Below are 144,179 nucleotides of genomic sequence, written 5' to 3'. Positions count from 1 at the left end.
CCATTAAAATAATGAATGAGATCCAGAGGCTGTGCTGTTTTCAGTAGCTGCGTCCTGTTGTGCCATCTTTCACTTTAATTTCATTGCTGAAAATCCAGTCCTTCCACACAAGTGCCTGGCACTTCCCACTTCAGCTGTGCATTGATTTCTAAAGTAATTGCTACTTTATTATGCATTTCCCTTAAATTTCTCAACATATTCTGATGCACGTGTCGGCCAGCACTAAATTGGATCCCAGATGTTTGGTGAGCTGCAAGCTCTTCTAACCATCTGGTCACATGCTGAAGTGCCTGCTGCCCAGCTACTCATAAATATTCTCCAGTTTGGCTTTATGACATGCCCATGTCTCTGGGCAAATTCAGTTGTATGGACTCTCCACCTGCTATGTATTTGGCCGCCGGCCCATTGCTATCCATTGTAAAAAGTTTGCAGGTCTTAGAATTCTCGTGAACAGGGGTAGACCTTTTGGAGGACATGGGGGAGTTGGTTGGGCTCAGTTGCACGGCCGTGGTGTCTTGCACTGTGTGCTCGCTGGTTTCAATTTCAAAAGCTGTGCTCCCAGGTTTGATGAGCCCGATATTGGCCCCCGGTTTAGATTTCCTTGCCCCGTGAGCAGGTGGCCTCCGGCTGCAGATGCAGCACGCCCCAAAGAAAGTGAATGCCACAACCAAAAGGATGGGACCGATGACAATGGGAGGGTTGTTGACAGGCAAGAATGTCCCAAATGCAAATGCTCCCACCAGGGTGATGTTAATGCCTGCGAGCATGATGCACAGTCCGCAGGCGCAGCAAAGAGCTGGGGAAGGGAGACCCTGCGGCCTTGTTTTCTTCTTGCTTGGCTTCTTGGACAAAGGAGTGCTGTTCTTTTCGCTGAACATGTTAGTGTCTCGGGTGGGACCTCGGATTTCACTGAACATACATGGTGCCCACAAGATGGTCGATCGCTGTTCCGAAAGCCTGAAAAACAAGAAAAGGCAGAAAGGAATGGAATAAACACGTTGATTCATTCAGGCTTTCTGTTTGTGTGATTTGCAAACATTCAAACATTTAAACCCTATTTGTTCACCTCTGCGAGTTGCCATTTGCACAATGGGCAGCTCCAGAGGGTGGCAGAGTTGGGCATTTGCCAGGACCCACAGAGGGCCCAGGGAAATGATAGCATTTCCATTGTGAGGCGTGTCCATGAAGATCAGATGCAGCAGAAGAGAATTCTTAGTTTGCATGTCCCACCTCTTCCGGGTTAGCTAATTGGCGCCATGTCTGAGGACCCACAGAAACCTGGAGCCAGCTCTGGTTTATATATTGGTTGGAGCCAAGTGCAATTGCTTCAGAGTAAGAAGCCTTCTCTTGGACTGCAGGATGTTGAACTAGAGGACCCTTCCAAACCTGTGATCCTTTGATTCCTGCATGAGTCAAGCTGAAACGCAACCACACTTGGAATACCTACTGCATTCAGTTCTGGTTGACACACCTCGGGAAGATAGTTACAGAGCTGGGAAAGGTTTGGTAGAAGGCAACAAAAACCATCCTGGAGCTAAAACAACTCTCCTATAAGGGAACACTGCAACATTTGGTGCTTTTTAGTTCAGAAAAAAAGGTGAGTAATGCATATCAATTTATGCAAGATGTATAGAGAGGAACATAACATTATGCATAGTGTGGAGAAAATGCATAGAGACATTCTGTTTTAGAGGCCCTAATTTGGAGTAGGAACACAGCAGAGGGCAAAGGGCTAAAGTCCTCCTAACCTCCTTGCTATTTTTATCAAGATTAGGGCTCCACACTGAGAGCGCCTGCACATAAAGAAATAGGTGCATAAATAATGGAACAAGTACAGTAGCTTGATCCTAGCTTGTGATCTTAGAATCTTAGTTCACAATGCTTGATCTGTTATTTATTGTATATCTGCGGTTCCACCTGCCTTTCTTCTGCTGGGAAAAGGGGGGGGGAGCATGCAGCATTTTATTGTTTTACGATATTACATTTTTTGTATTTTGATATTGCATTTCATTTTTCCTGTTGCTTTTTCTCTCTCTTTTTTGAGAGCTGCCCAGAAAACTCATGTTTTGGGTAGCCCAGGCAAACGCAGAAAAGAAAGAAAAGGAAAATACTTCCTTTAACTTCCTTTAGCGATAACCCACACACTCTTCATCTTAAGCCTACAGCGGTTGTCCCCAGTAACTGTCTCAGAAGAGGCAGCCTTGAAGCTTCATGTTCTCTTTCTCATCAGAGAGACAGTGGTGCAGAATAGTAAAAGGACTGTGCATCCTCCTATCCTTTTTCCTGGTCTAAAAGGCCATTGACACTTTAAAGAAAATGCTGCAGCAGTGTGTGTGTGTGTGTGTGTGTGTGTGTGTGTGTGTGTGTGTGTTGAAAAATCACGAGCAAGGCTAAGGGAAGAAGAGATGGGGTGTTAAAAGCATCAAAGCACCACTGATTTCATTTTCCTGTTTTATAAGAAGTTCCCAGCATATGTAAGTTTTACATAGTAAATTCTCAAATTAAATTTCTGATAAATTTGTGGATTAAAACAATATTTGTGTATTGATTACTGTTGCCAGGCACAGCCCAATTCTCCAAGCAGTGAGAGGTTCTAGGGGGTGCAGGCCTTCCCCAGGTTTCATCTCCCTGGAAGGAGGTCACTGGTACTGGCCTTTAAATTTTTTGTGTCTTTGCTTACGAATATGTATGCAAGGGATTCGGGTGGCACTGTGGGTTAAACCACAGAGCCTAGGGCTTGCTGATCAGAAGGTTGGCGGTTCGAATCCCCGCGATGAGGTGAGCTCCCATTGCTCAGTACCAGCTCCTGCCAGCCTAGCAGTTTGAAAGCACATCAAAATGCAAGTAGATAAATAGGTACGGTAGATAAATAGGTAGATAAATAGCTATGGCCCTTCACTATTTCCCATAGAGGCAATCAGAAGTCATGTGAAGCTCTCAAGTAGAAAATGAATGCAATGGCATTCTCCTGCTCAAGTTCCTCAGCAACTGATCAGATGCCCCAATCAAAAAGCCTGGGGTGTATGTGGTATTTGGCTGTGTGTGTGTGTGTGTGTGTGTGTGTGTGTGTGTGATGACTTTTATTTCTGCAATGCAAAAATGTCTTCTTGTTGCTAGCAATTCCTGCTTCGAAGCATTTCATGTTGTTTCTCATTTTGAATCACACTGTTCCAATATGTGACTTCTTTCAAAAATCATCCCCCCCTTACCTGAGGGTTTGGAAAGGAGCCACCCGCATTAGCTCAATTTCTGCCCCAGATATTATGATATCTAGTACTGACAAACATACAGGAGAACAAATCTTGCTGAAGAATAATTAGCACTGCGTTTTTTCAGTCTTACTGGGAGGAGATTTCAGGAATGGGGCCCGTTTTACAGCAGGATTCTACAGCCTTCTCATTGATATACTCAATATTTTTTTTAAAAAAAAATGCAATATATTTTAAGAGCCCTTGTAGTTACTTTTTATTATGTCATGATAGCAAGAAAGTGAAAAGCCATCTTTTTGAGAAAGGAGGGATTTGTGCCTTTAGCATGCATTTCACACATTTATTTTTATATTAAGAGTCACAACACAATCGTAGACATGTCTACTCGGAGGCAATTCCCACTGCATTCAGTAGGATTTTTCCACATTGATGAGTAAAAGATTGCAACCTCTGGTTGTAGAACCAGTAAGGTATTTGAACATAGAAGTATCTCCTGAAGAGTAACCACATGCATCATGAAGCAAATGTGGGTGTGGTGGGGGCGGGAATGATCCCTGCATAGGACCTCTATCTTCAGAAGCAGTAGATACCTGCATAACACCCATTATGGACAAACCTCAGAGGAACCCCATTGCTTTGCTTGGAAGCCCTCGGTGGAATCTGACTGGCTACTGTTGCGAGAATAGAGATACTTCTGGACTGATCAAGCAAGACAAGTCTTAAGTTCTTAAAATGGTATCATCTAATATGAGTATGTTATCCCATCAACTCCACATGGGCTTGAGGCATCTTACATTAAAGCCGCTCTTCACCTTCTGCCACATCAACCTGCCCATATGTTAAGATGGGGTGGTCAACCTGTGGTCTTCCAGGTATGGTCATCAGCCCCAGTCAACCTAGCCAATGGACAGGGATGGTGGGAATGGTAGGTTAGCTACTTCTGCATTCATATCTCGTTCAGAGGCCCTTCTCTGGAGGCTCCTGCTCTATGAAGTGATGTGCATGGTGACTGGAGACAGGGCTTTCACAGTGGTGGCACCCTGCTTGTGCAATTTGTTCCCATGGGAGGCTGACCTGGTGCCTGTGCTGTTATACAATTCAAAGGAAAACCAGAGTAACATAACCTGTGCTGCTTTGTTTTATGCGCATTTTCATTTCCCCCAGCTTTTTAACGGATAGCATTGCTGTTTCTTTTTCCATGCACAATGTTTCCGTTGTTATTTCATTCTGTTGTTATAAACTGGACCGAGAAATTCTTAATAATTGAGAGGTGGTATAGAAATCTTTTGAAATAAAATAAAATAATAATAACTTCCGTAAAGATTTATCATTCCATTTTCCTTCCAAGGGAGATACTTTGCACCTTCACTTCAGCCTAGAAAACAAACAAACTGCTAGCTGCCTTTAATATATTTTTCACTTAATCTTATTCCATGTCACAAAGTTTAAGTTTAAACTTCATTTAAATCAGAGAGACCAGACATACTTTCCTGAGAGTAAGTTCCATTGAGGTCCATGAATCTTACTTCTGAGTAGACATACTGTACATGGGATCACACTGCTACTTCTCCAGATTCATTGTCTATCAGTGTTTCTAAAATCTTATGGCTGCTGATATGGTATAGACTGACATTTGGGGAATCTTCTGTGAAATCAGAAAGGCTTAAGCTGTATCTGTGTCACAGATAAATTGATCTAGCCACTGATCTGATCTGATGATATAGAACTCTTGGCATATACCGGTACCATCAGAAGAGCAACTGGCATGAGCTCCATATGGTGAGCAGAAGGGTTGGAGTCTCGATCTTGCATCAGTTTAGGAGATGTAGCATGTGTGATGTGGCCTGAAAGCTTGGCCTCGATAAAGAATTGCAACATGTGTACTTCAGAGTACATTTCAATTTTCTGTATGGAACTGTCCTGCATCAGTTCATAGAAGGGACTATTTATGCAGGGAGAGTGAAAACTTTAAATAGTTTACAGAATACCACAGAGCGTTCATGGCCTTGGCTACTGTTGACTTTAACAATCTTTAGAGTCAGATAAAGCACTGGAATGGAATATTTTATTTATTTTATAAAATTTTATATACTGCTTAACTGTTAAAAAAACACCCTCAAAGTGGTTTACAAAAAGATAAAACAAGAAACTCAAGAAAAAATACAATATTTTAAAATATACAAAAAGTTAAAATACAAAAAAAGAGATTAAAATTCACATCTAATTTCTAAGCACCCGGGTAGTCTTGACTAGACAAGAATGTTTTTAGCAGGTGCCAAGTAGAATATAGTGAAGCCACTATCTCAATAGGCAGGGAGTTCTAAAGCATAGGGGCTACCACACTTAAATAGCAAGTACTTACAAATGCAGAATGGGTATTATGTGGCACCTGTATTAATGCCACTTCTGCCAATAAAAGCGGTCAAATTGTCATATATGGGGTAAGGCCTATTTGGGTAGGTAAAGTGTTCCCAATTTGTTAGGGGCTATATAAACTAATAATGACACCACGAACCTGGCCTGGTAGCAAATCAGCAACCAATTCAGATCTCTGAGTACAGGTATTATATGTTGACAGTATGCTATGAGAGCACTTTATACTTGTGAAGCACTCTGTAAATCTTGGAAGACCAGCCAACTCGGTATTATCAGTGAATGGTGAAAGAACTTCACCTGAAATAAGGAATCCCTTCACTCCTTATCTGAATTTAGGAATAACAGTCCAAACATCTACATACTGGACATTTTGAACATATACTGCACCAACACTTACTGGCCCCTGGAAGTGAGCTCTGACCTCAGGTTGGGAGAACTAATGTTAGATATCACCTAATCCCTGCTGCAGAAATGTGCACAGCCTCTGTCCTACCAAAACTGGAAACCTGACTTTGGTAGAGCCAAGAACAGGGCATGCTAGTGATGCACCAGAAGGCTTGTATTGAAAAGACCCAACACCTTTCCAGTCTACCCCCCCCCCAGCATGTCCCCAAACCGGAGTGAAAATTAACACCAGCCCCAGAATCTGCAACAGTGCCATGAGCAGTGGGAAGAAAACTTTTTTAAAAAAAAGGTTGGAGGAGACCAACCTTAGATTAAACCTTAATTTAAAGGGTTTAAATTAAATAACTTAAAACAGCTTGATTAAAGAGTTATTCAAAACTTTGAATGGCCACATCCAGTACATTGATTCTACCCTCCCATTTTCATTCACTTGACTGAGGTTTAGAGCATACTGATGGGTACATACTGATTTGTCAGTTTATAGAATCCTGTGCATGGTTAGAGCGATTCCATCCTGTAACCAAAATCTCATATACAGCAATAACTTCTAAGCATCGGGTGGTCCACTATAAGTGGGTTCCATTACTGGTGATTCAATTAGCTGAAATCTCCAGTTTAATGAATTACAAGTTTACCCTCAAGGTGAATAGGGGGGTGGCACTCCTTAGATCAAGAGAAAACTGAAGTACACCTTTTATAGAGACATTGCTGAAGTGTATGCGCCACATTTCAGGCATGAGAGGTGCCTACTTTCTTTGTGAGTGTATTTCTCAGACATATATTTTAAGAAAACCTGCAAGTTGAGTAAGTGTGGTATTTTGTAATGGAATATAAAAATAGAGGCTCACCCAAGAAGTGAAAAGTATTGCATAGATATTCAAAAGAAAAGCCCAAGCAGCAAGCAATCATTCCCTGTTATAGCTCCACAAAAGGAGGCTCAAATTATGGGTTATTTCAAATGCTCTCCAGCTTGCAGGAAATGGGCTGAATTAATAGACAGCAACAAGCAGCTAGGAAGTTGCGTATCTAAGGGATACCTCTTCCATTTTAGTCTAAATGGGAAGAATATCAACTGGTTTTCAGCGACCTCTCAACCTGTGGGTTGGGACTGCTGGTGCTGAGACATCAGATGTAAAGCAAACACATTTCATTTTCAGATAATTGGCTGATTAGTTGTCCCTTTTCCCTCCCCTTCTTTATTATGATCAGCACTGTCTATATGTATAGTCTATATAAAGGCTACCAAGCATTTGGCAGAGAACTGAATGGAAGCCTCTGTCCTCAAACACCATTTCAAAACTCTTCCATTGTAGATGTGGATCAAGCTAGTTTTTCTCCCAAATAAGTGGCGTTTTGGGCTGACAATTTCTTAAGTAATATGTACATTATTTAGAGTAATTTAAAAAAATAAATAAAATAGGTTTATTATAATGGGAAAAAATTACCTGGGCTTGAATCACACTATGAAGAGCGCAAGAGAAGCTCTGTGTCCTTAGACAGTTTTCTTTTTCCATTTAACCTTTAAAAAAACCTCAGAGGGAAGGGGGGAAAGGGTTCAGGGAAGCTTAGGCGAAAGGCGATCCACAAGACCCAGAAACGTGGAAGGTCCTCCGTGATGGGTGAACTCCACCTGGACATCACAACCGTGAGAAACTTAGACGGAGCTGAGGCATCCTTGAGGTCTTAGGCTCCCTGGGAGGAGGGTATTCTTGGTGCCGGCTGCACGGGTCTTCTGGAGCCTCAAGTGATCCTGATCGGAGCTTGCGTGGAATGCCTTGCTTTGGGGAGCCGCCTCCCGGGAGGATGTTATGCTTTTTCCTATGGAGAGAAAGATTCACGTGCCACATGTTTGCCCTCTTCCCCCGGCCGCTGCATCCACGCACACACAGCAGGGAGATCGGCTGGTCGCCAAGTCCAGCGATGCAGGAAGCCGGGTCTCGATGGCTTCGCTGCCAGGAGGCTGTCACAACCACTAGATCTCTCCGCTCGTATTTCGAGCTGGTCGACAGCCTCTTGCATCAACCCAGCCTCGGCTAGGACTCCCTTCCATGCTCTCCCTGACGCTGTTCACAGCTTTGGTGCTGAAAATAGCAACTGCTCCCAATTTAGCTGCCTTCTGGACTATCAACACCAGGGGCAGTGTGGCTCTGAATTTTTTTTCCTACCCCCCCCCCACCTGCCTAACTTCTCTCCCCGCCGCTCCTTTTTTGCCTAGTGAAATTTTCTAATAAGACAGCAATTACCAGGAGACCCACGATCCTTCAAAAAACAGGGGATAAGTTTGAAAAATGCAGCTCGCTTGATTGTTCGTACACATCTGCACAAACTTGCATTTCTAATGAAGGGGAATGGGTTTTATTGCTTGCCATCTGCCCCTTCCTCGTGCTTTTGTTCCTTACCTTCTTTTTTTTAAAAAAAGTATATTCGCAGACCATTAAATCCCACCTACACCCAGAACAACATCGCACTGTGCCTTCCTTCATTCAGCAGTCAAGCAACAGAAGCAAGAATGGAAACGAGAAGGCGTTCATTGAAGACATTCCCCTCCTCCCCTTCCCTTTCAAAGGCTTCGGGGATCTTTCTAAAGCTGGGGACATCAAAGTGGAAGGACAACAATGAGATATCAGCAGAAGGCACGTGTAGGCATTCAGACAAACACTTGCATTGCCTAAGAAAAACTGCGTAAAAGGCGTTAGAGGATGGCATCGGCAAGGTTATCGGCTGCAATGCCCCTCCTTCTCTTTAGGATGCTTATCTGATCTGCTTAGGTCTGATTAGTGGTGCAAATTGGTCAGCCGAATGAGAGGGTGGAATTCTGAACTCACGGGGTGGAGGGTAGGGACCACTTCAGAATGTAAGAGAGGGCTACCATTTTAAATGATCCCCCACCAATTAAAAGCTCCATGTTGTTTGTTGTTGTTTTATTATTATTTATACCCAACCTGTCTGGCTGAATTTCCCCAGCCACTCTGGGCGGCTTACAATAGTAAAAACATAGTAAAACCTCAAGCATTAAAAACCTCCCGATACAAACTCCAAAATGTTAAAACCAAACTCCAGAAATCTAGCACATTAGGGACAAAGGTTCTAGCCCAGTCTACACCCACTTGTGCTGTTTTCTATTTGCAGTCTGAGAGAAACACACACACACACCGTATATTCTGGCGTATAAGACGACTGGGCGTATAAGACGACCCCCAACTTTTCCAGTTAAAATATAGAGTTTGGGATATACTCGCTGTATAAGAAAAATGACCCGGCGTATAAGATGACCCCCGACTTTTGAGAATATTTTCCTGGGTTAAAAAGTAGTCTTATACGCAGGAATATACCATATATATATATATATATATATATATATATATATATATATATATATATAAACATTCTGCCTAGAATTGAATTCCATCCACTCTACAATCTCAGAGTTCTCACTTTATCACATCATTCTGCTGCATGTGAGTAGAATCAGAGGACCAGAGGACTGAAAGAGACCTTAGAGATATTTCAGTCCTACTGCACCCTCCCCACCTTTCACACAGCATGTTTGAGATGCTACAAGATGCAAATGGGTGTTAGCCCCCAACCAACAACCATAGTGTTTAGTCCTTGTAGCAAGCTGAGAAATCCAGTGATGCTTTATTCCTTTTCATACGTACAGAAAGGATTTCAGAAGGAACTCTCTTTTATAGTGATAAAAGCAATAATGTAAATAGCAGAGCTGTCATTATCTGGTTGACAAAGCTGTGTGACAGCAGAATCTACGTCAAGCTCTGAATTTACGGCAAAACCTGTGGGTGACTTAAGACTGTGAATTAGGAGATGTGCCTAAAACATCCTGGGATTCATTCGCTCTGCTGAGTAGAATTGCTTATTAATTCACACTAACTGAATACATTTAGATTACTATGGAGGAAGCAACAGATAATTTGGAATAAAAAATAGAAAATAATAAACATGAAGTAAAGGTGCATGTGTTTAATCTATTAATTTTATGGATCTGCATGAAGCAAATCCATGTTTGACAAAGGAATTAAATAAACAGCAAGCTTCTGACAAAGGAAATTAGCACTCAAAATGGATTTGCAACTGACAGGGAACCAATATGGAGTGCAGTAAAAGACTGCAAGCTTCAAATTAACTTACCTGAAGTTGATGACTTGGTTTAAGGCAAGTATATTGAGGTATATACTTTCCAGATAATAAAACAAAGCCAAATAAAAGGCACAGTTGTTCCACAGGATCCAGATATGATCCCTGGAAAAAACAACAACACTCTGGACCCAATTGCATCTAATATGCATCATCTTTGGAGGGGGTGATAACTATAGCAGGCATGGAAAGGGAATATAATCCTAATGCAATCCTCCTCTTATTTACATCAGGGCAAATCTTCATTGATCCTGTTAATAATCAGCACTCCCTTCACCGCTGATGTAATTTGCATTTTATAAACCCTGCACCTTAAACTCAAGGACACATTTAATGTCGCATCAGAGGTTTTCCTCTCTGTTTCACAACCATCACTTTTTCAAAGCACTAACACTGCAATATATTGTTGGTTGGGAAATGCAGCACTTTAACTAGCTGGTGCACTTTCACTGCTGCTGTTGCTGCCCATCCTACCAATGGTGGTTCATGGCCATAGCTGTCTAGTTTTCCCTTTTCTCACGAGGAAGCCTATTCAGTATAAGGAAATTTCCCTTTAAAAAAAGGGAGAACTTGACAGCTATGTTCATGGCAGGTGGTGGATGTGGAAATTCAGGCTCAATGGCATGGCTCTGCAGCCAAGAGACAGCCAAGGTGGTCTCTGGCCTTTTCAGCAGCCTCAACTTTTGCAACTGGGCCTTCCAGGCCAGGTGGGGGAAAGTCTGCAAAGCAGGGAGCGGGTCTTCCAAAACTCACAGCCAAGATGTGAGTTAAAGGTAAAGGTACCCCTGACCATTAGGTCCAGTCATGAACGACTCTGGGGTTGCAGCACTCATCTTGCTCTATAGGCTGAGGGAGCCAGCATTTGTCCGCAGACAGCTTCTGGGTCATGTGGCCAGCATGACTAAGCCACTTCTGGCGAACCAGAGCAGCACACGGAAACGCCGTTTATCTTCCCGCCAGAGCAGTACCTATTTATCTACTTGCACTTGATGTGCTTTCGAACTGCTATGTTGGCAGGAGCAGGGACCGAACAATGGGAGCTCACCCCATCGTGGGGCTTCGAACCACCGACCTTCTGATTGGCAAGCCCTAGGTTCTGTGGTTTAGACCACAGCGCCACCCACGTTATGCAGAATTATTAAAACAGCAGAGAGCATTACTGACTGCTCACTCTCCACCTTAGAACAAATCTATACCACCAGGTGCCATAGAAAAGCACTAGACATATCAAGAGATCCAACGCACCCTGGTCACCGTTTCTTCGAGCTCCTACCATCGGGACAGAGAACAATGCAGGCAAGAATGAGCCGTCTCAATAACAGTTTCTTCTCTAGAGCGATTTTGGCCTTAAATGGAAAGTCTGGACTTTAAAGTCATCTTATTTTACTTGTTATATTGTATCACATTGCATTGTTTTAATTAGTGTTTTGTAGTAATTTTGGATTATGTGGAATATCTGAGCTTTACCTGAGTGGATGTGGTAACCGAATAATTTCGTTGTTCCCACAAGGGGACAATGACAACAAAGATTATCTTATCTTATCTTAATTGTTATGTGAGTTACATAACAATATATGCTGAACTGTATCATCTATCATCAATTAAACTTGCAAAGCAAGTCTACTCAGTAATATTTCCCGTTGGTTTCAATTAGACTTACCCCCCAGGTAGGTGCAGAATTAAAGAATAGACTTCTTATACAACATCATTTTCACCTGAAAGCCCGAATTATGCAAATGTGGCTATGAAGTGCGTGCCAATGCAACTATAGCTCTATGTCTATGGGATTCTCGTGTATTTGAAAATCCAGTTATTGAAACATTGTGCAAACCTTTTGGTTATTCAAATAACTGTGGTTGGCCTGCACACACTGACAAAATGGAATTTATTTTCTTGGTTTTCTTTCCTGTTTTTTAAATGCAAGAAAGCTACAGCTAATCAAGTTATTTTCCTAAGGCAATGTACTGAATGAAGCTGTAGTCTTAAACCCACTGGCCTGGGAGTAATACCCAGGGAAATCACTAGGGCTTACTTCTGAGTAGACATGCTTAGGATTGCACTGTATGCTTCACAAATCAATACTGAATCAATTAAGATAAGACCAAAAAAATCGGAAATGTGGTTCAGGTTTTGTGAGCCATTACATATACATACAACATTTGTTAATGTTACACCATCGATCATTTTCAGTCTCAACAGCCAACCATTAGCTGCTGGCAATTTGGAATTTCCGCAATATACCATATACCACTTCCATCCTTACCATGTCTAATATTTTTACACCAATTTCATATTTACTTTCTTTATACACCTAAGTCTCAGTGAATTCAAAGGGGCTTACTTCTGAGTAGACACATACAAAATTGTAGTGTAAGCAGCTTAATAGCAGGATTCCCAGGGGATTGTAGAGTAAAGTGTATCCAGTCATATATTGAAATATTTTAAAGATTTAGACACAAACCCTACAGTTCCACAGACATTAAATAAAATTGGAAAGAGAAAGGTATAATAAAATTGCCTCTCTAGTATTTATTTAAATGGAACTTGAATGCCATTGAAACATTATTTTGTAATAACTTCCTTTCAGGTTCTTGGTACCTCGAGGAAATAAGTAACATAATGGTTCCTTTTCTAAAGCATTTGCCTTCACTTTCATTTCAGGGCAAATGGTAATAGGTTTATAAATTTGATTTTTGCATCTAGATGTGGATCATTGACCCCACCCCTTCTCAACTATTTAGTTCAAGACTGGCTCTGTTTAATCTGTATTGATTATACAATAATGTTTCATAGCCACCATAAATTTATCTTCATTAACAATTCCTGTGGACATGCATCAGTATAAAGCGGATTTGGTATTGCAGCAGAATCAGACTCTGACTCAACAGAAGCTCCTGTCTTTAAAATACAGGATTTATATTCAACGGAAGTAAATATCGCTTGCACTCTAAAAGTGTGAAATGTTTTACATTGCCACCAGATCTGTTCGTACTGCAACGATGATTTTATTATCAGCCTTTTGCATTCCTCTGGAGGAACTCACACATTTATAGGTAAAGCATATGAGATGCAGTTTCTCAGAAGACTGTTCACTTTTCATCTTAGGAAAGTTTTTCCCCCCAGCGTCAGTGATATCAATAATCTAAAAATATTTAGAAAGTCGGGAATTTTGGATTTCCTTCCCCAAAGCCCAGGGAACATGGAACTTAAAACCTGGCTAAACATCCTTAGAACACAAGGGGATAGCTTAGTGGGACTATTTATTGAGAAATGCCTCTCAAACCAATGAAGTTTAATGTACATGACAGTTTATTTGGGGGGAGATGTTGGAGAAAAAGAAGACAACAGCCACACAGAGATACTTACATACAATCAAATCAAAAGGAGGAGAGGAAAACCTGTCAGGCAGCTACCTTTGGTCTTATATCAGCAAGAGGCAAATATTTTTTAATTAAGTTCTTGCACCAACAGTGTTTAACTCTCAGACATTTCCATTTGCAAACCAATTAGCAAAGCTGTTAAGTTTGAAGCCTGATTTTCAGTTATTCTACCATTCCCTGGAGATATATGTTCCCTGAACTGTTTGGACTAGTTAGCTAATGACTGTCACTATTTTATTTGAGGACTGACCGATGTCCACAAGAGAAAAACAAACCACTGCAGGAAACTGTCGAGCAGATGGTACTGCAACGGGTTCATTTTTGCACAGTCTTTCATGACAGCATATGCCGCAGCTGGAAACAGACAATGGCAATCCACTGGAATTTACTCATGTTTGTTGAAGAGCCATAGCTTCATTACGACCATCATCTTGCCAACAAAGGTCCGTATAGTCAAAGCTATGGTTTTCCCAGTAGTGATGTATGGAAGTGAGAGCTGGACCATAAAGAAGGCTGATTACCGAAGAATTGATGCTTTTGAATTATGGTGCTGGAGGAGACTCTTGAGAGTCCCATGGACTGCAAGAAGATCAAACCTATCCATTCTGAAGGAAATCAGCCCTGAGTGCTCACTGGAAGGACAGATCCTGAAGCTGAGGCTCCAATACTTTGGCCACCTCATGAGAAGAGAAGTCTCCCTGGAAAAGACCCTGATGTTGGGAAAGATGGAGGGCACAAGGAGAAGGGGACAACAGAGGACGAGATGGTTGGACAGTGTTCTCGAAGCTACCAACATGAGTCTGACCAAACTGCGGGAGGCAGTGCAAGACAGGAGTGCCTGGCGTGCTCTGGTCCATGGGGGCACGAAGAGTCGGACACGACTAAACAACTAAACAAATGTGTTAGGTAAATTCTGCGTAGCAGAATCTTTATGCAACAAAAAGGCCAAGTCACGAGAACCCATTTTTATATTTCATGAACAAGTAAATAGAAACAAAATGTATCAAGGTCACTATATACAATAGCAACCATGTTTCCCCATATGATATGCAAGATACTGGAATGATCCAAACAGTACACTGTGAAGCAATTATCCAGTAAATGTGGAATGAGATTTTGAGGATTAAAACTTGTCTCATGCTTTTTCAACCCAAAGAGGGTATGTATGAATGTCAGCTAAGGACCTGTCATTGCCTCAATTCCCTGGTAGGTTTTTCTGCCTTTTAGGGTAGTGTCAATACAGCAGACCTGGAAATTTTTATTGGCCAATGCACAACAGCTTCTGCAGTCTAGAGCATGTGCTGAGGTTCAAATAACAGAGGCGTTCTTGAGACTTGTATGCTGCTGAAGTTACGAATGTCACACCTAGTCTCTGGGTCAGTGGATCTTGGGTTTGGATTCCATTGTAAGTCATACTCCCACTGAAATCAATATACTTGCCTATCTTATGTCCATTGATTTCAACAGATATATTCTGGGTATGCCTTAGCTCAAAACAACTGAACATGGTTGGCTAAATATATAAAGAGTTATAAGTAGTTTGACACCTTTGAAGGGGGGATTAAATACATTACAATAATGTCAATTTATTATTGTAAATAAGTGCCACTGTATTTAATGTGGTTTACCAATTAATAACTATGTTTAGGTTTGCAGCCTTAAAAGGAGTAAAGGTTAAAAGGGAAATGAAACATGCTGCTGAAGGATGAAAAGCCAAAAAAAAAAGCACAGAGCAGATCTATGAAATGTTATGTTTTAAATTATAGCAGTTGAATGCTGCTGGGAGATAAGGAATGCTAAGTTAAAATCAAAAGGAAAAGAATATTATTTCACAGAAAAAGCAACTTCCAAAAGAAATATGTTGTGTTATAATGAACATTCTGTCCAATCCCACACCAGGTGTCAGCTGATGCTAGAAAAGAAGACTTTATGTAGCTGAAATTCATTCATTCATTCATTAAGTGACTATTTATGTTTACATTTCAGGCATTTGTACACACCAATCAGAGTATACAGTCTGTTTCATACAGTCCCACCTGAAGGCAGCTAGGCTTACTTCCAAGGAAACTAGACTAGACTAGTTTAGACTAGTCACAGGCAATAGGACTTGTACTACTATGTTTGGAAACCCCAAAATCTTTTTTAAAGCAATTGATCCTGTGGGAAAAGAGATAGATGGAAAATTGGCTCAGGGGAAGCAGTGGGGTGCTTAACCTTTCCCCCTCACACAATTTCCCCAATGAAATCACCCCATGAGGTGGCTGATAGCCTCACTAAAGAAAAATGCAGGCATCAATTTTGAACTTGTCTTTCCCTGCAGCTTTGAGATAGAGTAGTGAAAAAGAATAGAAGAAAATGTGTTTCCTCTTCGACATCTGCTTTTAAGGGTGGGATATCCAGTCACAAGGAAGGCCTAAACAAAAAAAAAGTTTATTAATATATTTCCAAAGTCCCCTGCAGCAGATAATTCTGTTTACAGGGTTAAAAATAGCAAAACAAATAGGAATGAAGAAAAACACAGTCATAATAAGACCACATTCACACAGCCACTAAAAGCAGCAAAAGAATAAAATCAACCTTTTAAAATGTTTGTTTAAAAGCCTTGGGTGGTTTTTTAAAACAACAACAACAACAACAACAACAACAACAACAACAACAACAACAACAACATGGATACCAGCAAGTGAACTTCACCAGGTAAGAGTTCCACACACCCGTCAAGGGTCCCTATTTTCCCAGCACATTCATGGAATTACAGAAGCCATCCGGCCTTCTGATTTCATCTGGGAATGTCCTGCTTTTCCCTCCAGTGCCACTGCTGAACAAGGGAGGAGGGTCAGCTGGCGCTTGCAGTCCACACTTGTGCTTACCTCTGGAACCTTCATGAAATAGGACCTTTGTGTGCCGGAGTGCAGGTGGCAGATGTGTGCAATGATCTTGCCGGCCCCTCTCTGCAGCCGCCATGGTGGCGTGAGGGGCGGCATGGGTGGAGGAAGGGAGCAAGGAGAGAAGGAAGTGAGCAACTGCCAGGTAGGGGCTGTGGCAGGGGAGGCAGCAGCTGACTTGTGTACCTTTTGGTACAATGCACCTACATGAGCCAGCTGACATGTGGCAGCGCAGCACCCAAAGTCATGTGTCCTGAAAAAATGTTGGCGGGTTTGGTTCCATAGCTGGGGCACCACAACCAGAAGGGTCCTCCTAGCCACAATGTCTATTTCTACTTCCATGGAATGCCCCAAATGCCAATTATTGGGAATCGCAAGTGGGAAGAATGCTGTGCCCAGGTCCTGTTTGGGGACTTTCCATAGACATTTGGTTGGCCACTGTGAAAACAGGTTGCTGGACTAGATGAGCCTTTGCCATCTCTGATCCAGCAAGGCTCTTCTTGTGTTCTTATGTAGAGCTTTGGTCACCACCCATCTCACTTCAGACAATATGGGGACTAGGAGGAGAGCACCCACAGGTGACAGACAGGTAGATGCTCCTTCACACATATCTATTGATCTGCAGCATAGGCTCAAATGGCTTAGGAAATAACAGAATCTGATGAGCTGTCATCTGACCCCCTAGAATGATGGATCCTGGTGCCTCTCCCTTGGGAGAGAGTTTCATAAATTGTTCACCACCCCCCAAGGCTCAGAAACAGCCTCAAATAGCCACCCATTGTGCATCAGGTGGCAGAGGGATGTAGTAGGAATGGAGCCTCAGGAGATGAACTAAGGGCTTATCCACCTTTCCTTTTGCCCCATTCTTTCCAGGCACAGGTCCACACTTAAAAGCTCTGTGTTCAAGCATGGGTTTGTTTGTTTGTTTGTTTGTTTGTTTGTTTGTTTGTTTGAGGGGGTTGCCCTGGAGCTTTCCCAGTGAAAACCTGCTCTTTAGTGCTCAATCAGAGCAAACATCAGTTCGAGTTTTCTGTGGAATGCCCTTCGTTCCAATTATGCTTTGAAGAGCAGGTTTTCACAAGGAAAGCTCTGGAGCAAGAAAAGTGTGCTGAGACACAGAGCTTGGACCATGCCTGGAAAAAGTGAGTGAAGGAAAGCTAAGTATGGATAACCCCTCAGAGGGCAGGTGGGTTTGTGTGGGAGAAGGTATCCTGGGCCCCATGCCATTTTAGGCTTTAAAGGATTAAGAAGGTCACATTGAATTGGACAGAGACACCAAATGGAACTTGGTGGGTGCAAAACTTGAAAGCTATGGTCTACGGATACGAAGGCGATCTGGTTCTGACATCTGCCACATTGATCACCACGGTTGATTAGATTGATCTGGCTAGGCGGGTGACCCCTTCCTCCCATGTGCATCCCTCCTGAAACGGCATGCTCAGTGGAAGAGGACGACCACCCCAAATATAAGGAGTGTACCATTCTTCTGTCAAGGGTATATGATAGCTGTGCTCCTCTGCTAGAACCTTCAAACAAGCTCAAGGTCTATGCAATATAATTGCATCTTTCCAGCCTATCTGTTTTAGTGCTTCTGATTCCCACCACCCTCCAGAACTATGCTTGTGATAGTCTTCAATGAGTCACACACAAAACAGACTAGCACAGGTTGCACAAGTGCTGAGCCCATCAATCAAGACACAGATAAGGTTCATACCAGGTTAGCATGAGCAATGCTACAGTACTAGATGATCCTAGCTGAGCTGCTTAATTTTGCCACTAAGCAAATTACACTTATTCTTTAGAGGACAGTTTAAATTATAAAAAGTATGCATTTTTGTTCTTGTTCAGAATTTCATTGAGAAGCATTTTGTTTCTGCCTAAAAGGACCCAAGCCGGAATTAAGATTGCTGGAAGAAATATCAACAACCTCAGATATGCTGATGACACAACCTTGATGGCAGAAAGTGAGGAGGAATGAAAGAACCTTTTAATGAGGGTGAAAGAGGAGAGCGCAAAATATGGTCTGAAGCTCAACATCAAAAAAACCAAGATCATGGCCACTGGTCCCATCACCTCCTGGCAAATAGAAGGGGAAGAAATGGAGGCAGTGAGAGATTTTACTTTCTTGGGTTCCATGATCACTGCAGATGGTGACAGCAGTCACAAAATTAAAAGACGCCTGCTTCTTGGGAGAAAAGCAATGACAAACCTAGACAGCATCTTAAAAAGCAGAGAAATCACCTTACCGACAAAGGTCCGTATAGTTAAAGCTATGGTTTTCCCAGTGGTGATGTATGGAAGTGAGAGCTGGTTGCTGAAGAATTGATGCTTTTGAATTATGGTGCTGGAGGAGACTCTTGAGAGTCCCGTGGACTGCAAGAAGATCAAACCTATCCATTCTGAAGGAAATCAGCCCTGAGTGCTCATTGGAAGGACAGATTGTGAAGCTGAGGCTCCAATACTTTGGCCACCTCATGAGAAGAGAAGACTCCCTGGAAAAGACCCTGTTGTTGGGAAAGAATGAGCGCACAAGGAGAAGGGGACGACAGAGGACGAGATGGTTGGACAGTGTTCTCGAAGCTACCAACATGAATCTGACCAAACTGCGGGAGGCAGTGGAAGACAGGAGTGCCTGGCGTGCTCTGGTCCATGGGGTCACGAAGAGTCGGACATGACTAAATGACTAAATGGAAGAAGAAGAAGAAGAAGAAGAAGAAGAAGAAGAAGAAGAAGAAGAAGAAGAAGAAGAAGAAGAAGAAGAAGAAGAAGAAGAAGAAGAAGAAGAGGACCCTGGATGTTTCTGCTGTCAACCTGTCAATGCAAACATGTCACAAATATGTGCTGTTTTCATGTACATACAGTATATTAAGAATGATGTCCGGTTGCAAACCTATCAGCAGGACCGAACACTGGTCAGGTGTGAACCTGCAAAGAGCATGAACCACCAGGGAGCCAAAGGGGAGATATGCTTGGTTTAACACGAGAGACATTTTATCTCTGCAGATAGTAGCTCTGGCAAGAGCAAAATAATCTAATAATGTCATGATTGATTTGCGGCACTTTTATGAGCCCTGAGAGGCAAACTCTCCCAAACACTTGGTCCATGGCTTAAATCAGGAAAAAGCTCGACAGCTGTGGCACAAAAACACTTTGCGGCTTTGTTATTATGGGCTAATTAATTCACTTAAAGCCCAGAGCCCAGTCACAGGTATGTGGACAGAATACCTAGTGAGGGGGGAAAGAGGAGTGGATAGAAGATGCCCTACACAGCTGTGTCAAATATCTCAAGGAGGACTGTGCCAACCTAGCTCTGGCAGATATACTGTTATGCTCACCCCACTTTTCTGAGTGGTGAAAGGTTTCAGGGGTGCAGTGCTTGCACAGTTTTGGTTCCCTTGGGGAAGTCACTGGAGACTCATTTTGCAATATTCGGAGTTATTTACAAATATACAAGTTGAGTACAGCTGGGGACATGGCTTAAGCACATCAGATTTCCAAGGAAGATGTTTGGGAGCCCATATTTCCTCTGCCTCCCTCAAACTGCCATCTGTTGCTGTGTGTTTTCCTGACACCAGGTCCTTTCAGGTGTCCTTTTTATTGTGCATTCATGCTGATTTGCACTCATGGGTGGTTATACGAACATCAAACTTCCGATAACATTTGAGCCTTCAAACGTTTTGGGCAGCCATACTGCTTCATTTGCAATAGGTGCATGTTTCCTCCTTTGAAACCTATAAATTTTCAAACCAGCAGTATTGGGGGGGGGGAGGTTGCCCCACCTTTGCCGCCCCTCCAATGTCAATCACGAGGTGACATCATGACATCGTAGAACAACTAATAAAGCAGAATTATGTGTGGATAATCCACAACTAATGTACCATTGTCATGTTAATGATTAGTTGCAGAGTACATCCACCCACAAAAAACAACAACAATCAGGACACCAGTCTGGAGGGGTCAATAAACTCTTGCCCTCTCCCTCTGACTCCACCAGGGAAATCTGGATGAGTCTTTTCAGACTTAGGCTTCTTAGTTCCCACAGAGACCCATTACTGAGCTAACAACACTCCTTAGTCAGTGGAGGTATTGCCTCAGGTCAAGCCACAGTGATAGTCCCAGAAATCTGACAGGAAAACCATAACAATATGGGATATGGATATATTCCTAGCCTTGTGTCTCATTTGGAAGTTTTCTTGTTTTTAATACGTCCCAGCTGTGTCTCCTTTTTAAAATTCAAGGCGGGCACAATCCTTTGAAGCAGCCTGTGCAGTTTTGCAGGCAGGGATGTAAGGAGCTGGCTGTTACCCATCTCAGCCTATTGCATGGGGGGCACTGTTTGGGTACTTTGTGCTTATATAGTCAATGCTTTTGAACCGCAAACTGAACACATGCTTTAAAGCAGCCTTTGGCAACCTGGTGCCCCCCCCAATGTTTTGGACTACAACTCCCATCCATCCCAGGCAGGCAGGCAGCCACCCACCAGGTTGGTGATTACACAACTGCTTTGTTGTTGTTGTTGTTTAGTCGTTTAGTCGTGTCCGACTCTTCGTGACCCCATGAACCAGAGCACGCCAGGCACTCCTGTCTTCCACTGCCTCCCGCAGTTTGATCAGACTCATGTTCGTAGCTTCGAGAACACTGTCCAACCATCTCCTCCTCTGTCGTCCCCTTCTCCTAGTGCCCTCCATCTTTCCCAGCCTCAGGGTCTTTTCTAGGGAGTCTTCTCTTCTCATGAGGTGGCCAAAGTATTGGAGCCTCAGCTTCACGATCTGTCCTTCCAGTGAGCACTGTGCTCACTATGCTCAACTGCTTTGTTACCACATGCTAAGTTTGGAATGGGCCCCTTCACTCCTCCCTTGGGTACCAGTTTTCCTACCAGAATTTACATCTGGTGGTTGCCCTACCTGTGACATGTTGCATCTGAGAGCCCATTTTCAGGATCAGGTGCCAGTGCCTGTACTTTCTAGCCATAGCCACCAATGCCACCAGTGGCATAGTGGTAAATTCTGAAGTACAGGCACTCTCTATGTCAACCCTCAATAGCCATGTGCCTTCTAAGACTATACAACAGTAATGAATTTCTGCATTATGGCTTAAGTACCAATATGCTAGCTTTTGTCCTCTCTCACATGCCCCCTCCCACTTTGCTTAACATCCAGCCTGAGGAACAGCTGTGGTAGACTCAAAAGCTTGCTTGCTATTTTATAATAAAGGGAGCCAAGCTAGATGGCTGAGGAGGGACAATATTATGAATAAACTATAATGGGTCTGGTTCCATTTAAATCTTCCAGGGTAGCCACCACCAATTAAGTTGATCATGAGCTATCCAGTTAGAGTGTGAGTAGTAATGTGTTGGGTGTGGGTGGGTGTAATGAAGCTCTTCTCGGGACTGCTTAATTTTCAGTCACATTGTGCATTTATACCTCTCTTCTGTTTTTAAGCTGTTTGCTAGATAGTCTAATCAAGTTCCCAATGGCACCCAAGAGGGCTCTCCCGTCCTGCTACAGAAGGATTTATGAATTCATTGCTGTTTTGTAACATTCACACACAGATGAATATTTTATGCCCTGGGAGTTCCACGTTTTGCATAATGCAGGGAGCAGGAGAACCTGGAAGATTAACATAAAGCCACCCACCACCCACCCCAGGGAAAGGCGCTCAGCAGGGGCCTCAGCCCTGGCAGGATGCATCATAAGCTCCACCAGATGCCTTATCGGGTTGCAATGGCTGGCTGAGCTTGACAATAAAGTTGTAAGTCACAAAATAAAACGAGGGAGAGTAAGTGCCTTTTATGGAGGAGGGAGGGGGACACACACACACACCTCTTAACTTGCAATGTGGTCATACCAAAATATATAGCGAATCAAAAGACAAATGTGATCATCTCCACCACCACCCCTTGCCCATTTAAGAGTAGCTGTCTGTCCTGTTTTACAGAGAACTACTTGAACAGCTGTCAGAGGACAGTCCCCTATTTGAAGGGCTGTCCAGAGGCATTAGGAGGGACAACAGAGTTGCCCATCCATAGGTAGCACCTTGGACAGCACCTGAGCTGTTACACAGGTCACTTGGCTGCAGCCTTCTTCACTATGGCAAGGTTATTTCATTTCTATTTACTTCAAAATTCCACATACAGTATATCAATTAACATTTTTAGATTTTATGCAAATCACTGTATTCTTTTGTCCCCCTTCTTTTGGTAAGGCATTTTCTCTTTAGTGATGCTTAAGCGGCCAACTTAACCCTCCCATATTCAGCTTGGACCCTCAACCAGCTACACAATCTTCTCTAGAGCATGGGAGCAGTGACTAGGTGGAATCCATCTAAGATGTACTCAGAGCAGGCCCATTGATGTTCATGGACCTGACTAAATTAGGCCTATTAAATTTAATTAGCCTGCTCTGATTAAAGTTTTGTTGAAGTGCCACTGTCTTTTGGAGGGTTTGAACTGCGTCTCTTTCCATCTGGATGTTTGTAAGTAAATGCAAATATTCAAGTACGCCAATATGCCACCAGTGACCATGTTCTGAATGGGAACCAAAGCTGGGTAAGATGAACCCCTGTAACTTCTTGCCACATGAAAAAAGGGTGGTGAGCTTAACAATGTAAAGCACTGTATGAGCAGACCTCAACAGAAAGGCAAGGAAGGAGAGGAAAGCCCAACGAATGCATCTTTTTATTTTGATTGCTAGCCAGTCCAACAAGGGCAGCCACAATTCACTATTTACTCAGTTTTCAATAAGTATGACACAAGAGTTTTATGAGTGCTGGTTAAACTAAATGCACCACCATGGACTTCCCACACTGTTGTTTGAGAGAGAGAGAGGAAAAAATCTGACTGAATTATGTTGCTGTGTTTTTGAAAAATGGAGCCATCCGTTTGAATTTGCTGCTAATAGAACAGCTTGAGACATTTCAGCTTAATATGAAAGGTCTAGACAAACACAAACAAAGATGGAGAGGAGCAACTACAATAAATAATAACAAAACATAAAAAGTAAGTTTATCGGTTCCAGAAAATGCAGTTCATAGTTGGGGGGTGGGGAGGTGTCTTTAATATGTTACATTGAAGCGTCTTAAGTCTTTGCAATGCTGCTGGTGGCCATTTTTCAGGTATGTTGAGCATTCATGAAATAAGGAAAGGTTTGATTTCAATCATGCAGGCACAAATGGGTCACCTGACGTCATTGTGACAACACATCATTGACAGGAGGTCAGCCCCAGTCAAAAGGGCCCATGGGGGGTGGGGGAGATAATGACCTGGCCTGTCGACCAGATCCAGCATCCCCACCTCATCTTCTTCCTTCTCCCATACATTTAACACAAAAGCCTGATCAATCAGCTGCTAAACAAAGGTTTTTAACTCTTCCAAAAAATGTCCTGCTTGAAGCCATGATGAGTCACTAAAGGAAATGGCTTCCATAGCTGAAAAGCAGGTACCAATAACACCTCCCTCCCTCCCTCCCTTGTTACTCTTAATGCTTGAGAAGTGCTTGTGCTTCAACAGCCATAGATATCAAGGATGGTTCCTGGAAACTTGGGTGTCTCTAGTTGAGCTAAGTAAACCCTCCAAGACCATTGGTCCCTCTACCCCACCGTATGCATGTATGTATTATTTCATAGAATTATACACCACTTGATTGTAGGAAACTTAAATCTCATTTATTTCAATGGGACTAAACATGACTTGGTCTGGATTCAACCCCATGAATGCAGTGAATACAGTGAAGCAAAGAGAAACATCTGGTTTGCTTTGTTCTCCAAGGGTGAGCACAGCCTGAAATTTCCACGCTAAATTACTAAGGTTTTGTGCAAATTAAATAGTACCCTGTTTTCTTTATGAAGACAGGAAGATTGATACGGAACCCAGTGTTCCTTACTGCTGTTATCAAGCCTAATTAATAGAATTAGTATGACATTTTTTCCTGCTCCCACAGCTGTAGCAACCAAGTGGCTGAGAATTAAAATCAAGAATCTGTGTCGCACATGCTGAGCTGAGCTTACCCTGTTGCTGCTCTCCTTTCGAGTGTGAAAATAGTCGCAAGCATTTTGGGTGGGTTTGATATTCATTAGCACTTGGGTTCTGAAACTCTGTGCTGGGCCGCCCTGAGAGAGAGCATAAGACCCATGGAAGTGGGGAGGAGGAGTAAGAATGCCAGACACTCCCAGGCCATTGAAGCAATGCTAACTTAGCTTTTAGCATAAGTTCCTGCCCAAGGCAGCCTTTCTCATTTCTTCTTCCATAGCTCAGCCTGGGAGGAGAGTAAGGGTAAAGCAGGCATCCCCAAACTGTGGCCCTCCAGATGTTTTGGCCTACAACTCCCATGATCCCTAGCTAACAGGACCAGTTGTCGGGGAAGATGGGAATTGTAGTCCAAAACATCTGGAGGGCCGAAGTTTGGGGATGCCTGGGGTAAAGAGTACAAATACAAGAGAGTGTAGGTGATGGTCAAAGAGAAGTTGCCCTTCTTGACACACTCTAGTATGCCTTCACCCCAACTTACTGATCTATAAGAAAGGACAGGCATCCCCAAACTGCGGCCCTCCAGATGTTTTGGCCTACAACTCCCATGATCCCTAGCTAACAGGACCAGTGGTCGGGGAAGATGGGAATTGTAGTCCAAACCATCTGGAGGGCCAAAGTTTGGGGATGCCTGAGAAAGAACATCAATCACATGCCTTGCATGAGATGAAGATGGTCTCGGGTTGAATCCTTGGCATCTCCATTTAGAGCTGGGAAAGATCCTGAAATGCTGGACAGGTGCTGCCAGAAATTGTGGACAGTTCTGTGCTAGATGGACCAATGGTCTGACTCATTCTCCTCCTTACACGTAGCTGTCCATGTATGCTCTCGGAAAGGACTTGCATGTACTCAGCCACTGCACAAATAGATGTGTTCACCTGGAGAAGGGCAGGAGCAGAGCAGAGTAAATATGGGTGAGAATCCAAGTGCTACACGTTTAAGAAATGCTACTTCAGCAGCCTCAGGTTTCTCTCATGCTGTTTGAAACAGCCATTTTTCATTTGGTTTTCAGTCCCCGAAAACATGGCTGTTTTGTTCTACAGTTCAGGAAGAAGCTAATCTTCCTGCTCTTGCAAATTGTTTCTCTGCCTCCTTTTTGAGAGGTGGGTTGAAGTGATACCCGTAATCTACCTACCACACATGGGGATGGGGAAAGAGCGAGAGCACTCTGTCAAACGCTTGTGAAAAGGTAAAGCTTTTAACGCTAACACAGACACTATTAATTATAGAAACATCAAGACATGACACAAAGCATTAGGCCATACGCTTTCGTTGCGAATATGAATGCATAACATCTACAACAGTGCTGCATCCACAGTGCAACTGCAAATAAATATCTCTTGAAATATACAGAGTGAGGTCAATAATGTGTTGCCATAGTTCCTAGGTTAGCAATGGAGCAAACTGACAATGTAAATCCAAAGTAGAGAATCAAATGGAAAGATGAAAGGTACAGAAATTATTTCTATTCCTCAGAAGACTCAGGTATTCCTGATATGTTATGGTGGCAGAGTGGGAGCTGTTTGCATTTGGCTTCATTCCAGGATGCCGCCATAAATTCAGACTGACATTATGTGGGAAGATCCTCTACAAGGAACCCTCTCTTACAATGTGGGGCCTTTGAACATATAATTGGTTTCCAGATGCTGAGACATAAAATTTGGTAGCTGACCTAAAATGCTTCAGTGCAAAGTGCTGAAAATCTTCAAAACAATTCTCAGTTCTCAATGGGGTACTGGTCAGTAGTGATGCTTGGGTTTAAACCACTGGGCTTCTTGGGCTTGCAGAAACACAAGGTTGGCACTTCAAATCCCCACAATGGGGTGAGTTCCCATTGCTCTGTCCCAGCTTCTGCCAACCTAGCAGTTTGAAAGCATGCCTGTGCAAGTAGATAAATAGGTACCACTGCGGCGGAAAGGTAATCGCTATTTCCATGAGCTCTGGTTTCTGTCAAGGTGTCCCATTGTGCCAGAAGCAGTTTAATCATGCTGGCCACATGACCTGGAAAGCTATTTGTAGACAAACGCCGGCTCCCTCGGCCTGAAAGCAAGATGAGCGTTGCACCCCAAAGTTGCCTTTTACAGGACTTAACTGTTAAGGGGTCTTTTACCTTTACCTTACAGCTCTGCATATCCTAGAATAATAGAATCTTAAAACTGTAGAGTTGGAGGGGACCACAAGGGTCATCTAGTACAACCCCCTGCAATGCATGGGGCATACAGTTACTATGGCATAAACCTACCCCAGCCCATATAAGATGATGTCACATGTTGGTTGGTTGTTAGTTAGTGTAGCCTTAATAGAAAGAAATAGTCCCCAAACTCCTGTAATACATTCTGGTGGAATGTAATCCTATACATGGCTACTCAGAATTAGGTTTCATTGAGTTAAATGGGTAGGTACTGTATATTAGATTGCAGGTTAGATTCTGAAAGTAATTGATTTTGGCAGATTAGTTAGTACCTCTGCCATGAGTCCACTGTCAGACACAGAACTTGAGAGACATATAGTTTTCTGGACATGCTGAACCAACAGATGGGGCGAGGGATTTAAGTGTCGATCTAATATGATCATTTTTAAGGTTTTGCAAATAACTGTTCTCCTTTTTCCCAACCCATAGAAATGAAGCTATCTGTCTAATGTCAAGAAAGGGCAGGGGTAAAAACTGATAGCTTGGTTCTGATACAGTGGTATCTTGGTTTACAAACACAATTGGTTCTGGAAGTCTGTACTTAACCTGAAGCGTACTTAACCTGAAGCAAACTTTCCCACTGAAAATAATGGAAAGTGGATCAATCCATTCCAGACGGTCCGTGGAGTACTTAAACTGAAGCGTACTTAACCTGAAGCGAACTTTCCCATTGAAAGTAATGGAAAGTGGATTAATCTGTTCCAGACGGGTCCGCGGAGTACTCAACCTGAAGCGTACTTAACACGAGGTATGAGTGTAATTGGTTCCGGAAGTCCGTACTTAACCTGAAGCGTACTTAACCTGAAGCGAACTTTCCCATTGAAAGTAATGGAAAGTGGATTAATCCGTTCCAGACACGTCCGCAGAGTACTTAAACTGAAAATACTCAAACCGAGGCGTACATAAACCGAGGTATGTCTGTATGTGCCTTTTTTGTTTACTTCCAGTTTATATGTCTGACAGTGCAATCCTACATACACATCTACTCAGAAGTAAACCCCAGTGAGTTCAATGAGGCTTACTCAACGGTGCATAGAACAGATGATTAAATTACCTCTTAAATTATATGGTTGACCAAAAAAAAATGTTTTTTGTAATATTTGCGTCCAAATGCTTAAGCAGTGCTTACACATCTGCTGCTTCTGTGCGAGGAGGGAGGATGAGGAGAAAAGTAGATCTCTCTGGCCCTCCCTGTGTGACCCCCCCACCCAAAGCAGGTTCAGGGATCACCAGTCACCACTGCCCCCTGCTATTGCTTGGGATCAAAGGAGTGCAGGGGCTACCTCTCAGTGATTCTAGTTGATGCAGAGGTCAGTGTTGCTGTGGCAACACATCTAATGCAACTTTAATTCAGTTTGTAGAGTCAAATGCTACAATAAATAAAAGAAACAGCTCTGATTGCAGCCATTTTTCCCCTGCCTCTCTTCCAAAAACCCATTTCCACTGATTAAAGATACATATACCTGTTTTGTAACATGCAATATACAAAACTTGGGGGAGGGGGGAGGGGGAAAGGAAAGGAAAGAGCACATACAGACAGGTCCTACTCAGGGTATCCAGGCCATTATTTCCACATTCCTCTTCAGGAAAGCAGTGGGAGGCTTGGGGGAGGGGGCTGTTGCGAGCATTTTATACCAGTGTGTTGATTTAGTTGCTGGTTATCATCTAGGCACAATTCAAGGGTTCTCTGATCAATGGTGCTAACGATGGTGAAATTTTAAGTTACTCTTGGGAACAATCATGCAAAGTATTTAGGTAAACGTTTAACATTTTGCACAAATACCCTATCATTAAATACAGGTGTCATTTGTGCAGCTGCTGTGAAAAAGACAAATTTCATATTGGGGATTATTAAGAAAGGAATTGAAAATAAAAGTGCCAGTTTCCTAAACACTGTAAATGTAATAGTTTCTTTATCAAAAGATTTAATGGATTAATCGAATGAGTTGACTGAACACTGCAGTACTAGGAGCAGAGAGACCTGGTTTCAAATACACACATGGCCATGGAGTCTATTGGGCAACTTTGGGATAATTAGACAGTGGGAATATAAATATAACCAGTGCCTTTGAACTTGCCCTAGGCAGCACTGCTATCAGCTTGCAATTGTTTCAGGAACCCACATTGGAAGCAAAAGTATGATAATGCTTTTGAAAACATGATCCCATACCAAATCTGTGTGTTTTCCCCTAGCTATTCTCAAGAGCATGAACATTACCATGTTTTATTTAACTCCTTTCCCTCATCTCTTAGGATTTTGTGCCAAGCACCTGACCCAACTTTCCTCCAGAGTGAGGTCTTAATGAGGCTCATTTGCAGCCAAGTGTCTGCAGAGTAGGAAGTTGGCAAACAATTCCCCTTGTTAAGCAGCCTGCCTCAGGATTGTCTTAATGATGCAGCTAACATGAGGATGTGAATGCATTGGCGAGACTGAACACAAAAGGGGGAGCCATCACAAAGAAAAGGGGGAAGAGAGAAAGATTCACCAAACATTGAAATGAGAGGAGTCCTTTTCTTTATTTCAGGGGATTATTATCCTCATTAACTCTACCAACCGAGCACCCTGGACAATTCATAGAAGGTAAAATTACAGTGTTTACAAATAACTATACACGAGTTGTTTTGTGTTCTCACAGCAAAAGACTGCAGTGAGGATAAAGAAACACAGAAGGACAATGAATGCTACAAGAAAATTAAGGGAACAGTTTAGATTTAGAAGATTTATTTAAGCCATTTGAATTAAAGTTTCAACCCACCCAGCTTGCTCACCACCAAGGTTGAGCTCGATTTATACCAGCAGTAAGGAACTTAAAAAAATAAATCTAAGGGCCACATTCCCTCTTGGTCAACTCTTTGAGGGCCACATGACAGTGACAGGTGTGGCCCTGCATCCAAAGCACATCCATACTCAGAGCACACAAACTGACTCCTCCCTGCCCGTTATTAGGCTTTAAAAAAGCCTTTAATAATATTTGACAGTTTTACTAGGTAAGTATATACCATCAGTTTATTCAAAGTTTGGACTGAGCTCATGCTTGAGGAAGAGTGGGGCAAAAAGGGTTCAGGATCACCTCAAGTCTTGCTGAAAAGTTTCCCTCCATGTCCTACCGTACCCAATTATTTGTCTACAAAGTCGAGCACTTTTCTCTGCGACATTTCAGAGTCATGAACTCAGCCATTACAAACTCAAAAAGAAAAAGGAGGGTGGTAGATGCCTTCGGAAATATTGACAGGTCCCCTAAGCTCAGCTGACAATGCACAAATGACTCCTGAAGTGTTACTGGAATAATTTTTTATACATCAGGTATATTTCTTTTCCTTTTCACTATGCCCCTGTTTCATTCTTTAGAGTGATTGCCTTCTGCAACAAGCCAGTCTCAAAAGAAAGATGAGTATTTGTGACCCTGATCAGAACCTCGTTAACATTTTCTTCAGGCAGATTTAATGCAATGAACACTTTTACATAGGCAACACACCCAATCTTATAGACTTATCATTATATCGATGATATTGGTATGGCTGCTGGAGTCCAGCAACTTATACAGGGTAGCAGGTCCCCCATCCCTGGAGTAAATATTGGCATTTAAAAGCACTGTCCTCAGGTTCACTTATATGCAGGGTACTGTAGAAAACTGAGTCATTATAAATCAGGGAGAAGTGGAACATGCAACTGTGGAGTGCTCCTGTTCAGAGACCCAAGCATTGAATCAGCCTACCTTTTCCAGGAAACTCCATTCCTTAGACTCTCAGTTGCTCCATTCACAAATAAAGATGGAGATCTGTGACCAAATAGGGCTGCCCCATAGGCCTTTGGGGAGTTCAGGAAGGGCTATGCTGGAGAAGGAGCCTTTAAGACAGAGAGACTGGAAGGAGGCAAAGAAACAGCTTGGCTAATGAAGTGGAAGGCAGTTTTAGATGTAGCTAGAAACATAACACAAGGCACCAATGGGAAGTGATAGTTTCACCTCTTGACTACTCCCATCACAGAATCCGAATACTGAATGAAAGTGTTTCTCTTAGTACCAGAATGCTAAGCTCCTTCACCCACTATATTATGGTCCTGCAAAACAGACAATTTCTATAATTAAGTCTTTAAATGAAGTCACACAAGTCTTCAGACAACTGCATCTAAAAATAGGCCCCCATGACTCAAAGCAGTGGGCCTGCAAGTCTTATTTGTTACATGAAGTTAGGGGGGATTACTAGGCTAATTCCATCAGATCTCCTACAATGGATGCTTATTACTACCCTCTGACACCTAAGAGATCAGAAACCTTTTCCTAGATGATGGATATGAAATAGCAGAGGGACAAAATAAGTTACGTACACTGATTATACACTGTATACTGATGATCTGTAGGCTCCCGAATGATGTTCATGGCAGTGAAGCCTCACCATCAAAAGTGCCTACTTGACCTTGGTTAGGAGGGATTTCTGTGCACATCCTCCCTCTAAGAGCAATGCTAGTCTGGGCAGAGAATAATCCCCGCCGCTTTCCTTGAATTTGGTTCCAGGGTCCTTGGCTTGGATTCCAGGCGGCACTCGCTCCAGATAGGGACAACAGAAATGGCTAAGCATCATTCCTAGGCTGGCTGGCAGCATTCCCCACATGTACACCCTGCTGACTCCCTTGAGCTCTCCTATCAGATGCCCAGGATCCATGGAGGAGGAGGAGGAGGGGGGAGGAGGAGGAGGAGGAGGAGGAGGAGGAGGAGGAGAAGAAGAAGAAGAAGAAGAAGAAGAAGAAGAAGAAGAAGAAGACTAAGAAGAAGACTCCCTTGAGCTCTCCTATCAGATGCCCAGGATCCATGGAGGAGGAGGAGGAGGAGGAGGAGGAGGAGGAGGAGGAGGAGGAGGAGGAGGAGGAGGAGGAGGAGGAGGAGTTTGGATTTGATATCCCGCTTTATCACTACCCGAAAGAGTCTCAAAGTGGCTAACAATCTCCTTTCCCCTCCTCCCCCACAACAGACACCCTGTGAGGTAGGTGGGGCTGAGAGACTTCAGAGAAGTGTGACTAGCCCAAGGTCACCCAGCAGCTGCATGTGGAGGAGCGGAGACGCCGGTTCCCCAGATTACAAGTCTACCACTCTTAACCACTACACCACACTGGCTCTCTGGACAATTCACAGAGGAGAAGGAACGCTAAGAGTGTGTGCGGCTGAAGCAGCAAATAACACGGAGATTCGGAGAAGCAGCCAGCTACTGCTCCTGCCACACAACTCCTTGCAGCCTTTTTGAGGAGGAAGGAAGCAGCATATGGGTCAAACTACAAGTCATCTCAACGCTTCTTTAAAAATGGGATGCCTAGGCTCTGCTGCACCTCTTTCCCAACCAAGCATAGGGGAGCGAGATCAAAACCACAGCAAGATTGGGGTTAACTCCCCCCCCCCAAAAAAATCCAATTTTCTCACCAAAGAAAAAGCAGCCCTCTTTGAAGCTGAAGTGGGTGTGAGGGTTGTTGGTGTTGTTTTGTTTCTGTTAATGCTTTTATACAGCACCTCTTTTTATTCCACCCCTATTTGATCACAATAACCCTTTGAGATAGGACCCAGGTGGCTCTGTGGGTTAAACCACTGAGCCTAGGGCTTGCTGATCAGAAGGTCAGCGGTTCAAATCCCTGTGACGGGGTGAGCTCCCGTTGCTTGGTCCCAGCTCCTGCCAACCTAGCAGTTCGAAAGCAGGTCAAAATGCAAGTAGATAAATAGGAACCGCTGCAGCGGGAAGGTAAACGGCGTTTCCGTGTGCTGCTCTGGTTTGCCAGAAGCGGCTTTGTCATGTTGGCCACATGACCTGGAAGCTATACGCCGGCTCCCTCGGCCAATAATGCGAGATGAGCGTGCAACCCCAGAGTCGGTCACGACTGGACCTAATGGTCAGGGGTCCCTTTACCTTTACCTTTAACCCTTTGAGATACGCTTTGCAATACCAAATGAGCTTCGCAGCCAAGTAAGGATTTGAACCTAGGTACTGTACATCAGAACCTATTGTGTCATTTGCAGGTTCCAAGCAAGGCCAGCCCTCCCATTAGGCAGGATGAGCAACACTGTGCCTTGGACGGCACTGCAGCAGGGCCAGAGAATCTTTTTCAGGCCAGGGGCCACATTCTCTTGTAGGCAATCTTATAGGATCTGTGTCTGTGGTGGGTGGTACCACAAGCAAAAGTGGGTGAAGCAATGGATGAGACACTGACTGGTTGGAATGTAGCCTATGATACGGAAGGTAAGAAGTTTCTAAACCCTCTTCCGGCAGCATTTAGGCAAGCCAAAAGGCACTATCAAAGTTCAAGGACCCATTTCAGCAAAAGTAATCAAGGGGGTCTTGGAGCAGGGCTGGTGTAGGGTGTGGCCCAGGGGGGTGGTCAGAGAGGCCTGCAGCTCCGCATTCACACACCAGCCAACCAGCACTATGTACTCATTTTGTATTTTTATATTGTGAACCACCCTGTGATCTTCAGATGAAGGGCAGTATACACATTTAATTAATTAATTAATGATAACAACACTACTTATTGGGGGGGCACTGTCAAAGAGAGAGCTGGCAGTAAATCACACAGTCCAAAGTTAGAGTTAACTCTTTATTAGCAAAAACACCATCTCCACAGACTTGGCTGAGCTTCAGTCCTAATGAGTGCAGCAGCTCATGCCCGGTAGGTTCTACACCAGGCATCCCCAAACTTGGCCCTCCAGCTGTTTTGGGACTACAGTTCCCATCATCCCTGACCACTGGTCCTGTTAGCTAGGAATGATGCGAGTTGTAGTCCCAAAACAGCTGGAGGGAGGGCTGAGTTTGAGGATGCCTGTTCTACACCATGAAATCAGTTGCCAAGACTGAAAGTCCCTGCCTCCCCACAGCCATCTAAGTCCTCTCCTCTCCTTTTCCAAGCAACTGGAGACTATGCCTGCGTGAAGCCTGTTGCTGATCCACCTGTTTCACCCCTCTTCTGGTTCTGGGTGACAACGTGGTGTATGGGCAATGCCTCTAGAAAACAAAATGTATCGAGGAGTTAGTGGTCTGACATGGAGCCCTTCCTGCCTCTGTTCCTTCCCCAGGTTGAAGTGCTTGCTTGGTATGTATACATTGCTTGCTGTTTGTGTATTTTGTATTGCTTCTGAGTCCCATTTTAAAAGAACCACCTTGCCTTTGGCAAGACACGTGGGAAAGGAGGTTGTTGCAGCAGGAGTGGGAGACACCCATGACTCTTCACCAGCCTGACTCAACCCTGGCTCCCTCCTCCCACTCACTGGTTTTGGCTTCTGCCTCTGATTCTGGCCTCTTTCTGCCACAGACTCTTCCAGCTCACTAAGCCCTGTTACTCCTTCAGCTTCCAACACCTCTTCTTCCCAGTCCTCTCCCTCTCACTACTCATTGTTCCACCACCACCACTCCCAGGGCTCTGGGCCTTCTTCCCTTGGGGGGGGGGATCCCCAACTGGTTCCTCCCACCATTCCTCTGCATCCAACCAGTCCACAACACCCACTAAGAATTAATAAATCCTCTTATTTTGGTAGAAGCGTCACATCCTCAATGGGATTTGCCTGTTGCTGCCTGAGAAGCAGGGCATTAAGGGAAGCTTACATGGAGAAGGAAAGAGCTTCTGAGAAGAGGAACTTGCACAATGGAAGTGAAGCTGAAAGAGAATCTCTTGCATGCAGCCCAGAGAAAGGAACCGTGGATTGGGGGTACGAAGGAAATTATGGAGGTTGGGAGGCCTACGGGCCAGAAAATCTAAGGAGTAGATTGTAGCTGAATGCAGCAAAGTTTCATAAACTGATGGAAATTTACCAGCCACATCTCTAGCTGCCAGTCTCTACTCCATTTGTGTTTTGGCACATACTTCTCTCCCTCCTGGATGCTTAATCATGCTCAAGCAGTGGCTAGAAAAAGGAAGCTACTTCAACCGAGCAGGAGAACCATAACCTGCACAAATCATCAAATCCCATCCTCAAGGAGAACCCGGTGTTGCAATTATTGAAATTTTAAAGTTCAAACTTTAATTCAGTAGAGTGACCTTCTTTTGACGGATTTATGGTAGCTTTAGCGCAGCCTAATTAGAAACAGGTTGGAGGCTATGTGACTTGATTAGCAACAATTCCAGCTATGTCACATCACTTTCTACCCAGTCCCCCTAGGAAAAAAAACTGAGTCCTCTTTGTCTCTAGGAGAAAAATGCATAAAGATAACATGCACGCTTCTTCCACCAGGAGAGAACTTGTTGATTGGCACCAGCACTTTTGAAAGAAACAAGGTTAAGTACCTTATTCTCAAACAGCCATTAATTTTATTCACAATTAAAGAATATCATTACTTGTTTCAAACAGATTTCTTTATGACTTTCACAGTGAACCGATCTCTTTCCACCTCCATGAGGATCTTAGCTGAATAGGACAACGTATTTTTGCACCTTTCCTGTCCCTACAGATTAGAAGGGGTCATTTGTTGCCATCGAGTAAACCAAACATATGCATATTCTTCACAATATCGACAGGGTGCCCTTACATTCCATATTTGTTCTCAGCTGAACTGGTTAAATGTAATACTGCTTGAGGACATACTTTACATTGCAAATGCGTAAAACCTCTTTGTGAGAAAAATAGAAGAGGTTTCAATCAGCAGATGATCCGTGGTTATGAGGGTGTGGTTAACCATTTCCCCTGCTTTTTTTAACCTGTAGACCCATGATTACTTTACTCCAATGGTTCACCATGCAGCATGAACTCATGGACAGAAAAACACAAGACTGTTTATGTGGGAAGCAACCCTTAGCTGTTGCAGCCTTGCAGGCTGCACCCCATAGACTTGTGAAGTGCTGCAATATTTGCAGGTATTGGAATTTGAGAAAGAGGCTTGATATGAGATAGGAAGCTGCCTTACACTGAAGCAAACCCTTTGTCCATCTAGTCTAGCTCGATAACGACAACCCAGTTATACTGAATCAGATCAATTGGTCCATCTAGTTCAGCAAAGTCCACCACACAATGTGACCCAATGATCATGCAGTCAAACTTCCACTTATAGATGAGAACATTCCAGGCTTCCTTCTCCCCTTTCCACCTTAGCAAGTACCATAAATACATTCTTACTACTTTTACACCAATCCAGTACTGAGCAAGTACCAGATAAAGTGGCTATCACTGATGAGCAACTCTCCTGCTCCCCAAAGCAGTAATTGTGTGTATTATAAACTCAGAATTATTCAGACAGAATAAGGAGTCCATTGAAATTCATGATTCTTGTTGCAAGTCAAATCCTCCTACTTACATTAAATAAGGAGGCTCTCCTATTATCTCCTCAGGCTCCCAAGAGCGATTAAATCCTGCCACCTCCAGAAGGCAATCTATTGTTAAAGCAATAGATCCATGCTGCTGGAGGGGTTCAGTGGGTGCCCCTGAGGTCCCACTACAGATGTGTGGCACAGGAAGTGATGTTGCTGGTGGGAGACCCTTAAATGGGTCATGATGGGGACAGACAGGGCTGGCCATAGATCTGCTAGATCAGGGTTTCCCAAACGTGGGTCTCCAGTTGTTTTTGGACTACAACTCCCATCATCCCTAGCTAGTAGGACTAGTGGTAAGGCATGATAGGAATTGTAGACCAAAATCAGCTGGAGACCCAAGTTTGAGAAACCCTATACTAGATCCTAGGTTGATCCACACGCTTTTGCTGCTAGCCTGGAAGCTCGTGCAGCAAAAAGGTAAACACAGCCTCTTCTGTCCTGGTCAGCAGAGTTGTGGATGCTGTGGTCCCTGGCCCCACTCAAGATTGCTCTGTCATTTGTGAATAATTCATATGTGAATAAGATATCTTTATTTTCATTCTCCCCTTGCGGGAACAACGAAATTACTCAGTTGCTACATCCACTCAGATAAAGCATTCCGCATAATCCAAAATTACAAAACCTAATTAAAAACAGTAAATATAAATCAAAATAACAAGTAAAATAAGATGACTTCAAAGTCCAGGCTTTCCATTTAAGGCCAAAATCGCTCTAGAGAAGAAACTGTTCCTGAGACAGCTCGTTCTTGCCTGCATTGTTCTATATCTCCGTCCCGATGGCAGGAGCTGAAACAAATGGTGACCAGGGTGCGTTGGATCTCTTGATATGTCTAGTGCTTTTCTATGGCACCTGGTGGTATAGATTTGTTCTAAGGTGGTGAGTGAGCAGCCAATAATGCTCTCTGCTGTTTTAATAATTCTACACAGCCCTGCTCTGTCCTGAGAAGTACAGCTTCCGTACCACACACATAAACCGTACGTGAGCACGCTCTGTATGGCACAGTGATAGAAGGCAAGCAGCAGCTTTTGTGGAAGATGGTTTTTCCTTAAAATTCTCAAAAAAATACAGTCTCTATAATGTGTTGTTGTTGCTCCTATTGGCAGAAGAAGTAATGCCAAGAGAAGGAAGGCTACTCATTTCTAAGACTGAGCCTTCTTAATCATATACCCAAAACTGCAGTGTCTCCATTATTGGATTAGTAGCAAATAAATGAAAGAAAGAAATGAAATAGTAAGCAGTAAAGTGGAAGCTCTGAGAGTGGGCACCAACATATGCTTCTTCAGAATTGTCAAGCCTTCCGTTGCCATGGTAGCAGGTTCCTAAAGAAACCTTACCACAGGAATGGTCCAAAAGAAAAGCCTTGAGAATTAAATAGGCAGGTCTTTTCTTTCAAAAAGCTAATTTGCAAAACAGCCCCTTTTCTAATGATCATACACAAAATTAGTGTCTCTGGGGAAAATATACCCACATGGGTCTAAGATCAATGGATTATTTTTATACCAGCAATAGGGGAGAGGGAGTTTTCTTAGAGCTTTGTTTAAGCTAAAGGATGAATTACAGTTTAAGAATACCGATAGTAAAGAACCCATGCAGACACACTGCAGAATTCTTGCACTGCGGGAATACAAACTCCAATATTTATTTGCTGGATTATTTGCACTCGCTTTCTCTCTCACACACACAGAGCAAGAAATGTTTTAGCGGGTGAGTTAGGCAAGAAGCAATATATACTCAAGTTATAATTTCCTTTGCAGGGCTGAAAATAGTGATTGAAACTAACAGAAACAGCAGCCAAGTGTTGCATTGTATCGTTACCTCCTGTTGCTCAAGGTTCTGGCCAGCCAGCCACAACATACTCCAGGGTAGTTCAAAATGTAAGGGGCCCAAGGAGGTCAATTCACTCAGAGAGTTTTCCATTTTTCTTTTCCAAATGGCCCACTGTTCCAGGTTGTCACTTAGCATGTTCAGTGCTCCTTGGGCTGCTTGTGAGGAGGGAGTATTCCCTTTGTTTAGACCTCTACTCTACTGTGAGAGAATCTCTGCATTTCTTAGGCAACATTTCTACACCTAGGATTAAGCTCCACTGAACTAAATGGGGCATACTTCTGTATAGGACTGCAACGTTACATCCAGTTTGAGAAAAGGGGATCTGTAGAGTAATTCAAATAGTAAAAAGGAAACAAACCACAACAACCCAGTTTAGAGATGAGGTAAGTTTAATTCTCAGTACACTATTAATTAATGTGTCACATACATAGGGAGATTTCTTCCTGAGTTTTCCAATGCCTTAAAAAAACCATTAGCTATGGAGCACGTTAAAACTGTAAAAGCTTAAAGTACATTTAAAAAACCACAGTATATAATAATATAATTAATAACCTTCACTAATGGTACAATGTAAAAAAGACCTTAAGTGTAGCCATTCTTCATGTGCAGTCATAATAAAAAGCGTATAAATACATAACTTTTATTTAAAGGCAAAACGTGAAGATAGGCAGGCTGAGTTAGGATAACTGCGATTCAGATCCTTCCAGCATGTTGACTTTGTTCCATCTCCTGCTCCTTCAACATGAACACTTCTCTTTTAAAAGTTAGATTCTTCCCACTTTTCACAATTCACTGGCCTAAATTCTCAACAGCTACAAGCAAATTTAAATAATCTTCTTGATTAAAAAAACTACTTGAATTTCCTGAGGTGAACAGCCATAGCACTTCCAATAAAGCAAGGCTTCTTAAGATAATGAAGATGAAGTCACTAGCTTTGTGTTAAAATAGACTGTTGTGGGACCACAGGTGATTTTCAAACCACCAACTTAATCCTCAGTGGTATACTTAATTTAAAAAAACAATCTGATGTTACTTCCATCACTTATATTGCCACAAACCCACTCAAAAGCTCATTGCACTGGAGCCTGCAAGGCTTAACATGTTCCAAGCCTATTCCAAACAAAGTCTGTTATCTGAGACAATATGGGAAGGGTTGCAGGCAGAGCAACAGCTGAGTAAGAAGTCACAAGTGATCATGAGAAAATGTGCGCTACAAAAACGGCATATGCGAACCCTGCAGGCTCCCCTTCTCCAACTTCAATTATATATCTGTAAATAAATATGGAATGTATATTTCAACAGCAAGAACCCACCATGTCCGAAATTAAGGGCAGCCCCAATCTCAATGGTATATGTTTCTGCTTACAAAAAAAGACTGTTCACCAAAATTGCACTTAGAAATTACGTTGCTAACCAGGACCACTGTCCAAGCAAACAATTAAGTGCTCCTCAGGTGGTTGGAGATGGAGAAAACAATTCTGGAAAAATGCAAGATGGCGAAGTTTAAAATTAGAGCATGCTACAACACAAACCTCATTTGAAGCAAACAATTATGGGATTAGTTTAGCCAGCCAGGGGAAATATTTAAGCAAGGAGCTAGGAGAATACCTCATGACTCCCCAAATCAGGACCAGTCCAAATTATGGTCATGATGTGGGCACTGTGAAGGAAGCTCTTCCTTGCAGTGGCGCTGCACATAGCTTTGACATCACTGCTAACACCTGTCCAAACACACAAAGCAGACCGCACAAGCAGTGCACTGTCACGGTGCTACATGCCACTAGAGTGCACATATTTACAAGCTTTCAGACATTCCCAGTTCTGTGTAGACCACCACCATAAGAGGAAGCAGCTTTGCAGTGTTGCTCACACAGGGGCAGTAACATTTTGATCTTTTCGGTAGGGTCATAGTGAAAAGGTTCCTTGGGGAAATGGTTTATAAAGAATTGAGCCCTTTGCTTCAAGCAATTGCAAAAGTAGATCACCTGGAAATGTCAACAACGAAAGGCGTTACCAAGGATAGGAAGTATTTACACCCCGAGGGCTGATTTCAAAATTCATTTTTGGCAACAGTTTTTAAGATGTAACCTGTAACAGTGTCAAAATATTATTTTGATTTGAGGGTGGAAATGACCCAATTCTGATGATATTATCTCTGCATGAAATAAACATGCTTTGAACCTTCTGAATGTCACATGGGCAGACATCCAGGCAAGTAAAGGCCCCTAATAAGTTACAAGTACTACAGAAAGCAACCACCAAACACCATAAGGAGTTTGTACATTTAGCTCAAACTCAGAACTTATAGCAAAGAAAGCTAAAAAATGCAGATAAGCAAAGCTTCCTAAAGGATGGTCAGAATAATTATTTGGTGACTGCAGGTAGAGATCTGGTGTTGTGCAACTATTTTAAGCTCATTCAGGAGCCTGTGAACTCCAAGCCACATTTCCACTATTCACAGGGCTGGTGGCAGAGATTTATCTTCTGGTTACAGAACACTGTGTGCAAACATTGCCTTATGTGGTTTGTTATGTCAGTAACACAGCAGCAATGTCATTTAAGAACATCATATAACTCAACACATTCATTAAAAAATAAAAAAATAAAAAAATAAAAAATCCCAAGGAAATAGTCCCTTAAATCACTTCATCATAAACTTTGTTGGGAAAAAAAGTCTTTTTAAAACACTGGTGCACCCATGAGTTCTTTAAAATTACCATACAAAAGCTGACCCCCCCCCAACTCTGGCAAACAGGAAATGTACATCAAAGAGCTGCATGAGGGGCAGGCTGGAAGTCACTGCTTTTCGTGGCCTGAGCCATGGCTCTGCGTTTGGCAAGGCGGGATTTGGAGGGGGGAGAAAGCTTCAGGGAGCAGATGGCCTGAGTGATGCTCTCTTGCTCTTCACTGAGCTGGTTCTCGTGCTGGGAGAGCTGGCGGTTTAGGGCAATGGCCTCAGCTGCAAAGAGAGTCAGCTCTTTTGTGCTGCTGTTCCTGTAGGTGGGGAAGGAAAATTTCAGTTGAGACCTTAAAAGCTGTCAGAAAGGCACAGGTTGTCTCTTCATTGCCTCTCTTATACATAACTAAGTTAAGTTCTGTGATTAATTTCCAAATAAAGTAAGAACCACAAAAAGCCGTAGTCCTTCAGAATATGGAAGCCACGCGCTCTTGGCAAAGAGCTCTTCTGACTAATGCAGCCCACTGCTTCGTCCCTAAACTCCCCTGATTTGATTGGATCCACCCGGCAACCACCCTTTCATCTAGTTGTGTGAGATGCTCAGGAAAGGTTACCTTTGGAGAACCTGTGGTGTAGGCAGTCCTCTTTCAGAAGCATGCTGCACACAATGGAAATGATACAAGGTTAGTTGAGGATCCTTAGCAGAAAAAAAAATGGATCTTTACAGAGTTCACTATATGGAATGGCCATTTATAAACAGATTAAATTTCAGGTGAATTCGATAGTCAGATACAGGCAATGAGCATAGAAATAGAGAGATCACAAGAACAAAATACGTAAGACTTTGCATTTTGCCCATATCAACATAAGGAGAACCTGATTCTTCCTAAACTGAACCTAGAATTAGTCTCTCTCTAAAATCCCTGTTCAGGCTACGGTAGAGATATTGAGGATGCATGGAAATAATTTAGCCCTTTACAAGCACTACTAATGAAAATCGTGAGCCACATGGCTCTAGGCTCAACCACTATTCACTTTTATAGCCTAGTACAGGCATAGGCAACCTTGGCTCTCCAGATGTTTTGGAACTACAACTCCCATGATCCCTAGCTAGCAGGGCCAGTGGTCAGGGATCATGGGAGTTGTAGTTCTAAAACATCTGGAGAGCCAAGGTTGCCTATGCCTGGCCTAGTACATGACAAAGATATATCCTGTACAGAAACCTGTGCTTATTACTATCTATGTTACTTTATGAAACACCACGCATACAGATGCTTCTATAGAAATAAATGTTGTTGAAAGGCACCACTGTAACTTACACCTTGTACCCATGGATGCTGCAGAACCTGAGCAGCACTAAGCCTCTCCTTGGCATCCCGGACCAGTAACTTTGAGATGAGATCCTTAGCATCACTGGAAATATGAGACCAGTCCTTTTCAGGAAACTCATACTTGCCTTCCTGGATACTCTCAAACAGCTTGCTCTGGAATAAACACACATAAAGATAGATGATATATAGTTAGATAGATAGATAGATAGATAGATAGATAGATAGATAGATAGATGATAGATAGATAGATAGATAGATAGATAGATAGAGATTACATTGACAGAAGTTGACGACTTAAAACTTTCATTTCCAACCTTTTACAGAATGACCCAAGTCACCTTAAAATCGTTACAGCCCTATATTCCTGAGAGTTGGTGGAAGACTAGCATTGCTCGTCTTTATTAAATGAATCTATATCCCACTGCTTTGCGACAAAGGAGCTATAGGCAGCAAACAGTATTCACTAACGTAGCTTTAGAATGGAACTCTGCAGCTCTTGAAGGCAACAACATATAGCCCTTCTCCAATCAAATCACTTCTGAAGATGTGCAGGGGTGGAAATTGCTGCTACCTTCCCTCCACACGTGCCCAACATACTTATCTAGTTACCTGGCAAGTTTTGCAGACTTCTCCCCTGTCCCAGCCGCAGTCTGCACCACAGTTCCCCACAAAAGGCGGGTACCCGCTGAGCATGATATACAATATCACACCCAAGCTCCACAAATCACAGCGCTTGTCGTAGAATGTGGCTTCTTCTGTGAAGACTTCCACCACCTCGGGGGCCATGTACTCTGCAGAACCACACTAGCAAAGCACATATGAGAGAGTTAAGACAAAAACAAAACTCAAGCCAAATTAAAGTGACAGAAAAACTTCTGCTAACTGCCCCAGGTCTTTTGTTTTCAAAGGAGCATCTAAAGCAGGCATCCTCAAACTGTGGCCCTCCAGATGCTTTGGCCTACAACTCCCATGATCCCTAGCTAACAGGACCAGTGGTTGGGCAAGATGGGAATTGTAGTCCAAAACATCTGGAGGGCCGAAGTTTGGGGGTGCCTGATCTAAAGCATACTAGTCGATAGATGCTCCTGTGCTAGGTGGTTGCTGTTTTCAGACCATTTTAATACATTTTTTTCATGTTACCACATCAGATTATTATTTATCACAAAACCTCATGACTCTCTGAATATCTAACCTTTTCATACAAAGCTGGCAGAGTATAAGCCCAGCACAGGGAGTTCTTCTACTGATACTTTTGAATACAAAGTTGAGGAAATCCAAGGCAAGATAATGGCCAGGTGATAGGTGGATGCTAGGATAGTGGCCAGGAGGGAACTAGGTACTACTCAGGACTTACCCTGTTAACCACCTACTTTACCATAGATGCAGATGGTTAACAATCTGGAAATTCAACCTACTGCAAACCATTCACTCCAAGGCAGGCAGATGCAGACTCCAAAACACCAGGAACAAATCTGTAGTGCAAGTCTAATTCACACTCATAACACAATACCAAGCCAGCATGTTTAAAACCAATGATTTTCACTCATGGTAAATTTCACACTCCTTGCAAATAAGCATGAGATTGCTGGTTTGCCACCCACAACTCTGGCAATAAAATACCGAACAGTTGCTGGGCAACAGCAAGGCTTATGCAGAAGCAAATGATATCATGAAGGATTTTAATTTTTAGCTATTTCAGTAATTATTCATTAAAAATATTGCTTAACTTCCCTTTATAAACAGATTCCAGGGCAGTGTGCAAGTGTGTGAATACAATTATTTCACATCACATATAATATGTGGCATTTGAAAAAGGACAATTTTAGACTATTTCTGCACAGTAAGACATTGTTAATGTAGTGGCGTAACCCATTCTTAAACAGAGCATATATTTTCCACACATATACTATATTGCTGCAACGTAACAGCAGCAAGGAGGAATACAGATGTAGCCGCAATTCAATGCGCTGAATGAAAACAGGGAGGGAACAAGGGTGATAAATTTAACAGTTGTCACCAACAAGGATATCTGGAAGCAGGAAAAGAGCAAGAGGAGATCTGGAGTTCACACTAACTTTTTGCAATACTTTGGATTTGCAAATATGAAGTGTGCATATGTTTGCTTCCGCAATTCTACATTTTTTTCAGGTTTCCTGCTCCCTTAAATCATTCTTCCACTCATTCTTCTTTCACGCCCATTATGTCTGAAACAACCTCCCCAAACAGCTCTCTCTCTCTCTCTCTCTCTCTCTCTCTCTCTCTCTCTCTCTCTCTCTCTCTCTCTCTCTCTCTCTCTCTCTCTCTCTCTCTCTCTCTCTCTCTCTCTCTCCACTGATTCTGTGAAGCCGTAAGCTGAAATGTAATTGAATGCATATTCACTACTCCACTCCCCATGTTTACCCACATTTATAACTTTCTCCCTTTGCCTCTGTTTTATCCCATATCAGACTTTAGATTGCAAGTTCCCCAAGGCGTTTATTTTTGTTAAGACATTGGTGGTGCTATATTAACACATATATTATTTAATACTAACGAAGTTAATGCCTTTCAGATCAAACACGTTCATTTTGCAGCTGGTTCTCTTAAACCCTTCAAATCAATATTCCCCTAAAAGGATGGTGAAATGTTAGCATTATCAATATAATATTAATGATTGGATAGCTTGCCTCCAGTAAAACAGTGTTATGCTGTAGCAGAAACTTCCCACATGCCCATGCAATTAAATACAGCCCTGAGCGTTGGCTTGAGGAAGAGTCATAGTCTCTCTCTCTCGCTCGCTTTTTTTTTTTTACTCTTATTTAGCGAAGAGGAAAATACGCACACAAATGGGATCCTTGTCCAGGGCCAAACACAGCTCTGCAAACATGAAACAAACACTGAACAAATTCTTTGCCCAAGGCAGTTCCCTGTAATCTTGACAAGGGGATAAAAACACCACCTCCAGCACTCACAAGTCCACAAGAGAGCAAGCAACCTGGGAGTGGTACTTGGGTTTCAAGTAGTCCGCCAGCTCCCCTTTGCTGACCCAGACGTAGTCCACTTTCTCACTGGCCAAAGGCAAGTGGCTGCCTTGCAGGTGGGCCTTGAAGAAGACGACCTTGGCTCCCGTGCCGCCTTCTGTCTGGGCCGCCTTGGGGAACTTGTACGGTACTTGTAAAAGCCACATGGCGCATTGCCTAGGAACTTGGCCTCCGTGTGGGTTCCTGAGAGAGGCGCCAAGGCCCGTTCTGCTGTGGATCGCAGAGTCTCCCCTTCTTGCCACTCTGTTTGAGGTAAGAGCCAAATGTCTTGGTCACCAAGCTTTTGCTTAACCAGGAGCTAAAGGTTCTGGTCTAACTTCCTGTTCAAAGATGTCCGGTCATTTTTCTTGTTCTCTGTTATCCGTGGGGCAGGATTGAACTTCCAGAATTTCTGTTCCCACAAGTCTTCCACATCTTGAAACAGCACAATCTCCTGCCCAGTGTCATCATCATCTCCCCGTCCGTCCGTCCCCAGACGCTCCTCCTCTGCAAAGCGGTCAATTTCGTGGTCTGAATAGAGGCTTTTCTCCATCTCCACCTGCTGCAGCCGCTCCATCATTTATTTCTCCTCCGGACTCATCTCCTGACTGACTCTGGGCGGCCTTTGCAAGCAAAGCACTCTGAAAAGCCTCCATTTCGGCCTGGCTGCTGCAGAGCCGCCAGAAAGCCCCCTCCAACAAGCACGGATCGGCCAGTTCGCCGCAGGCCCGCTCAGCCGCACCCTGGCTAAGGGTGCCACCATGTTTTCGAGTCATAGTCTCCATGGTACAGCACATGGGTTACATATGCAAAGTTTGATCCCTGCCAACACCAGGTGAGACTGCAAAAAAGTCTCTACCCTGAATTCTGTAGAACTACTGCCAGTGAGTGCAGACCAGGGATAGCCAACACGGTGCCTTCCAGATGTTATTGAACTACAATTCCCATGAGCCTTGGCCACCACGACTAAAGATCAAGTATGATGGATGTTGTAGTCCAACAGCATCTGGAGGGGCACCCTTGTTGACTACTTCTTGTGAGGGCAAGACTGAGCTAGACAGGCCAAAAGTCTGACTTGGTCTAATGTAGCATCCTATTCTCCTATGCAGCATTTAAGTCCTTCTCCACAATGTATCATTTCTGCATGCTGCCAGCCACATACGCCAGTCTTGTGACCCAGAGGCCCTCACACAAATGGCTGGGTGGCAGTTCGGTCCCATAAACTGGAAGCAGATCTCATGAATGTGATGTTACATTTCTTTGCAGAGATAGGAGGGAGAGGGAGAGAGGAAACCGTATAAGACACCTCTCAAGTACCTCTTTTGAAGCCCGGACTTTGTGCAAAATCTTACATCCTGTAACTAGGGCTGGAGTACTATAAAAAGGGTAAAGGGACCCCTGACCGTTAGGTCCAGTCACAGACGACTCTGGGGTTGCGGCGCTCATCTCGCTTTACTCGCTGAGGGAGCCAGCGTACAGTTTCCGGATCATGTGGCCAGCATGACTAAGCCGCTTCTGGCGAACCAGAGCAGCACACAGAAACACCGTTTACCTTCCCGCTGTAGTGGTACCTATTTATCTACTTGCACTTTGACGTGCTTTCGAACGGCTAGGTTGGCAGGAGCTGTGACCAAGCAACGGGAGCTCACCCCGTCGCGGGGATTCAAACCGCCGACCTTCTGATCGGCAAGCCCTAGGCTCTGTGGATTAGATCACAGCACCACCCGCGTATGGAGCACCATTACTATGTAGGAAATTGTCTCCTTTAGCTGCAAAAATTGAGTATGCAGATTTGAAGGTTGGATGAGGTCTGCTATACACACTTCACATAACTTAAGAACAATTGCCCTGCAAAAGACTAGTTTACTTTGAGTGTCCTTTTAAAAAAAATCAATATGAAGTTGTCAGGGCACCAACTGCTTGATATCTGCAAGAGACTGGAGTACATTCAACCAACATGCCTGAAATTCCACCTTTGGCAATGCTGCTAAACTGCAACTTGATTACCATGCACATTTGTGCAACTTTGGGGTACAAAAGATTAAGTTTCATAGATAAGATGCCCATCCTTATCCCTTCATTTCAAGAGTACAGCTAATAGAAGAACAACATAGTAGTCTACATACTGGAGTGGTCAACTCAGGAGTTGTGATTGGAGTACATGCGCTGTTGAGTTTCACCCCACTTCCAAGGTCAAAGTCACAAATTCTCACTGGCGACACCTGAAAGGAGGGAAGGAGAAAAACCAGAAATTAACTCACTCAACCCTGAAATCCACCTAACAACAACCAAAAGAGTATCACAAAAGAATGATGTACCTTACTGGGAGATTCGCACAATATGTTTTCAGGTTTTAGGTCTCGGTGAGCAATACCTAACATATAAAACAAGAAGGAATGAGTTGTGTCAAACTGAAAAGAAAAGAGCGGTATTTGCTTCTTGGTGTTAACATACAGGCTGAAGCTGTAATCAAGCAGGCTGCAAGCTGCATTTTTTGCCAAACCAGGATACTAGGGTACAGTCAACCAGGTTGAGCAGCCCTAAATGGCCACAGTCACATGGGGATGGAGCCCATGCCATGCCTCCTTCCCCTGCCAGCACTGATCATATTTCTGAGAGGGGCAGTGCCAATGTAAGATGAGGACATGGCATCATCTCCTTCCATATGACCACAGGCTTCTGACATTTCCAAGCAGCATGGAAAAGAGTCATGCTGCAGCAATTTTCATGACACTAAATTAAACAGAAAGGGGCTTTGCTGGGAGGCTTGAACCCTCCACAGGAAATCCTCATATTGTGTCAGGTATGTAGCACTGTTTAAGAAAAATATGTACTGGAAAAAAAGTTTATTTTGGAACTTTCTGCACAACACTAATACAGAGTCTTACAATTAAAAAGCAGCAAGGAAAAACCCACAAGCATTCTACTGCAGCAAGGTGATGAAAAACAAGCCTCTCTCACCTTCTGAGATTTCTGTAATTTTAAACAGCAAAATGATTAGGTGCTGAACTGTAGCAATTGCTTCAGTTTCCTGTTTAATATTGTGTGTGCTGTTGTTTAATAAAAATGTTAATAGTACACAGTGGAACCATAAACTAAATGACAAAAATCAAGAGATATGGCTGTAGATGATTCCAGAAACATGTATTCCCACTGCGTAGCTTCTTTCCCAAAACATAATTTTAACAGCTCTGCGTGTAAAGTCTTTTGCAGGGCATCGCTGCTCTTGGCATCTCTCTCCTCCAGTGAGCAGCAAGCTCCATGGACAGTTTAAAACAAAGCAAGCCACAGAATTCCCGATCAGCAAGCATTCATACTATTCCTAGTTCACTATTTGGTTTATATAAAATATTTACACCCTACATCTTCCACTGAAATCACAGCCTCCATGTGGCTTAGTATCGATTTAAGAATAAAACCACAAATCATTGAACAGCACCATAAAATATTGAAATGTAATCTTTTTAACCTGCTATCTCTACATGCTGAAAGAAGTGGAGAAGCATGCCTGGAACAGTGAATTCCATACTCTGAATGCTCCTAATGAGAAAATCCAATCCAGCATTCACATTCTCCATACAGCAGAGGTATGGTAGAGAGCCTCTTTTAATGACCTCAGGGTGCAATTATGTACACAACCACTCAAATATCCAAATCTAAAACCCTTTAGGGCAATGACCTGTGCTTCCTCCCTGCTACCCTGGATGTTGTTAAGACTCCTATTGGTGCAATACTTTAATAGGACTGAGCTCCCAATAACATTTTGTTTCAACTGAAATTTCTGGACCCATTTGAAAGGCAAACCCAAAAAGAGTGTGTCTAATTTCAAAGCAACCAACGAATGTGTAACTGTGGCAAGATCAGCCTTCTCTAGGAAAAGCTGCAGTTGAAGATGAGCAGAAGTGCCCCTGGTTGCAGCCACCTGCCTGTCTAGTTCACAAAAGCTTACGTCACATGGAATCTGTTAGTCTTTAAGGTACCCTAAGACTTTTTGCTCTTTTTGCAGACTAAACACAGTTCCCTCGAACACCTAGAACATGTCAAACCCTTTCTTCCAGATTGACTTCACAGTATTTCCACCTCCAACTCATCTGGTTGGAGTTTCAATTTGCTGGATAACATAAGAGCATAAGAAGAGATGCCAAAGGGGCATCTAGTCCAACATTCTGTTCTCACAGTGGACAACAAGATGCCTGTGGGAAGGCTGCAACCAAGACACAGGGGAAACAGCCCTCTCCTGTTCATGACCCCAGCAACTGGGACTCAGAGGCACACTGCCTCCAATTCTGGAGGTTGTACAGAGCCACTGGAAGTCTTATCCTTCATGAACTTGTCCAATCCCCTTCCAAAGCTGCCTGAATCAGTGGCTATCACGGCATCCTGTGGTAGCTAATTCCACAGTTTAATTGTGTGCGGTGTGAAATACTTCCTTTTGTCTCCAACATTCAGCTTCCTTGGGTGACCCCAGGATCTTATGAGACAGAGAAAAACAACTCTCTGCCCACTTTCTTCACATCATACCTGATCTTATGCATATCATGTCTCCCCCATACTCAACTTTTTTTCTAAATGATAATGCACTAAACATTGTAATATTTCCTTATAGGTGTGTTGCTCAAACCCTCTTGGCTGCCCTCTCCTGAACCCTTTCCAGCTCTACAATATTCATTCAGAACTATACAAAGCACTCCAAGTGGGTTCACCACAGGTTCACATAATATAATATAGTACTGGCAGCTTTATTTTCAATCCATTTCCTAATGGTCCCTCTAACATAGAATTCTCTGTTTTCACAGCTGCCACACACTGTACCAGCATTGTCACCGAGTCATTCACCGCGACCTCGGAACTCCTTCCTGGTTGTCACCGCCAAGTTAAACCCTCTGTGATGTTTATTTTTTTTTAAAAAAAATATTTTTATTAATTTTCCAATTAAAACCAATTATATCACATTCAATATTTCAAATTATACACATATATATATCAATCAAACCGAATGTTATGCCAAATCATCTGAATAATTTATTTTTGGGTTCCCATGCTTCAAGAAATTGGGAATTCCTCGCAACTGTCCACTGCCGTCTTATTTCTAAAGTTCAAATCGTCCTCCAAGCTCATAATATTCCAAATCTTCCCCTTACAGTCACATAGGTGTTTTCCACTTTCATCCGATTGTTCCAGCTGCTGAGATAAATATCAAACGAAGTTTCACAGATGTTCTTTCTCCTGTGTGAGTTAATCAGTCCAGCCTCCCCATAAATCTTCTTAGTGGAGCTCCCTGTTGCGACGAAGTAGCAGCGCCATCTTGAAAGGCTCAAATCACTTTCATTTTCTCTCATAGCCATGAAGATTTACGATTTATTTATCTTTATAGAATTTACAGCTTTTTCAGGCAGGAGACCCAAACATCCAACCATGAACTCTTGGTAAATTAATGGATCTCCTTGCCCTATAGCTGAACTTAGCTTCAGGTCGCTGCTCCAATTTAAAGTGCGTCACAGCTCATAAATCCTCCGAACGCGTCCAGAGCTCCTTCCGTCTGACTAGGGGGGGGCTTTTCTCATCGGCAACTTCACATCTTTAAGAAATATGCTCAGTAACAACAGCTATAAAGTTCAACTCACACAGTCTTTTGCTTCTCTTTCACTCCAAACAAGCCAGGACATCGCGTCCGGGAAGGTACGAGGCAACAATATGAAGAAAAAATAAAAACTTGCTTCCCTTATCGCTCCGTCCCCATCAATCCTTCTTCCAGATGCCGTACATTCTTTGACTCCTCTCACTCAGCAGCTTAAAATTCTCAGCAGTAAACAGCGCTTCTTCCCCTCCTTCTGAAGTATGTCCATAGATTTAAGCCTAATTATCTTCTTTAACCATGGAAATCCCCGCCATGCAGATTAGCGTCCGGGAGTCCTGGCCGTCGTAAGTGCTCAGCCCAAGCTCCCCCCACTCCAAAAACAGTCGGAGTGGGTCTGGGGGCATCGCGGGCCAGCGGCCCCTCTCCGTAACCCCCGGAGAGGGTAGGGGGTTGCCATTTACTCCCCTAGCAACCGCCAAATTCCTTACGAAGGTCAGAGAGATGGAAAACAGGTCCGCCATTCCTGCAGGCGGAAACCGGACCAAACCCTCTGTGATGTTTAGGTCAGGCCAGAGCATTTAAAGATACCATGCACTGATTTAGGACTGCCACTGCTCCCCTGGAGTCAAAAAGAAAGGAGAGCTATGTCATCAACATTCTGAGGATAGCACACACACACACACACCACTGCCAAAATGCCAGATGACCTCTTACTGGTTTCAGATAGAAGCTAATAATACTAATTTATTTTGCGTAGGCAGGCAGGCATCCCCCTCTATATACTTCAAGAAATAAAGGATGTCCCCATAGCCCTGTTACACCTCATTAAGTCATTACCAACGATTATTCAGTGCAGATTATATCCAATAGCTTCATCTTCTGTTTTCACCTCAAGTCCACCCAACTTGTGTTTGACTCCAAGCTTCGGTCCTTAACCACTCTAAACAAAACGTCTCTGCTTCAGTATTTGTTTTCACTCTCTCCATCTCAAGGCAAGCTATTCAACTCAGCAAAGCTATTTCCACAAATCAATTTCTCTAGCAGACTAGTCATTCAAGCCCCTCCAATTCTAAGCCCTCAAATGGAATTCTGCCACCTTCAAAGCACACTGGTAAGTTGTTGCTAGGGTGGTACCGGAAAATAACATACCTAAGTAGTTACATCAGTTTTTAATCAAATAATGAGGAAGAAAACTCTCTCGATCTTTCTTTTAGCCTTTACTTGGCTTTTACTTTTAATTTAGCATAAAAAGAATATTCTGGAGATCTAAAAGAGCAAAACAAACATTTCTGCCACGAATGTCTGAATGGAGATGGTTTCTCACACCAGTTTCTCTGAAATTAAACTGCTTGCCTGGAAATTAACAGCGGCTCATTTGTGAAATGTGCAGAACCAATTTTGGGTGCCGCTCTGCCCATGCCTGGGCACCGGAAATCAGGCAGCGCCAGCACCGGAAGTTGCTTCTACACGTCTGGACATGCATAGAAGCGACTTCCGGTGCCGCACCGCTGCTGATCCCTTATTTTTCAATCCGGGAGTTGACAGCTATGCAAATGAACATGGCAGGTCCTCTGCCACTCCAGAACCAGATGTATATAGCTTACATTTATCCCTAAACCCTTGGTACCTGCTCTCAGGAACATTCATAGTAATGAACTGGAGCCTTAAACTTTTAAAAGCCTATTGCAAAAAAGCAGTTAGCTTGCAGACGTATTTATCAACCTTCATTTGCCCATTATCCCCAACTCAAAAGCTTGATCAAACAACCAGCTTCCTTCATAAAGCCCAAACCTATTTGGCTACCAGACACAATAGTTACCTTCTAGTGCAGCATGAATACTAGTCATCATCTCCAAATACCAGTAGGCTTTTGCAAATGACATGTACCCTGAATCACCGTGTCAACCAATTCTTGCTAATCACAGACCCTGTGGCACGAAGCCAACAGCAGTAGCTCCAGTGCTAGTTGGCATGTCACATGTGTGTGGGGTGGGAGTAAATCACAGAAATGCCCTGCTTTTCATGCTGATCTTGTATTTATGTTAGCAGACCTTGTCTGGCTTGAACACTGCTGGCTAATGAGCCTGTAAAATGGAGGAAACACGTTTTCACCTTTTGTGTGGAGGAAATCCAGAGCACAGGCGATGTCTCTCACCACCCTGCTGGCTTCTCTCTCATTAAAGTGTTTTTGCTTTTGTATGTGGGCCAGGATAGAACCTGTGGAGAAAAAGGCAAGCAGGTGCTTTGAAAAATGCAGTGTGACTTGAAAGCAAACTATGCTAGACTCAAAGCATCCAACAGACTCTGTACTGTAGTGTGAACACACATGTTAAGATTCAAGTTGAATAGCACGGTTCTCCTTTCAACATGAACAGGGCCAAAGGTAACTATGTATTTGCTTTTAGCAGCCAACAATTTCACAGCTCTATAATAGAGAACACACAGCTTGACCTATGCGTGATTTTTCAGGAGCAAATCCCAAATTCAATAGGACTTACTCCAAATCTAAGTGCATATACTACAGTGGCCTGTTGCCTCAAGATGTTGCTGGAGCACAATTCCTATCATCCTTGGGAGAGGGCCCGGCTGGAATTTAGGAAAAGCCCTCCCATGCATCAAAACCACTTGATGTGAAGTTCTTTATGATCCTTGTCGCAGCACAGAAGAAGCAGAATCCCCACCCCCTTTGTCTCTACCCCTCTGTCCATTTCCCAAAACCAAAGGCTCGACAAATCCTGAGCACGTTACTATCGTTTAACTGTTCTAGCTGCCAGAATGCACCAAACTCTTCTTATAAGAAGAAATCCAATCTGACTTTAGGCGTGTATCACCCTGGTACGTGTGCACCGTAAGAAGAAACCCAACTTTTCCTAGAAGTGCTTTGCAGGGTGAAAAGGCCACCACCACATCCGCAGCCAGGGTTGGCTCAAGACATTGTGCCACAGTGGACAGAACACCCCCACCCCACCCTGCTGTCTCTCTGCCCCCACGCTGATGTCAGCCCCAACACCACACCTGTACCCTCACCTGCAGCTGCACCTGCTCTGCCACCATGGCATGGCAGCAAGGGCACAGTAGCAGTGACGAGAGTAACAGGGCTGCGTTGGCAGCACAGGGGTGTTGGATCCGGCACCTGAAGCAAATGGCTGCACCCTGCCTCAAGCTGTGCACAGCAGCCAGGGTGAAGTTGTGGGGGTGGCATTCAGCAATTGGCACATCTCGGGAGAGCCAACTCAGGACCCAATGGATTCTGGTTTGGCTCAGCCCTGCCCTCACCTTCGAAAGCCCCACTTTGCGGTTTCTGATGTCTGCTACCAATGACACTTCTGTCTGCTTACATATTTGGTGGGTGGGTAAAGGGGGAGCTCTGTGTCCACAGTGATGCTGGCATCGCTCCCCAGGTGGCAGCAGGCCGACAGAGGCCAGCAGGGCTAGGAGGAAGGAATCCTCTTCCCAATGCATTCTCCCAAAGCCTGGCACAAAAAGGGCTTGGATTACCTCTGCCAAAGTGGCAGCGTTCAAGTAGAGGGAGGATACGATCCATAAAGTGATAAATCTAGTTATAGAATTTGCCAAAGCAATCCATTTTAAAAAATAATAATAATGTAGAATAGACTTCACTGAGTTTTGGAACATGCTAACTTCAGAGAGGCACAAGGCCAAGAGCTCCTACTTTTGTTCCTGCGATTTTGAAATTCATGCATTCAAGTTCTTTCCCCCTGCCTGTCCCCCACAAGTAAACACACATCTAATCAGCAAATAGCCTAAAAGAGTCTGGGTTTTTGAAGGCCTCTCCATTAGGCCCACCCAGTTCTGTGCACTTAACATCCTATCGGCTTTAATGGAAAGCAGGCAAAATGCCAACTGCTATCCATAAGCACAGAAAACCGTTTTCAGAGGTGATGTCGCAGACATTGAGTGTGAAACAAGCAGCTGGAGCCACCATCCAAAGAATCCAAGGACTAACCACCAGGACCAGTGACATTTTATGGACTTCCAGCTATTTGCAGAGGGGAAGCAATGGTTCATTAATTAATCTATTTTAATGGCTTAGTACAACAGCTTGCTCTAGTGCTCAAAAGCAATGTCTCCCTCCCCAGAGTGCCACATGATAATATTCAAATTTTCACTGTGAGTTGTGAGCACAATTTCCTGAATGATTTCAGGATCCTGCCAAGAAACATTCCAGACTTGAAGCTTCCTGGAATAGAGCATGGGCTTTTATTGATAGTTATTTGAAAACCAGTTTTACATCCAAGTTGTCCAATGACTAAACAGGGGGAAATACTAACTCATCATCATCATCATCATCCCTACTACTACTATTGAGAAGCTTGAGTCAATGTATATTGCAGTTAGAATTCTGAAACCATTTACACGTTCTTTTAATAGGTTTCCAGTTACATTAATACTAAGACTATGTGCTCATCCTCCCTTTAAAATAACTGCCCCCAAAGGTCACATGTGACAAACAGCTATGTAGATACTATCCAGCTTCAACATGTCAAAAAAAATTGAAGAGGTGCTTTAAAAAAAAAGATTATTAAAATTTGGGGGGAAATACAAAGATGAATGTCAGATATCTTTTAATCAAAACTAAAAAGCTAATCTTGATAAAAAAAACACACAAAGAGAGAGAGAGAGAGAGAGAGAGAGAGAGAGAGAGAGAGAGAGAGAGAGAGGAGAAGAAGAAGAAAAAGATGAAGGAAAAAGAAAAATGGAAGGAAAAAGAAAAGAGAAGCTCCAATTCTTCATCTGTCTGCTATATATAGAAAATTACTCAAGATAACACCCAGCAAATCCACTTTACATAAACCAACATTATCTTCAGTTCCCAAACCCAGATATTGTGAGTTCATTTTCTTTAATAAATGTTGACAATGATACCTCTGAAGAAGCATTTTTAAAAATAATTTCTACCCTAGCTTCTGATATGCAATCAAAAGAATTGTAGATAATAAAATACAAGATCTCCTTTACAAGCAAAGCAGTAATCAGAACATCCAAGAGCTCAAATTAGGATAATGTCCAATGGAATAAAACGGTCTTTACACATGCATGTGCCGAACACATCAGAATCCAGTCTTTTAAGATGCATTTTTACCTTGGCTTGTTTCTAATGCAGTGCTAAGTAATTATCCCATCGGCGCAAAGATTTCTGCTTGTGCCATGGGACTCCCCACCCCCACCCCACACATGTGCCCCACCATCCCCAAATCTACTCTGGAGCGTTGGGGGGGGATGCATAACATGTTTAGGGAGCACACAAGGGGAGGAGGAGGAGGAAGTCCCATTACACAAGCGGCAGTGATGGGACAGTTACGTAGAGCTGCACTAAATGCAAGCTCTGATGTAGGAGAAGCATGCATTCTCACAGGAAACGGATATCCCAAATCTCAATCCTGACCAGAAGATTAAAAAATCCACGTACATACATACCTCCATGCAGTTTTTCAAAGACAAGGTAGTATCTTGCATTATCTTCAAAAAATTCTATTAATTCCAAAATGTTCCTTTAAAAAAACAAAAAGGCGGTTGTATTAAATTTGTTGTTCTATAATAGAAGCCACAAAATTTATGGGGTACCCAACAAAAAAGTATCGTTGGGAAATTTGCTTAATATTTTGGTAGTGTTTTTTGCAAAACCTGTAGGAGTGCTCTAATCAACACAAAAACAGTGTAACTGTTCACATTTCCAAGTTTCACTAAGTGAACTACACTGTTTGGGGTTCAAAGCAATGTCACATCCAATATATAATTACACTAAAGATTTAAAACTCATAACTGTACGTATTGTTAAATGCTGCAACAATTACTTACTTGTTACCCTGACACTGATACAATGTCTCCACTTCCCGAAATACCCGACTACGACTATGCCCAGCGTTCTTCTCAATTATCTGTTATAAAATCAGAAGCCAGTTTTAAAAAACAACAACAGAAAAACATCATGCTGAGCAGCTACTGTTAGTATCTGTCACCTTTCAAAACAAAATATAGTAGTAGTAGTAGTAGTAGTAGTAATAATAATAATAATAATAATAATAATAATAATAATAATAATAAATAATTATTATTATTTATACCCCGCCCATCTGGCTGGGTTTCCCCAGCCACTCTGGGCGGCTTCCAACAAAATATTAAAACACAGTAGTCCATCAAACATTAAAAGCTTCCCAAAATAGGGCTGCCTTCAGATGTCTTCTAAAAGTCTGGTACTGTAGTTGTTGTTCTCTTTGACATCTGGTGGGAGGGCATTCCACAGGGTGGGTGCCACTACCGAGAAGGCCCTCTGCCTGGTTCCCTGTAACTTGGCTTCTCGCAGTGAGGGAACCGCCAGAAGGCCCTTGGCACTGGACCTCAGTGTCCGGGTAGAACAATGGGGGTGGATACGCTCCTTCAGGTATACTGGACCGAGGCCATGTCCATATAAATATTAGGCACCCTTTGCTTCATGTTTGATAACATAGATGTTTACTGGCATGATACAGATTTTGCATGTTCCACATCCACCAAGCCCCCATAATGCCCTGTTTCCATTTCAAGTTGTTACAATGGCTACCACTACAGGAAACGCTGCCAGCAGCAGGATGTAGCATACTGCACTTTTGCTGGGCACAGTGGGAAGATCCACAGCAGCAGAACACAGCCAAGAAACACCTCTGTCTCATCCTAAACCCTTCTAGCAGCACTGACTGGGAACTAGGATTGCTCTGCCCATCTCTCACTGAAAATCGACAAGACTTCTGCATTGGTAATTCTATTGCAACCCATCTCCCTTCTTGGGCCATGGCCAAAGGTTAAAGAATAAAATTAGTGACGCTGAATAAAGTTGTTCATATTTCAACATTTTTATTTCCCAACAAGAAATGAAGACAAGTAAATGAATACATTTAGAACCCTCTCAAAATCAAATTTTGACCTAGAAAGAGGAGCAGAGGAAGTGGGAGATAATCTCATGGGAGATAAGGCAATGGGCACAGTCCTGGCAGTCACAAACACTGCAGTCTCATGTGATATGCATGGCTGTAGATTTCAAAAGTAATGTGCCTATATTAGTGCAGATGTTTGGGATAAGACTTTCGGAATGATTATTTAATATTTAGTTAACATAGGACAGAAAACAAGCTTTATTTAAAACTGGAACTTGACCATTGTTTTCTCAAAGATTTGTAGATTGTTTTGGATGAGCATACACACTACAACCAGCTCTCGGTTTTTCCCTTGGTGAGCAGGTTTCTGTATTGTTTGGAAAACTAGCACAGCCTATTTGACCGGACAAAATAAATTTATTTTCACAATGGAAAATATGCCTCTCTGAAGCCACTTCCATCTGTTAATAATTTACTGGGATGAATCAGACAATTCCAATCCTCAAAACTATGGTCTAAAAAGAGGGGAAGAGTTTTGTTCTTGCATGCTCCCTCCTCACACACTCAGCTAAAAGACAATCTTCTTTGTTGACCAAACTATAGTTTTCCAGTTTAGATGCAACAATAGGGTTGCCAGACTCAATAGCGGACAGGACTTCTGTGCCTTTAATTGCCCTGCTCTCTTTTGAGTCTGGAAACCTTAAAGAGAAACCAGCAAACCCTTTGTTTAAGCAAAGGGTCTGCTGGTTTCTCTTTAAGGTTTCCAGACTCAAAAGAGAGCAGGGCAATTAAAGGCACAGAAGTCCTGTCCACTATTGAGTCTGGCAACCCTATGCAACAATGGCTTGATCAAGCTAGGACAATACTCATTAAACTAAACAAATTAAGCAAAATAGGAAGAGGTATTGCACAAGGACAGGACTCATTCACAATCCCCCATACTATGTGTAAATAGCCTGCACACAATAAAAGCATGAAAAGGCAACGGTTTGGAGAGTCGTTACTCTAGTCGCAACGCCTCCTCTGTGACACTATGGTTTGAAGAATCAGAAATCTAAGAACTAAATTCCATGATGTTAGCAATATCAATGATTTATGACAGAATACATTAGTACAGCAGCATCTGTGAAGAACATTTTCAGGCAGCGAAGACCTTAATGAATGAAAATAATATTGGAGTACTTTACTTACCTTAACTGCATATTCTTTCCCATTTTGCAAGCTAACCGCTCCCTGAACCTTGGCATATGATCCTTCACCAAGTAACTCTGCAGTGAGTTTGTACAGATCTGCCAAAGAATTCCGGTATACAGAAATCATTATTAGAAAACATTTTATGAACTGCATGTATAAACAACTGAGCTGATAACAACTACCCCTGATAACAAAGCAAGAACAGGTGCTCCCTTGCTAATTAACTGAGATGAAACAGCAGCTTTAGTTTTATGATCAATCTGTTCTCAGTTAGACAAAAGCAAAGGAGTGAAGTTGAGACCTTCTTACCATAAAAATATTAGACTATTCCCAGGAAGGCTGTTTTTCTATCTTATAAAAGAAACAGAATCAGATATAAGATAGAGATAAGATAAGTTAACTAATATAAGCCAAGATATTTCAAGATTGCTTTGAAACGGGGAGCAGGGTGTCTCCAGGGGGAATTTGACTCATTAGGGTAGTTTTGTGATAACATCTTACAGTAGCTACAGTGAGAACATCCTGCACCAAGAAAATAACTCCGTAAATGAAGGTGTTTAACAGATGGGACACAATCTAGAGTGCCCATTAAGCCTCAATGAATTCAACATGCTCAGTGCAGCCTAATCCAATGCACATTTATACAGAAATAAGCCCTGTAGAACCCAAGGGAACATACTCTCTCTCATACACATGTTCATAGGACTGCAGGCTCAAGTGATAACTGTTCCTTCTCACAAAATTGTTTTGAAATAATCCTATGACACCAGAAGAAAGACTACTCCCCATGAAATGAAACTATACAATCACAGTTAATTTCAACAGGTTGCTGCCTTTCAAAGAAAGCAAAGCGTAAAGAGGGAAGCGACACAACAAAACCACAAGAGCATAATGCAGCCCCCCACAAAAGGGGCTATAGAAATGCAGTGGCTCAAGCAGAGTTTTTGCTATGAAGCAAACAGCAACTCTGCAGCAACTGCTTAACTACTGTGAAAGATCAGGAGGAAACAAAAGGAATGCAGCACATGGGACCGACCTTCAAACCTTCCAGGGAAATGGTCTGTAGCTCTCGTTCTTTTTTTCTTTTTTCTTTTCCCATTGTCTGATATGGGAACAGGCTGGCTAATGACCATCTCTACATAGCAGAAGAAAGTTAGAGTTAACGTATGTATATGTGGAGGGAGATAATATGTCATTGTGCTCTTAAATATTCCAGTCTTCAGATTTTTTAAAAAATCATTCTGTGTTTGAGTCTTTAAAACCCAGCAATTTTTCGTTACACCAAAGGAACAATGCTGTTTTCCAAATCATAAAAAGCAAAGAAAAGCTAAGAAGTAGTTACAGAGAATCTACTCTGAAAAGCAGCACTGTCTTTTTCTACTATGGCAATTAGATTATGTACCAGGCTGGCTCAGCAGAACCACCAATGCTGTTTTAAGAGTGCCCAGTTGCAGGGTCTCCAAACTGCAGGTTGCTCGTCTGTTCTTAATAGGAGCAGTATTATTTCTTCACCATTTCAATTTTCAAAACTAAAGTAGAACCATCTTTGTTATGCTTGGAACAAAACAATAAGGGTAGAGAGAAGAATGTTACAGGGTATTAACAAGGCAAGGAGGCAGCAGAATTCAGGCCAAATCTACTAACAAGAAATCACTATACTAGGCCATATCACACCTTACTGTAGTGCCCTGGCCTTTTCTTGGTTTAAACACCTTGGGCTGAATCCAGAGTTCTTGTGAGCAGAACCGACCACTGTGACTTGGGTTCAGAAATGTATAAGTGGTTGGAACAGAACTGGTGGGAAAGAATCTGTTCATCTTGATCCTGTCAACAGTGAGGCAACCACATGCTGCACTAATTGAAGCCTCGAAACAGCTTTCCAACAGCCCCATGTAAAGTGCATTGCAATGATTCAACCTTGCGGTTCCAGAGCATAGATAACTGCAGCCAAGTTATCCCTCTACATATAGGGCCATAGTTAGGTAACCAGCATAAGCTGATGGAAGGCACTCCATGCCACCAAGGCCACCTGTGCCTCAAGTGACAGCAATGGAGTTATTAGTATGAACACCTGTATTTGACCGAGTGTACTTTGGGGACAATTTGTTCCTGCAAAGATTTCTCCTTTTATAGCCTATGAACTGTAACAGATAAATATATTTCCAATATATATTTAAGCATAGTATAATCTTCGATCACCCTCACAAACACTGGCAGACTATTTAATCTTCATTTATTTGTAGAAAAACAGAGTAGCATAATTAAGCATTATTTGTATGCTTCCAAACAACAAATGCTCAAGGAAAATGCACCATCATGTATGGGCAGAAATGAAGAGAGACTAGAAGCAACAGTATCAGTCTGACGTCTCTGCTGCTTTTGCTAAGACTTCCAAATAAATCTATTCTACAGGGCTGCAATATTATCCTTTAAAAAACAACAAGTTTTTTTATCCCTCAGTTTTTTTATCACTCAGTGAGCCCTGAGTGCTCACTGAAAGGAGAGATTGTGAAGCTGAGGCTCCAATACTTTGACCACCTCATGAGAAGACTCCCTGGAAAAGACCCTGATGTTGGGAAAGATGGAGGGCACAAGGAGAAGGGGACGACAGGACGAGACGGTTGGACAGTGTTCTTGAAGCTACAAACATGAGTCTGACCAAACTGCGGGAGGCAGTGGAAGACAAAAGTGCCTGGCGTGCTCTGGTCCATGGGGTCACGAAGAGACTAAACGACTAAACAACAACTAATAGCCTCTGAATCTGTGATTACAATGCTACTGTGTTGTAGAAACCATGCTAGTGTCTAAAGGTTTCTATTTGCAGAAGGGGAGAGTACATTCCTGGAATGAACCAAACTATGTGGTACTGTGGGTTAAACCACAGAGCCTAGGGCTTGCCGATTAGACGGTTGGCGGTTCGAATCCCTGCGACGGGGTGAGCTCCCCTTATTCGGTCCCTGCTCCTGCCAACCTATCAGTTCGAAAGCACGTCAAAGTGCAAATAGATAAATAGGTACCGCTCCAGCGGGAAGGTAAACGGCATTTCTGTGTGCTGCTCTGGTTCACCAGAAGTGGCTTAATCATGCTGGCCACATGACCCGAAAGCTGTACGCCGGCTCCCTCGGCCAATAAAACGAGATGAGTGCCACAACCCCAGAGTCGTCCGTGACTGGACCTATTGGTCAGGGGTCCCCTTGCCTTTACCTTTGATGTAAATAAAATTAATAGAATCACAGAACTGTAGAGTTGGGAGGGATCCTGAGGGCCCTCTAATCCAACCCGCCGCAGTGCAGAAATCTCAGCCAGTTCATGACAGACAGACATCCAACCTCCGCTTTAAAGCCCCCAAGGAAGGAGAGTCCACCACTTCTTATGGGAGTCTGTTCCACTGTTGAACGGCTCTTACTGTCAGAAAGTTCCTCCTGATGTTTTGCCAGAACCTCCTTTCTTGTAACTTGAATCCATTGGTTATGGTCCTAGCCTCCAAGCCAGGAGAAAACAAGCTTGCTCCATCCTTCATGTGACAATCCTTTAGATATTTAAGGATGGCCATCGTATCTCTGCTAAGTCTCCTCTTTACCAGGTTAAACTTACCCAATTCCCTCAACTGTTAATGGATGAATTGTCATCCATCAACTCAACAGAAAACATTATCATGGTTCATTTTTTTGTTATTGTTTTATCCTTATGTCAACAGTAGCAAATTAAGACCTTATCCAAGCCGGGGGGAAATAACTTAAGATTTCCTGCACAACAGTACAAATAAACGATTTGTTTTGTCTATTTAACACTGGGTCAGCCAGCATATGCTACCTATTCGCTGGTTAACTTCTCAAGCCAGACTTCTATCAGTTTCTTCTATGTCTGACACACCAGAGGTTAAAGAGTTTTCTTTCACACCAGAAAATAACTTGGCTTGTTGATATCTCCAACTTGTGTTCAGGCAGGCATACAAGAGGTGTTAGTTTGGCAGTTTATTCTGCCTGAGGTATGCAATCAGAAATGCATGGCATATCCTTGCATGACCTCAGGCTTTCTAAGGATACTTTCTTTGCAAGAATGAAACACACATTGCTCATTTTAATGTCATTTTGTATGCGTGCATGTGCATACAAATGACCTCTGAAAGTCCTCTTAGCCAATCAGTTCACTGTTTTATAAAGGGTGTAGTCTGCTGCAGCAAAAATAAGGAGCCCCATGGCACCTGAAAAACAAACACTCCTCATGCTCTAGGACAGCTTTCTTCATGCTGGTGCCCTTCATATGTAAGGGCTACAAGTCCCATCAGTCATGTCCATTGGCCAGGATCCCTGGAACTGATGGGAGTTGTAGTCGAAAACACCTGGAAGGCACCCGCTTGGGGAAGGCTGGTTTAAAGTCCACTTGAGTAAAACAATTACAGTTAAAAGCGATCCCACTCATCTACTTTTCATGATCAAATCTTCCAATGCCCAAGATTGTCAAGAGTGTCTCACAACAAATCACCTTCTTAATTAACCTTGAGAAGAGTTTATATTTGTAAGACATGCTAACATATCTCATATTCTGTGGACTTGCACAAAAACTTAAGTGTTGGCATTAATAAACAGCATCCTGGGGTAAGCAACACAGCTCGGCTATCTTAAATATATTGTACAGAAGGAAGGTATGGAAATGACGGTTCATCGGTTAACTGCAGCAAGGATGACAATTTGCCAAAATTGGGGGGAAATACTAATTGTCCCTCTTTAGATGTCTGGTTAACAAAGGTTTAGGACTTCACATGCATGGAAAAGCTGACAAACTTAATTAGAGGTACACAGGGCAGACAATTTGGAAATGTTTTTCTAGAGAAGCCGAGGCTTTTCGTTCAATATGGGAGTAATAAAGTATCAGGACTCAACAAATCAATCTACTTTGCTAGGGTAAGTTAAGCAATTTAAATAATTAAGGATTATAAATGTCAACACTAATAAAACTGAGTGATCGCTGTTACTGATTTATTAGTCTGTTTTATAATACTGCCATCTATTAGATGTATCAAATTTATGTGCAGAAAAGAAGATGCAGTGGAAATACTCTATACTAGATCATTGACCGCATTGGAACTGTGTTGGTGATTTTTCTGTTTGTAAAGCATACAAATGTATATTTAAAAATAAAAAGAGAAATGATGGAAGTTCAGCTTTGCGAAAAGACTAATTATGAGACATTGGCTCAATCTAAACAACTTCTGTGATACAAATGCAGAGATAGGGGAGGGCTGTAGCTTATTTCCTTTGCAGGAGGTCCCAGGCTCAATCCCTGTCATCTCCATGGGGGGGGGGGCTGGGAAAGACATCTGCCAGGAACCCAGGAGGGCCCCTGCTAGCCAGTGTAGACAAAAGTGAGCTAGATTGTTCTATGATCTGTTTCATTTTATGTTTTCAAACTAGATTTATTGATAGTCAATGACATTTAGATTTTCAGTTTTAACATTTGTTTGGGGTAACGATCAACTAAGGTAAAGGTAATGGTACCCCTGACCGTTAGGTCCAGTCGCGGACGACTCTGGGGTTGCGCACTCAATCTCGCTCTATAGACTGAGGGAGCTGGCGTTTGTCTGCAGACAGCTTCCGGGTCATGTGGCCAGCATGACTAAGCCACTTCTGGTGAACCAGAGCAGCGCACGGAAACACCGTTTACCTTCCCACCGGAGCGGTACCTATTTATCTACTTGCACTTTGACGTGCTTTCAAACTGCTAGGTTGGCAGGAGCTGGGATCAAATAACGGGAGCTCACCCCGTCGCAGGGATTCAAACCTCCAACCTTCTGATGGGCAAGCCCCAGGCTCTGTGGTTTAGACCACAGCACCACCCGCGTCCCACAGTGCCACCCACATTCAACTAAATGTGTTTTAATACAACTGCCAGCTTTGTTTGGTCAACTAGAACAAATCACAAGAACTTTGGAGTAGAAAAGAGAAGAAAGAGGCTTCTAATTTTGGAAACATTAGAAAGAAGAGACTTTGAAGCCCTGCTAGCCTCTTGCAGCCAAATTTGACAAACTTCAAGATTTCTCTCTTCTAGTTCTTATTGAAAGCGAGCAGATTTCTGTCCATTCATGGTACAACGACCATGGGTTCCAGTGCCACTAGTGACAGTGTGCACTGAAATCAACGTTGATGTGCCGACTAAATCTGGGCCTTCCACTTATCAGCAGTGGGTCTCAGGCTTTCATTTTTGAAACTGTATTTAGCTCTGGTATATAATCTGACAAGAAAACAAATATTAAAGGTAGCAGTTCTCAATGATGAATAGCAGGTGTATTAAAGTATTAAAATGATGTATTTGCAGGAAAGTGTTCTATTTATTTAAGGTTACAGGTAGGTAGCCGTGTTGGTCTGGATCGAAGTAAAATAAAAAAATTCCTTCAGTAGCACCTTAAAGACCAACTAAGTTTTTATTTTGGTATGAGCTTTCGTGTGCATGCACACTTCTTCAGATACGATTTATTTAAGAATGTCAAAATGTTTAGCAATATTGATATTTAATTAACTGGCTAAAAAAGGCTATGAGCAATTTAGACTGCACTGTCCAATACGATACCAATATTTAGGGAGTAAAACAAAGGATTGGAAAACTGGAAATTCAGTGAAGAAGTTCAAAGCCCCCCATGATATTCTTGCAGAAAAACTGGTAAAATGTTGGTTGGATGAGGTAACTGTTAGGTGGATTTGTAGCTGGTTGACTGAATGAAACCAAGGAGTGCTCATTAATGGTTCCTCATCTTCCTGGAAATAAGTGATGGGTGGGGTGCCGCTGGGTTCTGTCCTGGGCCCACAGTTTTTCAATGTTTTTTTTTTAATAAACAACCTGGATGAAGGAATTGAGTTACAAGAAAGAACTCCCTCAGGAGGTGGTGAACTCTCCTTCCTTGGAGGTTTTTAAGGAGAGGTTAGATGGCCATCTGCCATGGATGCTTTAGTTGGGATTCCTGCATTGCAGGGGGTTGCACTAGATGACCCTTGGGGTCCCTTCCAACTCTACAATTCCAATATTCTATGAATTATTGCTTAACTGCTAATGCTCAGTTAAGTAGGTCAGCAGCATAGCTGCCAAGTTTCCCCTTTTCTCACGAGGAAGCCTATTCAGCATAAGGGAAAATCCCTTAAAAAAGGGATAACTTGGCAGCTATGGTCAGCAGTATATACGTGGCTAGCCTATATTTACCCATATAGATTAAAAAGTCTACAATGGTCAGAGCAAAGGGTATCTTGCCACCCATCTGCTCGGTAGGCAACCATGGATAATTTTGTCCTTTTGAATATTTTAAGGACAAGTGTACCATAGGGATAAATGTAACCACAGCAGTTTAATATTCAAAGCAAGATACCTGGTTTATGCTGGATTGGTTTCGCTGAAAAGATGGTTGGTGTAGCCTGGCAACACGTTTCACCCACAAGCGAGCTCAGTGAAGGTTGGCTTTGTGACTGAAAGTAACAAAACCCTATTTAGTTTTGCAGGTTAGCGCCTAGAAAATACCCACACTATGCAGTATACAGTACAGGGAGATATAACAAAAGGCAAACCCTCAACAACAGAGGTTACCCATTTACACATACAAAAGAAAGCTTATCCCTTATTTGCAGCTGCAGAATACATGCATATACGAGCTAAGCAAACTCAGAAGACAGAATTAACACTTCTCTCTTGATGCCCAGTCATTTGCATTTGTGCATATTCCTCACTCCTTCCCTTTGTTTTCCTCATTGCATATCTTAAGCCAAATTCCTAGGAGAGAAGTATCTGCTTTTCTACATGAAACTCTGCATGGCACTATAAATAAAATAAATAGGGCAACTGGAGACATTTACTACCTCCTAGTCCTAGTTCAACTTCTTAATAAACTAGTTCACCAGAGGCACATTTTCCAAAGCTGCATGTTTCCAGGAGGGCATTAATTGGGAACACTAACTCCTAGCAATCCAATGAAGAGACTCTTCATTTGGTGAAGATTATATAAGGGCAAGGGGTGGATAATGTTAATGGGGCAGCACTCAGGGTTTCCCAAGGACAGAAAGTAAATGATGCCATTTGATCTTGACTGGGCAGATTTTATGTTCTGAGAAGTAAACCTTTCCATTCTCTCTCTGTTTCTCAATTCCCTAAAGCAGAGTACTTCTCATGAACAACTGTGCACTGCAACTACGGTACAATTCTCAAGCAAGCTGTGGGTTCCTGCAGACAAAAAACTCACACTTCCCCATTCACAGCAGAATGCAGAAATGGATGTACGTATGCATGCCATGCAGTTTTGCGCGCCCACAGAATTTAGTTTTCATCAAAAGAGCAATCTTTCTGTTGTTATGGTTCTGAAGTCTGTTTGCAGCGCTCGGTAAAAACCAAGAGCTGCTGACTATATTTTCTAGTAGTCAGATGCCCACCCCCAAAAGAAGAAGGGTAATGCATTATGTGAAATGGTAAGAATGGAAGAATTGTGCCAAATATCACAAATTACACACACATGCTTAATTTATATATGCTGATTTTGATTTTGCAGACCTCTTGGTGCAGGGAGTACACTCAGGCAAAAGAGATCTCAGCAGACTAAGTGGTGACTCCACTGTCTCCGCAAAACACAGAGAAACACAAGGCAATCATTCCAAAGCTGACCCCTGGATAAGGAACAAACAAAGAGTGTATTCTAATTCAAGCACTCTTCTGCACGTTTTTAAAAAAGCACAGTTGTTCTCAGCATGTAATGCACAATCAAGACTACTAGAAAAAGACAACCACTTGCACTTTTGCCTGTAAGAATCTCACAGCTTAGTTCTGCCCCATTTTGTAAGCACTTGTTTCAGTATGCCCCTTGCCCTATTGGTGAAGAAAAGGAGGAGCATCCCAGGGCCTTAAGTTCCTCTTGTCTCCTGAGCACAGGTCCAGAGGAACCATCACCAGCACACTTGGGACTGAGCTTTAATCCTCACCGATCCCAATCTACCCTGCCCCACCTATTTATTAAACAGACTTTTAAAAGGTGCCTGCCTTCAAAAAGCACAGTCCTTTGGATGGCTTTTCAAACTGGTAGACTGCGTTGTTGCATTGGTGCTATGAGTTTGGTTAGTTTGTTAATAAACAAGTATATTTGCAATGCAGTTTCAATGAACCTGGGATCCTCTGCATGCCAAGCATGTTCTTTGCTACTGAGCTATGGATGATGACTTCAAGCATTGCTTCATTAGGAGCAGCAAAAGATGAAAACATAGCTCAAGATAGACAGATGAGACTATTCATATTTATAAAGAGACGGATGTCACTGAGAACTGGACACCATATTTCCCCCCAGTCTCAAATTTCTAATGGGAGAGTGCACACACAGCAAAGATGAGTGATACTACAGGTCAAATGCAACAACTTTCTTAAACAGATTTAAAAAGTTATTTTCCTCCCCTACATTTAGTGTATATAGCATGTGAACCAACATTTTACAATTCCCCAAGCAAGAACCGTTATTTCAGACATTAAAGGATCTTATGAATAAGCTTCCCAATATCATTTCAAAAACTTGGGGTTTATCTCCTTACCTAATATAAAGATGTAAATTTTCCAGGGAAAGTATGTTTTGATTATATGCATTTGTAGGCATCTCTTTTCTCAAGAGAACCAACAAATTATTTGGCAGTGTGACATTAAATTTATTATATCTTGTTATATATATGTCACATTCTCTTCCTCCTCATCTACCCTCCAAGCAACCATTCATGTATCATATTTAATCACTACAATCCCTGATTGAAGATTTATTCACCAGCATGAACCATTTTTCTTTGCACACATTGTCCCGAAAACCAAAGAGACTAATTCCCAGGGAAGTTTAGTCCAAGAACAACAGTCTGAATTTGCCATGTAGTTAACAAAAAGAAGTTCCTAGCCTGCCTCTCACGCCACATATACCTTTGAGGTCCAGAAAAAGAGAGTGGCAGAGTCTACAACTGTAAAACCTCACACTGCCTGGAGATTTGTGTTCAACATAAGGAATGAGCTACAGTATTTAGTTTATAAACCTCATTTTAGATTTACTATGTATCCTCCCAGTAAGGGTGGAGTACAAACTGACAACATGCTCCTAGAAATAAACAGAAATAAAGCAAAACAAGAAAAATGAAGCATGTCAGTAGGAACAAAGTAGAACAATATAACAAAATTTGCAAAAAAAACAAACCCCAAGCTGGTTTAATTTTGTATTCTTAGTACTAAAACAAATGCAATGTGGATATAAGAAGCCTCAGAGAGATAACAGTGAAAGTGAATGAATATATTTCTTTCTATATAGGGAGTCTAGAACTGTGACTGGACTGAGTCACCAACTATTATTTAATAGAAGCAATCTATCTGTTTAATGCATATGCTTCCATACAGTCTTAGCTAATAAATTAAAATTTTATATATAACTTTTAATCTGTGGTTATTATTTTATAATTGTTGACAGCTTTGTCCTTTGAGATTTAAGAGTGAAGTTTTTATAAAAGTTATATTGGGCAAGATCCAATGTTGTGCAAATGGATTTTTCTCCTCCTCCTCCCAGCAAACTCCCAAGTGCTCTCCAAATATCCTGTGGAAGGTTAGGAGGAGAATGACTCTGAAAGGTCCACTCTTTGAAACGAAGGACCAAAAAGAAGGCCTGTGAGGATTTGCTTCCTTCTTTCCTTCATCTCTTTCTCTCTCTCTCCCCAGCTGGAGAGGGAGCAAGCAAGGAGGGAGGAAATAAAAATGATAGGTTGGGTGCAGAGTAAGAAAGTGCTCTACACTACCCAATAAAACCTCCCTAACTTCTGAGAAGAACAAAGCTTGTTTTCCCTGAAACTCTATTGGACTCCTCCTGCAATTTGTGAGTCACTCTCTCACTCAGCTAGTAACAGCCAAGTTCACCTTTTCTAAGTTGCTCAGAGTGTTGCATACAATGCAAAATGGAACCAGTACTTCCAGTACTTGCATCTAAAATGCAGCCACTGATTATCTACGCCTCTTCAGGCTCAGAGTTACCCTGCTGCAAGGCATTTTGGTCAACGTATTTGATTGTCTGGCAATCTGAAAAGCGTTTTTGTGGATTATTCCCCAATTACCAAGCCTATGGAAGAGATAAGCAGATTGGATATTGAGATACAAGTCCCATCCACACAATTAAAATAATATTATACCCCTTTAAACAGTCAAGCGATCCCCCAATGATTCCTTAGAATTGTAGCTTGTTATTGGTACTGTGAGGTGTTAGGAAGCCTCATTTCCCTAACAGACCTACAATTCCCAGGAAAGAGAGATTGACAGTTAAATCACCCTAGGAACAAGTTTGGTGAGTGAAATAGGGAAGTCTCAACAACCTTAAGGGGACCCAGGTGGCGCTGTGGTTAAACCACTGAGCCTAGGGCTTGCCGATCAGAAGGTCGGCGGTTCGAATCCCTGTGACGGGGTGAGCTCCTGTTGCTTGGTCCCAGCTCCTGCCAACCTAGCAGTTCGAAAGCACGTCAAAATGCAAGTAGATAAATAGGAACCGCTACAGCGGGAAGGTAAACGGCGTTTCCATGTGCTGCTCTGGTTTGCCATAAGCGGCTTTGTCATGCTGGCCACATGACCTGGAAGCTATACGCCGGCTCCCTCGGCCAATAATGCGAGATGAGCGCAGCAACCTCAGAGTCGGTCACGACTGGACCTAATGGTCAGGGGTCCCTTTACCTTTACCTTTACAACAACCTTAACAAACTACAGTTCCCAGAATCCTTTAGGGGAAGCTATGGCTGCTCAGGATACTGCTTTAAATGTGTGGTGTTGATTCACAGTGTAGCACTAAGATGGTGTAAGTTTCAATTGAGAATTGTAGCTAATGACAAGTTAAATATGACTCAGCAATGTAGTGCCACTGCAAAGAATGGCAATGCCATGTTGGATTGCAATGATACGGTACTATGTATGACGCTGGAATTTATTTTGCATTGGCAAGGCAGCGGCAAGAGGAGTGCTTTCAGTTCTGGTCAACATGCTTAAAGATATGAAGCAGCTGGATGTAAGAATAACAAACATGAAAAATTAAGACATGCAAAGAAATACCAAAAGAGCTAAGTATTGAGAAAATACAACCAAGAGTCTTCGGAAGCATTTTTGCCTTGAGAAGCGTGGGAATTGTTTATATTGGCTAAAACAGATGACAAGGAAGAATGTGCTCAAACCGCATCCAAAGATTTAGGCAGGGTATTAGGAACAACTTTCTAAATGTAGAAATGCTGGAGCAAAGCCACAGGCTGCATTGTGCTGCAATCCAAATGCCTTTTGCACTGGGCTAGAGGGCAGGGGAAAAGGGTTTGGACTGGGTGAATGTTCCCCATTCTGTCCACCAAACAGGCAGATGGAAGGACCACTATCCGAATACCCCACTGGTGCTAGCCTGCAAGAACCCTCAAACCAGGACATTCTGGGAGCAGGGAGGGAAAAGAGCTGAGCCAGGATCTTCTGGATCTGAACCCAGTTCCACTGCAGTCATTCTGCAGTGATTTGCCTGCCGCCACTGCCTTTTGGCAGCACGAGCAATAGGGCTGCAAATGCAGAACTGCCTCTGTTGCTGCCTATCCAGAGTTTGGACTGTCCTGCCAGTTATTAATTATATTTATGGGCTGCCTTTTAGCCATTGCATCTGCCTATGGAATCTAGAATAAAAAGATTTTTTTAAAAGAATTATTAGTGGATTTTCCAACATGGGTGGATTTTAAAGCATGTTATAGACCAGGCATCCCCATACTGCGGCCCTCCACATGTTTTGGCCTACAACTCCCATGATCCCTAGCTAACAGGACCAGTGGTCAGGGAAGATAGGAATTGTAGTCGAAAACATCTGGAGGGCCGAAGTTTGGGGATGCCTGGTATAGACAGATTCAGTCCTCAGAATAGAAGCACTGAACAATCATCCCTGCAGATGTCAACTTGAAGCCCTTTGGGTGGAGGGGGGAGAGGTTTGGGTAGGAACCAGTTTCTAAACCTCCACAATATGTTAGGATTCTTCCAGCTTTGGAGACCTCATTTCTAGAAAGATGAAATAGTCAGTGGCATGTTTAAGACAAAACCTCCTCCTAAAGCCGTATCATAGAAATTTTTAAATATACAGTACTGGTAAATACATTACAGTATTGGACATGAATGTATCAAGAAATCTAGCTCCCTTTGGGAGGAAGGGTGGGATACACATTTAATTAATTAATTAACAGCTCACGGACATGAAGAGTTAATCAGAGGCTCTTCACATTTTACCTCAACAGAACAAGGGAAGCTCTTCCGTTCCAAAATATTATTGTGGTTTATCACATCTGGAAAGACTGAAAGTAGCAAAATTATCCCTGACCTGTAAAACAGGCATAATATTGGTGAGATTCTCAGAGTTCTGTACACCATCTCTTTATGTGACAATCACAGGCACTTGCCATTTTAAAGTAACACTTGCTACCTACCCGATTTAAATGTCCAAGCTACAAAGGGTTATAACCTCTCATGAGGGGCACTGACAGGATCTCATCAGAACCCAATCAAAACTGACTTAAAATATTGGATGGGTTGCATCATAAGATCAGAAATTACTGGTTTATTGTTACAAAGCAAATAGAGGTAGCCAAATTTATACAAGATAAGGTCCTATACGTCAGTCATTAAGATGTCCACAACATATGTTTCACTCCCAGCCCTTTAAAATTATACTACCTTTGAGTCTCCATTAACCCATTAAAATCCAGGCCTAAATAAGAAAATCCAGTCCTGGGGTAGGAGAATTCTTCTACACAATCCTTCTAAAATTAATTAGGACTGTTTTTTAAAAAACTATGCTTTGAGGTTCTTCCTTATTTATTTATTTATATATCCCACCCTTCCTCCCCAAAGGAGTCCAAGGCAGCAAACAGATACACAATTTAAAAACAAAAACAAATACAGTACTTTGCCCTTCAACACCAATAATCCTGTGTATGTTCACTCTGAAGTAAGCTCCACTATGTTCAATGGAGCTTAGTACTTGAAAAGGCATTGCCCCCAAGTAAGGAGGATTCCAGGATGCACCCTAGAAAATAAGAATATCCCACGATATCTGTCAACATTAGTTGGCCATGTAGTCAGTGCTGGATTTAGGTATAAGCTAAACAAGCTATAGCCCAGGGCCCCACTCTCTTGGGGGCCCCAAAAAAAATTAAAGGAAAAAAAACCTGGATGTACATTTCCAAAATATAAGATAAAAAACAAATAAAATAAAACCTACAGTACATACAGCAACAGTGTTATGTGCTGTGTAGGCTCCTATGATGTAAGTAATGGGCCCCGTCTGCTAGCCTGCTCCCTAAAATATCACTAGTTTGCTCATTTCTATATCAATTACTTTGATAAAATACATATTTTGTTATGTGCAAATGGCTTTAGGTACCCATTAGGTCCATAAATTACCATATAGCATATATTCAACAACAAAAAACAGTGGCAATTTTTTTGTTGACAAAGGACAGCTGGACATAGAAAGGGCGCCATTACCTGGTAGCTTAGGGCCTCATCAAACCTAAATCCGGCCCTGTGTGTAGTGCAGAACAAACACACAACTACAATGAGCTATGCCATTTCCAGGACCATATACAGAACTATCTCCAAGAACATCTACTGTAGTTTCATTGACAAGAAAAGGAGGGCCTTGCCCACATCAATTGATGCATTATTTTCAGGCAATGGATGAGATGTTATTGCATGTCAGGCAAATTTTTCTCTTTAAGAAATACACAGAGGGCCTGGTATTAATAGTAGTAGTAGTAGTAGTAGTAGTAGTAGTAAATACATGCATATGAAGTATAAAATAGCATTTGAATGTAAATATAGGAATGTACAGCATCACCATTATTCAGAAGGTGGAACAATTTATAACCCCAGCAAAGGCACTTAATTACTGTGCAAAGAAGTTGTGTGAACTCGAAGTTAATATCCACAGGACTCTTTTTCTCAAAGAACAAAACAAAACCCGAAGATCTGTAGAATCCAATTTTCATAGAGTTAAGAGGAATGAGCAGGTGAACTCCTATGAGAACAGGATGGAAAATATGTGGCTCTCCAGACGTTGTTGGACTCCCCCAGCCCCACCAGCATTGTAAATGGTCTGGGGTGATGGGAATTGTAGTCCAACATTTGGAGTACTGCAGGTTCCCTATCACTGTCCTATTGCTAGCTGTAGCAATATGTACAGGGAAGGCCAACACTTACTTTCACATTTTCCTGGCAAGATTTCAGAAGCAATAGATTGCAGAACTAGAGGGACCATGGTGTAATCCAGTGAGGCAATTCTTACATTCTAAACTTTGAGGGCAAAGGAACCACTACTTCGTGCTCCCAATACCTGTGCGCACGGCTACTGCTCCCGCACAACCATAAATACAACCCTAGGCTGCAACAAAGCTTACATACAACCCTTGACAAATTCCCAGAAGTGCACTACAAAGCAGACTCTGCCGGCTAGAAAAGTGTTTCTGTAAAAACGCAAATATTCTTATCCTCTCTCAGCTCAATGTGTTAGTCCACTAAATAGATACTCTTTTATCTCCTTGTACCTTATCTAGTATTCTTCAGTTTAGCGCAGGCACAGTAACAGCCACCTACAAAACCAAATCTCAAATCTCATCGTAAGTTTGACAAGTTGGAAAAAACTTGTCTTCCTGATGCCTCGAGTTCGAAAGACCTTCCAGCTCCTGCATTAACTTACAACTCATATGGGGAAGTCGTACATTCTACCACTCCGGAAGGAAACTGGGGGCGTGCAGAGCGCTGGAGCGTAACCCACCACTGCTAACCACCAGACCAACATGGTGAGAAGGAGGGTGGGGAGGAGCACCTCTACTCTATCCAATTACTCCTCCTATTTGTTGTGCCACTTTACGTATCCCCTCATCAGGGAGGGCCCCTCCCCTCCCACTTTCCCCATTCCAGAAAGAAAGAAAGAAAGAAAGAAAGAAAGAAAGAAAGAAAGAAAGAAAGAAAGAAAGAAAGAAAGAAAGAAAGAAAGAAAGAAAGAAAGAAAGAAAATAATCCTCTGCTCTATGGACGGCCCCCATCCCTGCGCCCACACTGTTTCCCACGCTCATCCCCGAGGAGGTCCAGAAAGTACTTTCTGGCAGAGCTCAGGTGAAATCCCCAAGACACAGGAGCATCATTGCAGAACGCCTCTGAGCATGTGAAGAGCTCCTTTCCTCCACTAACAACGAGCCTCCTCCCCGCGCTCCCTTCCCGCCCGGCTCTTAACTCACCCATCCCTTCGGGCTCAGAAGAAGCTGGGAGGCCCCCCGAGGGACAGGGCTTCCCCACAGCAGCCTTTCCTCCGCCGGCGCCGGCCGCTCCTCCGAAGCCAGCTCTTCCCCGCTCCGCCCACCTCCGCGGTTGCCACGCCGCGGCCCTCTCGCTTAGCCACGGGGAGGAAGGGCGAGCGAGAAAGCGCGGAGAAGCTCGCCTACAAGCTCCCGCCCCTCAAGGGTTAAAAACTTTAAAAGGCCGGGCCAGCGCATGCCCAAGGAATGCCTTGCCGGTCGCGGGAGGAAACGGCGCACGCGCGCAAGGGCAGGCCGGGTGGGGATAAGTCTGTGCACATGCGCAAAACATTCCCAAACGAGCTGGCTCCCTCTTTTATCGTGCGGGGTATTTTTTCTCTCTCTTTCGATTCTGGATGGCAGACGCAATAGGAAGCCCGCGTTGCGTTGGGAGAGCAAGCGAGGCATCTCCATGGCAATGGGGATGCCAGAAACGCTGCTTTGGCCGTTGGTTACTCTACTACTCATAGTCCAAAAGATGTTATACATAAGCACAGATCCCACGCATCCTAATCTGGATCCCCGCTTGCTGCTCAAACTCTGGCCTGTGAAGTCATGGGAGAGCTAGGCTATGCTTAACTGTCATAGCAAAATAAGTTGCTGAATTGCAACTCATTACCAAGCTTAAAACCATGGAGAGACCTGGTCTGAATAAAGACATTGGATTCTTATCTCATTATACATGATAGAGCTATCTTTAGCCATCTCACCCCTTGCTTTTTCCTGCAAGACCAATTGCAGTCGTTAACAGTCACCAACAGGTTTACCACTCCTATCAGCCTATCACCCATTCCTACCACCCTTCTGAGTAATACCCCTGCCCACCCTCTGACTATACATAAGGGTCTGGTGACTTCTGTTTCAGTGTATCTGAAGAAGTGTGCATGCACACGAAAGCTCATACCAATGACAAACTTAGTTGGTCTCTACGGTGCTACTGGAAGGGTTTTGTTTTGTTTTGTTTTGTTTTGTCATAACAAAAATCACACCCATGCAGAAGAATCCAGAAACCGCCTAAATCAGGGAACTTGAGTATCTAGGGTGGGGCTAAGAAGGCCAGTGCAAATGGTCTATGAATTGTCTCTTGAGCAAGCCATGAGCTTAATTAAGGTAAACCCATTGCAAAGAGTAAGGGAACAGAGCAAGGCAAAAGTTGGGACTGTGAGGTATTGCATTGCATTGCATTGCATTGCATTGCATTGCATTGCATTGCATTGCATTGCATTGCATTGCATTGCATTGCATTGCATTGCATTGCATTGCAGGCCGGAGTTGAACTCAGTGACCCTTGTGGTACCTTCCAACTCTACATTTCTATGATCCTACCTTTGAAAATGTGATTATCCTAGATGTGAAATGACATCCATTCTAGGTATGAGTCAAGACTACAAACTTTTACACCTACCTAACTCTTGAAAATTTATCATACCATGCTCATGCTACTTTTCCCCCCTCCAAAAAGCAATATGTGATACATTTAAGCCCCTCAGCAATCTTTAGTTTTCATATTGCTGACAGCTTGCATTATAAAAATTTCTTCACCTTCCTGCTTACTTTCTCTTCTCTTCTTGATTCACTTAATCAAGGTTGATACATTGCATAACACATTGATTTCTTAAGAGATTTGCAAGCCAGGAAGAAAAATAATAATCAGCAAGGGGCTCCAGGATTCCAGCTGCCTACCAGCCCATCACGCAAATGGAAGTTTTCACTGTTGGTTTTTGTCCTCAGGAAATTTTGTCTTCAACCAAGTCTCCATACAGTATAAGCAATTTTTGTTTTCCGATGGGCAACTAACAACTAGCAGAGTGGGATGTAATGTCATGTAACACTCTGTGCTACTGCAACTTAAGGGGGTGGGGGGGGGTCAGGATGCTAACAGATTAAGCCTTGATCTGAGTAAATAGTGAATATACACTGCAAGCTTTTGTTATTGGAAGGACTTTACTTGGGTGGGTATGTTATTGTACTTTCTTTCAAAGCGAGACTCCAATCCTAGAGTTTGCCATCCTTTACTCAAGGATAGTTGAAATGCTCTTGTCTTCCAGCAGGGGAGACCTTGAGACAAACTGTTAACTTCCCCTCCTTCCCTACCTCTACCCCTAAGTGCCAGTCGACTGACTTTTACCTTGATGCCTAGAGGACAACCTGTGTGCATCTAAATGCTGTCCAAGAAAAGAAAAATGAATCAGTACAACATCAAAATATGAGGGTAGCCAGGTGGGGATAGGAGGCAGCTGCCCCCCCCATCAAGTAAATAAATAAAAATACTTTTTTAAGGTTCTTCTTGTTGCTGCATTATTTCCCTAGTTATTTCTAATTCACATTCCATCCCTTAAAATTAACCTTATTTTACAATAGTTTTTTTATTAAAAAACACCTATTATCCTTAACCATCAGCTGATGGTTAACCAATTATCATTAATTAGTCAACTAATTATCATTAATTATCATTTTGGAAATTATCATTTCTAAAATAATTTCTTTTCCTTCATTCTGCTTGTATGAAAGCCTAATAGTTCACATTCACTAGATGTTTCCTTCTTCTCAGTAGTACAGTCCACACCAAAGATTCCAAATCTGGATCCTGCATTGCATCTTGTTATAACCTGTTCCTCTCTTTTGGCAAGCCCTGTAACCACAGAGCATTGTCTACTCATTTATCTCCTCCTAATAACAAGAACTTTGAACTTACTGTAGTGAAATAATATACAAGGACATCTTCACTGGAAAAGCATCACATCCCAAGGACCTGGAGCAAGTGCTTACTCATTGTGTCAGCTTTCCCAGAGCACCTGGGAAATCAATAACCATCCAATTTAGCCAGATGTAACTTGATTCCAGTTAAGAGTAAGAGGTTTATAAATAAGCTCCCTCTAATTTGACTAGAAATCAGACTGGTACGCTGTCTTCAACTTTGTTAGCAGTGTCACACAACCTCTGACTGCTGTAGAATTCCTTTTTTTCAATTCACTCTCTGAAATATACACACGTATCACCCTTGGAAAATGACCCAAAGCCTGTCATGATCCAAGGAAAGAGAGCATCTCTTCCAGCAGGGTGTATGTGACCAGATCACTTCCAGAAATAGCTGCTATGAACTAAAGAGGAAGAAATGTAATCGACAGACTTGTGACTCTAAGTGTCAAGATCCTGTGTAATAAATCGCTTGATACTATATGTGTTCTTACTTTATTTGACACAAAGACAGCTGGCTTTGCTGAAGGCAGTAACCAATTCTAAAGTGGCTTTCCAAGCAATGTGGGGTGTGGTTTTTGAACTTAAAAAAGAGAGAGAATGAAATCCAAGCCTAGGTTATTATCCTTGGTCAGCTATGATCTCACTAGCTCTATTGACTTAAATCCTCATATTACAAAGGAAACTTGAAGTCCACCATGAGTGTTCACCTAAGGAGGAAGCAAGAATGTGCCTCTTGTTTCATTGCAACTAATGCCAAGAAAAGATATAAGGTTGCATCCAACATTAGCTCTACTCAAAGAAGCACAGTGAAATAAAAGGCATGGACTCACTTAGGTCCATTGATTTCAACGGGTCTATTCTGAATAGAACTTAGTTGGCTATAACCCATAAATTGCACAAGAGTTCAATTTTCCTTTCTCCCCATTCCCCTCCCCTCAAATCTGCTCTGGAATCCCTTAATGGTACGGAGGAGGTAGAAGCAGCATAGCTGTGCAGGAGGATGCCTGCCCATTCTAAGGTATCTCGTCCATGGGCAAAAATGGGCCATAGTTTTATGGATTGTGACCATTATCCAGCCAGATCAGAACAAGTCAGACCTCTCTGAGGATTGTTCTTTACCTCCTGGACTTGCCCTGGGCAATCTTTCTGAAAAGGTCTGCAGTATTTTCCAAAAGCCATCCGTGTAACCATTTTAAACAGCCACTATCAGACGCACGCATGTACATGTACACACAAATGCTCAAAAGCCAATACCAAGAATGCCTTACAGTATTAAGAAACTTTAGACTGATTTTATATTTTGCCGCATTAATGTAGCCTAGTTCTGATGTTAAAAACATTTCCTTATTGCTATCTTAATATAACACATTAGAAAAAGTAGTAATACGGAAATAGTGCTTAGTGCCGCCCACAACCAGTCACCTGCAGCCTAAAAGGAACCTTCTGCAAGTCTCAAGTTGTTGTGTTGTGTATCCAAAAGACTACAGGCACAAAGCAGTGCTACTTAAGTTCCATACATTTTTTGCATCTGGTGGCCCAGGTTTTAATTTGGCTACTTAAACTGACACTATTCTTTACTATCCAGGTCTTCTTGTTCTTTGGCGATCACTCGTAGCCGAGTAAGATTGTCTTCCATAAACACGGTTTTAACAATGGGTCCGTAAGTGACTGTGGAGGCCAATTCTGGATCCACACGTCCTTCCACAGTGCGGACATTGGTATCCAGGCGGGAGTTGAGCACGGTGTGGATTTGCCAAGCGTGCCTTCCTCTTAGCATGTTTTTCCCTTGCGTCCTGAGATCGAGTTTCTTCAAAGCCCATGACACCTTTGGTAAAGGCTGTTCTCCAACTGGAGCGCTCGCAGGCCAGTTTTTCCATTGAAAGTTTTTTGAAAGGTCCAGCGTAAAGCTTCATATGCAGAGTTAAGCAGAAAGCACTCTAAGGCAGTGTTCTGCCATGATTTGACCTGTGCAACAGTGTTTTCCCCACTCAGCATAGAGCTCCCCAACCTGCAATAGTGCATTTCTTCCTAAAACATTTCCAACTGACTCCACCACAAAGAAAGTGGCAAATGCCCTTTTTTATTTGAAGAAGGGGGTGGACAAAAGGTCCTGCTAAGGTGACCTGGTTAAAGGCAGAAGGGAGGAAGTTAAGCAGGAAGTGGATGGTGCTGAAGCGGGAGTAGAAGCACAAAGAAATGTGAAGCAGGGTCTATTGTGTAAGCACATCCTGCAAACAACAGAATGCACTCACTCCCAGACTCTTACCTAGCGTTATGAATGGATTGACATGCACTTAGATAAGAAAATTCAGAAGGAGGAACCATTCAGAGCTTTAGAAGACAAGGTACAGAAAAACGTTTCTAAGACACAGGAATTTATTGGGACAAAAGTAGAAATATATGGTTATGTATATGGTTATATAATGTGTACAGTGGTACCTCGGTTTACAAACACAATTGGTTCCGGAAGTCTGTACTTAACCTGAAGTGTACTTAACCTGAAGTGAACTTTCCCATTGAAAGTAATGGAAAGTGGATTAATCTGTTCCAGACGGTCCGTGGAGTACTTAAACTGAAGCGTACTTAACCCGAGGTATGAGTGTACCTGAAGCGTACTTAACCTGAAGCAAACTTTCCCATTGAAAGTAATGGAAAGTGGATTAATCCATTCCAGACAGGTCCGCAGAGTACTTACACTGAAAATACTCAAATCGAGGCGTACTTAAACCGAGGTATGACTGTAGTCCCAAATAAGTTCTGCTGGTATCACAGAATGAGAGAGACTCAAGGAATCATATAGGCTAGGTGTGGGCAGATTTCAGACTTTGGGGAAACTACTTTGGTTTTTCCCCAGAACCACAAAGTCTACAAATGGGCGAGTTACCCATCACAAAATAGGGAGTGGGGTCACCTGGAAAATGGCAGTGTAGCAGCTATAGCCAATTACTTTCATGAGACAAACACTGGAACGTCCTACATCTGAGTTGCTATAGATAGGAGAGTTTAACAGCCTACATTGCAGGATAAAGTGTCTTTTGTTCCTGCTGTTACTAGACCACTGAGAGTCCAGATCCCTTGCTCATCTACTTCAAATCTTCCAGCAATCTACAAGCAGATTCTTTTTATCTTCTATTCATGCTACCAGATGTTGTTGGGGGTCTGACTCCCATCAATCCCAGACAGCATACTCAAGTGTCAGAGATAATGGGAATTGTAGTTGTGGTCAGGGTGTGTGGAAGATGTTTCCATGGAGACCTACAAATCAAGTCAGAACTTTTCCAGTTGCTCAGATAGAAGCTTCCTTGCTTCAAATCTACATGTCAGCTTTCCCCTTTGCATCAAAGCACTTCATACACACAGAAATTAATAACACTGTATTATCTGTAGTTGCTGATAAATGGTGCAAGAAAAATGATCGTATCAGCATCCAAGCCTCATAAACAAAGTCTCAGTGGGAGGGCACAGAACATGAAGAGGAGAAAATGGTTCCCACTCAATATAACCATAGACGTCCAATGCAATTTAGGATGACACATTTTGAGTTAAGGACTGAGTCAATTATGTTGAAACATGTCTGTACCAAGGGAAAGTATGGTACGTTTTCCAAAAAAAAAAGCATTTCGCTTTTCTCCCACTGACATTGATAAACAGACTTACGGAATGATAAGAGCTGGAAAAACCAGGAAGTCAGGTAATCTATCTTGTTTATAATGAATCAGAATTGTCCTCCTACAGCAACACCCAGGTTTAGTTCATCCAATGTGAATACCTTTGGATTGCTGTAACTAGGTCATAAAACACTAACGGTTAAAGTCAGGATTCTGTAAAACACACCCACATGACACTGTTGTTGTCTACACATTGCTGGCTTAAAATGCAGTTAGGTCATTCTTTTCCCTAACTTGGATTGAAGGTGTTTTTAGGGAAAACACATCAAACCACAGCATTCCACAAGAAACAACAGGGCAGATAGAAGCAGTGGAGGCTGGTCCACTAGGGCATAGTCTTCCCAAGAAGAATGACAATAAATGTTGTTTTTTTTAATCCCCCACAAAATCTCAAAGCTACACACTATTTATTGTGCCACAACACATTTTATAATTCTATTTGAGCTCAGAGAAGTTCTGCAAACATTTCTGTCAAATCTACTGTTCTCTGGTCAATCAGCTCTCTTGACAGCCAATCCTAAATCCAAAGTATATTATGACAGAGAGGTTCCTTCCACATGTCTCTAAGCAGAAAAACCCATATGACTGGCTGGGCTGCCAGAAAGTCAAGCTCAGTAGGAAAACTCTTACTCTAGCTGTTCTTAGGAGGCCTGTCCAGCACAGCTACTATAGCAGGTATGGGAAGAGTCGGGACTGTTTCAAAAACAGTCCACTGTAGTAGCATCAGCCCATCAGAAGCATGTGTTAGTTCTGAGAATGCTCAGAGCTGTTTCTCTGAAGGTCAGAGAAGCAACATGGAGTGTTTTCTACTTTGAGGAGCTTTTTCCGTTTCATTTCATATTTCTTTTGTGACCTTGCTAGAGAAAGAGCAAGCAAGTGAGAGTGATTCTCTTCCTGTAATAAGTATCTGTTAATTGGGAGAAGAGTTGGTGGGTTGTGTACGTGTTGCAACAAACTCTGTATTCACCATTTCCATGCTTGAAACAAACCACTGATCAACTCAGATTTCAACAGGTGTGGCAAGCCCACAGCCTATAGGCTGGCTCAGACCTGCCAAGCAACCTCCAATTGCCCACTAATGCCCCAGCCAAGTGGGTATCTTCCAAAGGAGTGGTCCTTCCTGTTTCCTGAGCAACCATATACTACCGTAGGCATGCAAGAATAATAAGAAGAGGTGCCTTTGAAAGGTCAGGAAGAGGCACTGTTGGAAAGCACCTCACTTCTTGCTGTAGTGAAAAAGATAGTGTCCCCCTCCTCACCACAATGCTGCAGTTTGTGGTGGCGGTAAGCTCTGTCTTTCTGAAACACTTTCTCAGCATTTGAAAGAGAAAGTGAATGGTGCATGGTGAGTTTATGTCTCTGTGGTCTAAATATGTTCTGTATATGTGGTGAGGGCAAATGCGCACACACGTAAGATATGTTTGGCACACCCTCCACTGCCTTGTGGCCCTTGGTGAAGTGGCTGATTTCCAATAATGCCTTCATACCAATAACACCTTCAGGCTGAAAAGGATTAACCATCCCTGTCCATGGGAAATGACATCGTCAAGAGAAACCCATGTTGCCATTTTGGGTGGCTTATCAAGAATCCATAGTGAGAATCAGCGAATCCCTAGAGAGCAGAAGATTTATGATTGCTTCAGAACATGCCTGCCAAAAGCATGTTGAAAGGTTGCACAACAAATAACTCAAACCACATTATCACTAGGCCGATTGGGTTATGTCAGTTTCGGCCCAAATATTTTTAAGCATCTCAACGCTCTCATGAAAGAACGAAGGCTGAAATGCGATCGACAAAAAAGTTGACAATGACCTTTGGGTGGTGAAGCTGTTGAAAAAATTTAAAGGAAGGGAAAATACCAAAGAACTACAAATAAGAACGCCTAATACTTCAGTTTTTCTTTCCTTAGGAGAAATTATTGTGGTAGTACTGGTATGCATTGGTCTTTATCTTGCATCCCTTTTTCTTTTCTTATTGGGAAAAGACACATATAAGATACAGGTTTTTCATGACATAAATAAGTAACGATTTTCTTTCTCTGCTTGCTTACCTGGAGAAAATATAACATCAGGATTTTTAATGTCACAAATAAGTGCTGTCAGTTCAAAAAAAATCTGTGCAATTTTAATATTTAAATTTCACTGACAGAAAAAGTAGGACAACCCAAGATATAAATATTGTTGTAGAAAGTATAAAATCTTGACTAATAAAACTCATTGATGCATGTGGCTCAGGTCACTTAAGGAGGAAAGTGAAGAAAAAATATTGTTCCCTCCCTTCTCATAAGAGAGTAGCAGTCAATGGGGAAATGATCACTGGGTTTTATGGGGAAGGAAGACTCATGGCTCAGTGGTAGACCACACATTTTGAATGTAGGAAAATCCCAGGTTCAATTTTTGGCACCTCCAGTTAAATAGCATACAGTAGCTCTATACATGCTTATTCAGAAATAATCCCCACTGTGTTCTAGAAAGCGAGTTTAGCGTTGCAGCTAAAGTATCATAAATAACTGTCGATAGGGAGTCTTGGGCTAGAGGAACCATTAATCTGACTCCTTCTAAAGCAGTCTGTATTTTCTATAGTATTTTCTATAGTTTTAAAAAAATGCATCAAAGCTCCTCAAAAGTACAAGATCTGCATGTTCCATAACTTCAATTCTCTTTAGCAACTGTTGATTGTTTTATGGCACTGATCCCATTTCTGGGATTGGTATCAGTCTTTGTAGGGCTTGTGCTTCCCCCTTGGCACACACATTGGCTCATTTACTTGTGCAACCTGAAAATATGTATTCTGCTGGCACCCTACTGGGATGCTCCTGCCTTCTGTTTTTGATGTAAAAGGTAAAGGTAAAGGGACCCCTGACCATTAGGTCCAGTTGTGACCGACTCTGGGGTTGCGCGCTCATCTCGCATTATTGGCCGAGGGAGCCGGCGTATAGCTTCCAGGTCATGTGGCCAGCATGACAAAGCCGCTTCTGGAGAACCAGAGCAGCACATGGAAACGCCGTTTACCTTCCCACTGTAGCGGTTCCTATTTATCTACTTGCATTTTGATGTGCTTTCGAACTGCTAGGAGCTGGGACCAAGTAACGGGAGTTCACCCCGTCACAGGGATTCGAACCGCCGACCTTCTGATCAGCAAGCCCTAGGCTCAGTGGTTTAACCACAGCGCCACCTGCGTCCCTCTGTTTTTGATGTACTGGACTGCAAATATTTACATGTGGGCTGTTGTGTGGATGCTCTGAAAGCTAAGGAAAAACTGAAGCAAATTGTTGTTTCATTCCACCCAGTTCTATTACAGTGGTACCTCCGTTTACAAACTTAATTCGTTCCGGAGGTCCATTCTTAACCCGAAACCGTTCTTATCCTGAGGCGCGCTTTCGCTAATGGAGCCTCTTGCTGGCGCACGACTTCCGCTCGCATCCCGGGGCAAAGTTCGCTACCCAGAACACCTACTTCCAGGATAGCGGAGCTCGTTACCCGAAACGTTCGTAAGGAGGACGGTACATAACCCGAGGTTCCACTGTACTATTAATTTCTACGAATGACATCTTACTGGGGAGGGGGGGATGTTCTTCCAATCCAGCATTCCCAGTAGTCTGGTATCTTCCTAGCATCTCTGGTTCTCCTGACGAAAGCATATAGAGAGAGGAATAATCAGTAGCTCATTAAAAATAATAATGGAGGAGGGTAGGGTGATAGTGAACCATTTCCCCCCAATGCGGTACAAGGCAGGGCATGTTCCTTGTGAACCTTCTTCACTTTGATAGACTAAAGGGGATGAACGTAGTCTTCTATGTGGAATAAATTCATCATTTTTCTTCGGTTCTCGGTGGAGGAATTCTCAGGTTATTTCCCCCTTTGCACTTCAAAAAAGTGTGAAACAACTTAGGAGGAGGTGGGTCTCTGGTCTGGAGGACAAAATGAAACCAAAATGACACACAGCTCCAGCCACTAGGGCAGAGTACAAGAGACAGGAACATACTGTTATTAGGTCCATACTGTATATCTACTGGCCCTACTGGGGTCCACTATTTCCAAATGTTTCAGTCCCTGGAACACAAAGTTCCTCATATTCCCAGCAGTAGTCGTTCAGATCACCGTGTGAGGCCCTCATGAGGACAGCTTGTCCGTTCAAATGATGCCCGAATGATCTTAATGGCAAATCCTTTCTGTCATTTCTTTCTGTGAGGGGAAAAAGAAAAGAAATGTAATTTTTCTTGGAAGACGTCTGTGTCCACAAAACCTTTAGGAAAACAACCGTATGATTCAACATGGTGTACAAAGGACCCTCATAGGGTTGTGACCTTTGAAAGTGATTACGGATGGTCTAGCCACTCATCCCATCCATGATGCAGAATGGGTACAGGATCAAGAGGCTTTCTGTTACCATGTTATAATCTATGGTATTTAATCATTGCATACAAAAGTGGAAAATAGCCTACTAATGCATAGTAATAGCTATACCCTTTTGTTATTCTACACAGTAATTTTAGCTTTCATAGCAGATAGGACAAAAAAAATAAATTATGGCAGGTGTTATACCATCTCCCAGGCAATAAGTCTTAAAATTTATCTGAATATGCTGCAGTTCTACAACCAAACAAAGAATCTGTTTTGTAGTCCAACTTTCTAGGGATACATATGAAAAGCATAGTTGCTGCCACACTTTGCTGCCGACAGGAGCCCACTCCCACCCACACCCCCAACATATTTTCCCCAAACTGAAACAAAATTTAATTGGTCAGACAGCTAGGCCTTCTCCCCAAAATATGTTTTGATGGAGAGGAGATTCCAAAATGTGAACAGTCTATAAACATTATCAGTGGATAACCACCCCTGCCACTGAGGGTCCCCTGTGCAGTATTTATTTATTTATTTATTTATTTATTTATTGCATTTTTATACCTCTGAATTATTCTAATTTCTAACCGTGCCTCTGATACTCAACCCACAAAGCAAGTCTTAGGAGGAGACCTTGCTCGATGGTATTAAAAGCTGCCAACAGAATAAGAAGCAAGAGCAGAGTCAGTCTCAAAACCATGGCTGAACCTGGGGAGTCTGTATCCTTTAAGTACTGCTGCAACTGCTCTGTCACCGCATTCTCTACTGCCATACTCAAGATAACTGGACAGCAGTTATTGTCAACTGCAGGGTCCCAGGGTGGGCTTCTTCAGAAGTCAACCCATGGCTGTTTAAGGACAGCCTGTGCTGCTTCGGCATATAGCGTGAGTTAGGTGCAAAGGTTCCCTTCCCCCAACAGACTGTTCCTTTGATAGAAGGGCTCCTTTTGTAATCCCCATACTGCACATAGGAGGGAAAGGGACTTGCCCTTCACCACCTAAATAAATTCATGATTTCAACCAAGGCATGCCTGGTGCACAATCTTCCAGTCTGCTTAAATTACATTGGTTTGATCTGATGGATGTTTGCAATATTTCATTGAATGTGTCAGTTAATGCCAGGGAAATATATGACTCAAGACTCTGGATTAATCTGTTGCATAAAAATAATAATAATCCCCCTTCACTTATTTCACAATAAACTCTTAACATTTTTGTAAGAAATCTGAGACAATGCAGTGATATTTTTTTTCCTTGGTAGACATTATTACATTTCTAAATTGATTTCAACTTAAAACAGCCTAAAGCATTTAGGTTTGAAAGAAATAAGATTCTGAAGCAAGACACGGGAAGCAAAAAATAGGACAGAATTTCAGTGTCTCTTTGAGTTGCCTTGGTGATAACCAAAGGGGTCAACAGAAGCTGATAATCCACAAAGGGTTGAGTTGGGTCTGAAAAGAATCCAATTTCGACTTCTTCGCTGTTTTCCTTTAATACCATGAAGAAAGCATAGGTAACAAAAGGAAATATGCACAATATGTGTAAAAGGGAGTTAAAAACAGCATCCTATCAAATATCACTTGGCGAGAAGAAAGGAGGTTGAACTGGTGAGTGACATTTACATATAAAGAGTTTTTGGGTTTGGATTTATATAGCCATGTGTTTTATGTGCAAAGGATTGAGGAGCATGGGAAGAAACGTCATTTGTGAATGACGATGGAGAGAGTGTCTTTATGATATTTGAACAGTACGGTATTGAAAGAGAAGCTTACACAACTCAATGAAAGCTTATCATCTGATAATCACCAGGTGAACTACTCCTGTGAATTCACCAGAAGCAAATCCATAGGAACAGAGGCACCAATATAAATGCATTATTGTGGCATGTGATCAGTCACTTGTCTAAATCAGGAGTGAGGAACCTTCAACCTGTGGGCCAATCTTGGCCTGACTGGGTGTGTGGGTGTGTGTCAAATTTGGCTTGTAAGGTCATTTTTAAAGAAACCACGCCCACCTGCCAATTAGCTGATTTCACTCCAAAGGTGGGTGACCTCAGTCGCTAGCAGGCTGGTAGGAATTGATCCTCTTCCCTTTCTGGTAAATCATGCATGCAGCCAAAGCAGTAGGATTTAACTCCAGCACATCGGCTGATGGGCAGGGGTTAAATCCTGCTCAGTTCAGCTGTACATGCCTGTTTCATGTTGGGAACAGGCTCACAGAGCCAAATCTCAGTGTGGGGCTCTTTGAAAGCCCTTTTGCCAACAGCCCTGAACTGTTTTTTAGACCTCCAGGTTTCAGTCCTGTTCCTGGGGCATCCATGGTCATGACAAACCAGTTTTCTGCCATGCTCATAAGCTGGCATTTTCTTTGCTATCACAAACATTCCAAATGCCGGTGGAAGTGGGAATTAGCAAATTTGAACCTTTGAGTTGCATTCGACACTGCACAAGCAGAAGTCCACTCTATTGCCACAATAGAGTTAGTAAGGGCAGTAGGAGGGGTGGAGAGACAGACAGCCAACCACATACGAAGAAGCGATGTCAGCTGGTGCCAAATAGATTCTTTTGAAGAAGGCTTTGATCTGAGGACAAAGGGTTAAGCCCTGGAAGCAGAAGCCCACAGCATGAGAAGCTGGAAAAGACAAGTTGCAAACATCTTGAATGCACTTGGTTTGTATTAGTCCCATTGTAGCTACACTGTTTCTCCTAAAATACAACGTAGCCATAAAATAAGCCATAGCAGGATTTTTAAACATTCAAGGAATATAAGCCATACCCCGAAAATAAGCCATAGTGGTTTGTTTGTTTTAGGAAAAATAAATATAAGACGGCGTCTTATTTTCGGAGAAACACGGTAGTGGGCTTATTCTTGTTTTAAGCTAAATGAAAACTGAAAACATGTTCCATTATGTAACATTTGCCTGTGCAATCCAAACATTCATGACCATCTTCAAGTTCTGAAGAATAGCAAAAACAAAAACAAAACAAAAAAACAGAAACATCAATTCCAGGAGTCTGTCTGCCTGGGGAACACAGTGGGAGTTTCTGCATTTCCAATCAAGATCTCTTAACGCTTCTGTTAAAACAATATTTCCCACCCCCACGGCCTAGTCATTCCACCCACAGATCTGAAAACTTGAAAAAAATGAGTTGAAGTATATTATTTGCAAGTATTAATCTCCCACTCGTTTTTAGTGAGGAATATGTGTGAGCGAGTGTGTACACATGCAGCTCTCTCTCTCTCTCTCTCTCTCTCTCTCTCTCTCTCTCTCTCTCTCTCTCTCTCTCTCTCTCTCTCTGTGTGTGTGTGTGTGTGTGTGTGTGTGTGTGTGTGGCAAAGACTAAATAATCTCAACAAAAGCAACAGATTTGTGCCAAGGAAAGCAGGGGTATATCTAGGGGTTGGTCCCAACTAAGGCCACAGGCCTGGCAGGGGGGGTGCGCAAAAAACATGCCTCTCTACTCTGGCTCAGAAGCAGCTGGATTTTCAGACTGGCTTTCACTTTAAACCAATAATAATTATTTAAGCATATTATTATTGTTGTTGTTGTTGTTGTTGTTGTTGTTGTTGGCTTAAAGTGAAAGCCAGTCTGAAAATTCAGTTGTTTCTGATGCTGCTTCATTTTCTACCTTTACTTTCACACTTCAGATTTCCAATTTCCCCACCTTTTGTTCACACTTTCTCCTACCTTCTGGGTACCACCTCCACATCAGCTTGTTTAAGTCCTTTAATTTTTCTTCCTGACACAAACAGTGACCCATCTCTACATCAGACAACATTCGTTATGCTGAGAAGGTCCCCACAGCAGCTCCTGTCTTTCCCAGAAATAATCCCAGGCTTTGCCAATCTTATTACTTGTTGCAACAAATCTGTTTTACCCTAGCAAAACAAATTATTGTTTCCTTAGGAGACACATCTCTGAAATTAGTCTCAGGCCAAGAGAATAAAGCCATTCATTTTATACAACCAAGTAGAATGAAGGAAATTATCTAGAGGCTCAGTTCTGAAAAAGAAGCCCAGAATGTTTAATTTAAAGTATTCCAAACCCGGTAAATTGATGGGGGGAGAATCTAGCCAGGAAACACACACACACACACACACACACACACACACACACACACAGAGAGAGAGAGAGAGAGAGAGAGAGAGAGAGAGAGAGAGAGAGAGAGAGAGAGATTTTTTGAAGATATCACTTTATCTCAGCTCTACTTTCTCTTCTGTAAAATGGAGAAATAATGACATAATTTGAGGTTATTACCAGCTGAATTGCTTCTGTTATTTCCCCTTTCCTTAAAGAATGCATGACATGAGATATTGAGGGGAAAGGACTGCAGAGACGTGGAGTTGGGTTGATGCCCAGATTTCAGAAGTCATCCAATCTCTTGAAGTCTCACCTACCCTCTGTGATGTGGTGCTTCCATTTCATGCTGATCTAGCATTTCATCCACAACCACCAGGGCCAGGAAGAATTTTGGTTTTCAAAAACATGAAATCTTTTATCTGCCTTTGTGAAATGCAGTGAAAATTGATGCTAAAAACAGGGATTCACTTTTCTTCCACTTATTCATAGGCTCGCATGGTTCCTCAAGGTCATAAGAGGCCATAAGCTCTGTCTCCATACTGCAATATCATTTAGAGATGTAGCTATGCCTATAGGTTTGTCAATTCAGAGAGCACCTGAAACCATAGTTAGAAAAACCATGGTTTGCACTACCATGGTTTATTATTCTGGTTTACATTCCTGACTTAGTGATGATATGTAGCCTTTAGTACATTTCATTTCAATACCATATTGGATGGTTACTTGCCAACTCCCTCCGTTGTTAGTTGAGGACATTTCAGTATCCTTGCTCACTAGCATACATAATAAAATAATCATGACTCATGACAGAGGGGAAATTATTTTTTGTGATTGTGTTACACGACTGAGATAGCTCAGTTGGTAGAGCATGAGACGCTTAATCTCAGGGTTGTGGGTTTGAGCCTTACATTGAGCAAAAGCTTCCTGCATTGCAGGGGGTTGGAGTAGATGCCCCTCGTGGTCCCTTCCAACTCTACAATTCTTGGATTCTATCAATTTCATAGTGAATGTGTTAGACAGACAATGCTTGCTGGACATGGATCACTTTGATAGCGGGAATCAGCTGTGCGTGTTATAATATCCCAGTACAAGAAATTAAGATAAATCCATATATTCTTTGTAGAATATGTGGTTGGAAAATATGGCACAGGGTCAGAAGCATATAAATTCACACTCGGAAACACGGCCAGCAAGCAACACTAACTGGGAGTTATTGTCACTTTGCAAGGACAATTGGGGAGAAACTTCCTCTTATTATGTCTTAAGGGAAGCAACAGGAAGGAGGGAAGTGGATTAAAATTGATTTGTTCTTTGCAGCCTCTTCGGCTTCCTGATCTTTAATTACCTTTTAGGGTCAGCTGAAATATAGCTGCTCTTATGGATGTGAAACATTGTACCCATTCCCTCATCTGTTAAGAAGCGACTAATTTTGACTATATTGCCAAAGTTTAGAGAGATCAGGATTTCAGCTGTAGCAATCATGGGGCTTGTGCATACCATTTATTTATTACAATTTATTAGCCACCCTCACCCTAAGGTCTCAGGGCAGGTCACAACAATTAAAACACACCATTAAAAACAGTTGAAAACAAGGATTGACCTTGGAGTGATGTGAATTGAATGCACACATTGCAGCATCAATACACCACACAGCCAGGAGTTGGTCCAGCTATTTGATTACTCCTGCATGATAATAACCTAATAAAGATGAAGATGCTAATCATTGCCATCAGTTCATCCATCCTAGCTGACTCTTAAATGGAGCCATCTAAGTATAATTCCTAGACAGTGGAAAATTTGTGTTTATAGTGTGAAATAGTTGATGTGATGCACATACGGCATTCTTCTTAAGGTTGCCTGGCCAGCACTCTGCTCTGAACTCTTTATAAAAACAACAACAGGGCAGTCTCCTGGCAGCTGGGAATCTCTTTCAAGCCTTTGGAATGTGATATCCATAAGAGCTTGGAGATGCTGACAGTCCTCCTGGTGACCTAAAGTAGCGCTAACGTGTAGTTTGCAGTGCAAACTTAAAGAGTTTTGGGAACTTTGCATTGGCTGCCGATGAGCACTTTAAGTCTCCAATGCTCTCCCTCATCCAAAAGGTGCTCCTGCCAATCAGAAGCAGGGTGCACAATAACAGTACCTATGTTCTTACCAGAGGCTCTAATTCCCTTTGGTCGACCAAACTGAACTCGCTGATAAAGTAGTAAAAGTGCTTGTAGCAGGTGTTGACGTGAGCTTCGGCACCCATGCTGATGATGCTGTCAAAATGGTGGATGTAGACATGGACAAAGACTCTGAAGAGACGGGTGAGGATCTTGGTGCAGACCTGCTGGAAGTTCTTGGGGAAAGGAACACCTGCAAGACACAAGGGGGAGGGGAGTGTTTAGAGCTTTCAACACTACTGTGTTTCCCCAGCCACTCTGGGCGGCTTCCAACCGAATATTAAAAACAGTACAGCATCAAACATTAAAAACTTCCCTAAACAGGGCCGCCTTCAGTAGTCTTCTAAATGTAAAATAGTTGTTTATTGCCTTGACATCTGCTGGGAGGGCGTTCCACAGGGCGGGTGCCACTACCGAGAAGGCCCTCTGTCTGGTTTTCTGTAACCTCACTTCTCGCAATGAGGGAACCGCCAAAAGGCCCTCGGTGCTGGATCTCAGTGTCCGGGCTGAATGGTGGGGGTGGAGATGCTCCTTCAGGTACCCTGTTTCTCATATTTTAAGACATACCCATAAAATAAGCCATAGCAGGATTTTTAAGCATTCAAGGAATATAAGCCATACCCCGAAAATAAGACATAGTGATAGGCGCAGCAGCAATGCCGGCCGCGCCAGGAGGAGGAGGAAAAAAATAAGACATCCCTTGAAAATAAGCCACAGTGTGTTTTTTGGAGGAAAAAATAAATATAAGACATGTCTTATAATATGAGAAACACGGTATACGGTCCCGTTTGGGGCTTTAAAGAACAGTACCAACACTTTGAATTGTGCTCGGAAACGTACTGGCCTTGCATTTGTGAATTTTATTCTTATTTCTTTATTTTTACATTTAGGCCTCAAGGTGCTCAAGGCAGCATGCATGATTATCCCCCTCCCCATTTAACCTCACAACAGCCCTGTGAGGTAGGCTAGGCTGAGAGATGATGATTGGCATAAGGTCATCCAATGCACTTCACAGCTGAGGGGGGGCGGGTTTGAACCCTAGTCTCCCAGGTCCTAGCCCAACACTCTAACCACTCCAACACCCTGGCTTTCTTAAGGACAACAGCTATTGTGTTCTGGTGTGCACAACAGGGGTAGCCCAGCGGTAGGGTTGCCAGACTCAAGAGAGGACAGGACTTCTGTGCCTTTAATTGCCCTGCTCTCTTTTGAGTCTGGAAACCTTAAAGAGAAACCAGCAGACCCTTTGCTTGGGAATTAAACAAAGGGTCTGCTGGTTTCTCTTTAAGGTTTCCAGACTCAAAAGAGAGCAGGGCAATTAAAGGCACAGAAGTCCTGTCCTCTCTTGTGTCTGGCAACCCTACCCAGCGGTAGCCCTCCAGATATTGGTAGACTACAGCTCCCTTGGTCTTGCTGGCTGAGGCTGATGGGAGCTACAGTCCAACAGCATCTGGAAACTACCATGTTGGCTACCCCTGGGAGCTAGCATGGCCGAGAGATGCTTCCTCAAATAGTACAGAGATAACGGATTTGGTTTGTTACCTAAATTTCCTGGTACAGGCAGATGTTTATGATTTTTCCATTCTGAAAAAAATATTATATAGGGCTTCAAAAACATCAGTATGTGGTCCACCAAGACCCACAGCAATTTTATAGTGATCCATGGAGGAGGGCAGGAGGCTCTTGCTTTAGTACCGTATTTACTCAATACATGAAACCACACTAGACCTGCAGGGGGAGCTAAAGGATATCCTTAGCATTGAATGGAACAGCACTCTTACCAGTCTCATAAAAACAACTTACTGCTATATACAACTTGATCACAGTAATGGGAAACAGATGAAACAGCCCCCTAAACGATCCACCACATGTGTTCCATTGCCATGCACACTGCACAGATGAAAAGAAGAATAACCACAAACAATTAAGGGGTCTGGCAGTTACATTTTATTTTCAAGCAGGTTTCAGCTCATCTGTGTTTCCCACAAATGCATTCCAGAGTCTGAAGACAAGCCTAATGAACCAATTATGCACCTGATTTTAATGAAGTCTGGAGTTGTTGGCAGGATTCATAGACACAAAGTTGCACCTGCAATAAGACATGCAGGTTTCAGTTGCGCTAATGACTGGGAAGTCAACAATTGCTGTTGTCATGCTGTCTGGAGCTTAAAAGCTCTTTTTGCTGTGACTTGTAGAGTGGAAATAACTACAGCAGAATCACAGAACTACAAAGACCTTGAGACGGCTGCTCCAGGACAGTCAGGGATTGTTCTTCCTCTCGAGGGTACAAATTGAAAGCACTTTGCATTAAAAGTGGAGAGTAAAAAAAGCTCATTTAAAGAATCAGAAAGGCTTCTTTCCATGCATGCACAGACGGCTTGTGAAAGATGGAAAGCAGTCATTCTGATGCTCTAGTTCAGGCATCCCCAAACTGTGGCCCTCCAGATGTTTTAGCCTACAACTCCCATGATCCCTAGCTAACAGGACCAGTGGTCGGGGAAGATGGGAATTGTAGTGCAAAACATCTGGAGGGCCAAAGTTTGGGGATGCCTGCTCTAGTTGCACAAGGATTTCAGCCAAGTATAGCCATGAAAACAGTCTAGTCAGGCTCTGTTAGAGTCCAGACAGTTTTCGCATGTGCATATGCTGCTATAGGCACTAGATTTGAATACCAGACTAGTCTTGTCAAATTGTGGGCTCATAAAGTCCATATTACATCCTGGGGGGATCAGTTTCTGGACAGTGTCTCTTTAAAATAGGTACACGCCCACCACATGCTTTCGCCACTGCTACATGCCTTGCGGTCCCCAGTTTGATTTCTCTTACACTGTACAGTGTAAAGGTGAAATAACAGCTGAACAGCACTTTGTATGCTGAAAATACACTGATATGAGTAGCAGTTTGGAGACCTGACTTCCCAATGCTGCATGTCACTGCCATGGGGAGGGGCAAAGCAGCTCTGGCCACCCTCCCCTGCTGGCCACTATTGATTAACTCCAGTCTCCATAGATAACAGTCGTCGTCCCCCCCCAAAAAATGAATGAATAATTATGCACAGTTATGAAAAGTTATTCAAGTTTCAGAACTTTATAGTGAGCTTTGGTACATCATTCTAGACTTCTCTATTCCAGTGAGAGCCCTTTCTGCCGTACATTATGAACGCAAGAAGCAAACTGTCAACAGTAGACGAGCAGGGAGGAAGTGCCTGGCATGGTAGCTTGGATGCAGATAAAGGCTTCCCTCAAGCCAGGAAGTGTGGTGGAAATCTGATAAGCAAGACATCCATTTTGATGTATGATGCTTCAAACCTCTTGATGGCTCGCTGGTCACCCACAACCATTCTGCTCAGGAAATTCAGCTAGTGGTTGACCAGCAAACTCCAGGCTCACCTGGAAGTTAATAGGTTTTCTAGATCCTGCCACCTGGTTGTTTGGCTAGATGTCATACTGAGATTGTGTTTTGGGGCGAGGCAGAGCATAGTCACCCTGGCTGGTAACCACTGAGAACCTTATTCTCTGCAAAAGCTGGTTCTGTCTCACTGTCATCTCTGGTCAATCAGATTTTGTACTGTATACTTTTCTTTTTTAAGCACCTGCAAAGAAAGATGATATTTGGATGAGTGTGCCTACAATAGGGAGCAATGCCTCCATCGTATCATCCTCTAAAAGAAACTATTGTCAGCCATGTTTGCACATGGAACAGGGTAACGGAATGGTACTGTTTGGATGGGGAGTTCCTTTTTGGAGACAATTGCTTTCACTCAGCATCACTTAACCCAACAAGGAAATAATGAGAAGTGGTGTATTAATGCATTATAAATGAGAGGCAATAAGTGCAAATAAATTACAGGACAGAGTGTTAAAGGATTTGACTCTCCAAGCCAAGATTTTGTCCCCCCCCCCCCCGATGCGTTCGAATGAAGCCTGGTAATGGGATTCCTTATTATTAATCACTACAAAGTAATTGTAGGAATTAGCAATTATCCAAAACAATGGCACATATACAATGATTTTCCCCCCAAACCCCATGAGACATGGGCATTGTTAACAGCCTCTCCTTATGAATGTGCGTGTGTATTTTAAACTAGCACTTAATGGGAATGGTACAAGAACAGCTGCAGACTGTTGCACAGCATTAATTCTGAAAGGAGATGGGGTGGCAATAACACAAGCAAGCCTTGACGAAACCAGCCAGCTGCAAAAACAACTAGAAACATGGTGTGTCAAAGTGGTTACAATGGGAGAATAACCCAAAAGGCACCATATTATCCTTCCCCCACACTGCACACAAATCCTTTGTCTTCTTTGCAAAAGGGCCTTGGGGACTGAAAATGGAAACTGCAAACAGTCAGCTGTACAATGCAATCCTAGGCAGGTGGATTCAAAAGTAAGGATGGTATTCAACTAAGTTTTACTCACAGTAAGTAAAGGTAAAGGGACCCCTGACTGTTAGGTCCAGTCGTGGATGACTCTAGGGTTGTGGAGTACAGCTTCCGGGTCATGTGGCCACCATGACTAAGCCACTTCTGGCGAACCATAGCAGCGCACGGAAATGCTGTTTACATTCCCGTCAGAGCGGTACCTATTTATCTACTTGCACTTTGTGCTTTCGAACTGCAAGATTGGCAGGAGCAGGGACTGAGCAACAGGAGCTCACCCCGTCGCAGGGATTCGAACCGTCGACCTTCTGAGCAGCAAGCCCTAGGCTCAGTGGTTTAACCCACAGTGCCACCCACGTCCCTTACTCACAGTAAGCCCATTTAAATGAATGAACATGACTAAGCTACATAGGTCCATTCATTTCAATAGTATCGGATTCAACATCATGTTAAGCAATGTGATTATTCTGTCAGTGTAAGGTTTTCTGCTTGCCAGACGGATTATCTGATTTTCTGTTGCTGGCAGCTACCATTGCTGAACCGAGAAAATGAGCTCCTCTACTAACTAGTGGAGTGGCCACTTGAGAAAAAGAGGACAGGGCTCCTGTAGTTGTGTGAAAGAGGGACTTTCTGCTGGTGTAGCTGAAATCCTTTCTTCTACATAACTATTAAAGGGGCAGAAGTCCTGCGCTCTTTTCCACCTTGCCATCCCTATCTGCTAGTAGTAGTGTTCTGCTTCCTTCCTGTGGCAAACTCTGAATAGAAAAAACATGTCTGTTTTACTGGAGTAAAAAACCCCAGCCCTTTTATCCATTCCCACCCTCTCCTTCCTGAAAGTGGCCAGGCTGACTGACACTGACACAAGAGCATGGGGGCACTCACAAAGAAAACCAACATTTGCTGATAATTTGCAGTGTGATCAGCAATAGAGTGTATGCTGTAAACAACACAATTGATGGAAACTTGTTCTAATGCACTGCTTTCTCCCTGCCACAACATATCTGTTGCTCCAAACTGAGTCCCAATGATGCTAGGGAGGTTCACCAGATGAAAATCTCCCACTTAGATTGCATTATGTTACACTTTCTTTTTATCCCCGCCTCCCCCAGCCATGAGGACTAGAAACTTCTTTTTAAAAATGAATCTGTAAAAAAAAAAGAGAGACTTATGTTTCTGTGGAAACCATCACATAGTCACATCCCACAACTTGCAGGAGGATTACAACAATGCTGCAAATGAGCCCTGGTCAAGACTACAACACAAGACTACAACACAAACCTTCGTTACGAACACAGTTAAGCTATACACATACGTAACTGGCTATAATGGAATATTCAGAAACTTATACAAAACTAGGTTCAATTTTTTTTTTCATTTAAATGAGAACAACATACATCAACTAGCGAAGGCACATCCCCAAACTTAAAGTGCTGGTAAGGACTCAGTCCAAAATGAATGAGATAGTCAAAAAGTACCACAAGAGGAGGTGTGCAGCAGGTGTAGAGAAAACACTAATGGGTCCACTTGGCAAACGGGCGTGGCAAGCCAAAGTCCATGAGGTGGCAGCAGTCTATTCAATTGGTGCCAGGTGCAGCAAAAAACAATGTCCATAGACAAGGTTCCCGGGTACGTCCCTTGTTTCGCCCTAGTCAGGCTTCCTCAGTACTGGTAGCTAAATATCATAAAGGAATATCAACCAGCAAATGAGCCCTGGACAGTTGCTTCCTTTTAGGATGACCCATAGCAACATATTGCTGTTATTTGAAAAACGCCTGTTCCCGCAACTTGCATCAGGCAGAGCAAATTTGCCCTACACAATCACTTCGGCTTACAATGACCATATAGTCAATATTGTATTAATATTTGGGGGGGAAATGAGATTGCACATGGGCTAAAACTAGATTAATAGTTCCACTGTAAGTTCAATGAACTTTCCTATTTATTTATTTATTTATGTATTTATCTATGTATTCATTCATTCATTCATTCATTGCTTGCATGTATATCCCATCTTTTTCTCCAAGGAGCTCAAGGTGACATACATGGTACTCCCCTTCCTCATTTGATCCCCACAAGAACCCTGTAAGGTAGGCTGAGAGGCAGTGACTGGCCCAAGGTCCAAGGTCATCCAATGAGCTTCATGGCTCAGTGGAGATCTGAACCCTGGCCTCCGGGGTCCTACCAAATAAGTGAACACAGGACTGTAGCCTTAAGGGCAGTAGTGAGTGCAGTACGGGCTCTTGGTGGCAGCAGCAAGCCTTGCACCTGCCTTGTATCTTTAGAAAGAATTAATAGGGGCCGTGGCTCAATTGGCAGATCATACGCTTTGCATGCAGAAGACTCAATCTCTGGCATCTCAGGTTAAAAGGATCAGTTGCATATATGGGAAAGACTAGTAGGAGACAGTGTGGTGGGGACACCACTGCCCTCACCTGAATGCTGCTCTGTTGTGCTAGTCTGCTAGGAGGTAGAGGGGGAGGTGGCAGTGAGGTCCATAGCTGTCAAGTTCTCCCTTTTTTTAAGGGAAATTCCCTTATGTTGAATAGGCTTCCTCGCGAGAAAAGGGAAAACTTGACAGCTATGGTGAGGTCAGTGAATTGAGACATACCAACAGAGCCAATCACACCAGTGCATTTGCACTAGACCACTGACCTCACTGCCCCTCCCTGTCCTGGTGAGCAGCATCAATGTGACCAACCAGAGGCCAGATGAGCAGCAACACCTGAGAGCCATGGTCAATTGACAGTACAGCGGTACTTAATCCATTCCCGAAACCAAAGCGTTCCAAAGCCAAGGCATGCTTTCCCATAGAAAGTAATGCAAAATGGATTAATCCGTTCCAGACTTTTAAAAACAACCCCTAAAACAGCAACTTAACACGAATTTTACTATCTAATGAGACCATTGATCCATAAATTGAAAGCAATAAACAATGTACTGCAGTCACACAGTCAATCACTCACTCACTCAATCAATCAATCAGGAGCTGAAATTGGGTTCCACACAGTCACAAAAAAGAACTGCAAGAACAAAAACACAAAATAAATAGAAAAAAACCAGACAGACCTCAGCTCAACACTCAAAATGGAAAAGTGTGGCACTCAAAACGGAACGCGTTTGGCTTCCGAAAAAAGGTTTGCAAACCGGAACACTTACTTCTGGGTTTGCAGTGTTTGGGTTCCAAGTTGTTTGAGTACCAAGGTGTTTGAGAACCAAGGTACCACTGTATTTTGAACTGGATGGACAAAGAGCCTGACCCTGAATATGGCAGCTTCCTACGCAGCACCCATTGCCTACTCACCTATCCTGGTAGGAAATATGTCCTCGTTATTAATTAAGGTCTCGATCCATTCCATCAGCATGCACATATACTGGGGCGCCGACAGCTTGGTGGGCCTCTTGTAGCGGTAGTCATCCTGCCACCGGTACTCATACTTGAGGCCACCCGACATGATGGGGCAGCTCTTCTCAGTACAGAATTCTGACATGGTCCCATAGATGAGATTTATCCTGTTGAAGAAGTCCACAAGGTGCACCGCGATCCAGTCGTTGATGTTCTCCCCTGGGGGAAGCTGGACCACAGCTTTCAGGTCAAGTCCCGATTTCAGAGAGGCTTGAGCTTTCTTGTGCAGCTCAAAACGCTGGGTCCCTGGCTCAAATTTCTTCCGGGGGCGGAAGGTTTTGTCTTTGTTGAAAACTTGCTTAAGGCACAAAGCCATTCTGGGCTGGAACCAGCCAGGGTGGTGACAAGGAGGACCAGTCTTCCCAACGGGCAAAAATTAAAATTAAAGAAATAATAATCTGGATGGTTCCTAAAAGATAAAATGGACATGAAGTATTTACCGTCTTTCCCCTTTTTTAAGACACCGTCTTATAACTTTTTTTCCTCAAAAAAACACAGGGTGGCTTACTTTCGGTGGGATGTCTTATTTTTTTTTTATTACCGGTACAGTTTTTACAGCTCAGGGCGCTGGCTCAGGGCACTGCTCGGTTCTCTTGAGTGCTCGGCGCTGCAGCAACCACTGGTTCCGGGTGGCGGGGCAGCAGGCATCCTAGGTCGGGCCAGGCAGAGGCCGCTGGCTCAGGCGCTCCGCCTGCCGCTGCAGGGCGCTCCAAGCTCCTTGGCCAGGCCAGGCAAGGAAGAAGCAATGAGCCCAGCGGTGGCGACAAGCACAGAAGCGGCAGGGCGGCGATGGACGAGAAGGCGGAGCGCAGGGATGCAGCCAGCAAGGCGGGAGCGTGATCAGCTGTTAAGCGGAGCTCTTGGAGCGCCACTTCAGAGCTGATCGCGCTCCTGCAGTGCCAGCTGCATGGAGTGACTCTGTGAGTGGAGGTGCCTGTGGGGGTTGGTTTCCGCGGAGCGGAAGTATGGCTTATTTTGGGGGTATGTCTTATATTTCTCAAATGCTTAAAAACCCTGCCATGGCTTACTTTCTGACTACGTATTAAAAAAGGGGAAACAGGGTAAGTCAGTTGTTTTACAATGTACACCTTGGTTACACAGTGTTCAAAATTTCCATTGTTCCAGGCACATTTTGCAATAGGGAATTTCATTAATGCAAGCAGTTTCTAAGCTCCGGGTGCAGTACTGCACCTAAGATTTCAGATTACAACTGCAGAGTGGAAGGAAAGGAGGACCTTTTCCTGCCTCCCCACTTCCAGCTATTCTCTGAAGACTGGAGAAGAGACCCACTTAGGGATATTAGGGGTAGGCAAGTGAAAGACTAGACCATGTGGGAAATGAACATAATATTTTAGCTGCAGTTCATTCATTTTCAGCTTTGTATTCTTTTTATAAAAGGTATGCACCCATAACCTAGGTTTAAGGTACCATTTAGCTCCTAACTTTCATAACTCAGTTTCTAACACTGCTTGGTTAGGTCAGGTCTTCAATTCAGATGACAACAACAACCAGATGCATTCCGGAATAAATTTGCATCCTCACAAAAATGACCTGTAGCATCTACACCAGGTTTCAGAAAGCTTTATGGGCCTGTGGATACATTTGCAAACTGGATTGTGGGTATCCCTCTCCCTCTCTCACACACACACATAAACACACCACAGACAGGCCACTCGAAAAACCTATTCTATTTGATGCAGCACACTGCTTCTTTCCAGCCTAATTTCAGTGTGTCCTCATGGACTCCACATTGGCAGCCCCTGGGCTACACAATCTCTCAGTGCCCACCATTTTGCCCATCTCTATTTCCCGCTTTCATCACTCTGGGAAAATGATTGGCAGAAGTGCTCAAGCCTGATGTAAAATCCTTCTAAAGGAATAATAAGGAAGGGTGCCGTATAGACAACTTGCCGTCAACCATGGGCATTATTTATTTATTTCATAAATAGTTTCCAATGATTTGAGAATGAAAACTGGAAAATGCTCTTATTATTTCTACTCCATTGCCAAGAAGTTCCTTTAAAGAAGAAAAGAATATCAAAGTGACACCTCAAGGCATATTCTAAAAATACATCTGTCCTTCTGGAGGGAGGGGGGCAGTTTCCTCAGCAGCTGTGGCATTTCCAGCCCTAGAAGAAAACATTCCTTTTGCTTTGTCACTGGTGCAGCCATTCAGTCCACATCTACTGGGAATACAGATGTTTGGCAGTTCACATCGTTTTGTGGCTCTTGCTTCATAATGCTCCTTTTGCAGTGAAGGATATTTAAAAAGACCCTGGGGTTTCAGCTTCAACTTCAATGGTGTCCCAGGGGAGGAAGCAAAAAAGTTCTGAGCCATGGGAAGACTCTTAAGCATAAAGGCCAGCAGGCACTGCTTTTGCACAGCTGCCACCCAGCTGTGAAGAAGCCACTACGCTTAGGCACACCACAGACTCCATGCTCAATATGATGCAGTACATCCCTAATACTGGTAGCATTGCAGTCATCTGGGGGAAAGGATCCATCTCTTTGAAAAAAAATAAATTTACAGTGGTACCTTGGCTCCCGAACAAATTGGCTCCCGAATGCCACAACCCTGGAAGTGAGTGTTCCGGTTTGCGAACGTTTTTTGGAAGCCGAAAGTTCGGCGCGGCTTCCACGGCTTCTGATTGAGTGCAGGAAGCTCTTGCAGCCAATCGGAAGCCGCGTCTTGGTTTTCAAGCAGTTCTGGGAGTCGAAAGGACTCCCAGAATGGATAAAGTTTGACAAGCAAGGTACCACTGTATTTGAGACAAGTATCAAAACACACAGAAGTTGAAACATGCGCTCTGCGGGTTGTATCTTACAAAGCTGTACAAAAGAACTTCTCCTCCCTTTCCCCTCTTCACGACACCACAGGCCCTCGAAGAAACTACCACACGGGGCACGGAGTATGGAACTCGCTCCCACCAGAGGCCGCGATGGCCACCAACATGGATGGCTTTAACATAGAATTAGATAAAATCATGGAGGACAAGGCTGCTGACCCTGAAGGCTAAGTTCTACTTCCACTGTTTCTGAATTCCAGTTGCTGATAACTTCAGGAGGGGGAGAATGCAGTTGTGATCGGGTCTTGCTTGCTGGCTGTTTCAGTGCTGTGACAACACAATGCTGGACGAGATGCATTACTGGCCTGAACCAGCAAGCTCATCTTAAATCTGCTCTGGGAGTCCTCCTCAGCCCTCCGGAGCAGATTCGGTGTGTGCAGAGGGCACACAGGGGGAAGGAGAGGAATTTCTACTGCTCAAGTAGATGCCATTCTGCTCATGCAATTACTTTGTTGAATTCATAAAAGCCACCTTCCTGTAAGTTCAAACCCATCTAGAACAGGCCGAAAATTTATTCCTTATATCGGGGTTTAACCATTCAACTAGCGTCAAAGAGTTCTTTATAAAAACAACTACTGGGCTCCATTTTTCGCCAATGCCTTCAAATGCCTTTGAAGGTTTATGAATGGAACACTGTCCATTTGACTAATAAAAGAACATTCCATAATTTCTCCCACCATTCTGGTTTCGGAGGTATCACCACGCAGGACACCTCTTGTGATCATATGTTGACAATCATGTGCAACATACTGTTAATCTTGGGTTTCCCCTTAAAAATAATGACAGGGGCCTGATGCTTTCTTGGTTGCTATCCATAGATCATTTGAAGGGAAAGCCATTTCAGCACATAGACACTGTTTACGATGTGCGTGTGTTATGTATCTTGTACCTGACGGATAAGCCTCTCCTCAAGTTCTGTCATTCCGCAGAAGATTTTCATTGTGTTTCAGTAACAAAACTTCAGGCCCACTTCAATTCAGGCATTATCTTGTGCACGCAGATCTCATCCAGCACATCAGCACAGCGGAGAGCTGTCACGCATCAGCTAAGCTAAGGCATTTATCTGGGGGAAGCACATGGGCCCTGAACACTTGCTTCCCTGCCGCTGCTTCGCGACTGTTCTTCATTCTGTGCACATTTCGAACACTATTTTTAGCACTGTTTTGGTGGGGAAATAAGTTCTGCATTCCCACAGTCTCTCAGATTCAGTAAAGGCAAAAGTTATGAAGGATACTTTCACAAGCTGCTTTTAAAGCATGCAAAGCCTTAGTGGTGCTTCACACACACAACACTGTTCTTACATTAAGGGTAGGGAAACTGTGACCCTCCAGATATTTAAGTCCAGAGTCTAAAATTAACTTAACTTGTACTCCTATATGCTACTTCAGAATAGAATGGGGTAGAAAGGGTGATCCTGGACACAGTCTACAGCTACTTGAGTCTCTGTCAAAGAGCTGCAAGACAAAATGAGCTTGTCCTCTCAGTCCTGCCTTCTCAGGTTTGCTTCCCTGCCAGCCAAGTGCTGGACGCCTTTTTGTCCTGCCATATAACACTATGGCTACCAAACCTGGAATGTTTTGTTTTGGAAGGTAATAATCTTGATGCCAGCACCAAATCTTTATACTCCCAAAATCTCCACATTGATTTACTGTTTCCTCAAAGAAGAAGCAATATCTTTACTCTAAACCCTCAACTGACTTGAGTTAAGCCTCTACTCCCTCATTAAAAAGCCACTAGAGCCTCAAGTGTATATTATGTACATGTGCAGAACAACGTATGTTTTCAGGAAGACACAAATTTAATGGAACTTGGACAGAGAAATCCTATACTCAGGTCCTGCTGTGTTCATGCCCTGCTTGTAGGCTTCCCAAAGGAATTTGATTGGCCATTGTGGATACAGGATCTGGTCTGATCCAGCAGGCTATTCTTCTGCTCTTAGATGTGCCCCTACTATGGTGTGATAATAGCCACTGTATCCAATGTGTTCTCAGTACGAGAGGCGGGAAATACAAAACCAGAAAATACAAAGAAGAAAAATGTAAAAATGACCATGGGGTATCTTGTATTCTGCTAGTACAGTGGGGTTTCTGGCAGATCCTGAAGCCCTTCAAGTGTCTCGAGTCTATATTTGTACCCTAAATGCATCATTTTGGTCCATTCATTAACCACTTACTACTAAACAGTACTAGCCTTTAAAAAAATGTCACTTGGAAATTTCTCCTTTGATCTTTACTGCAGCTGCCAGATAATGAGAATGTATTTAAGAATAAAAATATATTCTCATGTGGGGTGGACAATGCAAGCAGCTGAGTACTTTGAAAACCCCAACATCTGAAGACTGAATCACACAATTGATTTCCTTCCCACTTTGTAACGATCTCTGCACTCCTTCATGCTGAGGGCCAGAACAGATGCGAGATGTGTGGAGGTGGTTGTTTTCTAAAAGAGAAACTTTAAAGCATCCATTGGAGGCTCTGGTATTGACCAGAACAATGGCTCTGGGAGCGTTTAACCCCTTCTGTGCTTTCAAAGGTGTTATTAACCCCACTGGGGAGAAATCCAGGTGCACGAACTCAGCTTTATAGTTAAAGGTACCAGCATGCTTTTGAATCATGAGTTGCTGTGTAAAGAGCCATTGTCGTCTTGCTATTCTGTGGTGGGGTCTGAGTGCAACAAATATTGTTCCCTTCCACATTGAGTCAATACAGTTCAAAGTGAAGATAGCTTGCTCAATTGTGTTCTTTCTTGTTCTGAGACCAGCAACCACAGTAAACAGGGGTACCATGGTTACATATAGCCCATACACTCACATATAGCACCATACACCACACATTTCTCCATCCAGGCAGGCAAGAAGCATTATCAGAGCTCAATAACACTTTCCAAGAAGGCATAGGGCTGTGGCCTGAGGAGAGTTCAGAGAGCCAAAGAGAGGCATTTTTCATATGGATACATGTCACACCCCCTAAAATTCCAAGCCATTACAGTCCACACAAGGTAGCTGAACTCCATTGCCTTTCATGCTGCCCAAATGTGGCCTCCAAGCAGTGTTCAAAATTCGCCAGGCGCATTTTGCATCTGGCTATCGTCCACTTGCAACCAAGTGAAGATGCCTGGGTACCAGGATGGCCTCTGATGGCTCCACCATCTGGAGGTGTATGCCTGGGGATCCTTGGATCTTGACTGTTTTCACACACTAGCAACACATCCTATAGAATTTATCTGCTGTATTTTATCTGCACAATCAGAATGAACTTCAGTAACCAAAATGTTGTATTGAAAAAGACGACTTTCAAGCCATCGGCCCCCAAAATGGCAAAGAGGCATTCCGTTTTGACAACTGTAACCCTGGTTTAATAATAATATTATAATAATATAATAATTTATTATTTATACCCCACCCATCTGCCTGGGTTTCCCTAGCCACTCTGGGTGGCTTCCAACAAAATGTTAAAATACAGTAGTCCATCAAACATTAAAAGCTTCCCTAAACAGGGCTGCCTTCAGATGTCTTCTAAAAGTCTGGTAGTTGTTGTTCTCTTTGACATCTGGTGGGAGGGCATTCCACAGGGTGGGTGCCACTACCGAGAAGGCCCTCTGCCTGGTTCCCTGTAACTTGGCTTCTTGCATTGAGGGAACCGCCAGAAGGCCTTCGGCACTGGACCTCAGTGTCTGGGTAGAACGATGTGGGTGGAGATGCTCCTTAAAGAGCCATTTGGTGCTTAGCTTATATATCTGAGTTTCTAACCCTGCCTCCAACCCAATTTCAGATGAACTGTGCCTTATGACTGAAGCTAGAAGGGAAACCAGGGACTTGGCTGTCAAGAGCCACGATCAGAGAGCAGGAAGAGGCAGACTCAGTAGTTGTCTCAGAACTGAACCTCTGGCTAGCAGGACACTCATCTCCATAGTGTCTGCACTGCAGACAGAGAGCCACAGATGCCTGTGATTCACTTCCCCTTCCTTTCCGAAACCTCCATGCCCAGGGCCGCCTCTTCCACGTTAACTGTCCACTTCCCCTGTAATTTCTCAGCTGCGCACTCTCAATCCCCTTCCCAGTCATCAAAGTAACATTCCACACTCTGCAGAAAGTAGAAGTAGATTAATTCTTTGAATGAGTAGCCATAAGTAAGTTGGTCAGCCTTCAGTGGAGCTTACTTCCTGGTAAATGTGACTAGGAGTGCTGTCTTAGAATGGCAGACCTAGATGAAATTAAGCATGCTCATCACATTTCACTATTAATCACAGTACTTCAGAACACAGCCAGTCAGACGATTCTTCCATCTAGCTCAGGATTGTCTCAATCAGAGACAGACAACATCTAGATCAGGCATCCCCAAACTGCGGCCCTCCAGATGTTTTGGCCTACAACTCCCATGATCCCTAGCTAACAGGACCAGTGGTCGGGGAAGATGGGAATTGTAGTCCAAAACATCTGGAGGGCCAAAGTTTGGGGATGCCTGATCTAGATGCTATTCGACTAGAACACCCATCATCTCTCCTGGGCTGAAGGAAGTTGTAGAACAACCACCTCTGGAGCGTTACCATATTGGGTAACCGTGGTCTGCAAAAACTGGCAGTGTCTCTCAAGGGTTTTAGAGAGGGTGTTTTTGTTGTTGTTTTTTGCTATCTGGAGATTCCAGACAGGGCTGACTCTGGGCTGGATAGTGCCCAATTGTTGGCCTTGTGGCATGGTTCTGTCCTACAGCTAGCCTGTCTCTTTAAAGATCTATCACTTGGCATCCAAACCACAGAAGTGGACAAACCATGTTGCTCCCAGCAAGTTTGAATTCACAAGGTGAGTAAAGAAGGTTGCCAAACAGTGAAGCTGGACCACGCTTTGACAGCCCCCATCTTCTTGACATTGAAACACCAATTGCTTCTTTTGCTACCCCAACACACACACAAAAAGGTGTTACATGATATAATAACAATTGATTGATGTTAATAAAATTTCAATGTGAGTGTGCGTTTAAGCAATACCAGATTGTTTCCAACAATTCTAGACATCTAAAAATATAAAATACTGGGGAACTTGGATTCCTCTTTGCAGTCTGATGAAGGAAGAATAATGATTAATAGGATGTAATCATATCAGACTACTCAAAGTAATGATATACAGAGTTGGTATAATCAAGGCCCATGCAAACCTGTGTGGAAGTACCAGGCACCCATTTTAATGGTTAGGATTTGCCTTGTACCTGAACCCCATAGCAGGCAGCAAAAAACGAGTATACCAATATGGTGTAAAAACAATTTGAAACCTTTTTGGGGCACTGCAGTTAGTCTGCAGTAAAACAAGTTGAGACATTAAGATTGGGCTACTTTCAGCACAGGCTCCTGGGGTAAATGATAGACTGCTAATCTGACAGGCGATTCCCATCTCCTGACCTTACCCTTGACTTTATCAAGTATTTTAATATTTGCATGTAGACCGAAGAAAATGTCCCAATGCTTATGGCAAGCTGCTGTTGAGAAACTGTCTCTGCCTTCACTTTATCTGCCAGGCAGATAGCAGCACATTGTTCATGGTCACTGCACTGCACATCCATCTCTTTTACAGACATTTGCTGAGGTGTGCATTTTATATAGTTCACAAGCCTTATGTGCAGCTCTCCCTTCCATAAACATCTGGCTGACATGGCAGCATTAGATGGATTTTTTATAGATTCCGGCCAAGTGGATTAAGGGCAGAATTCACACAACCATCTTTTATCATACACCAACTTCCTAATTGGACTGAGTAAAAAACTGCTAATACAAGTGAGCTGCTATGGTTTTCTTCTCACGTTAATTCTGTTGCCATGAATAGAGAAAAGGCATGTCAAATGATAAAAGCTTATCACTTGGTTATCACTCATTTAACTATGGCAGAATGGTCCCCCCTTTCTTTTCTGCACCCTGCCTTTGATAATATGGGAATGTGAAATCTTAACAGGAATTACTTTTCCAAAACTTAATAGCACCACAGCACTCTGTGTCCAATCTAAACTGCCAGGTTTCGCACTGGAGACCACAGTTCGAGTAGTGGTTCGCTACCTGTGAGGCATCCCAAAGCAATTTACAATATAATGGCATATATAAAACCAGTTTTTAAAAATTGCATATGTAACAACCATTTTTAAAATTACAAATATAAAAACAGTTGGAAGCAACAGCACACATGCAAAATTAATTCAAATCCAAAACAGAAAGCAACTGGGATAAAGATTTTAGAAGGCTTGTTGGAAGATTAATGCCTTTAGCAGTAAAGGTCCAAGGCATGAAAGATTTCAGAAGACAAATATCAAGACCTAAGAGCATATTATCAAATAGAGTTGCTGATCAAATACTGTCCAGCTCCAAAGATCAAATGACATCTGTGGAATACCGAGCTCCAAAAAGTTCTCAAATACTGTATTAACACCAGCTTTTTAACTATTCTGCTATTTAAATATCAATTGTCAATGGCTCTCAAATGTTGAAACTAACTATTCTATACAGAAATAAAATATATTAACGCTGAATATTTAGCAAATCTTCGATATAAATATTGACAAACGAGGATGTAGCAGAAGACTGGGGGATTCCAAGTGTTTCCCCCAGCTATTATTAATTACTTTTTGCATACTGCCCTTCACCTGAAGATCACAGGGCAGTTCAGAACTATCCATGATGTAAAACTCACTCTCAAGCATTTGCTTTCCAGAGATCACCTTTTCAGCTATCTAAATATTATGGAAAATTCCAGAGTTTGGTCCAAGGAAATGGCTGTAAAAAGAGGCTGGTGTGTGTGTGAGTGAGTGAGTGTGTGTGAAAGGGGGGAGGGAGAAAAACAAAGACACAGAGAGATTGCAGAGTATAGGCCAGTCTACTTGCCTGACAGGAAGTCTTGAAAAAGGAACTGCAGGGAAATGCAGTATTCATGGCAAAGAGCAAGGCTGAGAGAGCCCCACAGCAAATGGGCAGAGAGTGTTGAAAACACCCTTGTCGTGGCCTTTGTGTTTGAATTTGGCTCCCAGATGGTTCTGACGCTGGAACTAAAGTTCACAATCAGCTGGCCCTTGCCCCTGTTCATGTGTGCTTTCTCTAACAAGCAAATCGCAGCTTTGGGTTATCACCAGGAAAATGATTGGGGGGGGGTTGGCACTGAAGCCCCCTTTCTCCCCAGTTCTAAGACAGTTGGATAGTGTCTTGTACATTTCCTTCCTCCAAGCTGTGACGCCAAAAGTATTGCTCTGCTTTCCAATGGACCACATCAGCGAGACTGGGGAGGGGGGTGTCTTCTCATTCAGACAGCCCATAACCTTCATGCATGCTGCCCAGGCTTGCACCCTAAACAGGTCACTTCGGTGCTGGTAACTCAGCAAAAACAACACAGGAGGCAGCAGTTGTGAGTTACTGGTCTTTGCAGCTACAGCAGGCGCTGTGATTCTCCAGTAGGTTGACTTGAGCCCCAAAGCTGCACTCTATTTTTTCTGAAAACAGACATATGCCAACAGCATGCTCTGATTCCCCAATAGTAAGAAATTCTGCACATGACCAGAGGCAGTGTTATGGTAGGTCTTAGCCACGGCATACAAAAAAGATTCAGGGATTGAGCCCTGGCATACAGGTGCAGTAGGTTCGCGAAAGGTAGAAGAACCTTTGCTAAGATAGATTTTTGCCACCTTCACCAGCCTCACAATTAAGGGTACCAGGGAAGGAGTAAACAAAGGAACACACAACGCATCTCCCCTCTTAGATGTAGCCTACCTTTGTTTTGCCCAACCTGATGCCCTCAAGATGTTGTAGGACTACACCTGCCACCCCTGATTATTGGCCACACTGACTGGGGCTGAGGGGAACTGTAGTGTGAAACATCTGGTTGGCGCCAGGTTAGGGAAGACGGTTTGAAGTGTCTCCTGCAACACTTCAGCAAATTCACAGGTATCCCTGAAGCCTGAACTGGCAGTGTTACAGGGGCCACATAATAGGCTACCCACTCTGAATTTGAAAGAACTTGATATTTTAGTGGGGCAGCAACAACACTATTCATATCAGGCAGGTGTCTTTGCTGAATTCTTTCTGGCAGCTGTTAAAAAACATTTTTGTTTAGAAAATAGATGCGAGTTTGAAAATAGATGCTGTTTTTAGTCTATTGTTAACTTTTCTAAAGTCTTAAATTATTGCAGTTACTTTTCCCTAGTGATAATTTTATTATATTAACTTTTTTAGTTTAGTTTTGTTTTGAAATCAAGCTATGTACAGATAACTTGCAACTTGCACACATTAAACGTGTGCATTCAGTCCATGCCCTTGGATAAATATATGGTGGCAAAAAGAGGACAGACATTGGGGGGGCACTTTGGCAATCCCACCCACCTAATGTGTTTTGACTTTGCACGATTTTGGCTTTATGCGCTATCTCTGGAATGTAACCCCAACATATTTTGAGAGCTGCCTGCATAAATTCCATGAAATAAAATAATGAAAAGAAAACCTTGAGAATAGTGACTGGCGATTAGGAAATTATAAATTCAGGGGGGCACAGTCACAGCGTGACATCTCAGCCAGCCTATTCTCTGCCTCAAACACAGAGGCACCAGTTCTAAGTCCACAACATTACGCGCTGATTCAGCCTGTCTACCTACCAGCATGGTCGGGCACTGCGCTCTTCCGTTTCCTTGGTGCCGTTGCCAAGCGGCAACTGGCAGGCCTCCAACGCCAACAAGCGCCCCCCAGCCGCCGCCACCCCCGGAATAGCGCTGACAAACAAGAACCTGGATGTTTTCTGCTCCAGAAAACCGCTCTGCTCCCATTTGTTTCTCTCGCCAGCAACCAGCTCCTCCGGCAGCCGTGCGCCTCTCTTGCAAATATTTGCAAACGCCTTCTCGAGCCATTCCCCCCCCCCCTCACCGGGGTTGAAAAGTTCAGAAACTCCAGGGCTGCGAAAGGTTCCGAGAGAGAGGCTTGGCCTGGAGCTTTGCCACGCTCCGATCAAACTTCTTTGTGAAACGGGGCAGAGGGGGAGGGAGAGATACTCACCGCCTCCTGCGCAGCCGAGCCGAATAAAAGTTGCTCCCTCTGGAGCCAAGGAGAAGAGAAGGATTCCTGCCGCCCTCCTTAAAAGTGCCCGCGGCTTATCAAGAGCGCTGCAATGAAAGATCCCACGCAAGGAACCTTGGCTGGAGGAGTTTTCATTAAAGAAACTTCGGGGCTTTTCTCTCTCCGCGTTAGTGATGTCACATCCTGACGGTGTCCATAGAAGAGTACAGCTGTCCTTGCTCGCAGCAGCGTGCCAACCCTTTCTTTCAGCCTCCCCGGGCTACGCCTCCCTAACTCACTCCGGGAGGGGGGGGCTGCTACCCGCTCTCTCCGTCTCTCTCTGAGTGCAATCAAAACTTTTTCTTTTCTTTTTTCTTTTTCTTTCTTTTTACTTTTCTCCATTTTCTCTCCCCTTTATCCTTTCTTTCTCTTTCTCTTTCTCTTTCTCTTTCTCCCTTCTTTCTCTCTCCCCCCGCCCCTTTTCTTGGCTCCTTACTAAACGGGAGTTTTAGGTCCCATGAAAATTCCCCGTAGCAAAAGATTGGGGGACGGGGACAGGACGCCGCAGCGCGATTCAGATTTCTGCCCTGACTCCTCCTGCTCTTCACAAGTGCCAGCCCAAGGAAAGGAATTTAGCCTTCCCGGGACACTAAATAGCCAGTGTTATCTGGCAGCCAAAGAAAGCAAATACAGTAAATTACCCCAGTGCAAGTTTCCCTGCCATCTCAGGAGACAAGAGCATTCCTTGCAAGGCGGGGTTGGAGGAGAGAATCATGTGGAGGAATTTGGCAAAAGGCATGTGCTGAGCTCACTGGCTGTATAAGCATTTAAAATGCAGCTAAGTCACTCTCTTCTCAATTTGAACCACAGCTGGTTTTGGAGGAAATGCAGTATTTCGTAAGATGCAACAGAAGAGATATGAATTACAGCTGACATAGTGTGTACACCACTCCCCAAAGGAGTAGCAGGAGTGCACTGGATTCAGAATCCATGGGACTTTGGACAAAACCACCGATAACAGAGTGAAGGTTTGAAGAATATGAATGAATTTGGAGGAAGAGCAGAGCCATCATGTCTAGCAGCCACAGATATATCGCCTTATCCATGAATTTGTCTAACCCTATTTTAAAGGCATCTATCGGTAAGTTGGTGGCCACCACTGGAAGCAAGTTCCACAGTTTAAGTCTGCTCTGTGTGAAGAAGGTAAAGGGTAAAGGGACCCCTGACCGTTAGATCCAGTTGCGGATGACTCTAGGGTTGAACCGCTCATCTCGCTTTACTGGCCGAGGGAGCCGGCGTACAGCTTCCGGGTCATGTGGCCAGCATGACTAAGCTGCTTCTGGCGAACCAGAGCAGCGCACAGAAACGTCGTTTGCTTTCCTGCTGTAGCGGTACCTATTTATCTACTTGCACTTTGACGTACTTTCGAACTGCTAGGTTGGCAGGAGCAGGGACCGAGCAACGGGAGCTCACCCCATTGCAGGGATTTGAACCGCCAACCTTCTGACTGGCAAGCCCTAGGCTCTGTGGTTTAGACCACAGCGCCTAATGACCCCTGGACAGTTAAGTCCAGTCAAAGTTGACTATGGGGTTGCAGCACTTATCTTGTTTTCAGGCCAAGGGAGCCGGCGTTTGTCCACAGACATCTTTCCGGGTCATGTGGCCAGCATGACTAAACTGCTTCTGGTGCAACAGAACACCATGACAGAAGCCAAAGCGCCGCAGTAGTACCTATTTATTTACTTACTTGCATTGGCGTGCTTTCGAACTGCTAGGTTGGCAGGAGCTGGGACCGAGCAACAGGAGCTCACCCGTTGCGGAATTCGAACTGCCGACCTTCCAATTGGCAAGCCCAAGAGACTCAGTGGTTTCTCAGTCCTGAATGCTCCAACATTCCATTTCATTGGATGTCCATGGGGTCTAGTGTTATGAGAGGAGAAAAAAAGTTTCCCCATCCACTTGATCCACACTGTGCATAATTTTATACACTTTTATCATATTTCCACTTGCTTGCTTTTAAAATTTAATTTAATTAGTGCCAGATGCTGCAACCGACAACGCTGAACTATACCGTTGTTGGACTACAACTCCCACCATCCCTTTGGTCATGTTGGCTGGCGTTGGAAGGAGATAGAGCCCAGAGGGATTCAGGTTCCCCATCCCTGGACGACACAGAGTGTCGGCTGCTCCTCACTTCAGACAGGAGTGAATCCTAGTTTGTCTGGGAAGTGTCAAAGACTGAAGTTGGGCCTTCTGCATCCAAAGCAGGTGTCCTACAACTCTGCTACAGCCCTTTCCTTCATATGGAACAAAAAGCCCAAAAATCAAATGCACATTCTACACAAAATGAGGTTGCGTGTGTATGTGTGAAAATAAGACACACCAGCAACTTGCAACTAGTATTTCTCTAAAAACAACCTTTGAGCTGCCTTTCGGTAGGTATGTTCAGCTCAAAAGGACTGTGACACCAGGGATTTGTATGTGTGAATGAGGATGGAGCTGCTCTGAGCCCCTCTTTATCATAATGCATGCCACAACCCATGCCATGTATGGAGTGATCACACTGCAGAACGCATTGTGCTGTAGAACATGCTACCAGAAAGCAAAGAGCCTTGTGGTCACTCCCAGGCATTCTACTCATTGAACATTTATCCTGATGTGTTTGCACAAAGTTTATGGGGAGGTTACACTGTGTTAGCTGTTTGTTGAGAATTCATTCTGAATTGTTATATGATTTGTTTGCAGAGAAGTGATATGGCATTGGATTGAGCAATTGTTATCTCCTAATTTCCAAGGCCTTTCTCCATCACTTTCCTTACTGTCCAAAGTCTGGTTTTGTTTTGCTTTTGTTGTTTGGATGTTTTATTGTACAAGAGCTCCAAGTCCACTTTAACTGCGCAACCTGAATTTACAGGGATGTAACTGGATCCCACTTACGAAAGAGCGGCAGCCTGGAAGCATCTTTAGCCAAGCAAGACCTTGTGAGCCTTTCAGAGCCAAACTACAAATTCCTTGACTTAAACGTCTCCCAAATGCGTTCACCACCTGCCCTTATTTTTTTTAAAAAAAACCAGCTGCATCAGGACAGGGAGTGATGGAGGATTTAGACTGGGGCTCTAGTGTAGAGGAAAGGGAAGCCCAATCATTGTCCCCATACCCCAGCCCTGTACCAAATCCCCCACCCGTCAGGAGCCACTATTAGCTGTGGAGAGGGAAACATATGGCTAATACCTGCCATCATGGAATCGCCCACCTTGGCAAATCTCCCACCCATCCACATACCGCAGGAGTTCCAATCCCAGAACTCCAATGAAATGTGTGGTTTGACCCTAAGCATGCCTGATTCTGCTCTGAGCCATAAGACTGTAGAGAGAGCGTAGCCCTAATTTATGCCATAGGGTTTCTCTACACACACTTAGGTACTGTTTCCAGCCATCCAGCCATGCCCTCTTCCAGGACACTCCATTCCACTCCCCCTCAACAGAGCACGCTCAGTCCTCATCTTCATACCTAACTTGTTTCGTCTTTTGAGTCCATTAAGAGATGCAAATCAGGCCTATTGAAAGCAGTCGGCCAAATCATGCACTGGCCAAGGAGGTCCCTAGGAGCTCAGAAGAGCCCAACGCTGACCTGAACGAATCATATTGCCACTTACCATTGGGCCCCAGGCTGGCCATTTTAACGGGAGGTGGGCTTTACTTTGCATTCTTACTAAGTCTTTTAGTAGTGGTTTCCCCAGGGAGATGGCCTTGGAGTGTTCCTTTTTATTATTTACTTCATTTTTAAAATATTTTTATTGCCTGCTTTTACTTGCCAAAGGCAACTCAAAGCAACTTAGCTTACCCCAGAAATTTCCTCGCAGCTCATTTGCATTTGTAGCAAAAATGAGATCCGGAGGTGCAATTGGATGTACAGATAAATCTAATCAACAGAAGTATGGCTGTGTAACCTGCCCCCCCCCCTGGATTCTTTTTTCTTGTTTGTATCTTTAGTTTGACTTTATCTCCAGTGCAGTCAGGCAGAAACAACAGCCATATTCGCAACATGCTGTTTATTTGTATCAGAACTCAATGTCCTATTTGAACACAACGCCCCAATGTTTGGCCTGAAAACACTACAAAAGCAGTCTTCTTTGTGACTAGCTTGAAAGGAAGCCTGATAAGATTTTGATATTTCTTTGAAAATCGTGTACTTTGAAAAATCACAAGCGACACATGGGGAGGAAGAGTGACTTGGATCCGGTGTTTACAAGAAGAATGCCCCTGATACTGAAAAGGATACTGGGAACCACAACCATAAGGGCAAATAAATCTGAAACCTCTACTAACAATAATTCTGGTGAGACAATCAGGAATCAGGAGTTGTCATCCGGCTGGCTTCTTCTCACCAACTACGGTAGGTGAGAACTAGGCCGCTCAACTGGCTCCCCTAACTCTTCCCAGAGCAAAGCCACTCTCTCTCCAGGCCACACTCCTCACTGGTCCTGCCTTGAACCTGGTTGGGATAGCGCAGTTAGTAGAGCAAGAGACTCTCAATCTCAGGGCTGTGGGTTCGAGCCCCATGTTGGGGAAAGTTTCCTGCATTGGAGGGGTTTGGACTAGATGATCAATTCTATGATTCCATGTCGTTTGCCAGGCTGGAATGTGTGTCAATGCCTGTTGCTTCCCTGGATGAATGGAGGATAGAGTTGGCTGCTAAGTGGGTATAGAAACTAACTTACTGCAGCAAAGTAAAGTTTGCATTTATTACTCCACCCTACTTCTGCCTCCACCAATGATACATAGAAAGTTGCCCGGAAGGGAATGGGGTCCTTAGGCTGAAAAGGGCTCCTCACCCCTCAGCTAAGCCAAGAGATGATATGATGAAATGATATGTGATATCGCCACTGGTATTTTTCAAAAGCTTGGTGCCAGGGAATCATAGAATATTAGAGCTGGAAGGGAATTTGGAGATCTAGTCCAACATCTTGCTCAATGCAGGAATCTTATGCCTACAGCATTCCTGACAAATGGATCCTTTAACCTTAGATAAAGCTGCTACCAGCAAAGCAGAGACTACTACTTTGCCAAGCAGCCTTTCTACCGTCGATCAGCCCTGTTCAGGGAATTTTTTTATGTTTGATGTTTTATCGTCTTTTTAATATTGTTGTGAGCCACCCAGAGTGCCTGGGGAAACCCAGCCAGATGGGCAGGATATAAATAATAAATTTATTATTATTATTATTATTATTATTATTATTATTATTATTATTAACCAATAAGAAGATTCTCCTAATGGTTATCCAAATCTGCTACTTTGCTATGTCCATCCATTAGTTCTGGTTCTGGTCTGGTGCTGCCATTGCTATTTTTCTAGAGGTGCTGGAAGTCAACACGAACGCCTCCTTTGTTGTCTTGCAATGAGAGGTGCCAGAACTGAGTTCCAGTGAGTTCCAACTGAAAAAAAGCCCTGGGGCAACATGAGAAATAAGTATGCTTGATTTCTTGCATGGCAGCCTTCAGACATTTGAAGACAGCTATCCCCTTAAACTTTCCTTCTCTAAGCTAAACATACCCAGCTCTTTCAGCTGGTCCTCAGGATTCAGTTCCCAGACTCCACCCTCCTCTAAATACCCTCTAGTTTGTCCAAACCTTTCTTAAAATGTGGCTTCCACAACCAGACACACTACTCCAGCACAGATCAGGTTACATTTGTACAGTGGTACCTCGGGTTAAGAACTTTATTCATTCTGGAGGTCCGTTCTTAACCTGAAACTGTTCTTAACCTGAGGTGCCACTTTACCTAATGGGGCCCCCCCACTGCTGCCATGCCGCCGCCGCATGATTTCTGTTCTCATCCTGAAGCAAAGTTCTTAACCCAAGGGACTATTTCTGGGTTAGCGGAGTTTGTAACCTGAAGTGTCTGTAACCCGAGGTACCACTGTATACATTTAACATAGCTAAACAGAAGAGAGAACTGCCACATGAGAGAAGGAGCAATCCTATGTATATTTGCTAGGAATAAAGTCCCCCTGATAAAGCTGCAATAAGTCCCATGAAAACACAACACTGCTGACTTCAGAGTAAACATGCATAGGATCACTTCTTACATTATACTTTTTTTCTGCATGGAGAATCCCGTTGAGTGTTCCTCTTGGAGAATCTGTGTGCAAAATGTGCACTCTGACAGGCATGAAAATTACATGGGTATCTCCTGCTCTGCAGTTTCCAAACCCTTGTACTGCAGTAATGATGATGATGATGATGATGATGATGTCATCCCCATTTTCCCATGATGGTGCATATAAGTTTTGTGCAACGCTTTTCCTACAATCACGTAACAAAAAAATATCCTCTACAACAGGCATGTCCAACAGGTAGATCGTGATCTACCGGTAGATCACTGGACGTCTGCGGTAGATCACTGGTAGATCATTGGCTCCCCTCAAAGATGCTGAACAACTGTGGCTCCCCTAAAAAAAAGCTCAACATTTTACCTCCTCCCTGAAAAAACTCAACAACTTTGACCCAAACCCCCCCAAAATGGGCCTTCCTCCTTCCTAACAAAAGCAACTTTGACCTGAACCCCAAAAGGGGGGTAGATCACTCTGTGAGTAGATCGCAGTCTCTTGGGAGTTGGGCACCCCTGCTCTACAAAGAGAACCTGAAGCAGCAAAAGCAGAGGAAAATCCCACTGGCTTAAGGCAGTCGGTGAATGAAAACAAAGTGGAAAGATCTGGTTTCATATCTCCCTGCCCTCTCGCTCTAGTCAGAGGCCCCATGTACCTGTAGCGAGTTTGCCATCCCACCCACCCCCACCCCACCCCGGTTCATGCCAAATCTGTACAGAGGTGAAGAAGGAGTCTTTTCTCACTCGCCGCCATAATAATAGCCTCTCCGGTGCAAAGTGAGCAAGGCAGAACATTCTTATAAGTCGACCTCCTTTTCCCAATTACAACCAAACTGAACAGTGACAAACATTTCCTCTTTGGCTGACGTGAAGCAGATAAACAACCAAGCGCTACAAAAAGGACAAAAAACTACAAACCTACCAGTGAAAAGATCCCCCACACTTTCCTTTGCCTTCCAGCACAGCATAGGGCTGACTCCTGATCTGCAGATCAAGCAATTTGAGAGGCAGCAGGAGGAAGAAACCTAGAGGAAGGTGGAGGATTCTTCACTTCCTTTAGGCACTGGTGAGCTTGTGGGGGAAGGGACGTTGACAGTCCCACTTGGCTCATCTGCTGTTTTGCACCTGCTAACATGCTATTCCTTCCTCCAAGAGGTCTCTTCTCGGGCTAGAATCTTCAGCTTGATGCCCACAGAGCTTACAAAGACAATTTGTACTATTTGAGCATTTATTCCGAATCCTCCTTGGAGCTAATAAACTAATGTGTCACTGTAATGTATTTTATATTTACTTAGTTACTTTACCACATTTCCAGATTTCCAGATAACAAAGTTATCTGGATGGCTTACAATGGCAAGCAACACAATAAAATTAAGCAGAGAGTAAAGTCAACACAGCGGTAACAAAATATCTCTGAAAGACCAAGACTCAAATAGATTTGAAGGTTAAAGGCCCAATCTTGTTTGAAGGTGTGATGGGGCCATAGGATTTTGTGTATCTGTCTCCACCAACAGAGGAGGAACTCTGCTCATCCTGGCTTTTCTCTCATTCCCCTTAGCCATGTCCCTGGAATGTGGGAGGGGAGTATACTGGCCCCAGACCTTACCATATTGATTCTCCTTCCCATTGGGATCAATGGGAATGAAAATTCTTTTAGACAAAAAAAGGGATGGGGAGTTTTCATCTTGCTGGCACAAGCATGATGACACATCTTTGGATTGGGTGGTTACTCTGCTACAACCATTCCTCCCTCCCATCCAACCCCTTAGGATTTCTCTGCAACTGTTTAAAAGATCTTCACCAGGCACTGGAAAAAGTACAAATTGGGTGCCAAGTGTTATAAGAATTTTAAGGTCTTAGATATATAATAAATGTTCATAAATGTACCAAGCAAACACGTACATAAATATATAAACCACATGTCTGAAGCAGCACAGGAAGACCGCCCTGAAACCATTTTAACTCCCCAACTGTCCAAATGTTTCTCTGCAAGGAGGGAGGAAATGAAAAAACCTTACCATTGTCTCAGGAATTAAGTAATTACCATCTCAAAGGAATGGCCAGACTACCAGAAAAGGCAATCAGATAAGGCATTATCAGATAACCTGGCAGACAGGAAAAACAACAATCAAATTTCTGTTGTAGCCTTTTCTGTGATGTAGGTATGATGTATGGAGGGGTGGTCTGGAGCTCCATGGCAGGGAATTTCAAAACGGATATATAAGGCCTTGCGCGCCATTGTTCGAGGTCTTCCTCCTCTCTCCTGCGTGTGGGGGGAGCACCCTGTTGCAACAGTTTAATAAAGATCAGGCTTACTAGCTGCTTTGCTTCTCAATATTCTCTGGTTGGCCTCTGTTATTTTCTCCTACCGATGGAGAACCTACAACGGACTCTATAAGGGCTCTTATGTACCCCATAAGGGAATATTTTGTTTACAACACAAGTGAACATCTCTAGAGTGTGTGTTCAACCCAATGTGCCCCACTTGGCTGGGAAATGGGGAGAAGATCTTCTGGTTTCACAGTGAAATGAACACATTCCATATCAGCACAGAACATTGAAATGGCGTATCTACATAAGACTGATCTGATATGCAGAAGCCTGTTTTCCTATGGGTGGGCAGACATCTAGCTGCTCATTCTCCAGAATCAGAACTTGCTGCCTCTACCATATGTCTGGATGTGCCCCCGAAGGAACTCCAAGAGTAGACTACTGATCTGTCTGTCCCTCCCAGACAGCTGATGCAATACAGACAATCTGCCCAGGAGACTCCTGGAAAAGATCCTGCATATTATACAAGCTGCTGAAAGCAAGAATTGGAAAGCGGCTGGCCTGAATCACATTGCCAAAATTGAGCAAACTGAGAGAAATATTACTCATAGGTTCCTGTAACATTGTGCATATGGGGGAAATGACAAAGGACAATGATAAGTCACAAAGGACACCTGTGAGTCCATCAGGTTCACCTGCATTCCAGAGAAAATACTTTGCTCTGAAACAGGACTGGTCTGGCTGTTTCCATTCTTCTGGAAGTGCAAGCATGGAGTGCATCAGCATGACTGACAGATTTTAGGACTTACTACTGCAGGGGCAGGGAACTTTTACCCCCCACTAGGGACGCAGGTGGCGCTGTGGTCTAAACCACTGAGCCTAGGGCTTGCCGATCAGAAGGTCGGCAGTTTGAATCCCTGCGATGGGGTGAGCTCCCGTTGTTCGGTCCCAGCTCCTGCCAACCTAGCAGTTTGAAAGCACATCAAGTGCAAGTAGATAAATAGGTACCGCTCCGGCGGTAAGATAAACGGTGTTTCCGTGTGCTGCTCTGGTTCGCCAGAAGCAGCTTAGTCATGCTGGCCACATGACCCGGAAGCTGTCTGCGGACAAACGCCGGCTCCCTCGGCCTATAGAGCGAGATGAGCACCGCAACCCCCGAGTCATCCGTGACTGGACCTAACAGTCAGGGATACCTTTACCTTTAGGGTGAATAAATGTCAGTGGCGTAGAGGTCAGTAACCTTCCACCCAACTTCCCTCCTCCTTTCCAGCTCTCGAACTCCTTCCCTGGGCTCCTTTCTCACCTGCTGGGGTTCTAGATCCCTGCTTACCTCCCACTGAGGAAAGAGGACAAGACTCTTAATCTCAGAGTCGTGGGTTCAGGCCCCACACTGGGTGAAATATTCCTGCATTGCAGGGGGCTGGACTAGATGGCCCGTGTGGCCCCTTCCAACTCTACAATTCAATGATTCGAAAGCAGGGAGCCAAGTGGGGAGTTTGTCATATAAAGGAGAAAACGACTGCTTCCCAAGGATGTTTAGCAATGGAAAGCAGCCCATTCGGGTAACGGGGCTCCATTGTAACATGTAGTCTTGTATGGGGCAAATCAGAGATGTCTCAGGAAATGGCTGCTCTATGCAGGGCTGCCCTTGGGCCTGGTTCAGAAGTTCCAGCTGAGGCAGAATGTGGAGGCCAGGCTGTTGATGGGGGCATGTGGCCAATAACATGTGATGCCATTGTTAAAACATCTTTACTGGCTGCTCATCTGCTATCCAGCCAGGTTCAAGGTCCTTGTGTTAATTTACAAAGCCCTGAACAATGAAATCTAGGGTACCTTAGGGATCTCCTAAATGCTTATATTCCAACTCAGTCACTGAGATCATCTACACAAGTAACGTTGCTTACACCCCAAGTTGGAAAGGCTCATCCGACAGCAACAAGAAACCAAGCCTTTAGAGTCACCCACCCAGTCCTGTGTAATGCTCTGCCAATAGAAATTCAGCAGATGCCTTCTGTTTCAACCTTCAAATACCTGCTGGAAACTTTGCTATGCTGCCAGGCTTATGTAGGTAATTAAGAAAACATCCTTCCATAAATTAATGAGCTCCAATTTTGAATGCTTACTTTTTAAAATCTGAAACCATAATGGACCCTGTTTAGCTTTGCAAATGTGCTAGCAGTTTTATTGTGGCATCACTGGTATACAATATTTTAAACTGCTTTGCTATTGTTTGAAATAATGGTACACACACACAAAATTTAGACTTGTGCTGGCCTACGGAGTTCGCTCAGCACATGGAAACTGTTCCCTTACTTCTTGGGTAGCCTTGTTCTACTTCCTACCTGACAGACACTCAACCACCCAAGTTTGCTATTACAAGTTAATCTGCCATCAATAAACAACAATAATAAAAGTGGCAGCAACCAGAACAGTAACTGGCTGAAAGCCAATGCACAGTTGATTAGCAGACTTTGAAGCTGCTATTAATAGATCTCTACAGGATATACCCAATATGCAAAGTTTTAGGGGAAGTCAAGTTATAGAATCAACAATGCATAGATTGTCCGCTAGCAAAGTTGGGCAGAAAAACTGTGTGAGAAAAAGCTCCAGACATAGAACTGTTTAAATAGGATCTTGGGAAGAAGAATGAGTTCTTAAAGGATTTGGAAGTAATTAATAACTTAGGACAGGAATACTTATCAAACATTTCATCTCCATTTTTAATAAAATCTAATAGTAAATAATGTTCAACTCTAGGTTGGTCAGCTTTATGCTTTTGTTCAGGAAGCTTATTTAGCATAATTTCAATGATGCACAAATACCTGGTTACTAGTTAAAAAGAAAATCAGTTGAAAGTTCTAGAAGGAAATGGCAGACGGATGTAATATATGATCTTAAGGCTAGTCATGCCAGATAAATGAGATCAAGTTTTGAGACTAGTGTCAGAGGGAAGCACAGCCGGACATTGTCAAACCCCCAAATTGAGTTTCACTAGAATATTTGATGCAATACCACAATGAAAATGACTTTTCTTACATTACGTATTCTTATTTGTCATGTATATAGTACATTCAGTGAGCATGGTGCTCTACTGAGGCGACATGATGCCCTCAAGGTGTTTTGGACTACATATCCCATAATCCATGTTGCCTGAGGCTGAGAGGAGCTGTGGTCCAGAACACAGGGAGGGCACCATGTTGCCTGCCCCTGGCTCTACCAAGTACAAGAGGCCTGGTCCCTGCCCAGAGGAGTTCTCAGTTTGAAATTCAACACATGTAAAACAATGAAGGGAGGAGGTGGCAGAGGTAAACAGGGAAAGCAACATGCAATTAAATTTCAGTTGTGTGTGCTTAGCCTTAATTACAGGTCTAGCTGCAGAAGGGAATGGAAACAAAGATGTTTTGTCAAAGGCTTCATAGAAAAGGTGGGTTCTGAAGGAAGGAAGACGGTTGGCATCTCAAAGTACCAAGCCTGCAGGGCAGCAAAGGGAAAAGGGAAAAATCTCCAGAGGTCCTCAGTATTGATGTTCATTTTTTCTTATTTCAATTATCAGTCCATGAAAGCAAAAGTATCCAAAAGTTGACAGAAGGAAGCAGCAGTGGGGTGATGAAAAGTAATGAAGACACCAAGGACATTATGCTGTATGAACCGCTTGACCTCGTGATCTAAGGAGCATCTTCCATTTCTACAATCACTCCAGTTGCAGTTCCCAGCATCTGATCCAATTTCAATTTTGCCTTATTGAAGGCGGGTGAAAATTCTAAACAGTAATTCGAACAGGGCCATAACCATGTGCTGGTATCTGAAGAAGTGTGCATGCACACGAAAGCTCATACCAATGACAAACTTAGTTGGTCTCTAAGGTGCTTCTGGAAGGAATTTTTTTATTTTGTTTCGACTACGGCAGACCAACACGGCTACCTACCTGTAACATGTGCTGAATATTGTTATTAATATTAAGTACTTTTTTTCTTTTATAATGTTTAGGGGTACTCTCATTTTCCTACTCATATTGAAATACTGCCCCTCAATGAGGCCAAACTTAGACTCACAAAATGTTTAGGGGTATGCGCCCCCCTGTGTCCCCCCCAGAAAAAAAAGCACTGTTAATATTTAAACCTTACTAGAAACACTGTCCTTCACTGAGCTGCTACAATCCTAAGCATACTTGCTAGAAAGTCTGTTCCAAAGAACTCAGAAGCCCCTTTCAAAGAAAACCCTAAACAGGATTGAACTGTGGTTGCATTTCTCTTCCCAAAAGCTGGTTGCCTTTGTGGCTCCTATGGCTGATCCAGTCCCAACCCCCCCCCCCTCCTTCCTCCTGTGTCACTCTGTCATTTCCTGGAAGGGGAAAACATATACGGTATGTGCTTATTCATTTCCAAAGGGCATATCTTGTGCAATTGTGCAATTGATCTATTTTATGAGAGATGGCTGTAAGTGTTAGGTCTAAGCAAAACCAAACTGGTCACAGAGGGAATAAAATTGCATTCTAAAAGTAAAGATTAATACCAGGGCTCCCCCCCAGCTGGAACTCACCGGAACTCAATCCTGGCACCTCTCAGGTGGCGCCATTGCCATTCTAAGAGAACGAGGGAGGAGGAGAAGAAGAAGAGTTTGGATTTGATATCCCGCTTTATCCCTACCCGAAGGAGTCTCAAAGCAATTAACATTCTCCTTTCCCTTCCTCCCCCACAACAAACACTCTGTGAGGTGAGTGAGGCTGAGAGACTTCAAAGAAGTGTGATTAGCCCAAGGTCACCCAACAGCTGCATGTGGAGGAAGAGAGAATCAAACCCGGTTCACCAGATGACGAGACCACCGCTCTTAACCACTACACCACACTGGCTCTCGGAGGTGTTCTCAGAGGAGGCTCTTGGAGGGAGGTGTTCATGGTGTGCTCCAGGACCTTTCTAGAAGAATAGCACTGATTAATACTATGCAAAGAGAGAGGTTATTCATATTATATGAAAAAGAGAAAGATGATACAAATTATCAGGGCTAAATTTACACTGGAGCCCAGAATCAGCTTTCAGTACCAGGGTATGTCACAGAACAAGAAAAATCACAAATATGTAAAGTGCCTCAAATCTTGTGCCCCTTCTAGATTTGCACTTTTATGTCTGTAAAAGAAAAGGGTCACTTCATCACTGATTTATTCCATCATTTAAGTACATGCATCAGAAAAGTCACTGTGAACTTCACTGATTTTTAGCCAATGGCAACCTAGATTTATCATTATTCCTTTGATTTCCAAGGTTCAGGCTGTGTTTATGTAGCTAAAACAGTAGCACCCCCACACAAGAGGGAGATATCACCAGACTTGTGGAGACCCAAAGCTGGAAGAAGTACAATAAGATAAAATAAAAGCCCTTTAGGGGGGCGGAATCCTAAGAGGGAGGCCGAAAAACAGCCCACAGCGGACTGAAGCGGTACAACCCAGAAACAGATCTGCAACAGATCATCAAGAAGTAGACCTGGTGAAGCTTCACTTTTGCTATTCAGCAGAATGGACTTTCCTGTTTAAAGAGGAAAGGGGGGTGTTTTCCTATAGCGTGTAAAAACAAGAAGGATTTGTAATCAATTGTTGCTCTTTTAAACTAACAAACTTTTCACTTCCCTGTTTCAGGAAAATGAATTATCAGACTGGATTAGAAAAATGTAGAATCACATAAGGATTTTTACCCAGTAACTCTTAAAATGGTACAAAATTAAGCTCATCTACTTTTTTTTGGCTTCAAAATTAGATTCATGCTGCCTTTTGAGAAAAATCAAAGCCAGCAAACCTCTTCATCAAGCAGCATTTTATTTCAGATCTGGCATTAGCCGAGCCTTTGCTTCATTCATTTCCATTCAAATGATTTTTTTCCCCTCCAGGGAGAAGAGGAATACATCATATCTTCAGTTTTAATACAGTCAGCTGAGATAAGAATTTCTGACCCGAAATGCTGATAGCACAAGGACAGTCCTAGGGATATCTATTAACACACTCCCCACAAAATAGATGTGAGCATTAAGATAAGAGCAAAAGCAATTTATTTCTATAGAATATCCAGATCACCTTTTTGCCACATGGCACCCTTGGCAGCTTAAAGATGATAGATAAACACCACACTTCATACATTATCAAGCATTAAGATTCACTTGCTTTCACCTTAAATGAGAAAAAGCTTAGATATTTGGGTACAGCTCCTGCTAGCCATACTCACTCAACCTAGTGACAAAAACAATGAGGGTTGTTGGACAAATGTGGTCAGCACACCACAAATAAAAGTTTGGTGTTGTCCAACATCCAAACAACCTTCCCACATTTATTTAACATGCATGCCACTTTATATTTCCACAGAAATCTCTAAGCAGTTTACACACTCCTACAAAAACCATTTGAAACATGAGCCAATGGAGCTTCATGTATTAGGGCAGGCATCCCCAAACTCGGCCCTCCAGACTTTTTGGGACTAAAATTCCCACCATCCCTGACCACTGGTCCTGTTAGCTAGGGGTGATGGGAGTTGTAGACCCAAAACATCAGGAGGGCCAAGTTTGGGGGTGCCTGTATTAGGGCAAATGCGGACTGCCCCACCAACTACAGTTGGCCTTCACTCTATCGTTGGCTCTGGCGCCATCTACTGTTGGTCTCCCTGGTTTCTGCCCAACCAGTCCCAGCGGGCACTAGGCAGCACTGCATATGACTTCTGTTTTGGTTTGGCTAAGAACAAGGTGAGTGCCAGAGTAATTATCACATCTTAACTTTTCTGCATCTCATTTCCCTCTGACCTCACCACTTACAACTGCCTCCCTCTGATCCAATCTACGCCCCCTCCCCTCCCCCCCAAACCCTGCTTCTATATACATGCAACTCAAGATAATGCTTCATGTATCTGATGGACTGCAGTAAGCAAAAGCTTATAACATTATCAACCTGTAGGTCAGGGCCACAAAACTCTTTTTGCTGAAAAAGATCTGCCTGTCTTCCTGTCTGGAAAGAGTGACTTGTGCTTAGATCACATATTCAAGCACAGAGCAAGATGGGATGGTCATTATGCTATAAAGGTCTTCATTGGCTTGTCATGTTTCTTAGGAAGCCAAGCAGCAAGTTCTCTCTCTCTCTCTCTCTCTCTCTCTCTCTCTCTCTCTCTCTCTCTCTCTCTCTCTCTCTCTCTCTCTCTCTTAGTGTCTAGCAGGTCCCTTGCTGCCTGTTGTTACGTCCCTCACTGCATATCTTGTTCCTTATTTATTCCAGTGTTGATAGTTGTACATTTGCAATGCAACACAGACACAAAGGGGGGGGGAACCCCCACCAGCATTAGAAGAAGAGACTGCAAACAAGTCAGAGCAATGAAAAGTGGCATGGGACACCGACTGAAGAGCATCTAAAAAGAAGTGGGCAATTTTGCCCTCTTGTGGCTGTCTGTGTGATGAGCATTTGTTTCTCCAGCTTTCAAAGGATCGCGCTGGAGGCATATACATTTTGCAATGATATGGTAGAGCAGAGGTGGAGAACCTGCAGGCCCCCAGACATTGATGCACTACAACTCCCATTATCTCTGACCACTGGCCTTGCTGGCTGGAGCTGGAGTCTAGCAACATCTAGGCTACAGGTTCGCAACCCTATCATTGATGTATGGCTAGACAAGATGAGTTCCATATTCTGTGATTAATAAGTCTAATGTAAACCTTGTTGAAATCAGACAAAGGGAAGCTGGGTTCTTGTACCTTGATTTCTAAAAAATTGCTACTAAGGAATGCTGACCAGGAATGTAACATTAAACGAAACAAAAACCAATGTTTGCAAGAGTCTACTAATCAAAGAAGTTGCATACTGTATATCCTTAATCACTTGCTTTTACCAGATTGCACATTTCATAACCAGAGTAACTGTCATAGTTCCTAGGAGGGAAGTTTATTTCTATTTATTTGATTTCATAAGCAGAAAATATGCTAGGATCAGAACCACACAAATTTTCAAAGTCAGGGTGCCACCACTAAAAAGGCTGTCTCACGCTGGTCAGCACCTGTAGGATCCAGAGAAGGATCTCCAAGGAAAATCTCTATATGAAAGGCAGGGTCTTCTGTGAGTAGGCCACCCAGGTGCACACACACACAGGGAGGGAGGGAGGGGAAGAGAAGAGAGAACTGGTATCTTGAACAGGTTACTGGTTCAAATCTTACCTCACCCATGCACTCAGCCAACCTAGCTCCCTCTCAGCCTCAGTTGCACACCTGCAACACAGGGATAAAAATGCTGATCTACTTCACAGGGTTAAGGTTACCGTGCTCATGTTTGCAAACCATTTTGGACACCTGAAAGTGTTGAAAAATGTTCAGTCTTAACAGTTACTTATCCTTTGCCCTGAATAGCTGTTCCAAAACACAAAGACCGCAAAACATTTAAAGCAGGGCTGGATAACCTGTGGCTGCCCATATGCTATTGGACTACAACTCTCATCAGCCCTGACCACTGGGCCCAAGGGAGGAAGGGTTCAACAAGATCTGGAGGGCCATGGCTAGTTGCCCTGGTTTCACGATGTCATTTAAATGAAGGGCTGCAGCTCTTTCATAGTTTAAAGGCTCACAAAGGCTCCCAGAAGTCGTCAGCAAAATTGCACTTCCCACACGCAACCCACCACTCTTTTTTGATAAAGGAAAATGGAGTTGCCCACTCAGTCTTGTCAACAGTACACTCCACTCTGCTTCTCTAGGTCTCTCCAGGTCACAGTGATTCACTGTTCCCATGGTGACATGCAGAGCAACAGGCCTGAGGAGGAGGAATGGGGACAGCCTAATGTGTAAGATCTAACACACTTCCTCCCCTGGGGACAAAGCCAGGAGTAATGGATGAAACATTCTGGTCTATGCACAGCAGCACCTCACCTTCCCTCATCTAAGATGGCACAACTTTGCTTCAGAGGTAGATTTTGAGACTTGAATTCTATAGGTAAATATATGGCAGAGAATTTGGTTCGTAACACTCCAGATTAAGTTCCAACCTTAATATTTGTGGGAGTGTGCACAAGTGAATGTTTGGAAACAAAGGTTACCCTCTGAGGAATGGCTCCTCTGTGGCTGAAGGATCCTCTAAGATATGGTTACCAGATTTATTTTCAATGAATCCAGGGACACTTATTTTTTATTTTTTTGAAGCTGAGTAGCATAAGGGAGTTATTAGTGGGGATGGTGAGGCAAAAGACCCAGGGCCCAAGCACACATGCATATTGTATAAAGGTGCAAAGCCCTTCTTTCGCACCTTGTGAAACATAAATGCGGAGTTTTTTTTAAAAAAACCTGGGCAACAGCACGCCGCACGCCCGTGACTCCCGAGCCTCCTCCAATCTCCTGCCCCCTTCCTCCTTAGATTTGACTGTTGCCCAGCTTTTTTAAAAAAAACTCTGCACATTTATGTTTCACAAGGGAGTTGTTAAGAGACACGTATTCTCTGGGAAACAGGACGCATTGTTAAACCGCTTTGGGAACTGTAGTTCTGTGAAAGGAAAGGGGTTTTCTAACAACTTGCAGTACAAAAGTTCCCAGGGTCTTTGAGGGAAGTTACAGCAGTAAAAAGTGGTATAATGGTGCTTTAAAATGTATGGTATGGATGTGGCCTCAGATAGATTAATCCCTTTTCATTGACCAAAAAGGTATCCTTATTATTTGGGAACAGACTACTATTATTTTTAAGATGAATTGTTTTCAATACAAGTACTCAGAAAAAATTACCAGTGGCAGATCCCATAACAGAAGTGGCACAAGAAGTTTAGTTCTCTGAACAAAAGTTCCCAAGAGGTGCCTAGTGTAACATGTGCATATAATCTTTAAAAAAAAAGTAGTATGCTTTTTCAGAATATTGTTTTTATTCATATGCAAAGGTATACAGATTCATTCAATCAACACACTTGATTAATCAAACAATTTCTTGGAATCAGGTAGCAATCCTGATTCTCTCCCTTTCGTTTTTGCCCCATTTCACCTGTTTTCCAAGGTATTGCAAAGCTTTGGTTTTCAAATAACGGAGTATTCAACAATATGCAAATTAGCCCGTGATATGCAAAGCGGCAGGTCTTGAATCATTTCAACTAGGGGGGTGGACACTGGGGTTTTCTCGCCAGGCAGCACATCACAGAACAGAGAAGACAGGCTGAGGCACAAAATATAAAGATTCGAATTGCAACTTCAAAAATATGCTCAAAATTGCAAGTTCTCTCCCTGCTCCCTATTTGACCACAGTGAGTCTACTAGTTGCCACTGCCCCTTTACTGTAGATTGAACAGATACTCATTTCTGATCCCAGGCTGAGAAGGGAGCTAACCAGGCTCACAGATACTGTCTTATGCCTTCCTTCTTTCCTGCTGTCTATGGGGGGAGTATCCAGCTAAGTCATGGTGTGAGCAGAATGTGCCCCCTTCCCCAAAAGAAATTTGACTGGAGCAAATGAGGGTGGTGCAGAGGAAGGGGAAGTTGTCCTGCTCATGCCATGACTTAGGGATACATCAAATGCTGTGCATATGGGAGGCAACATGACCTTCTCTTCATCTCTTCTCTGTGTGCCCTTGCCCCTGCCTCCCAAATCTGCTCCTGAGGATCCCACAACCCTCAGGAGATTTTGAGGATGTGGGGCTGCAAGGGAGAGGAGAGCATCAGGAAACTACGTTGTGTAAGCAGAACAGTAGTGTTGGATGCAACCCAGAGATGGATACAACTCTGTGAGTTGAGAGTCATGCCTAGCCCTTGCACCTGGGCTTTCCTGAACCTGCCACTCGTCCCCCTTCTCACTCCATCCCTCTCAGGTTCAGAAACAAACATCTGGGCCAAATAAGGTTACACAAAAGCGGCAAGAGAAGAGGGGGTACACAAGATAACAAAGCATTATCTCCACTTCACAGATGAATGACGAGTGAAATCGCGCACGGCTCAGTTCCTCAACATCTATGGGGCTAGGAATAGCTTAAGATCCTTCTCATTTCTAAAAATATGCAGTTCTATCTCATAAAGGCGCTTTTAGAGGATGAAGGCAACAGGGCATTTCCTTAGCTCTAGTCAGTGTTGGTGAAATTGACTCAACACCTTTCCAGTACTAAGAACTGCCAGCAGGAGCATGGAAAACATTCAACCATCTTTCATGGAGGACAGCCTCAGATAAAATTTATTTATTCATTTATTAAAAAGAGGGAAAAATGTTTTTGGTTTTATGTACCAGATGACTGCAAAATTTGGTCGCCCTTAACAGATTTCCATTTTGTGCTTATTCTCTTCCTACCGTCAGATTTTTAAGCTCTCTGGGGCTGGGAATTGTCCTTTTTGCTTAGACTGTGTTTTACGTAGCACATTATGATGTAAATAATGATTTGTTGTTGTTGTTGGGAAACTCACTGCATCCATCAACAGTAGTGTCACCTAGCTCCCCCCTCCCCCCGTCCAATTACATTCCCTTGCTGAATGAAGAAATTTAAATAAACCTTTAAAATAAATGCTGAAATTTGCTGGTCTGTGTGCATGTGGTGTTTTTTTTTGGGGGGGGGGGAAGCAAATGCCAAACATCACCAGGTGGATATCGATGTTATGCTTTCCTTCTTTCTCTTACCAGCCAGAAACAAAGGTGTTTCCCAGATGTGTAGGTCACTTTGTAAGATATTCTTCTCCCCATCAGATGTCAATGTCACCCCTTTCCCATCAAGATTATTTCAGTTGGAAGCAGCAGCTCCAGAATTCAAGGCAAGAGCGCTTCCGATACCCGCCATGTCTCTTCAAGGCTTCTCCCACCACTCAAGCAGTGGACGATGGGGTGTCTTGCTGAGGCCTAAGTTCTTCCCCCAGCCTGCTCTGTTCAAGCTCACCAATTACAGACATGTACTTAAACTCATTTGGCCGGTGGTTAAACTCTTCCACTAAACGGTAGGTCTCTTCACGGTCCGTGGCGTAAAAAAGCTGCACCTGGCTGGCTAGGCACTGGGCTTCTGTGACAGTCTGTAAGGTGTAAAACAGAAAGACACACAAATTAAAGTTGTCAGGTCAGTGACAGCCCTTCTCCAGTCCAAAGACCACCCTGCTTTCACCAGCTGACCCAAGTCCAGGAATGGACTGCGGATCCATGTTTTGCGACTATCCTGCTTTGTGTCATAGGGATGGCTAATCCAGCTGCAATGTAAAAGCCCAGTGCTTGTGGTGCAGAGTCGATCAGGTTCCTGGCACCACGGCAACACTGGTTATGAAACTGAATGTCGCACCACCGTGATACTGCTCTCCCCCCCCCAACACTACTACACCTCACAATTGAAGGAGTGCATGAATTTCAAGATTGAATGCTCACTCATGTCAAAAAAATCAAATGCAAAAGATGTAAAAGAGAATGCTTCAAGGAGACTCTCAGCTGCAAAAACAAACCCAACAAGAATGTTAAAAGGGGGAAACAACATGCTGTTTGTGTTCTGGACACTATAAACCAGGCATGGCCAAACTTGACTCTCCAGCTGTTTTGGGAATACAATTTCCATCATCCCTGACCACTGGTCCTGTTAGCTAGGGATGATGAGTGTTGTAGTCCCAAAACAGCTGGAGGGCCGAGTTTGGCCATGCCTGCATAAACCATAGCTTATGACAGTGGGAATGAACCTGTGCTAGCCTTGGATTTGCAGATTGGCTTCCCTTCTCCTCTGGTGAAGGTACCTGCTTTACCTTGCAACCTGGTGCCTTACCTATGTTCTGATCTGATTTACATTTTAAAGGCTTTGACAGAAACAGAGCTGGGAGCTCACGTTCTTCATCTGGCAGTGAGAACCAAGATGCTTACCAAAAATCTAGGATCTATTTCACCTGTCATCAGTACAATGCCCTTTTCCTCTTGTAGCTCAGGATAATGAAACAGGACCAACTGGGTGGGTGCAGATTCCCCTCGAGACTAAAGGAAATAAAAATTATATTATTAAGAAGTATACACAATGTGGTCCTTCAGCAAAAGATCAGAAGCCAGAACTTTCAATAATGAGCTAATCATTTCAAAACTTAATTCAATGCATCTTAAACCTTCCAGGCCCAAAAACTCACCCACCAGATATAGGAAATCAAAACATTAACAGTCCTAATGAACATTCTAGGTTTGCATGTGAAAACTATGCTGATATTTAGGAATCTGAAGCCTCTGCAACAGAGCTTTCCATGTTAGTGTCACACGTCGTGACACATTAGAGTAGCGGCTGCAATGTGTAGGTGTGTCATGCGAATCCTGCACGTGCTCCACCCAGGGCTGGAAAGGGGTTAATTTAACCTCCGGTTTGCTAGTGAAACTGAATCACTGCGTCACGAAATGATGCATGTCTAAAAAGTGTCACCAACATGAAAAGTTTGGAAACCTCTGCTCAACAACAATGTGAAACTATTTTAGAATGGGTCATGCAGAAGCCTAAAGTTGAAAAGCTCCGAACTACTTTGTTTTTCCAGGCAAGGTTTTCTCACAATTATTTTGGTGAGACCAATGTGTTAACATCTATGAAGATATCCTTGCTCGTCGGCCTCTCAAAACCCATGTTCAACTAGTAGGAACACAAATATTCCAACTCTCAATCTTCCAACGTTAAAAACAATTTCTCTTAAAACAGAGGATAGCTCCAGCCAGAGAAAAAGGGGGGAGAGATCCAACCAGAGACACACGAGAATGCAAAGAATAGGGAAACTTAAACAAAGAAACCAGGAGAAAGTTGTGATGGAATGTTGAATTTCTCTAAAAGAAGCCGAATGAACTAGAAGACAAAGAAGTATTTTACTACAGGACACAGTTAGCTCCAACAACTGTTTAACTTTCCATGTCTGTACTGTACACACCTCTGAAGAGAGACTTTGAACAATGATATCTCAGCTTAATGAACTGAGATATGAATGAACCTTTTGGCCGTGCGTGGCAAGCCCTTCACAGCCAGAGCAAACCAAACCAGGTAAGTATTCTATTAACTAGGGATTCCTGTTTCATCCAAACCCAGAGTCTTTGACGAACAGTTTAGAACAAGCTAAACACGAAGCTGACTTTGAAACATGGCTGAGTATCTTGTCTTGCTCTGAAGTGGCTAGACACTTTTATAAGGCTAACAGTAAGGACAAATGAACAACTGTATCTGCAAATAAAATGTTTAATTTGCTCTGCCTTAGCCTCCATTTTAGAGCAATCTTCGGAAAGCCTCAGAACCGAAAAGGCACCCCTTGAAATCCCACAGCTCAAGTAATACTGCATTAACAGTGTCCACGTGAAATGTTTTTTATGGAATATTTTACACAGGAGCAAATGTAATTTAAAAAACACAGTTTCTACTTCCAAGTCTGTTTCTGGCAATCAGTTTTGCCAAAGTTCACCTACTTGAATGTTTATCAGAGAAGTGAAGTGGAGTTCTGGTCCTGACCAATGGCCCACAAAAAATTCATAGCCCTCCTTTCTTGGCAGTGGATATAGAAACTGGTGGGGGAAATCAAATAGGTTAATTAAATTAAATTAATTTCTTTATCTTTCTTTATTGGATTTATACACTGCTCTTCATTGTAACATCTCAGGGCAGTTCACAAATCCCAGCTCAGGATGAAATCAGAAACACAGAAGCTTTGAGAATAAAATTTTGCAGCCACAATAACTGAGTGAGACGGAATAATTAGACTACAGAGACCAATTATTTACATAGAAAGAGCCCCTTCTCAGTCCCCAGTGGCTTAGCTGAGACCAGTTTTGCCCACAACCTGTACAGTAGGGGAACAGGCATTAGGATAGGCAAAATGTACATCATGGACAATATGGAAAGATACAAAGTATGGATTATGAAATAATATGCAGTTGAGAGGACCCATGGAGGGGAAGGTGAGAAGTCCAGAGATTTGGTGAAATCTCAAAATATGGATGTAATTTGGATTGTTATAAACTATTACTTGTAAAACAAAAAAAATTATAAAAATAAATGGATAGACAAAAATATCACAATACCAAGGTTTTCAAATTAGTCATTAGGCCTTAGAGCTCAACGTCTGAACTACACTTTGTATATTTATGTTTGACTGTCACTTAGATGTTAAAGAGATTTATAGCATTTGTATTCTGTATTTACTCCAAGGCACTCAGAAGGTGTACAAAGGGTTACTCTTACAAATAGCCCTACAAAGTAGGTCAGGCTGAAACACAGTGTCCAAGATCAGCAAATGAGCTTCAAAGTGCAGTGGAAATTTAAATTTAGGGAATCCTGTTCCAAATCCAACATGTTATCCATTGTAATACAGAGGCAAATCAAGGTGCGTAGGAAGCATGATAACCTTGATAAAAAAAGCTCCATTCCAAAAGAAATCAATCAAGACACATGTGCTATACTTACAGACGGGCAGTCCTGAACTCGCTTCCATATCAGATCAAAAGTATTTCCCTGTAGAAAGAAAGGGGGGCGAAGAAAGCATATTTAACTAACTCTCAGTGCTAGTAAAGAAAGCTTAGGTGTTTGGGGTTTGCTTTTGTTTATTTAAAACATTTATTTACACCCCATCATTCCAATTGCTTGCAGTGTTTTGCAAAATAACAAAACATTAAAAATGGTTAACTCAAAAAATCAAATATTAAAAATGACAGTAAACCACAGTACATATCAACATTAAAACACTTCCTTTTAACTTCTGAAGACCTATAAAATCAGTAAGACTGATTTTCATTTGTGTGAAAATTCAGCAAAAATAATATAATGCCATACTTTTAGAAGAATTCCAACGCCTTCTAGTCTGTACTAAGAATATTCAATTTTGCTTCAGGTTTATATCAATCCATCAGAGGTGCTTGAGTGTTCTTGTCTGAATAGCTAATTGCCACTTATAATATCTAAGGACTTTATCAGATTCCATATGCAGATGGACTCTGTATATGTAGGCAACCACAAGTAGAAAACACTCTTCATTATTTGTTACATTGCCCATTATACAGAGAACCTAGGAGACATTTCTTAAATCCCGTTTCTTCAAGAAAGCAGTCCCTTCTTGGAGGAGAGGGTTCTGTGGCTGCTGAATAACTCAAACACCTCAGTGACTCATAAAGTGGCCCTTTTTGCACTGGCAGCAAAAAAGGATTTGGACAAAATACAGGTAGCAGTAAATTGCAAGGAAGATTAGGATACAGTATATAATTTGAAATACATTGTATTTCATGGTGGCTTCCCATTTATAGTCTCGCTTCCATTGCACGGTTCTGTTGGTTTAAGCAGAGGATTTGTTCTATATTTTTTTAGTGCTTGTATGGCTTGTCATGGCCTTCAGCCAGCACAATAAACTTACTGAACTGAACTGTAACTGCTAAGAGCAAAAGATATTATGCGTAGCAGACCTGTGTGCCCTGAACTCGACAGCACTCACACAGTTGTGTATTGACTGTACTTACAGGAATAACTGCATAAACTGTGTCTTCTCCAGAATAATACTGCTTCCATATCTGAAAGAAAGAAAGAAAGAAAGAAAGAAAGAAAGAAAGAAAGAAAGAAAGAAAGAAAGAAAGAAAGAAAGAAAGAAAGAAAGAAGTACATTAACTTCATAGACCATCACCTAAGATGACTTAGTGATGGCTAACTAAGTCATACTTGGTGTGGACCCACTGAAATCAATGAACTTATTTACCACTAATTTCAATCGGTCTACCCTGAGGGTGTCTAACACTACAATCCTAACCATGTCTACACATAAGTAAGTCCTACTGAATGCAACAGAATTTATTCACAAGTAAGTAGGTTTAGAATTGCAGCCATTGTTGGAAACCACCCAAATGCAGTAGTCATATATTCACATTACTACTTATATGATTAGTTAATACTAATGGAAGCTTGGTCTTGACTGTTGCGTTTTTCAGCCCTGATGGATTGGATCTGCTTGGAATAAATGGAGGATCACTCCATAAATTATTTTATTTATTTACTTCCTAGGTGGCTAACCTTTTTTTAGCCACATTCACCTTTGGCCAAGCATCTGGGGTCACATGCTAGGGGTGGGTGCAGCCACCCAACACTATTGTACATATTTTTGCATGCCCACACATAGCCTCCCTCTCCTCAGGTAATGTGCTGAGGAGTGGAAATTATGGCCCACTCTCTGCTCATCATTGACTGATCAGATGCTCTAGGAGGGGCTAAGTTGAATCCTCAACAGGGTGCTGGGCTACAACCACCCCAGCACTGTATCTGATGTTTTTAATTTTTACTGCCATCAAATAAACCCATTGAGTCTAGGGGCATAGGAAAAAATTGATGCGGAGAGGCTGGACCACGCTTCTGAATGGGGAGCTATTAATGGATATCTATCCTATCCATCAGCAGCGCTTTCAGGGCAGCTAACAATTCAAACAACATATGGACACCATAAAAGAAATAATAATAAAATAGCATGCAGAAGTATAAAACAAACAAACAAAATATTTAGGTTGACAAGATACCCTTTGGAATATCTGAAAATGTCATCAATCAGTGTGTATGCATCTTACCTCCTTCTCCCTTTCTTCTTGCTTGTTTTCTCTGGGTTATACCCAGTGGTAGTCCTACTTTGAGCATACTTATTGATATTAATGGGGATGACAAATATAGGTAATTTAAATGGGCTTAACTGAGTAGAACTTAGCTGGATACAATTCAGCCATCAGAACAGGGGGGAAATGTGGTGGTTTTATTCTATTTATTTAAATAAATAAGCATCAGCTGATGTTTAAAAGGACCTGGGGAAAACAATTTGATATTAAAAATACACCAAGGTGGGTACTAAGTGACTCTTCTTACAGAGAGTATTCTAAAAGTGGGCTTACACTAAAAAAAAGCCCCTATCCTTGGTAGGGACCCACCACACCACATAATGAAAGAAAGGGGCACCCAAACAGCATCCGATGAAGATCTCAGTGAACAGGCAAGCAATATATGGGAACAGACTTCTGCCCATTACTGTTCTCACAAGGAAATTATCTCTTTGCATAACAACCATGAGTTTATCATTATGAGTGAAGTGTAGTGAATAGCAGCTGCCTGATTCATAACAGACACTTCCCTGTACGTCACACCTGATAGCAATCTCCTATTTTTATTCACAGCTAGTGTCTCCATGTAAGAAACAGGCATGTGTGAAACTGCCCAGTGTCTTGTGAGCCCTTGGATATATATCTATAGCTACATATCTACTTTCACAAGTTAACACGAAGAAATACTTTCTGTTGAGATAAAAAGATTTGCAAAAGCTAAATGGAATATGTTTCTACCACTTCAGTTTGGGTCACCTGTTTTATTTCTTCGGGCTTCTTCCGTTTCATCATCTCCACATTAAGGATAGAATCAAGTGTCTGTAACAAATGACAACAGTTAACCACATCAGCTGAAACACTATGATATGAGGAAAAGAAACAAAAAGTCTGAATTACTGCACATACATACTTGGACAAATCCATCATGAAAGACAAAAATGCAGCAATGTCCAATAAGAAGGTATAATAGTAATTATAAGACTTCTGTGAAAACCTAATGGGCTGTCAGGGGAGAAGGTGTGGAGGGGAGGCAGGAAACAGCACAAAATCTGACAGCTCATGGGAGGCAATCAAACACAGCTTCTGCTAGCCTGGTGCCCTCCAGCTGTTTTGGATGACAACTCCCAGCCAGCACAAGAAGCTGTAGTCCAAATAGATGGAAGGCAACTAGCTGCCGGTCACAGAACTAGACTCTGCTAGTTCTTCACAAGACTTTATGTAGATCTCATTAAAAAAACAGCTGTCTGTCTGCATCCTCAGAAGGAGAACTTCGCTGACAGTCACACATAAGGCAAAGGCTGAACATGAACTGAAAGTCACGTCCTTCATACATAATCCCAAGTAAGGTAAATAAGAAAAGAAAGGCTGCTTTACAAAAATACCAGCTTACCTTGTTTTTTGTGAACCCATGAAGTGATTCTTTGAACTAAAATTAAACATAAAAATACTTATTTTAAATAGATATCCTTCATGCCATCATAACCTTATTAATGAAAAAATTGTTAAAGCTATTTATCCAGGAAGGAGAGCAATCTAGACACACACACACACATACCCAGATAGTTAAAAATAATACATAGGCTAAGGCATAGTGTGGAAAACATTGCAATTAATGGTAGTGTAGAACACAGATTTCCTGATGATATAATGTGAAATTGCAGATTTGGAGGGGGAGGGATTTCCAAATCAAAAACTTCCAAGCCTTTAAAGAGAAAACCTTTTTTATATTATTGAGTATTTATTATAAAAATATACATTGTTACAAAAATAACTGGGCTGCAATGTCAGTTTATTGGATAATAAAGTCCCTTTAAAAACTTTTACAGGGTAACCCTATACACACCTACCTAAGACTGTCTCATAGAATCATAGAGTTGGAAGAGACCACAAGGGCCATCCAGTCCAACCCCCTGCCAAGCAGGAAACACCATCAAAGCATTCTTGACAACTTAATGGGGCTTACCTCTGAGTAGACATGCACTAGATTGTATTATCGAAGTTTTTTTTTAAAGCACCAAATTAGGGAGATAGCAGGTTCCCCCCAGCCCATCCCACCAATTTGTAAGTCTTTTAGCACAAGTATTTACAAAAACTGTTGGTGGTTTTTACAACGTATAAAAATAATCTGAAAACATTGAATAACTACTCTTTTTCTTCATTGTTACATTTTCTGTGTGGTCATGTAAAATGTGTGTACTGTATATACCAAAACAAACATGTTTTGTTAAGCTAACTGGAATGCAAGATCTAGCAACCATCACAAAGGTTTTCATTAATTTGTTTGAAAAGCATTTAGCATAAATTAAACAAGACAGGAACCCATCTGTGCACAGCTACACACATTCACACACATGTAAATAGCAATCCGGAATAAATAAAATATCTGACAAATGAGGTTTGGATATTGGCCTTGCCTTTTTCTCCATCATTCTGATAAACTCTGCTTGCTTCGAATCTCCCACAGGCTGCTTTTTCACTTCGCTCCTTTGATCCAGTCGGGATTCAAAAATTTCTGGATTGGATCTGAATCAAAGTTCGACCTGATTATATAGCTGCCAGGCACTCGCGAGTGTTTCATTTTCAGCTTATTCCCGCCCGATCCCAAGGAGCTCAGGGTGGGCCAAAAAATATCCGTTTAGCTTTCAATCCCCGCGAGCAAAACAACAGGATGGCAGGAGAGCAGCAACCCATTAGCGCGCGGCTAATCGGAAGTCCTGCAAGAGCAAAACTACAAGCAGCAACTATTTCTGATTAATAGCAGCTCCTAAATCAGGGGACCTAACAAGGTTAGGGCGGAGAGTAAACAACCTTATGAGGTGTGGCAAAGCAAAGTTTTTAAAATACGGGAGAGGCGGGTGAGAGCCTGATCCTGAAGCGAGTCTAATGGAGTTACAAATGTGCCCAGGGTTACATACATACCCTTGCCTAGTGCTTTTTTTCTGGGGGAGGTGGACGCAGGCCCCTGAACATTTTGTGAATCTTTGTACTTTTCTCAATTTACTGTCTTTATTTCCCCCGATTTGAACTATAAAATGGTGGTTTTCTTGAGTCAAAATGAGAGTACCCCTGAGCATATTTTTAAAAGGAAAAAAAACGCCACTGCCCTTGCCATACACAGAGAGCTTGCCTAAGCAAAGCGGAGGAAAGGGCACTCTTGGTCATTTTGGGACTTGGAGGTTGCTATCAGATCCCCGCCCCCCAAATAATAGTAACCCAGGAGGGAGTCGGGCCCATCATTTCCCCCGATCCTCTGCCCGGGACATCTCTGCCTTTTCTGTTACCTGCGGAGTTCGTGGATCTTGCCTTGGTACTTGGCGAAGAAAGGGTTCGCCTCCAGGCCCCCGCCGCCTGCCGCCCCGCGAACCGAGACTGCCAGAAGTCGAGGCTGCGGGGGCAGCAGCAGGCCCAGAGGCCGCAGGGGGGCGAAGCGCCCCACCAGCGCCCCTCGAGACAGCCCCAGCCCCGCCGCCCCCCACCACAGCTGCTGCAGGTGCCCCGCCGCCGCCATCCCGCTCCGGTCTGCCCACATCCGCGGAGAGCAACGCGGAACACTGCCCTCCTCGCCGCCGCGGCCCGGCACAAAAGTTCCGGTGGAGGAAGAAACCACAGGCGGAGGCGGCGGGGGAGTTGCAGCGAATCCTTTTGAATGGGCGGCGGCGGACACGGGGAAGGAGGGTGCAGGTACCCAGGAAGCCCCCTAATCTTTGAGGGTGCGCTGCTGCTGGTACAGGCCGATCCTGTGCAGTTCTGGTGCGGAGGAAGCTTCCCCAGACCAGCTCCGACTGCTAAATGCTAAATCCTTTCTCCACGGGAAAGGTGGAGCACGGGGTGGTCCACACGTGCCGGATTTACGTATAAGCTAAACAAGCTACAGATTAGGGCCCCACTCTCTTGGGGGCCCCCAAAAAAATTAAAGGAAAAAAAACCACTGGATGTATATTTCCAAAATATAATATAAAAAACAAATAAAATAAAACCTACATACAGCAACAGTGTTTTGTAGGCTCCTATGATGTATGTAATGGGCCCCGCCTGCTCGCCAAAATATCACTGGTTTGCACATTTCTATATATAGGGTGCCTACATTCTGCACGGACTGGTTGCATGGCAACATGTTCAAATGGCTTTAGATACCTATTAGGTCTATAAATTACCACATATCATATATATTCAACACAAAAAAACCAGCAACAATTTGTTGTTGTCAAAGGACAGCTGGACATATAAAGGGCCCCATTACCTTCAGTAGCTTAGGGCCTCATCAAACCTAAATCCGGCCCTGTCCATACCACACCTCAGGAGATGCTATGAGGCATCCCAGTGCAGACATTTCATTGCAAACAACTGGCTTTTTATTCATTAATCTTTATTAAGTTTTAAGAAATATGAAAAGAAAGAAATATACCTGTCAAAACAATATTATAGACTTCAAAGAAACAAACTGATACATGAAATCGGCAGCCAATAGACAGCTTTTTTTAAAAAAAACATTAAACAAAAGTAGGTAATAACAAAATTTGCAAATATTTTTGGAGCTGATTATAAGCTCCACAGCTAGGGCCGTGTTTCTTAAAGCACAACAGTCTCCGCCTTGTCTTCAATTCTCCAAAGAGCGCTCTTACCACTGCTTGGCGAAGAGAGGGGTGGGCACTGGGCTTATGGAACACTATGGTTTATTAAGCTGGGAACAAGAGTCCTGCACCTAGCCACACATTTCAGTCCTGCTGTTTTAAAAACTCGGTTCTCCAATACATCTGAAATGAGAAAACATGGTTTAATAGGCTAAATGGACATTAATCTGGCAAATGGACATTAAACCACAGTTCCTTCTTCCAGGCAGAAAAGGAAACTGGTTTTTCAAAAGAAGACTGAAGCCAATGTCCGAGCCTGCATTGTTAGTCCTATTATGTAACAAATAGGGAGAGGCAGAGGCAGAGGCTGCCAGCTCACTTTTCAGGTGAAATTCAGTTCCTGTTTCTCTAGAGGGTCATACCATGGGGAGGGGGCCACATGAAGGAAGGACAGACCCCTCCTTGAAGGCCTTTGCTCACCTGACTCTATAAATTGTACCAGGACAAACTGGTGCACACTGAAGGTAAAACCAGAGCCATTCATAAGGATGAGGTGCTGGACCAAACCAAGAAGAAGAAGAAGAAGAAGAAGAAGAAGAAGAAGAAGAAGAAGAAGAAGAAGAAGAAGAAGAAGAAGAAGAAGAAGAAGAAGAAGAAGAAGAAGAAGAAGAAGAAGAAGAAGAAGAAGAAGAAGAAGACTCATTAAACTCTTAGCCCACTCTTTCTCAACATAGTTCAGGAATTTGTGTGGTTCCCTACCACCATTTCCCCCCAACAACAACCCTGAAAGGTTGTTCTTGGCTGACTGATAGCAACTGGTCCAACTGGTCCTAGCAGCCCCAATGACCAGGCCAGCCAGACATGATTGGGGGAAGGGGGTGAATCTCAAGTGGGCATCTCCAGGCAGGGCTGTGGAAATGGCAATCTAGCAGGTACAGTGGTCCCAAGCTCTTGAGGGCTTTACATACTAATACTAACACCTTGAAATTGCCCCAGTAGCAAATCGGCAACGAGTGCAGGTGCCAGAGCAAAGTTTGTGTTAAACTGTATGCTTACAGAAGGGCTCCCTCTCTGCCCTGACTTTGCCTTCTGTTGAAACAGGAGAAAAAAACCTCACCCATTAAGTAGGGCACACTTTTCTTCAGCTCAGTGGAAAGTGCAGGGGACAGTTTTTTGTGCTTTCAGTTGGGCTGAAGCTGGCAGTTAACTGCACTTTGAAACTGAGCTGAAGGTGGCAGTTGCCCAAGCTTTCAACTGAACCAAGGATTCTCTGTTCCAGAGCTACTGTTGCCACTTGGCATCTTCCGGCAGAACCCCAGACCTTGGCTCTCCCCTTAATTCCCACCCACAAAACTTCCCCCTCAATTTCCATTTTGGAGACCCCAATGTGATGCTGGATAGAATTCCCCTTACAGAGGCAGTATCTTGCTTTACAACAGGTAACAAAATACAGAGGATTATTACACTATCCACAAGTGGTCATACTGCCTTGGTCTTTAATTTTCTCGAATGTTCGTGTATGTGATAAAGTTTCATCATTATTCCTTTTATTCCTTTTGCTAATTTAGGTTTTTGTGCTAATTTTTTCACAAAAGAGAGCTATCTGCCACACTCTCTTGTTTCAAGTTGCTATGGTGGCTGCATGAAGGTCCTTCCAAAATTTGGTGATGATACGTACCATGGATTAGGGCTTTGGACCTCAGGTCCTGGTTTTCTTTCAAATACAAATTCAGTAAAGCCAGCTTTGGGGTTCTGGTGATGCGTGCAATTCTATTGATGCCATCCATCCTCTGTTCCTCAAACCTTGCCACCATAGGGCAAGCCTGCCTCCCACTTCCTCCTACCAGCCATTTAGGTTTGGCAGAAGTCTTATGCTGACTATTGTACTACTGCTCTCTGGGAGGTTGCTCAAGGTTCCCATCAACTACCACCGGCCCAAAATGATGAAGAGGGAAGGTAGGAAGAGAAATACTACTGATGATTATGATGACATTAACAGATTTATAAAGTGTTTGACAGCCAGAATCTACTGATGTGGTGTATTTGAAGATGGAAAAAACAAGACAAAACCAAAGATATAGGTTCCAAAAATAATAAGAAAAACAATTATGAGGATGACAATGATGGTAACCCTGGGATGATTATCTAACCAAGTCCTACTCAAACCCACTGGAGCTAAAGTAGCCATGGGCCCATCTGTTTCAACTGATTTACTTCTGAGTAGGACTAATATGGGGTACAGGCCTGACTACTAGTACCAATAATAAACAAAAGCCAGAATCTGATCCTAGGGGCAATGTCCTTATGACTAAGCAGGTAGAAGAGGAAGAAATCCAGGCTGGAGCAGGCTGTGGCTGAGAGCCTGCAAAGGGAGGCCCAGGATGGGAAGGAAGACCTTCTCCACCTGAGGAAGAAGTCATCCTCCTTTTCTCCTGCTTGTCTGCCTGGCTGCCCTGTGTTTTGAG

General features: G+C 43.1%; 4 protein-coding genes, 1 long non-coding RNA gene and 1 pseudogene across 16 annotated transcripts in view; all 6 read right to left on the bottom strand.

Annotated features, from left to right (window-relative positions):
• The window catches only part of TMEM275 (transmembrane protein 275), a 4,636-nt gene extending 3,710 nt beyond the window's left edge, over nucleotides 1-926 (bottom strand). Inside the window, exon 1 of the mRNA XM_088673554.1 lies at nucleotides 1-926. This exon is cut by the window's left edge and continues 3,710 nt beyond it. Coding sequence (XP_088529680.1) covers nucleotides 330-917 — 588 coding nt within the window. The 5' untranslated portion in view covers nucleotides 918-926 and the 3' untranslated portion in view covers nucleotides 1-329.
• A 37,167-nt stretch (nucleotides 927-38,093) lies between these two features.
• Nucleotides 38,094-77,480, bottom strand: MKNK1 (MAPK interacting serine/threonine kinase 1). 8 transcript variants are annotated; one of them, XM_035122506.3, is made up of 14 exons: nucleotides 74,636-74,854; nucleotides 66,897-67,009; nucleotides 65,728-65,824; nucleotides 59,410-59,508; nucleotides 58,371-58,468; nucleotides 56,128-56,207; nucleotides 55,747-55,820; nucleotides 52,420-52,524; nucleotides 47,048-47,103; nucleotides 46,856-46,951; nucleotides 42,340-42,534; nucleotides 41,719-41,883; nucleotides 41,014-41,057; nucleotides 38,094-40,716 (listed from the first exon to the last, which is right to left on the bottom strand). In XM_035122506.3, the coding sequence occupies exons 4-14, from the start codon at nucleotides 59,504-59,506 to the stop codon at nucleotides 40,488-40,490; spliced, it is 1,239 nt and encodes a 412-aa protein (XP_034978397.3). In that variant the 5' UTR covers nucleotides 59,507-59,508; nucleotides 65,728-65,824; nucleotides 66,897-67,009; nucleotides 74,636-74,854; the 3' UTR covers nucleotides 38,094-40,487. The 8 variants fall into 8 exon arrangements, with proteins under 8 accessions (XP_034978397.3, XP_034978399.3, XP_034978405.3 ...); XM_035122508.3 differs by lacking the exons at nucleotides 66,897-67,009; nucleotides 74,636-74,854 and adding an exon at nucleotides 77,388-77,480; XM_035122514.3 differs by lacking the exon at nucleotides 66,897-67,009 and having other exon boundaries at nucleotides 74,636-74,925.
• LOC148685051 (large ribosomal subunit protein mL46 pseudogene) lies at nucleotides 44,490-45,630 on the bottom strand (annotated as a pseudogene).
• A 2,270-nt stretch (nucleotides 77,481-79,750) lies between the features above and the next one.
• LOC148685050 (uncharacterized) lies at nucleotides 79,751-80,497 on the bottom strand. Its single transcript, XR_015951052.1, has 2 exons — nucleotides 80,014-80,497; nucleotides 79,751-79,890 (listed from the first exon to the last, which is right to left on the bottom strand). It is a non-coding gene; the product is annotated as an uncharacterized LOC148685050 (long non-coding RNA).
• Nucleotides 80,498-81,450: 953 nt separating this feature from the next.
• On the bottom strand, nucleotides 81,451-118,442 carry MOB3C (MOB kinase activator 3C). 5 transcript variants are annotated; one of them, XM_035123433.3, is made up of 4 exons: nucleotides 111,280-111,874; nucleotides 99,326-99,836; nucleotides 91,640-91,842; nucleotides 81,451-85,245 (listed from the first exon to the last, which is right to left on the bottom strand). In XM_035123433.3, the coding sequence occupies exons 2-4, from the start codon at nucleotides 99,741-99,743 to the stop codon at nucleotides 85,216-85,218; spliced, it is 651 nt and encodes a 216-aa protein (XP_034979324.1). In that variant the 5' UTR covers nucleotides 99,744-99,836; nucleotides 111,280-111,874; the 3' UTR covers nucleotides 81,451-85,215. The 5 variants fall into 5 exon arrangements, with proteins under 5 accessions (XP_034979324.1, XP_060132910.1, XP_088530223.1 ...); XM_060276927.2 differs by lacking the exon at nucleotides 111,280-111,874 and adding an exon at nucleotides 118,310-118,442 and having other exon boundaries at nucleotides 82,956-85,245; XM_088674097.1 differs by lacking the exon at nucleotides 111,280-111,874 and adding an exon at nucleotides 113,027-113,199 and having other exon boundaries at nucleotides 82,956-85,245.
• Nucleotides 118,443-131,169: 12,727 nt separating this feature from the next.
• Nucleotides 131,170-140,664, bottom strand: ATPAF1 (ATP synthase mitochondrial F1 complex assembly factor 1). The gene is made up of 9 exons (XM_060277474.2): nucleotides 140,425-140,664; nucleotides 139,558-139,666; nucleotides 138,534-138,569; nucleotides 137,900-137,962; nucleotides 136,034-136,084; nucleotides 134,991-135,038; nucleotides 133,997-134,092; nucleotides 132,443-132,550; nucleotides 131,170-131,619 (listed from the first exon to the last, which is right to left on the bottom strand). Exons 1-9 carry the CDS (start codon nucleotides 140,649-140,651, stop codon nucleotides 131,419-131,421), a joined length of 939 nt encoding a protein of 312 aa, XP_060133457.2. The 5' UTR covers nucleotides 140,652-140,664; the 3' UTR covers nucleotides 131,170-131,418.
• Nucleotides 140,665-144,179: the final 3,515 nt, after the last annotated feature.

Source organism: Zootoca vivipara, chromosome 7, assembly GCF_965207765.1.
Source record: "Zootoca vivipara chromosome 7, rZooViv2.hap1.1, whole genome shotgun sequence".
NCBI classification, from domain to species: Eukaryota; Metazoa; Chordata; class Lepidosauria; order Squamata; family Lacertidae; genus Zootoca; species Zootoca vivipara.
The sequence above is the reverse complement of the archived record's forward strand: the minus strand, read 5'-3'. Positions and strand labels throughout refer to the sequence as shown.

What these genes read in the sequence shown, in the direction of transcription:
- MOB3C (XM_060276927.2), bottom strand. Translation starts at nt 99,743, where the DNA reads ATGGCTTTGTGCCTTAAGCAAGTTTTCAACAAAGACAAAACCTTCCGC. An exon ending in CATATTTCCTACCAGGATAG is followed by an intron (nt 91,843 to 99,325) that starts GTGAGTAGGCAA and finishes TGTGTCTTGCAG; the next exon opens with GTGTTCCTTTCCCCAAGAAC. An exon ending in AAAGGGAATTAGAGCCTCTG is followed by an intron (nt 85,246 to 91,639) that starts GTAAGAACATAG and finishes TTCCCCTCACAG; the next exon opens with AAAGAAATGACAGAAAGGAT.
- ATPAF1 (XM_060277474.2), bottom strand. Translation starts at nt 140,651, where the DNA reads ATGGCGGCGGCGGGGCACCTGCAGCAGCTGTGGTGGGGGGCGGCGGGG. An exon ending in ATGGGTTCACAAAAAACAAG is followed by an intron (nt 137,963 to 138,533) that starts GTAAGCTGGTAT and finishes CATTTGTTACAG; the next exon opens with ACACTTGATTCTATCCTTAA. An exon ending in CTTCTCTGATAAACATTCAA is followed by an intron (nt 132,551 to 133,996) that starts GTAGGTGAACTT and finishes TATTTCCTTTAG; the next exon opens with TCTCGAGGGGAATCTGCACC.
- MKNK1 (XM_035122503.3), bottom strand. An exon ending in TTTCCCTGGAAGGTTTGAAG is followed by an intron (nt 58,469 to 59,409) that starts GTCGGTCCCATG and finishes ATTCTTTGGCAG; the next exon opens with ATCTGTACAAACTCACTGCA. An exon ending in CTTTGAAAAACTGCATGGAG is followed by an intron (nt 52,525 to 55,746) that starts GTATGTATGTAC and finishes TTTTCTCCACAG; the next exon opens with GTTCTATCCTGGCCCACATA.